General features: G+C 35.3%; 4 protein-coding genes and 1 long non-coding RNA gene across 6 annotated transcripts; 2 read left to right on the top strand and 3 right to left on the bottom strand.

Annotated features, from left to right (window-relative positions):
- Positions 1–8,537: 8,537 nt before the first annotated feature.
- Positions 8,538–24,548, bottom strand: LOC136811202 (uncharacterized). Its single transcript, XM_067067816.1, has 16 exons — positions 24,383–24,548; positions 23,325–23,607; positions 22,474–22,780; positions 19,571–19,791; positions 18,948–19,164; positions 18,207–18,346; positions 17,493–17,673; positions 16,552–16,751; positions 14,659–14,916; positions 13,441–13,597; positions 12,570–12,808; positions 11,864–12,054; positions 10,849–10,973; positions 10,427–10,608; positions 9,700–9,805; positions 8,538–9,144 (listed from the first exon to the last, which is right to left on the bottom strand). Exons 1-16 carry the CDS (start codon positions 24,406–24,408, stop codon positions 8,924–8,926), a joined length of 3,054 nt encoding a protein of 1,017 aa, XP_066923917.1. The 5' UTR covers positions 24,409–24,548; the 3' UTR covers positions 8,538–8,923.
- A 4,348-nt stretch (positions 24,549–28,896) lies between these two features.
- On the bottom strand, positions 28,897–60,148 carry LOC136811199 (uncharacterized). Of its 2 annotated transcripts, XM_067067813.1 has the most exons (25): positions 60,058–60,148; positions 59,405–59,507; positions 52,740–52,784; positions 52,345–52,407; positions 51,822–51,879; positions 48,219–48,388; positions 47,482–47,626; positions 46,825–46,929; positions 44,783–44,898; positions 43,903–43,995; positions 43,582–43,642; positions 43,193–43,237; positions 42,027–42,316; positions 41,244–41,318; positions 40,863–40,932; positions 38,910–38,981; positions 38,151–38,280; positions 37,608–37,825; positions 36,489–36,673; positions 35,814–35,897; positions 34,803–34,952; positions 33,264–33,478; positions 32,335–32,375; positions 31,768–31,864; positions 28,897–29,834 (listed from the first exon to the last, which is right to left on the bottom strand). In XM_067067813.1, exons 6-25 carry the CDS (start codon positions 48,300–48,302, stop codon positions 29,387–29,389), a joined length of 2,724 nt encoding a protein of 907 aa, XP_066923914.1. In that variant the 5' UTR covers positions 48,303–48,388; positions 51,822–51,879; positions 52,345–52,407; positions 52,740–52,784; positions 59,405–59,507; positions 60,058–60,148; the 3' UTR covers positions 28,897–29,386. The 2 variants fall into 2 exon arrangements, with proteins under 2 accessions (XP_066923914.1, XP_066923913.1); XM_067067812.1 differs by lacking the exons at positions 59,405–59,507; positions 60,058–60,148 and adding an exon at positions 54,078–54,396 and having other exon boundaries at positions 28,898–29,834.
- An 872-nt stretch (positions 60,149–61,020) lies between these two features.
- Positions 61,021–71,600, bottom strand: LOC136811198 (transcriptional repressor protein YY1-like). Its single transcript, XM_067067811.1, has 6 exons — positions 71,125–71,600; positions 64,205–64,412; positions 63,525–63,594; positions 63,126–63,218; positions 62,642–62,707; positions 61,021–62,185 (listed from the first exon to the last, which is right to left on the bottom strand). The coding sequence occupies exons 1-6, from the start codon at positions 71,552–71,554 to the stop codon at positions 61,865–61,867; spliced, it is 1,188 nt and encodes a 395-aa protein (XP_066923912.1). The 5' UTR covers positions 71,555–71,600; the 3' UTR covers positions 61,021–61,864.
- Positions 71,601–86,798: 15,198 nt separating this feature from the next.
- LOC136811197 (regulator of chromosome condensation-like) lies at positions 86,799–89,946 on the top strand. Its single transcript, XM_067067810.1, has 4 exons — positions 86,799–86,916; positions 87,759–87,979; positions 88,485–88,673; positions 89,057–89,946. The coding sequence occupies exons 1-4, from the start codon at positions 86,823–86,825 to the stop codon at positions 89,927–89,929; spliced, it is 1,377 nt and encodes a 458-aa protein (XP_066923911.1). The 5' UTR covers positions 86,799–86,822; the 3' UTR covers positions 89,930–89,946.
- Positions 89,947–91,050: 1,104 nt separating this feature from the next.
- Positions 91,051–105,223, top strand: LOC136811196 (uncharacterized). The gene is made up of 3 exons (XR_010847209.1): positions 91,051–91,713; positions 92,333–92,422; positions 105,146–105,223. It is a non-coding gene; the product is annotated as an uncharacterized lncRNA (long non-coding RNA).
- Positions 105,224–106,427: the final 1,204 nt, after the last annotated feature.

Genomic DNA, 106,427 nt, shown 5'->3' with positions numbered 1-106,427 from the left:
GGGTCTGGGGTACTGCACACTGTTTATAGTTTTGACGGAAATGATCTTGGGTGTGCAGCCTTGCCTCATACCTACTGCCTACTCTGCAAACTGGTCTGGAAGGCATTCAATACCGTTCCCTGCAATGATTAGAATATAAAAGAGGTATCTACTGCAAGATTGGGTAACTTGCATCAGTGGAGGCTAACATGCATAGCCCTCAAATGAATGACCTGGCTGGTCAAAATACAACTATGATGCAGCTCCGCTCACAGCTCTACTCACGACCCTCGACATGGCCCGAGAATTCTCGGGCCAAAACTTTTATTGGAATTCGCGTAAAGCCCGAGTATGGCCCGAGCTGGCCCGAGAATTTGGGCCGTGTTCGGGCCACACGCGGGCCACGCGGGCCAATTTTTGAAAACATGATTTAAACAGGCGTGTAATTTCAGGACTGAATTTTTTTAACATTTTCTTTGAGAAAAACTTGGTTTCTCTTAATTATATTAAATATATGAATGTTGTAAATTCATATAAATATCAAATGTCTTATTTGGTATGAAAACATAGTCATAAATATACTTAGGGTGGAAATATTTGCTAGTAAACTTGTCCTGGTTTTAAACTGAAGCGTGTCCACGGAAAGCTCGTAAAGTTTTTTTGAGTGATATCTGATGGGCGGCGATATAAACAAAACAGACAAATCTTATTTTGTACTATTTTGTTTGACTGGACAATTTAGATATGGAATCTTCTGACATGGCCCGAACATGGCCCGAATGACTCGGGTCATGTTTGGGCCAAAAGAATTGATAGGGTCTCTCGGCCCGAACATAGCCCGAAGAGGCCCGAGAATTCTCGGGCCATGTCGAGGGTCGTCTCTACTCTACCATTTTTGTTTTGATTCAACTTTGTATTTCAATACAATGACCAGCCAGGTCTTTCATTTGAGGGCTATGCATGTTATAGCCTCCACTACTGATGCAAGTTACCCAACCCAATCTCACAGTATTACAGCCAAAAGCAAAACAGGGTGGTGGTGGTCAGATCAGATAAAAAAAATTGACACTGTCACAGTGAAAAGTCCCAGATCCTCCTACAATTTTAAACCTTTTACTTTTAATCTGCCACTGTATGTATAAACCTAAAAAATGTCTTTAAATAAAAAAATAATGCGCAGTAATCATACCTAGCTCGTTCGAGAGAAGATTTCGAAACTCAAACATACTTAGCCTGGGTATCCAGACTCAAAATTTTAGAAAAAAACACTCTTACCTCAACATACAAAGTTTCTAAAATTATAGAGTCTGGTGCAACTAAAAAAGTCTGATACAGTTTTGAATGACACAGTCTGTGAGTAAACCCTTGTTGACAGAATCTCAAAACTGTGGAAACCCAGGCAGACACACATAATTACTTACCATAAAACCTCTTTAACAAACTCAATAAACTTTCAAAACTACTTTAAACTATATCCAAACGTCAGCCACATTCATAAAGGCTCCTTTCCATCAGCCATTTTGTTTAGAAATGAACCTGCGTTTTCATTTTCATTTGTTTATCTTTTTTTGCAAGGTCAGCTTTTTCTATAAATTATGCGCGCGCATCGAAAAATATCACAAACCCCACGAAAATTCTGCTCAGTGACTGGGCGCTAACTGACCAATTAGAGATACTCGCATATGCAGGGACAGATATCCCTGTAGACGAGTTACTTGAACCAGACCGTAAACCTGAGACAAGATTATAAAAAAACTAGACGGTGAAATAGTTTACGGTCTGGATATCCAGGCTAAAACATACTCAATTCATGTCGCCATCTTTCTTTCAGTCGGGTTTAAATTTCCTGATACCTAATGTTGGTTGCCATCTTTCTTTCAGTCGGGTTTAAATGTAGCCTATTATGTCCAGGAAAAATTATCTACTGAATCTGACTGGATGGACCGTACCAAAGGTTACTTTTTGATAAATAACGAGATTGCTCACGGGAATTTTTTGACCTGCATTCCGCGCGATCGTGATTAATCACCCGCGCGTGTACGCTCTGTGAATTCTGTCTGCTGTCTGGCTGTATATGGTGGGTACTGTATGCAAGAAAAAGCTCCTCTCCTCAGTCTTTTGAGTATGACGTGCCATATGTCGTTTTATTTTTTTCAGGGAGGATGTTTAAGCATCAATATTTCTTGGCATTCAAAGTCATTTTTTCGCGAAGTCTCAACGTCATTTTTCTCCATATTCCAAAGTCAACTTTTCGCGACATCTCAAATTCATTTTTCACGATGTCTCAAAGTCAACTTTTCGCGATGTCTCAAAGTCAACTTTTCGCGATGTCTCAAAGTCAACTTTTCGCGATGTCTCAAAGTCAACTTTTCGCGATGTCTCAAGTCAACTTTTTCGCGATGTCTCAAAGTCAACTTTTCGCGATATCTCAAAACCAAATTTTCGCGATGTCTCAAAGTCAACTTTTCGCGATGTCTCAAAGTCAACTTTTCGCGATGTCTCAAGTCAACCTTTTCGCGATGTCTCAAAGTCAACTTTTCGCGATATCTAAAAGCCAAATTTTCGCGATGTCTCAAAGTCAACTTTTCGCGATGTCTCAAAGCCAAAATTTCGCGATTTCTCAAAGTTATTTGTGATTTGCATTTTGTTCGCGCGCCCGTCCGCGCGCTCAGGCCAGTTTAAATAAACATTAAATTTACAGACTGGAAGTTTTGGATTTTTATTTAAATTTTTTTCAATATTCCATAGGTTTTACGAAATAAAATAGCTAGAAAATAAATTAGTATTTATGTTTTAGTCATATTATAATATAAAAGTTAAAATTGTATACCTTAAATGTAAAATAGATTTATAATTCCAGGTCAATGTTTTAAAAATTGATTTGTTTACATGGCATTTATTTTTTCGTCCACACGTGCTCCTTCTTCGTTCAAAAATTTTAAAGCCTAGTGTTTCATCTCATCTCATGCTGTCATGGTTCATGGGTAAAAGATTTTTCAGTTGTATCGTTACTGATATTGGCATAGGTAATACAGAACTGATTCTTAATTATATTTTTTTCATGGGAAAATGTTTTGAAATGATAAACTAACTTAAAATATTGCTACACTACACAGTCAGTGTTTCATGCTCTGGCCTCTGCACACTGCAGCTTTCAGGGCATAAAAAGTCAATTTGACAGTTTGGTTGTGGTTGCCTGATGATTCAATTCAATTCAAAATATTACATTTACCAGAAGGAAGGGATGTATATCAATTTATGTTAGTTATTAAGGCTTTACCTATATGGTCATGTTTGGGGTGTCTTCTTTTTAAAAAACAATATTGCTTCACAAATCTTTGTTATGATGCAAAGCTACATCGTTGCTTAACATGATGGAATAATATGGAAAAGTTGATGAAGTTGGAAAATTAAGGTTTCAAATAAGGCTTTGTCTCAAAGAATATGGTCGTGCGTAGAATTTTATTTGAGAAACACTTCTGAGTGCAATTTTGACAGGAAAGTGTGTCATGGCTGGTCATGGCTGACAACTTTTAGGTCGGGAGATATGTCAGGTTGTCTCAAAGAAAATTCAGAACTTTTTAGGAAAAGAAGCATGCAAAACATTATTGTATTTCACAAACAAGGCTCTTTAATGGATGAATATGCTCAAAAAAGAATCATTTTTGCTTTAAACTGATAACACAAGATAAAACAAAGTATAATAGCATCATACACAAATATCACTTACCGTGAGTTGTCCTAAATCTGACATCTCTGCCTAAATCTGACCATGGTTCCAGCCCACTTTTCAGGTGCCCCCATTGAAGCATGGTGCCCCCAACGAGTTAGGTCCCCTTGAAAAATTGCTTTGAGTTTATAGGTACCCCTATTCAGCAGATAGTTTCTTTGAATCGACATCTCAAATTCATTTTTCTTTTTACCTTCATGATCTGACAGCCCCAAAAAACTGCTATAAAAAAATTCTATGTTTACAAACGTTCCCTCTCCAAGTTGAACAATAAACTATTGCAAGAACTCTCGAAACAAAACATCTAACAAGATGTCTAAAATATCAAGATGTCAATTGTGATAAAAAAGTGTGAGTTGTAAAAATAATTACTATTATTCTAAATCTGTTACTCGTGTTTGAAATGTTGAACAATTTTGTAATAAAAGTTATGTTTTGTATAAGAAGCAATTATTGTTATTTGGTTCAATTGGTTCTGAATCAGTGTATCAAATCTCTCAGTTTAGTTGACACTTTGTATCTTCATTGCACCACAGCAAAAAGTTTGTTTTTATTTCAGTTTGTATCTTTGAAAGACCTCATCGGATTTAGGCAGGTCTGTTGGATTTAGGGCCACTCACGGTAAAAAGAGAGAAAAATCATAAACAATCATCTTTATATTATCAGTAGAAGAAAACTGAAGCTATAGAAAATCTCCTCCAATTGTGCCCAAAAATTTTTCCCCATACTACGAAATGTGGAATGTGAGAAATCGTTATAGCTGACGTTGAACGATGTTTCGCGAAAAGAAACTTTGAGATTCCACTAAGAATAACTAATTTGAGATGTCGAGAAAAATGAATTTGAGATGTCGAGAAAAAAAGGACTTAGAGACATCGCGAAAAGTTGACTTTGAGATGTCGCGAAAAATGAATTTGAGATGTCAAGAGAAATGAATTTGAGATGTCGAGAAAAAAAGGACTTAGAGATGTCGAGAAAAATGAATTTGAGATGTCGAGAAAAAAAGGACTTAGAGACATCGCGAAAAGTTGACTTTGAGAGGTCGCGAAAAATGAATTTGAGATGTCGCGAAAAATGAATTTGAGATGTCGAGAAAAAAAGGACTCAGAGACATCGCGAAAAAAGTTAGAAAAATGAATTTGAGACATCCTGAAAAGTTTTAACAGGCCAAAATTACTATCTCTCTAAAAATAATAAAATTAAACGACATATGGCACGTCATATTTTGAGACTTGAAGGAGATTGAAGAGTGTCTTAACCCCCCAGATGGAAATTCTAATTTTACAGGCACTAGCAGGGTTTACAGCCCGTTTGCAGCGCAGTCCCACTAAAGAGTCCTCTGGAGTCCTGTAAATCCCCTGAGAATCGGTGACCGGCTCCCGCATGTTGGAAATGATCTAAGATCATTTGTTTAAGAAGGTAAATTGACAAATTTGACAGGGTAAATAAAATTATACAGGTCATGGCAAATAAATATATGGTATCTTTTATCATTGTTCTCACACCTAAATGCATTATGCCTGAGTGGCCGAGTGGATAAGGCGGGTGAACTGGAAAGCTTGTGAAAGTCATTTTCGAGAGTTCGAATCCTACGGTGCGTTGGAGTTTGTGTTATTTTGTCAGCATTGACCAAACTTTTTCTGGTTTTATGAGCTCTTATTGATATTTTTGAAAATTCCCGTTATGTTTTTAAGAAACAAAGATTTTCTAAGTGGTGTCACCTCCTCAGTGCAGTTTGACTCAAGTGCAGTATTTCAAAATAGATCAGGTTGGTTTAGCCGGGGGTACTCAGGCAAATAGAGGGTACGGTATGTGCCGCCCTTAAGGGTACCTTTTTTGGACTTCCAAAGTCCCGCTAAGGGTTGGAAAAATCAGAAAATCAAATTTCAGTCCCAGTAAGGATCGGAAAAATAAGAAAATTTCAACTTTTTACCCCCTGAAAGATCGATCTTTTGGGTCAAAATTGGTCAAATTAGTCCCGCTAAGGGTCGTAAAATTCCCAAAATTTGCCTTTGTTTTCTCCTATTTAGTCCCGGTAAGGGTCCAAAGTTCGAAAGTCGGGAGACACCCCCCCGTCAGCTCCACTGCATGAAAAACTGGGATTTCGGTTTTCCTAAATCTGTAGAAATCCGTTTGAGAAAGGTCAGAAAACGTCTGAATGTGAAATTTCTGTCGCGTTTACTTTTGTAGTAAATATGGTATTTATTTTGAGGAAATGTCTGAATGTGAAATTTCGGCATGTGAAAATATGAATGAACATGTGTTTATTTTATATTTACTACAAAAGAAATATCATATTTCCAAGAAATGATATTTCTACTGGGAAATGCCAAAATAAATCAAATTTACGTGCAGTGCAGAATTGGGAAATCCCAATTTTTCATGCAGTGCTCGAAACCCTAGTACCCCCCCCCCCCCGGGGTTTAGCGGGTGGAGAGTCAAGATTCAAGAGTCAAGAGTCGTGACCAATGAAGTATAAGCCCGAAGGGCTAGAAGTCAATCTCCTTGGTAGGATTTGAAGCCAACAAATCCTACCAAAGTTGCGCGGCCTTGAGCGGTTCGCCTGGTTTTTACACAAATGACAGATTGAAACTAAAATTTACCGCTAAATTTCGAAAAAAATATCAATCGTAAACAAAGGAATTGCTAGATTTAATCTGTGGTCAAAAATGCGGCGCATTTTTTAAGGCTTCACTTTTTCTTGCCTGAGAAAGGTCAGAGATTGAACTCTAGCCCTTCGGGCTTTAAACTCAATGGTCGTGACTTCCTCTTCTCTTGAAAATCCAGTATTCCAAAACTTTCAACTAAAAAAATGCATAAAAATCGACTTTCGTCTTTTTTTATTATTATCACTTTTTTTCAGAACCACAACTCAGCTGAAAAATGATTGACAGGTCTAAAAAATGATTGACATGTGCGGGTTAGCTCGTGCGGGTTAGAAATTCCCGTGAGCAATCTCGTTATATATTATAATTATCACAATGTCAAAGGTTAGACCCGATATCATTTTTGAAAAAAGTTACCCTGGATGGGGGGGGGCGTGCACGGGGCGGGGGTTTGCTATTTCTGAAATACCGAATAATTTTGCTAAAATTTCCGAAATTCCGTGAAAAATACTTCAATTCCGATACCGATTTTTGGGGATATTTTAATGATATAGCAAAATTCCGAAGCAAAAATTCATAGATTTCCGATACCGAAACAATTTCAGCATTCCAAAATACCGAAGGAATTTTGCCTGATTTCCGAAATTCCGAAGAAAAAAGGTTCAATTTCCACAATTCCGAAATACCGTACGCCCCCCACCTAGACGGGACTGAAATGAAAGTCTAAAATTTTCTCAAAATTTTCCATTATTCTTTCCAAATTACCCCCAGAAAGTTACCCTGTCTAAGAAGAGAGGCTAATCTTGCTACAATCTCGATCAAAATATATTGAGAATTTTTGTTAATTCCTCGCTTTTACATTTTAATGTTCGGGCAAGAAAGTTTCTTTTGGGCAAATTGATAAATTTATTCGAATATTTCAAATCTGGAGAGGTTTATAGACTTTAAAGTCTAGCGATATAAAACTCAGAGTTAAAACTCTACTCGTCCAACCTAATTTAGAGCACTTCCAAATCCTTTGTGGTTGTAAGATTTCATGGGAATTTCCATCCCTTTTTTCTCAAATATTATGACTTTGATTGTATTCCGGTGTTTTTGCGACCCTACGTGGGTCTTATGGAGGTGAAAAAAGGCACCCTGACCAGCGGCAAACCCTGTACCCCTTTTTTTTCCAATCAGCTAGCTAGCTTGAATGAAGGCCCGGAGGGGTACTCAAAGTAAACGGCCTACCGTGCCGTTTGGTCCTTAAGAGTCCCTTTTCCAAGCTTCCCAAAGTGCACTGTAATAAGGGTCGAAATGAATGAGCAAAGATGAGAAAAAAGTGCACTCATAGGGTTTTTACTTTGGAAAATCTGACCATATTTTTACGTAAGGGTTGATTTTTTGCATAAATTTACTCAAGTTTGACTAAATTTTCTCTACACTAAGGGTCCAATTTCAAAGGCCTAATTTTGGGCCCCACATACGCCCATTTTTGAATCGATTGCCACAAAATTGTGAGAATAAGAAGATGCTGACATTTTTAGGCATTTTTGAACTCATTCGGGGGGGGGGGTAAAAATAACGGACCAAAACCTGATGGGGATTGACATTCCCATATTTTTTATAGCTGGGAACTTGAATTTCATTGTTTACGAGCCAGAAAATTCAGTAAGGTGAGAAAAAGCACAACATTTTGCAGTAGGGATATATGGTTATCTGATTATTTTTAGCGGGGAAAAAAATTATAGAAATTTTCAACGGAGATTGATGTTTTGAATTTTACCAGTGTGAAGGGATACTGGTGGGTCTGTGAGAAGGGAGTTTAAGGATATCAGCATGCAGCCTAATCTGAACCACAGTGACACACTCCCGTCGGTCCGTTCATTTGGCTTTCGGGGGACAATATAAGCCTATGTTCAATTACTGGATTAACTATATCCCTTTATTGACAGATTTATAAAGCCCGAAGGGTGTTTTGGCTTACTCTATACAAGAGTGTATCTACGGCAATGAATTTTGAAATTAGCCGTAGATATCAGGTTTGTGTACAGACTAGTTTTGGCTGAAAAGTGTGCCGTATCTCGGTAGGAAGCAAGTCCGGGTTGTTTTTGAAATCGATAGCAAAAATATTTTTTGCTTGGAAAAGCTGGCACGCCATTTAGCCCTTCGGGATTTACAAAAAAGCTGTGGTTTGAACTAAACAGCTCCATCTATAGGAAACAAAGAACGCAACGGCCAAATTTTCGACTTCCTTGTTTTCTTATAAAAAATAAGACTAGTATAAAAGAGTAGCAAAAGATAAAATTACAAAGATTTTAAAAACTAAATTTTAATACATACATAATTTTTGGGTTTTTAGGTGTTTTTTGATAAATTGCTAGATACGAGTTCTATGATAGAAATAAAATCATTAAACTCCTTGGTTGAAAATGATGACGCGTCTATCAAAAAGATTCAGAAGATTTCCAACGAAAGGTGTGTGGCGTGACAAGAATAAATTTCACTGTTCACTGATTTTCTTTTTCAAAAAGCTTTACTAAGAATTGGAACGTTTTTGCATCGTGGTCAATTATCGTTCGAACTTTAGTTTAGTGATGTTGTTTTGAAGCTTTTTCCTTTTTCGCGTTTATCGACGATGTTTGCCATGGTGGTTTCTGTTGTGTTTGCCCTTATGTCGCTTGGCGTGTTTTCCTTTCTTTGATTTTTTAGGTTCAGCAGTACCATTCAAATGTGAAGCATCGAAATGGATCTTATCTCCGATGACAAGAGAAGTACTGCTTGCAGCATATTCTTTTCCACGGTAATCAGCAGCATAGTTTTCACCCTTCAATGGATCCTCAACGACATCTTTAGAATGAAGATTGATTGCAATTTTGAAAATGAGTTTAATTTGAACAACTGTATTATTTTCAAAGATCACAATTTCCCTTCGGGGAGGAATTAGCGACGTAAGAAAAAGTTCACTGTGAGAGACTGAATTACCTAAAAATACCCAAAATACTATATTAAGCTTTGTCGGTGGTAAATTAGAATACTTAGAAAACTTTTACTTGACGAGATAGTACACCCCTGTCTCACAGTCCCGTAGGAACTTTTTTCTTCAGTGGGGATAAAAATCCTTATCGAAATCCCAATGGGGATAGAAATTTTATTGTTCCAAGGCTAAAAAATCCAGTGATGATGGTTTTGAAGTGCAATTTCTAAACATTGTTTTCGAGTTGGGATGAAATCAAAGTCAATTTCCCAGTGGGCCTGAAACTCAAGGGTATTTTCCCACCGGGACCAAACTTTCGCCTAATTTTCCAGTGGAGATGGGGTCCCAGTGGGTCTGTGACACAGGGATGATAGTATTCAGCATAGAATTCAGCAAATAAGCGTCGAGCCTAAGCAATCTGAGCCTACCTCCAACGATTAATGGTTCACCGTCCAAATCACGAACTTCAACGATCAATCCCAGGTTGACCAACTCTGGTAAGACATCAATGGGATACTCTGCAAGTTTGACAACCTATCATAAAAAGAGAGAAAATATAAAATGGTTTTACAGTGGTCTCTTCATAACTCGAACCTCTATAACTCGGATATCTCCCTAACTCCAGCAAGTTGGGGATCAGTTAACAATGCCTTATGAAACAATTGCCATAACTCGAAATTTTGACAAGTATGGTGACATTTTTGTTTCAAAGTATATGTTTGTTTTAGTACTTTATATATGCTTTATATATGCCAATAATTGTTTTGAAAGGATCTTTTTAAAGCACCAGTTATATATTTTTTAGCTTAGCTTATTCTTTATTCTCCAAAATAACAGTGTGAAGAGTTTGAGTCTTGTATAAAGAAGATGCAGTAGCCCATATATGCCATTTAAGACGTGTTTTTTTAAGAGACGTATAAGTGGCGGATCGCCAGCTGCCTTATTATTGGTTTGTTGGTATTATTTCCCATCGCTGATGGTAATGGTAAGGGATTGAAAATTAATTTAGGGCAGGGGGCTAAAAATGGAAAAATTTGAGCTTTGGCGTAATAAGGGACTCGTGCTAAATTAGGGCCGGCGTAAAGTAGTAGATAAAATAGGCACAGTTCCGCATATCTTTTTCAATCCGTCAAAAAAATGCATGATGACTCTCACCTGGTAAAAGTCAGGATTAACACCATTAATGACATGAGACATGAAGACTTCTTGTTCGTCACCAAAGAGAAAATATTCCTGGCGATCATTGTATTTAGCATAATCGTCCAATTCAAAATGACGATACTCCCAAACTTCATCAACGGTGAATTTGATGTTTCCTTTCACTTCACCCTTGAATCCTGTTAAAAACAAAATAAATCATGTTTTTATAAGAACAAACTATATAAGAACATAAGGCTTGGTAGGAAAATCATTTTAAAGCTTTCGGGAACTTTAAAACACCCAATTTCTTAGGGAATAAACAAAAATAATCACAAAATGTTAAAATTATAAGAACATTTTGAGACATAAAACTCTTAAGTTAAGATCATCCTAAGGCCTTAAAGATTTTGAATGTTCTTATAATAAAAAACGCGTACCTTTGGTGATTGTAACATTACGAATATCAGTTGGTTTGTCTTTGACGAAGTTGAATAATTTGGTGTTGGCTGGAGTATCAGCGAACAAGGTGTAGCCACCAGCTGCAGCATCAGCTTGCATTCCTCTGCAAGAAAAAGGTTATACAGTTGAGTCTCGTTAACAGTGGAGTCTATTTAACTCGAACCTCTGTGATTCGAATATCTTCTACATTAAAAAAAACTCGAAAAAAATTTTATGACCCCTTCAGTCAATAAGGCCTTTTAAACTCATAACTCGAAACTTCTTTAACTCAAACAAATTTGTTTTCCCCGCGTGCGTGTGCTTGAGTTATGGAGACAACACTGTCAATGCTAGTCATGCTAGTGAAAATTAACTTGATGCTATCCAAAGTTATAAAGTCTTAGCAACCACAAAATAAAGATCGATTCTCTCGTTGGAAAGATAATTCTTCGGGGATTACATAAAATTCTAACGTTGGTAGATAGCAAAAAAATAGATCATTTCAGACAAAAATGGAATTTTGTCTTTTAGTTTTTGAAAATATGGAAGAATATATATTTAAGGGCCAAAGGTTCCCTAATACCGGTCAAAATGTCTCGAAGAGTACTTGAAAACCGGAAACCGGCCTTTTAATACCGGAATTGTGGTCATTTTTTCTTTAAAGGACCGGAAAACTGATCAATATCGGATTTTGGAAAGATGCTACCATAACCCCTAGACCACAAGGGACGCGTATATGCGTCCAAAACAAGCCAAAATACTGAGTCTCAGACTTGAGGTCAATGCTCCTGACCACTTGATTTGAAAAAAACCGAATTATTTTAGAAAGAGTATAAAAATAGCTTTCCAATGGTACCAAAACCATCTTCTAAATCAAAAGCTATAAGCTTTTATGGCACTTTAAAGTTTTTGAGTTTTTTAATTTAGAAAAATTTCAACATTTTTAAAAAGAAAAAGCGCGCACAAAGTGTTAATAAGAACAACAAATTTCAAATGAGTTGAAAAGAAACTTACTCTAAAGCAGATTGAGACTCGGCATCAACATTCACTCTGAATACAACTTGGTATTGACCTCCTTTCTTGGTGAAAGTGGGTACAAAGTCCAAGAAGATTTTACCATCTCTCATTTTATTGACAACGGTAAATGTGTGGATATCCAATGGGTCGCCATAACTGTGGTGGTTAGTGTTATATTTGACATCCAACTATAAGAAAGATTTAATATAAATCACCATGCAATGTTTATATACTGTATCCGGCTTCGTTTTATTCATGATATTCACGACGTAATGTTTTCTAGAGACACACACCGGTTTTTTCCAGTAGTAAAAAATTTAAGAAATTCAAGCTAGAGAAAAAATTGCTTAAAATTTTCCCCTACTGACAAAACCGGGTATGTGAATAAAATCGATCAAAAGAAGTTTGAACCCTACAATAAGACTAGAAGACTTCGTCGCGAGGCTCCGACTACCATGTTGAGATACAGCTGCCAGCTGATACAATACGATAACATTGGTACAGTATTTGGTGACCCTTTCAGTTCCAAACAACCGCATTAGTGGTCACCTATGGAACTCATCTTTGACGGGCCATATCCCCGAAACTAAGAGGTTTTTTCAGACGCAAGTCGGTGCGAAATTTGTTTTTTCAAAAAGTGCAAGGCTGTGGGACTGAAAGGGCTAAAGTTTAATTAAAAAGATCAATAAGTATTCACACTTACAGCTCCGATACAGCTCAAAACGCAATTCCTGAATAATTCTCCAAGTTTGACGACGTAAGCTTCACTAGCCTGATACGGCTCCATACAAGTATTACGCAAGAAGGCTAAATCTTTATCATCGTCAGTAGGCAAGTTCAAACGTTGTTTAAGTTGTTCCAAAGCAGCACCATAGTTTTTCTGGGCCAGTTTAGAGGTTGTCAAAAACATCTTAACGCGTTTGGTGTCTTCCCCAACGCTTGCTATAAGGGAATTCGGTAAAAAAATATGTTAGATTAGTGGATGCTCTAAAACGGAGGTATATAATTGACCATTTGAACTAATGAAGAATTGGAATGATTCAGGACGCTATTATTTTGACTTTATCAAAATTTTATTATGGGAGGGGTGGGGAATTTTGAATTTTTCGAATCGAAAATTTGTTAGCGTTCCAGAAGCCTATTACTTACTTTAGCCCGAGCTAGGTTCTTAAAATGTTACCCAATCAGGTTTCACTTTGCAATTCTATATCTTTAAAAAATCGAAAACAATAAAGTCTGTTTCACGCTTTCCAGATGATCATCGTATGCGAAAAAATAGTTCTTGAAAAGATTCTGTTATGAGTAGCCAACGGACAAGACCAGTAAAAAACTAATTAAATGCAATGAGGCTGAATTATCTTATTGGCCCTTTTTTACGCTGACCCTTATTGGTGTTATTCTTTCGTCGCTGGTGTATTGAGGGCCAGCTTAAAATGGAGAAAGAAATTGAGCTTTTGCGTAAAAAAAGGCCGGCGTAAAAAGAGCTTGCGTAAAAAGGGTCGGCCTAAAAGGGACCGGTGCTAAATTAGGGCCGATTTAAAGGGCTGATATGTTAATAAAAATGTTTTACTTACATGTTAACTCATTGAAGATAAGATCTTGGAGATCGTTCACCAACTCGATGTTGGTTTGTCCTTTATTAGTGGCAGGGTCGATACAGTTGACAGTGAATTGATTGATCAATGCATCTGGTCCAACCACACCAAGGAATGTGATTTCGTTGTTTTCATTCTGAAAAAGAAAAAATTCTATAAATCTTTACCCAGCTGACGCACAATGTTGTTAAATGGACGTTGTGAACATTAAATTGACGTTGAAAGAACGTTGTGTGCCAGCTGGGTACTTAACTACATGACTGGATTGGACTTCCTACACGTTTTCTTACGGGATCCAACTATGTTATTACATAAAGGCTTGGACAAGGATGGACAAAATATTAAGAACATGTTAAGAACATCTTAAGGTTTTGGAGACTCTAAAACACTCAATTTCTTAAGAAATTGCACAACTAGCCGTATTGTATAAGGTTTGCGAAGTAATCCAGGCTCTACTTCGATTTGCAAGCTGCTAGCAAAAATAAGAGATTTTTTAAAAATCCCTAAAAGACAGGGATCGTAAGCCTTCTTAACACCAAACACACCACAAAAACCACACCAACGGTGGTAACACACCAGAGAATTTTCTAGCGGGGCTGGGTGGGACACCGGTAAGTTTGCGACCGCAGTCGAGGGTGACCCGAAGGCTCCCTTTTCATAAAGCTGTCTACTCGAAGGTAGGGGAGGGCGCCAACCCTTTCCCTGGATTTCTCCACTTACCATTGATCCGTCTCTTTAGTTGCTGAGCATCAAGCAGAGAGGCATCAAGTACCATTTTGGGAATCTTTGGTATGACCCGGCTGGGAATCGAACCCACAACCTTGCACACCGTAGCTGGATTCTCTACTTTTATGCTACTGTCGCTCTGTGACTTAGGGGTGTATAAATCAAATGATTTACAGCAGGCTCTCGGCCATTCAAACCTGCACTTATTCGAAATAATCGGTTATTCGAAGTGAGTTGGCGTTACCCTTAGATCTGCTTACCCAACTCAGGCAAAAACGCTCTCGGTTATTCGAAGTTCAGTTATTCGAACTTTCAGTTATTAGAAGCAATTTATTTCCTCTTTGTGGCTAATTGTAGGCTAAATCATCCTCAGCTATTCGAATTTTCTGGGACATCGTCGAGTGAGTTTTTTTCGTCAAAAATCTGCTCATGAGTCAGTAATGGAGGAGTAAATCGGGAGTTTGTACTTACAAGATTGATGATTTCATTTGATTTGTTCAGAATATGATCAGCAATGTATTCATGAACTTGAGCAATGGATGTAAATTCATTTGGTGGTTGGAATGCTTCTGTAGCATTCAATTCTGATAAAATGGGTGCAATCAAATTTTGACAGATAAATGGATCTTTAGCTCTGGCAATCGTTTCCCACATACAGTAAAAGAGTTTTGAACCAAATTGACATTGTCCTAAGATACGACCATAACCATTTGAGTCCAAACCAATAACCTGGAGAATCAAAAACAACTAATGTTAGAACATAGTATAAGAAAGCCGCGGCTGGAATATGTACCGCATTGTCTTTTCAGTTAATACACCTATTTCCTATTAGCAGATTCATGCAAAAGTCACGAAAAAACGTCGAGTAAACAAACTTTTGATTGGCGGAGGCATGCAAAGATTACCTCATACTCTGGACATTTTAAAAAATATGCTTGTATATGCAATATTTCAGCCAATCAGAGACTTTCTCGACGTTTTTCGTGACTTTTTTACATGAATCCGCTAATAGGAAATACGTGTATTGCTGTTCCATCTCTGTCTCCGAGCTTTCGGAGCTTTATAAGAACATAAAGATGCTCAGTTTATTAGTGGTAGATAGTTTTTGAAATTTTTCTCTTATTTTCCTTCACAAAAAGTTTTTTTGTTGCTAGATATTTTTGAATCTGTACCCAATAGAACACTTGAACTAATTTTGGACATATTTTAGGGGTATTTTGTGGAAACAATAGTTTTTTGTTAAAATTGAAATTATAAGAACTATATTCAAGATGACAACTTTCCTGTCAGTTTAAATGATAAATTTTGAAGGCGCTGGCCTGAAATTTTCACAGTATTATCTTGATGTACTTTTTCATTGATTTCTTAAAAAGTTTCACTGAAATATTGCGAAGGCATTTCGAGGCACCTCATTATTTTTTGAGTTCTTTCAGCCCAGCCATTTTGTGCTTGTTTAAATTTCTTAGTGATGATTTTTCATTTACAATGATTTTATAATGCAAGTGTATTATCAAGAGCATATCAGTAATGTCTAAAACGCACTGAGAAGTAAGTATTAACGACAAACCAATAAAATTTACCATTAAAGATGCTACATTACTGATTTCTTGATCAACAAATAGTCATCAAATACGACAGAGATAGAATAACAGAAATTCAGATGTTATCATTCCAGCCGCGGCTTTCTTATACTATGGTTAGAATTAGCACACGATTAATGAAACTATAGATCATTTATTTTGGGTCGGTACTTTCATTGTATACATTCGTAAAATTATTACAATATTTTGACACTGCAATGGTATGCTTCTTTTGGTAGAAACACTACTGATATGGCGCATTAGCCTCATAGTCTCTACGCCTACATTTAAGGGGGTCTTGGATTTTTTTATTCCTAAGTGGGGGGGGGGGTTGCCAGTTTTAAGGGAGATCTTTCTACCTAAGGGGGAGGGTATTCATAAAATTATGTACAAAGATTTTCTTTTTCTTTTTGAAAAAGAAATTGATTGGAGCACTATGAAATTTTCTATAGAATTTCCTAAGGGAGTCTGAATTTTTAACTGTATTCCCTAAGGGGGGTTGCCAACCTAAGTGGGGTCTTGAACCAAAATGCACAGATTTGCCTTTAGAAAAAACGCTAAAAGATTTTGCTTTTCGTCATCTTACAATTAACTTAGGAATTCGCAAACTCTTTTCCATTGTTTTTTATTTTTGTAAAACTTATATATCTAAATTCGCAAAAAAATGCTCAACCTTAAAAATTTGATTACCGCAATGGCGTAGATAAAATCATATACTAAAAGCATAATAAATCCTATGAAATAGGATGATATAGAAGAAAAAGGGATATAATATCTCTATTACCCTGTGAGACAGGAGAACGCCACAAGCTGCTGCTCCAGGCTTCGATCCTTCCAAACCATAGATACCAACATTCAAATCATCAGGACTGTGGAAAACTTCTGGTGCAGCAAGTGTAATAAAACCTTTCATTGTTCCGTTTCTGTATAATAGAGCTCCAGCAGGGTATGGGCAGAATCCAGCTTTGTGCGGATCAATGGTAACTATGGAAATAAGAATGGAGATAATTAGTAGCTGAGTGGATTTAGACGATGCTTTTGCCTGTTAGAGGGATAGTAAAACGTGGGGAAAATAGATATGCGGGGAGTTTACTACCATACACCAGTTTACGGGGAAAACCGACGGTAGAGTTTGGAACAAAAAGATTGTTATACCTCCTCCTTAAAGGTTTTTCCACACCGGTTGGTATTCCTGTCGTGCAAATATAAGCTTACAGTGACCTAGTCTAGATGTTAGGATCGTCTAGAGTCTAACCATGATTAGAAAGAAAGGCTTCGCCCATCGAGTTTAAAGCCCGAATCTCTTCCAAGGCAAGAAAAAGCTAGTGATTTCCCATCCAGAACGAATCTAGAATACGCCACAATCCTGACGACGGATTGTATCTAGCGGTTCCTTTGTTTTTGGAGTATTGCATTCTTTGAAATCTAGCGATAGATTTTACTTTCAATCCGGCGTTTGTGTAAAAACCACGTCCGGGCGTTTTGGATAGGAAATAAGTGGCTTCATTTCCCATCTCTCGAGGCAATGGCTTCACCATATCAAACTTCACAAAACTCATCCTCGCAAGGAAAAAGAACACGTAAAATTCAACAAACGGAGAAACTGCTAAAATGACAAAAGAGGGTTCGGTGAGCTACACCTGCGAACTTTAAATCTTGGTAGATATGGTGTTTGGAACAGAAAATTCTCATCCGGGACTGTGAGACAGGAGTGTATTCACTTACTTGTATCTGCTAAAGCAAGTTTCAAATATTGTAGTCTAACGTAATCTGATAAAGGTATGGTAGGAACAAAATCATGAACACCAATTTGATTGGGTATCACATTGGTATCTTTAGCATCATGAGTCATGGTGTTCAAATATCCACCCCATGCACTGTCAGCGTGTACAGAAAATGTTAAACCCTAACAAAAAAAATGAAGAAAACTGTTTTAGAATTTCAAGAGCTCATCAAAATCTTGAAATCTTGCATATTTGTTTCAAATCCATTATCTCCACTATTGTGTAACGGTTCATTATTCATTTCTGTGTCAAAAGTATAAAAAATATGAAAAGAATTAAATACAGTGGAGTCTCTTCAACTCGAAACTCTATAACTCGACTGTCTCATTAACTCGAACAAGTTTTATGGCCACTTCAGTTAACAATGCCTCGTGAGCCTTACTCGATAACTCGAAATTTCCTTAACCCGGACAAATTTTTGTTCTCCGTGCGCGTTCGAGTCTTGGACTTATGGAGCTATGGCTCCACTGAACATATGTACAATTTCAAAGTTTCCGCAATTCAAAAATTTCATCGATTAAGGACATCCGATTTTTTTCATTTTTCATCCATCCATCCATTTTTAATTTCTTTTATTAAATCAAACTCCCCTTATTTCCACTGAATCGAGTACTCCGAGAATCTTTAAAAATCAATCAAAAATGATCTTTCTTACCAGAACTTCATAGTCATTTTTAAACTTCAAGATTTGATCGAGATCATCAACAGAACTTTCTTCAGTGGATCCAATAACTGCCACCACCATGAACACTGGGATCTGATGTGTGATTGCATAATCCAATTGTTCTTTCAAATCTAAGTAAAAAAATAAATATTTGTAAATCAACAAACCAATAATACAATCAACTCTCTCTTTAATTCGAACTTCTATTATTCGAATTTTTCTGTAATTCGAAGTAAAATATTGACCCCTCAGCTGGAACGCGGCTAAAATTACTCTCTGCAATTCGAATCTTTTTGGTTCCTTGGAGATCTGATTCTGCTAAAGGAATAAATTTTGGTATTTCAAGGTTCTTGGTATTTACTTACAATGTACAGTTAGACACCAAAGTGCTCTGGAGAGAGGTCATTTATCGATGAGGAGTTACTTAAATCTTAGAATCTATCAAATAAACATATCGTCGTTTCATTTCAGTTTTATATCTGTCTATATTATCTTCTCCCCTTACTACAATGCTGGGTGGGTATATTCCAGTCGAAATATTGCAGCATTGTAGTTAGGGGGGAAGGGGGGGGGCTTATTTTTTTGCAGTACTGAACCGAAAATTATCAATATATTAGGACAGTATTGTACACTGATCGCACTTCATCTACGGTGTATTATAGAATCGAAATGGATGTTTTATGGATGTTTTATGAACGTTATATGGACGTTAAAAACTAAAGAAATACATACAATCCATATTCTGCCTGGCTCTTGAATTGATTGTAATTGGAATAACTTGAGAATCTCCAATACCAAGAACAGTTGCTGATTTTGGCCATGAATAATGGTTAGTACCAGCAGAGTAAACACGTGGGTAGCGTCGTGGGTTTGGTGCTACCTCACTCGGTTCTCCAATATTGTGTTTTCGATAAAATTCAGGTAAACCAATTTGGACACACGACTCAAGCTAAAAATGATAAGGAGAATGCATGTTAAACCTTCTTGGAATCGAATTACTTGATTATCATAGCCGATTATAGTCATCTAAATTATCAGTACTTAATCATTATCACTTAATCAGTAGCTCGAATTAGACTCTTAAGGGTTGTATGACCGTTTTTCTTTGAAAAGTGAAATCAAACATGAAAAAAATGAAATACTATCTGCCTGTTTCCCTACAGTATACATAATGTCTTTTATTTGAGAATGTTAAAGGAATTCACTACAAAACGATTTAGCAAGAAAAGTCTTCCTGAATGTTTTCATCTTTGCAAGTCTCAGGGTTATATCTTTCTAAATTTGGCACGGGATTTGACTAAGATGAATTTTTTAAGTTAGCTCTAAATGGAATAAGGAAATATATCATCAAATACCGCTAATGTCGTATCAAGATCACTCTTGACTGCAGCTTTGAATTCATCATTTGTCATACCATCTTTGTCTGATGTATTGGCAACAATATATTCCACCACTTTGTCAGTCATTTCACAAATAAAATCAATGCGTAAGTTCAACAATTCCCAGTTTGTACACGATGCTAATGGAGTGTTACCTTTGCCAAATGCTGGTACATCTACTGGATAATCCATTCCAACTGAAATGATAATGTTTTTTTGTTTGTAGAAAAAACGTTAAAGAGAAAATTTATTTCTTGAAAAGCCTCTCGAACGAAAATCAAGCAAATGGCTAAAAATTGTTTCAAGTTTCACTTTTGATGAAGCCAGGATCTAAATGCCTAGTGTAAAATGAATTATTTAAGAAACTTAAGATAGACAATTTTTGTTAATATTCAAACCTTAGCAGAGCAGAGAAACGCCAAGCTGTCAAGAGATTAGCTTTTTGCCACCGGGAAGCCTAAAGCTTCTGAGGATGGCATTCATAGCTTCACGCATAAGGAAGTTGGGCAAACATCTCATAATTTTGCGCGCGTTTTTCAGTATTTTAGTTCCGCTTAACGGTAGCATTCTTATCTTACGGTCTCTCTATTGTTTTATCATCATCAAAAAGACTTTTCCGGAGTTATTTTGATCTGATTACTCATTTTGAAATGTCAGTTTGTCTTTTTCTTATCCTTGGCGAGAGTTAAATGAATCTAAGGAAATTCCCTTTTCTAGGAAACTCCCTTTTTATTACACAAGTAGTTATCAAGCGCTCTTCATAGGTTAAAAATTTTACTCTACTCAAAGTATTCGAACAGATATGTTGCTAAACGTGTACAGTATATGGCCCCCAAAACGGAGACGGCCCCCAAAACGGAGGTTTTCATTAAAATGAAGATTCTGACTTGTAGATTTATCAGAATTAAACGATTATTTTTTATTTTGAAAGAATGATGGTTATACTTAAAAATGAGCATGTTTTTGCTGGTTTGAGACTGATTCAAAATAACATATTTGCGTCCAAAGGAATTATTTTAACACCAAAATTAGATAAAAATTGCATATAACTCACTCTAGCTCCTTGGATATTGAAAATAAGTTATGAAAACGGGGTATAGGAAACTTTCTACACCTAATGCCGTTCAGAAAATGCAAATAAATTTGTGACTTTAGAGGCTGGGTAAAAGATATAGCATCTTGAAGGTCAACCAGTATTTTGGAGCCCTAGAATCAGCATTGACAAAACCGAAAATTCTAAATATGAGAAAAAGAAAAAATCTTGGAATTCTATTCCTATCACCTTGAGTTGATAGTTTATAACAAAAAATTAACATTATATATAAAATTTTTTGCTGAATCAGCTAAATGGCAAATTCTGTCATTTTTTTGCAAAATATAGGAGAAAAATATCTTTAAAGCTTAATATTTTCAGTTTCAGTTAAGCTTTTTTCTAAAATTTTCACAGCTTATTCCATACATGAATGGAATTATTTTCAAAAGAGATTTGTTTTCAAAAACTTGATTAAGACGTTGTTAAATCAAAATTGTCATTTTGAAAATTTCTAAATTTTCAGTTTGGACTTTGCAATATCGAAAATCTTGAAATATTTCATAAAAATCATAAATTTTACATCCATCGGGTCGTGAATTTAAGGGAAAACGCAAATATGTTCATAGTTTTCCCCCCTATTACCACTGGGCTTAATAATTTGATTTTAACTACACCTCCGTTTTGGGGGCCCCAAACCTGCTTTTTGACAACCAGGGGTATACTGTAAAAAATTTATCAAATAAATTCATGCCCAAAACCCTCTAAATCATATTTCAAAACTATGGTCAAAATTTTGTATTCATATCTTAAAGATATCTCGAGAAATCGCTATAATTTCAAACCTCCGTTTTGGGGGTCATTAGAAAAAAGCTACATATCTTTAAGCGATTGAAAAATATTGTTAAAATTTAAAATTTTGAAAAAGAACTTCCAGGAAATAAAGTAGAGATGTTAAAGGTTTTCATACAGCAAAAAATTTTGTAAAATCTCTTTTCCTCTAGATTTGAGAGAAATTTCAAATTTGATCGCCGTTTTGGGGGCCACATACTGTACATTAGTAAAATAACATATGAAGAGCAGTATCTTCAGATATATACGCTTTTTATAGGAAAAACCAGTAAGTATGATTCTGGCTGGGCTGCTCTTAAATTTATATGAGTTTTTCAGCCTTAAATGTCGATATTAATTAAAATGGAAACATGTACTTCTCAGTAATTTCTGAAATCTGAGGTTCAGATTCTTTTTAATTTGTTCTTAGGTTTTGGCCAAATTTCAGCCTCGTATTCTTATGAAATTGTTCTTATAAAAAATGTGTTAGACAAGGCACGGATGTCACTCTAAGTAAATCACTCCCCTGACACATTTGTTAGCATTTGAAAGAATTTTGTCTCAGATGAGAGGTCACTCTTAACAAAAATTACTGTAGGGCTAAGATCATTCCTTTTGAACGCAAATTCAACTCTATGTGTTAGAATTGCTGCGGTGGCACCTGCATGAAAGTTATGGCTAGTTTATCCTTAGCCTTGAAGTTATTAGTGTTTCTTGTTCTAAGACTAGTTGCTTTTTTTTAGGATTTTTAAGATTTTTAACGGCCTGTACAAACTTTTTAAAGACAGGTTCTAGACCAGATTTAATCATAATGCTTTCTGGCTTATTGGCAAATATACCAAACATTTTCTGACAAAACTACTTCAAGTTTCGAATAATAGAATAGAATTTTAATTCCATTTGGACTTGGAATTCTCATCCCATTTTATGGGAGTGTGAGACTTATATAAGAGGAGGTATATTTTAGTAGTTTTTGATTGGATGAGAGAAAGAAAGAACTGCCAAAACTGATACTTACTTGCTAATCTTGGATAATCAGTTGTATGATCACAAATAGCATTCTTCAAAGCTAGAGGATGAAGTTTTGTATTTCTGGCTGCCCACATAGATTCAAGATTTGCAACTGAGCCACAACCAGTCAAGTGACCCCAAGGTGTGTTCTTAACGGTGTCAAAACGCATCAAAGCACATAGTTGTTGACCAACTTCAACCTCAAATTGGGTGGTTACTGGAGAAGCAGTTGAATCTACATTATTTTGATTCCATAGTAATCCAGAGACATATCCCAAAAGTGACGGCATTGTAGTATCCCAGGTCATATGACCCTGGAAAGTTGGATAGTAAAATATTATATTAGTCATTTAAAACACCCCTGTATCACAAGACCGGCTGGACCTCCACTCTACTGCAAACTTTGGCCTAAACATCATATAATTTCAGCCCAACTGGGAAGTTGAGTTTCATATTCAATGTACAAAACTGCACACTAAAATCATCCACACTGGATTTTTTATCTTTGAATAAAACAATTTTTATCCCTGCTAAGGGCTGTGAGACAAGAGTGTATTAATAAATTAAAAAAATGGTTTTTGGGCCTGCTTTACATGAAAAAAAAGAAAGGTCAGAAAGTATCTATACTAGGTTGGGGTGGAGAATATTTTCAAACATTCCAAAAAGATTCGTATCCCCCCCTTGATATCCTTAAAACAACTCAAAACCTCCCCCCTACTACCAGTCAATATATCTTTAGCACCCCCTCCTAATAGAGAACCCCTCCTAAAGACATGAAATTCATTTTGAGACCCCCCCCTAGAATCTGCCACCCTCCCTAATAGATACTTTTAACCACTCCCTTATCACATTTCTTACCTGATATCTTGTACTGAAAAAGGGGATGGATTTATTCAATTGTGTGTGCATTTCAGCCATTTTGGTTTCCAAATCTTTGTATTCAGATTGTGCTGCAGTAGAGTTTCTAAATTCACTGGTGAAATATGATGGATCTGTGGGGAAGAACTCTTCTCTTCGATTTTCATGCCAGTTCAAAGCTTTCATCATAAGTCCATTGAAAACATTTCGATTCTCGGCTCTTGGACCAAGAAACCATCCAGCCAAAGCTTGCCATTGTTTATCGTAATTTTCCCCACCAGGTCTAAAAATCGAAAGATTGAAATTTTTTTATACTTGCTACAAATTAGACAGAACAGAGAATATGAACATATCGAGGAAGACTCTTCAAAATTGAGAAAGATTGTTTACGCCATCCTTGCGCGCTAAAAACCCACTTTTAATTTCAGTTTCTATTTCAATCTAGCTCAAACCCAGGCCCTTTCTCTGCTAATGAATCGGGCGATTCGATCGAGCCATTACATAGCTATTTATCTGATCTAATATTCAAATGTTGCATTTGTGACCACCCACATTAACAGCTCAAAAGGGGCGGGTGCCAGTTTCCCATCGGAGAAAAATAAAATAGCCAATTCGATTTAGATTTTTTCGACCGCTTTTTCGAGTCCTTTCAAATAACTAAAAGTGTTTCAGTTGGACCTACCCAGTGCCAGTGACTGATGTGCTTGGCAAAATTCCTTAATCCAAACCTTCTAAAAACGAGCCTGAGGCTTTAGCATCGGGAGGAAATCTAGGGGGGAAGGGATGAGAGAAGTTTCTACCCGCTCCATTTATTAAACGCCCCGTACCAACCTTGTTCCAAGCGTATTATCAGCTTTTTTATATTATTGATAGCGCTAGATAATACCCCGGTATTGTCTGGTTTTCGAATTTAGGGTTTTCTCTGGCGTCAATCAGTAACATAAATAAAGCCTAGGATACACGGGGACGAGATTGGTCCCATACCTGACGTACAACACGGGGTCCTTACTTTACTCCTACTCCTACTGCGGGGTAATATGTATATTATCCATACTTACAATTCGAAATCGTCACTAGTACTCATCTTGATTGATGTTGGAGCAAAGTTGATTTCTTTACAAGGTTATGTTGCTTGTGTGTGGATGTTTGAAACACCAAAAACACACCCATCACCTCACAATTCAATCTTTTTATACACTTTATCACGGTCTATTGGTTTTCAATAAAACAATGGTACCGATGAAAAAATAAATTCGGTTCCATGTTTCGGACATTATGACAAGACAATTAATCTTTTAGACGGGAAAAGCCATCTAATCACCAAATCAAAGGAATTTATTGTTTTGATTGATATTATGATTACTTTTTAGACCACAGACGTAGGTAAACTATTGATGGTTTTTAAAAGAGTGCAATGGGATGTTAAAAAGATGTCATTTGGATCATCGCTGACGCAGATGACTACTTGATTATGTGAAAACAAGATCCAAGATCTATTATTAGTGCTTGACCAAATAATTATCCAATTTGCGTGTGATCAAAAAGAAAACGCAAATCACAGTTATCATATTTTTTCCGCAAACACCATATTTCAAGTCTTTCCTGATTTATCCAAGTTAGGGGTGTTTATTTTACGCGGTTAAGGACCTAAAACTTAATCCTTTCCCCAAAAAAACTTACAGAAGCGTGGAAAATTTAAAATCGCCACAGATGAAGGATTTACTGTTGATAAAGAGGAACACGACAAAGTGTTTTTAGGAAAATTTCTGGCTGAAAGCAAATAAGTAATAAGTAAACAGCATTCATCGATTTGAATGTGTGAATTTCCGTGATTTTTCCAATCTCAATGACTTTCAATAGGGTTTATGCACCGCAATTTCCAGTAGCTTTCAATTGACTTCCTGGATATTGCAATGTTTATTGAGTGTCGTTTCAAGCGTGAAGTGACCATACTTATGTTTTAATATCAGCTTAAATCCTTTACGACGTGCCGAAAGAAAGAACTTTTTTACAGGAAAGCGTAGTACTGTGTTTGATGATAGATGTGACGGAATCCCGACGGAACAAATCTTGGGTGAACATTTTAACGAGTCACGCAAAGAAAATATCTATCAATTATCTTTAGCTCCAGCGTGACATAAACTAAACAGTCTTGTTTTAAACGACTTTGTTAAAGTAACTGGATTATATTTTGCGTGGATTAATTTTCAAACTTAATAATTCAAACTTGCAGCTCAAATCTTGTCGTTTTTCCTCTTTCTTGCCCGATGAATATTTAACCCCTAAGTGCTTCAAAATCAATCGAAAGATCCTCAAAATACATATCTAGACATAACATTTATAAAACGAAAAACCGAACGGAAATTCGTTTTAGTAGATAACAACAACTTTCTGGTAGGTACTATTGTTATATAAAAACACACGAATGTCATTTTAGGAAACAAACCGGTTCCAGTATAGTATAGTACTAAATTAAGAAAAAAACACATATAAAAACTCGTACACACCCCTGTGTCAAAGACCCCCACGCCACTGGAAAGTCTCGTCAAAGTTTCGTTCCCGTTGAAAAAGATGGCCTACAATTTAAGTCTCACTGGAAAATTGACTTTGTTTTCATCCTCAGTAATAAAGGCTGTGGGAAGAGGCTGTGAGACAGGGGTGTGTACCCGGTCCTTTAGTTCGCCTCTTTATGTCTGATAGCACTATCATGAAAGGTACCAGCTGGCACACAACGTTGTTTCAACGTTTATATAATGTTCACAACGTCCATATAACGTTAAATGAACGTTGAAACAACGTTGTGTGTCAGCTGGATACCATGACCATCCAGGAGTTAATTAAGAAAATGCTGCAAGTTGCTCTGAGCACGAGATTGAAGGCACGCACTTTTAACAATACACTCTTTGGTTGGAAATGTGGTTTTGTAAGAAAGATGTCTACTTGTTTAAATCAATAGGAAATGAAATTGGATATAGCAATTCAGTTAATTGAATCATGTCTTAACTTTTAAATGGTATGATTAATTGTATTAGAAAAATGCAGGTTGTGGCATTCTCCAATTATGTTTTGCAGCTTGCCTACTATATTTAGTTCAGACTGTTGATCGATATCGTACAACAGAATCTAGACTTTTGAAGAAAATAGATGCCGTTCGAGCTATAAGAGAAATGTAGCCTAGAAATCTTTGCTATATCTATATCTAGTTTGACTCAGTCACTAGGATAAATTAGATGATAAGTTATGACTAAATACAGTATTCCGGAAAAACTAAAAACATCTTTAAAGTGCCGAAAAGGCTTTATTACCATAAGCAGCGTGTTTTACCCTTGTCAATACAGGCTCGGTTAATAAATTTAATTTTCACAATCTTCTGATTCAAATAATTATACGTCTACTATCAGAATTGTAGAACACCCCTGTGTCACAGACCTGCTTGGTTTCATTGGAGAATTTAGCAAAAATTTCGTCTCCGGTGAGAAAATACCCTGGAATCTCAGCCCTACTGGGAAATTGACTTTGATTTCATCCCCATTCGAAATTCAATGTTAAAAAATTGCACTCCAAAATCATCCCCACTGGAATTTTAACCATGGAACAATAGAATTGCCATCCCGATTGGGATTTCAATTATCACCGCAGAAGTTCCACCGGGGCTGTGAGACAGGGATGTTGTAGAGAATTTAGCAAATTTTATTATCCGGCAATTCAAAAAATATACATCTTTACTAAAATACCATATTGAATACGCCTTTTCGGCCGTAGTCATCAATTTCCGCGGGCATTTTTTTGTCCGTTTTACCGTACCCTGAAACCGTCTTAGTCTTTTTTTCGCACCTAAGGGAGCGTCTCCAAATATTGTTTCATTTTTAAACGAAAATGAAACGAATGCTTCGTTTATGTTTCGTTTCGACTTTGTTTCGACTTCGTTTCAGATAATGATGTCTGATTAACTTTAATTAATTAAGAAAACAAGATAATTGAACTGAAAAAAAGAGAATATTTTGAAACGAATGGTAAACGAAATAAAATTTTTCTCTGAATTTCATATAACTTCCATGTCATCCAAAGCTTTTTAGAACTTTTAGCAATAGTCTGATTTTGTTACTGCAACAATAGATAGTTCTTACTTCCTCAAAATGTGTAATATTTTTTTCGATGTTTAAAGGGATTCAGTTTCTGAAGTTTCTTGCTTTCAAGCTTAACAAGTTTTCTAATATCTTTTGGCCTCGATTTAAGAATTCTTTTAATCCTGGTTCTGATAAAAAATAAAAATTATGATAGAAGGCTGCGAAAGGAGGATCAAGAAGATCATACTTTCCGACATAACAACCCGAAACACTTTGCAAATTACTTCAATATAATTCATACGGGAATACCGTAGTTAATTACACCTGAGTTGGTGATTAATTACAAATTGAGTCGGTAACACCGTCATGACCTGTTAAAATTGTTGCACTAATTATATCCCTGTTAAGATAGCCCCGAACAATAAGAAAAGTCTACATCATAAAATACGAAAGCAGACTAATTTGGATTGATCTTCAACCAAATCTTTCTGTTGAAAATAAAGTATATGCTTTTGTGAAATTAAACATGAACTCTTTGTCCTATCCGTTTCACAAAGTTTTAAGTGAGAAATTTCTCCAAACGAAATGAAACGAAAAAGAAAAAACTTAGAGATAATATTAGATAATTATCTCTAAATTAGAACTAATTATGCATTTCGTTTGAGCTTCGTTTGAACTTCGTTTGAGCTTCGTTTTAATTCGTTTCATGAAACAATTTGAAACGAAAAAATTGAAACAATATTTGGAGACGCTCCCTAAAGACAATAGAAAAAAGTGTAACAAAAGGATTGGATCGAGTTTAGGGTGGTAAATTAGATGATAAAATGACACGTGCCTAACCGTGCGACTGCTGTCGAAAAGGTGTATTGTGCAAGCCGATAAGGTAGCTAAATTGCATTACTCTGGTGTCCCAGCTCACACCGTTTTTTCAACGCTCATCTGACGCTATATGGACGTTCTGAACGTCAGATAAACCGTGAAACAACGTTGTGTGTCAGCTGGGATATACACAAAGACTGCTTGTAAAAGAAGATGCTGGCACACAACGTTTTTTCAACGCTCATCTAACGTTATATGGACGTTCTGAACGTCAGATAAACGTTGAAACAACGTTTTGTACCTTTGTAAGTATGGCATTAGATAAATCATTTCCAAATTATAATCCAATTTTTTCAAGATTTCGTAATACTAATCTTTAATAAGATCAAGGCCTTCTAGTTTCTACCCTCTTTGATTTTAATTCATGAAACGAAACTTGGCAAATCTTTTTTTTTTATAAACTACGATACATCACGTCAGCCAGTGAGATAATCTAAAACATACTTACGAAATCAGTTACAGTCTATATTTTAAATTTCCACGTGACTTGGGGGGTGGGGGGGCATTCGATTAAAAACGACCGTGCGTGTGGCCTAAAGCAATTTTTCTCATCTTTGTTGATTTCGAACCTTTACCTCGAGTATCCCCTGGACTTCACTAACGCATAAATTTAAAAAAAATATATTAAACGATAACTCCTTCGTTAGCTTTTCTAAATATATTTCAAAAATGTGTATAAAATTATAAAAAGGACTTGTATTTTCAAATCGTTAAAGGTAGTGTTTTCGAGATTAATAAAATAATAATATCCAGTGTGAGTGTTTGTCTGTGTCCTTCAAAGTGTGGAGTCTGTACCCTCTAAAAACGTTCAAAAGATTTCCATGAAAAAATTTATTTTCTTGTTAAAGTTCATCTCAAATTGACACCAATCTTCAATACATACCAACAAAGTATTCGAATAACAATACCACATGATCAAAATTTTTTGATAAACATTCGAATATCGTAAGAAGCATTCGACAAAATAATTGGTTTTCATTGTCAGTGCGACCTTTTATTTACACGAGAACGCTCTACATGTCTTACACCTCGTTTACAATGAAATATCACCATTCTCAATTTTTCGAGGGCCCCGAGGAGACCACACTTTTGGAAAAGAAACTTTTACTATGGTCATTATTTTATACCTAGAGAAGCGTTTGGTAAAATATCTGACGTTTTCGTATATCGATTTTCAGTTTCTGAAACAACACTTGAATCTAGTTTTTTGATCGAGTTTTTCTCATCAAATGCATTCCAAACTTCTTCGAAACTTTGTTCAATTTCAGCTAATTTGATGTCATCTCCAACATTCATTCGATCGTTCCGTTCTTTCTTCAACTCTTCGATCGTTAAAAATTGTGGTGCTTTTTGTAAGATAGCTTCTTCAATCTCAACATCATCTTCATTTTCATCTGGGATACTTTTATGCGATGCTACATTATAATAAGCATTTTTCTCATCAATATCAAACGACATGTAATGACATCCCTGAGACATAATCTCCTCCAAATGATCACGTAGTTCGGTGAATGTTGGCCGCTGAAGCGGATCTTCGTTCCAGCAATGCATCATGACGTCATACCTTGGATAGAAACGATCAATTAAAAAAAACATTCTTCTTCTTAGCCTTCATAAAAGGTTTATGGACGTTAAGGGTAAATTTTGTTCTAGAACAAAATACACTCATTTTGTTTTATAAGCATAACGTATATAAGCATACTGAAGCTCAAATTTCCAGAAAAATTAAGCATATGCTAAGCATACCTTGAGGCTCAGCCAAAGAAATTTTTAGAATCATAATTTCCAAAACTTCAGAAAATAACAGAAGAATGAAGAAGAGAATTACAAACAAAATTGGTGATTTTATTTTGTTTAATCTCTTATAAATAACACAACTTGGTCTCTTAACCCTATTTTTATCAGGGGGTGGGGGGTGTTTTCCACCAGGCTGGCACTCTTTTGCTAATAGCTCACTGAAAAAAAATTTTAACACTCTGAAAGTTTTTGACTTTTAATATAATCCTATTAGCAGCATATATACCAAATTTTACAATTATACACCGACCAGATCAGGTTTTATGACTTTTTTGTTCAGGCATATCATAAAATCCAGCTAAAACCCTGTAAAATTCCAAAATCTTAAATTTATCATAACTTTTGATCTAGGCATCCAACTGACTTCAAATTTTGACAGGTTTTAGGTATCTATAATAGATTTTAAAAAATATTTTAAAAAATTTCAAAAACTGCTGACGTCATCAAAAATGACGTCATTGTTTTTTGAAAAAATTTGCTCATTTTCTGCATATATTTTAAACGTCAATTTTATTAGTATGTTTAAAACCGGCAAATATGTTAAAGATATTCTTTTGGCTTTTAGAAATTTAAAACAGAATTGAAAAATCTTTATTTGTTCAACTTGAATTGCTATTTTATTGAAAAGTACTTTTTCATTGGTCACTGATAATTGTGGAACTTTGTGATGAAGTCATCACCTTTTTCATGACGTCATCAACCCAAATCTTTTTCTATGAACTCCTTTTATGGTAGAGAACATTTCTGCCAAATTTCAAGTCCATATCTTTTCTACATCATAAGTTATGCAAGGCTGGTGGAAAACACCCCCCTTGAGAATACAAAATCCGAAAAAGCTTGATAATAATAGGGTTAAGAATGTACACTTTCTAAACTTACAATAAGCTTTTCGTTTTTTTTACCAAGCATAGGGTTAAGCATAGTCGAGGTTAAAAATTGAGCTTTACTTAAGCATAGTGAGCTTCAGCCGGAATTTACCGTATGCTTATAAAACAAAATGAGTGTAGTGCTTTTCAGACCATGTTCACACGTTACTGTCCCGTTTCGCTCCGGTATGATCTTCATTAAGGATCGAGTGTTTTCATAATGGTTTCGGACCGTTTCGGAGCCAGAAAACGGAGCAGTTCAGTTCCGATGAAAAAAAGCTTCGATCTGTTTTGCTTTGTAGCGTCTTCTTTTTTGACGTTTCGAATTTTGACGTTCACGTTTGTTTCGGAACTGTTTCGGAACGGAACGGAACCGTAACGTCTGAAAATGGTCCCATTGTAAACAAAAATGATGTTAGAAGACATTCTTTCGATGACAATAAACAAACAAAGCAAGGTCGTCCATTCAAAACACTAGATAACAAGGTTAAGGTTTGGGTATTTTACAAAAGTAGCCCAGTAATGTAGGACTCTTGAAAAGTCTGCTGATTGTTGGAAACATTGGAAAGAGTGGGGATTTGGACTGCAAACCCCTGTATGCCTTGATCGATCCGTCATCGCTCTTCGAGGTTCTATCTTTGATATGAATGTAGTCATGGTATGCACCATTACAATGTCTTCCACCGACCCAACAGCTGATTGGTTGCAAGTGATGCATTGACTGATTTTACGTCACTTACAATCAATCAGCGATTTGATCTATGGTGTGATGTCAGAAGACATTGCAATGGTGCATATCATGAATCAAATAAATACAAAGCAGAGAAAACATACATAAGATCTGTACAATTTTGTGGTTTTTCCATTCGATAGCCAGAAGCAAGGAGGTTTAATAGTTCTCGGTTACTAACAGTAGGGTATGGTGTACCACCTAAAACAAAAGAACGACATTTTAGATATTTAATTTCAGCGCTCCAATAGAAAAAGAAAGCCTTCACCTTTGTAAAACTTGGGAGTTACCGCGGGTGTGCTAGAAATAAGTTGAAGTGAAATCAAATAAGATCCATTATATAAAAATTATACAAATTAAAAGAAAAAAATAACATTCTGAAAATGTTCAAAACTGTCAAAGATCGGTAAAAACAGACTTAAACGACGGGGCAATTTATTTATTAGACTGCTATAGCATCCTCAAACTAACATATTTCTTATAAAATTGAACAAAAATACTTAAAAATGGTTAAAATAAGATTTTTTTTAAGCTCGAAACTGAAAAAGTTAAGAACATCTGAATACTTCAAAAATTTTGGATGCAAAAAAAAAAATGGGTAAATACACAGACCACCTGTTAGAAGGTAAATAAATATACCCCCAGCAAAAAACACATGCCGTGTCACTTACCTAGTGTTGTGATTTCAAATAATACCACTCCATACGCCCACCTTCAAAAAGAAAAGAGTAAAACCATATACCTTATCGGGGAAAAAAATGTCGGACGAAAATGACGAAAATTTTCCCCGACGGAAAAAAACCCCAACCGAGTAAAACTCCAACATTTTTTTCCCCGATAAGGTATTCTCAGGTGTCTAATAAACGCCCCTCCGTTTATTAATTGAAAATATTTTAAGCTGTTAAACAAAGAACCACTTATTTTTCTCTAAATACCCTGGTTTTATTCTACAATCACCTTTTTTTTTGGGGGGAGGGGGTATTTAGAGATTCAATTTAATGATACGACACCCCTGTCTCACAGTCCTGGTTGAACTTCATTCCACAGTTGGGTTGGGGATGGAAACGTTCTATCGAAATCCCAATGAGGATAGAAATTATGTTTTTCTCAGGTTAAAAATTCCGGTGGAGATGGCCGTGAAAGTGCAATTTCTTCCATTGAATTTCAAATGGGGATGAAATAAACGAAGTCAATTTTCCAATAGGGCTGAAATTGTAAGGTATATTGGGCCTTTCCAGAAAAAATCGTGCACCCCCTGTTGTGGAGGTCAATTTCCGTTCCAAGGGGGTAAGGTTTGAAATGTAGTGAAATTCCATAAGGGTAGACGAAAATCCGTCAAAAATAAGCGGAATCCCAAGGGGGTAATGATTGAAAATTTGTAAAAATTCGGAATTCCAGAGGGGTATGATCCTAAAATTGCCTGGAATTTCAAGGGGGTAGGTCACAAAAGGTTGGACCTCCTCAACAGGGGGTGTACGGTTTTTTTTCTGGAAAAGCCCATTTCCCGAACGGGGAAAATGTTTTCCAGTGGGGCGGGGGTCCCACCAGGTCTGTGACACAGGGGTATGATACATTATTATGAGGGCGGATTTATACTTACACATCACTATAAGTAGTAAAAATTTGATCGAAAATGGCTTCAACGGACATCCATTTGATTGGTAACTTCTGGTTCTTACTGCTCATGTAAACCATCTCACTACCAACATGTCTTGTCAAACCAAAGTCAGAAATCTTGACCAGTTTGTTGGCACCAACCAGGATGTTACGCGCAGCTAAATCACGGTGCACCATTTTGTTTAAAGAAAGAAATTCCTAAAAGTAAAAAATAATATAAATCAGGAAAGTTTTTTTCGGGAAATTTTTCTTCACGATAAAAATTGCCAAAAATCAAGCACATGCTAAGAATACCACCATCATGGAATGAAAACTGAACCTAAAGAATACCATTTCAGGGCAATTTTCCTGTTAATCGCTAATCATCCCCTAGCCAAGTTAACATTTTTTTTAAAGTGCCAATTATTTTTGCTTGAGGTATGCATTGCATGCTAGATTTGTGTCCTAGCCTATGAATACTGTAAGAATATTTTAGGATGATTTTCCCTAAAAAGTTAAGAATGTCCATGACGAAATGAAAAACACCATTCTTATAAAAAAAAGCGTGCACTTCCCTCAGTAACTTTTTATTTTTTTCGACTGTCTTAAGTAGGTTCACTTGATTTCCTCTAATTTTAGTCTATATTTACTTTATTTAGGGGTATTCAATAGACTTTCAAATATATTCCCTTTGTATATTTGGGACTATTTATTAAAAACTAAGGAGAAGACTAAGACACAAAATGTGAAAAGGTCCTTTTTGTGGATGGAGGAAATTTCATGCTTGGGATAACTCTCATAGCAGATAACGTTTTCCGATCCCCAAAAGTCATAACCACAATGGCAATGGTAAACAATAGAATCCCAGCAATATTGATTACAAAATTTGCCCAACATTTTTGTAAAAATCGACATTCAACCACTGAACAATTTTGCAGTTTGATTTCTTTGAGAAAATTTTCCAAGTTTTTGATAAATTCGAAAATGTGGTTTGTGTAACAGATCGCTCTCTAATCCGATGTGAATGGATTTTCATCAAATAAGGGATCATATCGAATAGTAGAGTGTAGTAGAGTTTTTTGTCTTGACGGTGACACCCGGGGGGGGGGTACTAGGTTTGCGAGGTGACGGGTATGTCCGAGCCGAAAATCGAAAATCGACCCTTTGAGAGACAAAATTTTGGTGATTTTGGGACCCTTTGAGAGACTTTTTCCAAAATTTTGGACCATTTTTTTCAAATTTTGGTTTTATTGTCACCAAATTTTGGTCAAAATTTTTGGAAATCGTGACCCTTTGAGAGAGAAATTTTTGATTTTCGTGATTTTGGGACCCTTTCAGAGACTTACTTTTGAATTTGTACCCCTTTGAGAGACTTCTGAGGAATGAGAAAAGGTACCCTTATGGCTCGCACATACCCGGCACCCATTTTGCCTAAGCACCCCCCCCCGGGCGGTGACACTCAATATTATCGAATAGTAGAACGTCAACTGTAACCATCTTCTTTTCCCTGCTTCTTAAGCACTGACACTGTATATATACGTACCATTCCGGATGCAATTTGCCAAGCGAAACATAGCAAGTCATCAGGTGTTATTATGTTTTCAGGGTCATAAAATCCTGAGTCTTCACTCCCCATGGAGTAGATGGAATGTGAATTTGTTCCTTCTGAGTTTTCTGCTGACGTTGCGTTCGACTAATTTCAAAGAAATGACATTTAGATTTCAAGAATTTCAAATCTTACCATGCCCCGCTTACTAAACTTTGTCATAAGCACAATTTCAAAAGAACACGTTTTGCCAATGCTAACAGTAAATTAAGTCTGAATTTTAGGACCTTTATTCACTCTACTAACATGCCTGTACTCAGTGAGGAAAATGCCGATAACAAAAATGAGTCACGACCAGGCCAAAATTTTTCAAAGAGAGAAACAAAGAGATTTAACGTCATATAGATAAAAATTTACAGCCATAACCCCCAGTCAAAATAATATCCTGTATGCTAGGTAATCCAAGCCAAAAATCAAATTCCAGCGAAAAATTTGATAACATTTGTTTGTAAGACCATCGGGTAGCAATACGCAAAATCTAATTTAAGTTAGATGATGATCATTGCTATGGAAATTAAAAAAACATTTTTTGCTTAACAAAGTGAAAATCGACCTGAAATTTTCGACCCCAGTGATTTTGAGGACCTGGATCAAACTCCAACAAAGTACTGAGGCAGGGAATTATGGTTCTTATAAAATAACACAGGTAAGAAAGTGAAAACGTCTTTCTAAAAGTTCCTTGGCTAAAAAGAAAATTATATTATAGTATATAGGTCATTGCCATGAAATCAAACTGAATAGTGCTCGATGATAAGCAAACAAGATACCAGAGCCCACATTTTAAGCAATAGTGCAAATGCACGAAACTTGAAGCCATGCACTTTTATTGAAAGAAAAATATTTGTATAGGTTCAGAAAGTTTAAGAACTAACTTGTCATGGTCAACTTCTTTCAAATACTCAAACTCAGGGAAGGATCCAGTTGAAAAATAAAGATCATTGATTTTACCTGCAAAACGACGGAGAAATTCTTGGTATACATGAAGTTCTGTGCTGGCCCACTCTCCCCAGTGATCAGTTCAGTTGATAATAGCTGATAGATAAACAAATAATGAAACTTTTGAAAAAAAAGATGAAAACGAGAAAACTTGTTGAAAAGAGGTTGAGAAAACTTTTTCAGGGGAACGGCAACATAATTTGATTGCATATTTCTACTTGTTACGAGTAATTTAATCGTTATTTATACTACTAAAATGAATGACGGGTAATCATTAACTATGTACTTGAAACAATGACGCAAAGGTGTTTGCCGACTGAGGAAAAGTTAAGAGAAGAATCTAGCTTCTTCGAAGTAAAATCAGTCAATAAACTGATTTTAAAGGAATTGATGCATGGCGTTCTAGATCAATTTAAATCTATTTCAAAAGGACAAATATTACGTGACACAGGTTTTGAGTTTGGGAGGTGGTTCATTGGAAATAAAATCAGTTTTCTGAAATTCTTCATGCCTAGTCTCCTTACTTCGAACCTGTATAACAGCAACATATTTTCTGGTCCTTTCAGTTAACAACGTTTTTTTTTTTATAAACCTTATTCCGTGTCTCGAAATTTCCTTAACTCAAACAAATTTGTGTTCCTTGTACTAGTTCGAGTTAGAGAGGACTCTAGTGTAAAAGTAACTTACTCTGGAGCGTCTTTTCCGTAGGTAATGAAGCATATCACCATGGACCATATATTCAACGAGTAAACAGAGAGGCGGATGTATGGTGCTGCAACCAATCAAATTAACAATATTCTTGTGATAGCCAATGTCCTTCATTAAGGAGATCTCTTCACGGAAATTTGCACGTTCAAGTTCATTAGCGCCCTCTAGAAAAAAAAAGTAAACGCAGTGTATTTAAGGGCTCTGACCATAGTCCAAAAGTTGATTTTGGTATTTGAACATAAAAAGATGTGTCAAAAGTTATGACTGTTTTTAAGCAAAATCCAGATTAAAAATTGATGAAAAACCACTATTTTGAAGATTTCGAGACAAAAGAGTATTAGCAACATATTATTAACATCTTTTTAAAGTTCATAACGTCATTTTTGCAATTAAATTCTTAATTACTCTTAAGGGATTTTCCACAAAATTTTTTTTCGCCGAAACTAAGCTCTTCAAAGTTGAAATACTCTTCCTCGCAAAAGTCTTCATTTTCTTCTTCATCAAATTTTTTCAATGCAATTTTTGAATTTTCAGATTCAGGAATAGTTTGTCTAACAGAAAATGTATAACATGCCATAGTTTTGTTGGTTACATCAGTCAGAAAATGCATTTTAAACACGGCAATTATGAAAAATTCCCTATGGTCAGAGCCCTTAAATATCTGTGGACCTAGGTTACTTTAAACCAACTAGAATTTTGATTGTCTTAAAGATCAGGGGGAGGGGGGAAGCCGTACTCGATTCAAAAACGACCGTATGTTTGGCCCAAAATTAGGCCTTTTGAAATTGATTCCTTACAGTGCAGAGAAAACGTAGCCAAATTTGAGTAAATTTGGGCGAAAAATCGACCCTAGCAGTGTTTTTTTTGTCTTGGTCTTGGAATGTAGAGTTTTAACTATGAGTTTGAACAAACGATTTTAGATTTACGACCTTACAATTTTGGGAGATATCGACAATGAAATAAAGTCGAAGTACTAAAATCGTCATTAACGTCAAAATACCCAAAATCCTCAATATATTTCGACCTTGATTGCTATGTTAAGCTCTGCGATTACAGCTGCTCTCCACAACAATGCAACACAAACGGAATAAGAAATACCTTTCAACAGCTTCACGGCAACTTTTGGATTAGTACCCAGCTCCAATAATGAAGCGCCACCGATTCTTTTGGAATAATTGGATTGAGAAAATGTAGCGCCATCAAGGTATGCGCTAAAAACCGTACCAAATGCTCCTTCTCCTATCTTTTCGTCCAGTGTGATGGTTTTGGGGAAGATTTCCCATTCGTCTGTTTTGACATCCCCTTTGTAATTGTACCTTTATTGAATGAAGAATGAATTAAAACATGAATGAGTGAATTAAAACATGAATAAAGAATTAAAACACGATTGGATTAAAACATGAATAGATGAATGGATGAGTGAGTGAGTGAGTGAGTGAGTGAGTGAGTGAGTGAGTGAGTGGATAAATAAATGATTGAATGAAAATGGAATGGGAAAGAGTGAATGAGAATGGCAATTTGAAATGTGAGTGAGCTCAGAAATAAACAAAAATTGAAAAATGAATGGAATAAAGAAATAATTTAACATATACGAAAATGAATAAATAAATAAATGAATGCGGAACGTTAAAAAATATTTACACATATTTCAACGGGTCGTTTCTCAAGTCTTTGGTTTGGACGTAACGTTTGTAGAATAAATACATAGTCAACATCAACACTAATACTGCCAATGGGATCAATATTCCAATCACAATAGTCCGTGACGAATCTATTGAGAAAAAATTAAAAACTTAATAGATCTTATCGGAGTTTTTGATTTTTCTAAAAAAGCGATATGCATTGTGGGATTGTTTCGGGGGTATTACAATAGAAATCTCTTAGGAATTCCTCGAGGGAATTCTATTGTAATACTTTCGAAACAATCTTACAATGCATCGCTGTTTTAGAAAAATCAAAAACTCCGGTAAGGTCTATTCTGCAGTACGGTTTCGAAATTGATATTCTAGGCAAACTAAATTATCTTTCAATGTGGGGCAGTGTCACAGATTTTTTCCGGTCAGCGGACGCAGACCTGGAGTTAACAGTCGCAGACCTGATTGAGCAGCCACATATGCAGACGTTGTTTAGAGAGAACTGAACCTTTGCGAAAAAGTTACCCTTTGAGACAAAATCGACGAGATAGTGACCCCCCTAGAGAGAGGAATTTTCGGAAGAGTTTCTTACTTTAAGAGATATTAATTAAATTTTCATACACTTAAAAAGACACAAAAAGGTGAAAATAGCGAGCCCTGGAGAAACTATTTTGACTTTGGAAGGTAAAGAAATCTACCGTTACCGACACACCCAGGACCTAATTTAGGCAGAGCGTACGTGAAAAAAGTATGTGAAATATTATACCTGGTGCTATGATATATGGTATAGTTGATGCCGTTGTTGAAAATATCATTTCTCTTGTAACGTTTGCTATTTCTGAAACGCAAAACAAAAAAAACATAACTAGACCCATAGATATCTTATATAAAACACTAGATACAGCTTTTCCTTCCCAATTTGAAGCAAAATAATTTGTTCTCTTAGATCAACGATGTAAAAATAATAGATAACCAACTTGCCTTGATTCTCAAAAAACATCCGTGTTACGGTTGTAAAAATATTAATGACATTTTGCATCGTAAAAAGTGCAATTAAATAAAAACTTGCTTCATTTGCAACCTTCTATTGGACAAAATCGATCACGTGATGTATATTTTTCCAAAATTTGGGTTAGAAAAAGTGTATTTTCCTATAGGCAGGCTAATTAGTACTAGTAATCGTATGGTTTGGAGTGCAATTAACGATTAATCACGAGTGACAAAGGAGAAAATAGTAATTTGCACGAGTCCGAAGGACGAGTGCAAATTACGGTATTTTCTCCTTTGTTACGAGTGATTAATCGTTAATTGCACGACAAAACATACGATTCCGAGGTAATCGTCAGTAAATAATCATTAGTAAATCATTTTTTTGTAAACATTCGAAAACCTCCTTTTTGTCTTTTGTTTAAAAAGAAAACATTGCAGTGTAATTTTTCTTTGTCTTCAATTAAAAGAAGCTTTTGTAACGGAAAATTTCTTTGTCCTTTTTTATATTGAAGAAAAAAAATGTCTTTGTTTTTTATTATATAGTAAAAAAAGTCTCTGACACAGGACTTGGGAGAGAAAAGAATAAGGGGACAAAAGTGTCCCCCCGCCGAAGAGTGCAAAAAGTGGTAATAGTGCAATTAACGATTAATCGCACTCCTCTAAACCAATCAGATTCGAGTAATTTTGCACGGCTGACGATTAGATATTATTGTTCTATAAACATTCATCTGTTTATTTTGTATCATGCAACCTTCATGCACTTTTAATACGTGAGATATCGCATTTCAAATCACACATATATTTTTCAGATAACAGCATTTTATGAGCGTTTATTTATCCAGATGAAGATTAAGTGGTATCAGGCCGATCCGTAGTCAATTTGTCTAAAGATTTAACCTTTATTTAACCTAACCTTTATCTTTTGAAAAAATTCCAAAATTTGCAGTAAATAACAATTCAATTTTCTATCAATTCAGTGGATGTCAAAAAGTGTGTCAAAATCTAGCTAAAAGCATAACACGCACTGCACACAGAGCTTTTTAATAGAGTGCTCATTTCAATAGGAAAACAATGGTTGTTCTCTTGGGAGAGGTGCCTTCTAGAGGTAGTTGGTTATCTATTATTTTTACATCGTTGCTTAGATGAAGTGACATCACAATTTAGCGTGCGAGATCCTTGAAATTTTGAACTAATTGCAGTGTCAAAAATGTTTCAACAGTGAAAACCAATTTTCTACTTTGCCATACTTTTAGTAAAGATGGTGGATTATTTTGCTTCAGTTGTCGTGTTGCTTGGGAAATACAGAGTAGATCTATCTAGTGTTTGATATAAGATATCTGTGAGCTAGACCACGATCGAAGACTGAGGTCAATACTTTTTTTGGAAAAGAATACTAACAGTCAGTACATTTTGATAAGTAGCTCCTGGTTGCTCTTATACTTTTGAGTTTATTCATTCTTCAAGGGACCAAGGATTCTTTTCGAATTAGAGAAAAATTCACGGGTTAACGGAGGATATTTAAGACGACTTTCCATCTGAGGGAACCAATGTTTTAGTTCGAATTACAGAAAGATTTGTTCGAATTACAGAGAGTTGACTGCACTACTTAGAGTTTATCCTAAATATCATTGCAGTCTCGAAACATTGACTGTTAAAATGAAAAGAGCCTTCAACCTATTTACACGCGTTTCCTGTCCCAATTTAATTCAGTTGACATGGCGTCACTTACTTGGTATGTTAATGACTTTGATTGGTGAAGAACCAGCATCGAGTTGAAGATAAGAATCGTGGATTCGAATCTGAAATTACAAAGCCAAGATAAGTTTCATCTGAGACAGAAAATGGATTTTACACAGGAGATTAGCAGTCATGACTGAAATACCAGTGAATTATGCATAATATTGGGGTGGAAAAGCCTTTTCATACACTTCGATAAGACGGAAGAACCTTTAGCATTGGTTGAAATAGGTCTGGTGACCACATTCGAGGGTGAACTGATGGCTAGCTGGCTATTTATCAAAATGTTAGGAGAGCACTTCTCCGTTCCTTAGAATACTATCGCATCACTTTTTATAAAATGTTAAAGGTAAAAAATAAATGGTCAATTTACCCTGACACCATATTCGATTCCAGGGGTGATGTTGTAGAGAGTAAATGTTGTTGTCGAGTTGCCATGTGTCGCAACCTGAAATATGATTAAGTAAAAAAAAAAGGAGTTAAAAAGTCCACACTTTTCACCCTTTTATGTGGATCTTTGTATAAAATATTTTACCTTACTGGTATATTTTACCTTAGACTGGTCATATTTACATTTGTACTCAATTTTTGCGTCAAAATCTTTGCTCTGTAGACACCTAAGAGCATCCTAAAATTCTTTCCTAAAAATTTTCTTTTACGAAATAGAACTTTTGAATATTCTTTTTTGCGGATTAAAACGACGTCTCAAAGTGAATTTCCTTTTTTTTGTGGCCCTCCCCCAGAATGCTGATTTTTGACGATTAATTAATTATTAAACATCTACTTTAGAAAGCTTTCTTAGATTTCCAGGGCCCCGCTAAGCGATAAATTTGAAAGCTGCAATAATAAGTAAATTTCAGGTCCAATTAGATTTCACTTAATCTTGTTCAAGTTAAAAGTAGATAATCGTCACGGGGGGGGGGTACTAGGGTTAGCGAGTGAGGGGTAAGTGCGGACGGGACCTCCAAAAACCGACCCTTAGAGAGACTAATTAAAAAAAAAATTTTTCCGACCCTTAGAGAGACTTTGAAAGGTGAAAAACCGACCCTTACCGTCCGGACATACCCAGCACGTATTATTGCCTAAGGACCCCCCCTCCCATACCGGGGGTTCACCTAGATGAAATATTCGAATAGACAGAATTAACGCAACTTACTAAAGGTAGATAATGTTCTGTCATCTCATTTGTGAATTTCGGTTTGTTGTTAACTGTCTCGAACGTCAGTACACGGCCATAAGTCAAAACATACTTATCGTAATCAGACGGGCGGTTATTTTCAAACCATTTAACGGTGAGATTATAAGTACCGTTGACGCATTGAAGACATTGTTCATTGTCTTCGTCGGGAACGTTCGAATAACACGATTGGTTGACGTATTCAGTACAAATAAGTTCAGAAAGGTTGTAATCCCTGTACGTCTCTATCTCTTTTAATGATGGTTGTGCTATAATAGACATTCCTCGCTATATTTCTGGAAAAAGCGCGAAAAATCAATCGAAGCTTAAGGAAACGGTTAACAAATACAATAATGACCGGTTTTTTTCGGGCGGTACTGTGAAATATTACCCTCGGTCAACGCAACAACCTCGCAAGCTTTGTTACTTGACCTCGGGCAGTGTTTCTCAGTACAGCCCTCAGAAACCAGTCATTATTGCATTAATATTATCCTTTTAGCTCGAAAAAGTTTTCTGCTTCCTTCAGTAAACCTTACTGCACAACTCGAATTACCTTAATGTAAACAAGTTTGCGTTCCCCGTGCGTCCACTTTTAGTAGCAACCGTAGCAATCGTACCATGATCACAAGTTATACAAGTTATACAAAGTTCACAAGCAAGAAAAGGGTTAAGAAATTATCAAAATATCAAATGATCTTTGGCCGTGGTAATAAAAAGTGGGGTTATATTTTTAGATCGGAACTGCAAGGTCTGGATGAAATTTAGTCGGGTAAAGTATGCGTGATTCCCCAAAATATCAATCAAAAAAAAAGCAACGTATAACCCCTGTTGAGAACGTCCATTTCCGTTCCTAGGGGGTAAGGTTTAATATATGGGGGAGTTCCATACTAGGGATATACAAAGATCTGCCAAAAACAACTGAAATTACATGGGGATAACTTTTTTAAATCCTTCGAAAAAAATTCAGAATTACAAAGGCGTTTAAACCTAAAAATGCGTGGAATTCAAGAGGGTTAAAGCACTATCAGTCACAAAGAGGTGAACCTTCTCAATAGAAATTACACGGCGTTTTCCGGAAAAGCTTTAGCAGTATTAATAATTTACCCCGACTTCTACCAGGAAAGTTAGCAAAAGAACAAACTTACTAGAAGGACATTCTTCACGAGGAAAATTCTGCACCGTCTGGCAACCTAGAAGTATAGAATCAATATAATAGATTTTCAAAGCAAAAATAACGCATTCAAAAGTATAAAGCACAGAAACAGCCACAACCAAGATTTCTTTCCTATTCTATTTTGAGTGGAAAACAATATCACTGGCAAAACATTCATAGCCTATAATACCATGTTACGCACGAAACAGTATAAGGGTTCGATGGCTAACCACGCCCAAAATACTGTGTATTTTTACCAATTTATTTAGCATTGCAAAGAGGAATGGCCAATTTAAAACGTGTCATAAAATTTTTGAAATTTAGCTAACTGATTTAGAAGTTATAATTCACTTTGAGAAAGTCCAAAACAATGTTCGGTACCTCCGTAATTGAATTTTGCCGAATATGTAGGTACACCATAACACATATATTCACCATGCGCCTAAAAAAACGAGGAAATATAGTAAATCAAATCTTTCAGGACCGCCCAGACTGCCCTCGATAAAATTTTTCTACCATGGGGACGGTTAGCTTATTAAACCCGCTTGAACCCACCTAGGGACCTGGAACCGTGTTCGTTTGTTGTTGGCTTTTATAAACCGAAAATTTTTATGGTAGCAAAACGTTCGAGTTATAGAGGTAAGAAATATGAAGACTCACTGCATATTTCATATCGAGTAACTATTAAAACAAAACACTTACACTAAACACATAATGACATTTCGTTAGTTCTTTATATGGGTCGACCCTTGATTGGTCTCCTGCGTACTCGATCTTAAACTTTACTGGAATGTTCTGTCGAAAAGAAAAATTAAAAAAGCAACTTTATACACCTTTTCGACTGTAATCCCGCGGTCAGGTGCGTGCCACTTTATTATTTAATTCACCACCCTAAACTCGATCCAATCGTTTTTTTACATTTTTTACGATTTTTTCTATCTTTAGGTGCGAAAAAAAGACTGGGACGGTTTTAGGCTGGTAAAATGGACAAAAAAATGCCCACCCGGCAATTGGCGTCTACGGTCGAAAAGTGTATTGATTGATTTCGTAAAAAGTTTTATATCTATATAAAACATATTTAAAAAAAAAGTCACATGGGCAGAATTTTTTCTAGAGACATGGGCAAATCAAGGGGGATGAAAAAGACAAAAATACTGTAATCATTTTCAGTATAAAAATCCGAAATAAAAGACATTATTATTGTGTCATCAGTATTTTTGAAAGAAATTTTAGTTTTTTTGAAAAGACTATCATTTACGGATTTAAATTAAGCGATCAATCACAATTTAATCGTTAAAAATTTTGGGCAAGGTTGAGGATGACGTGTTCTTATATAAAAATTTTCTTATAAAATTTTATTTCTTATAAAAACAAACTATATAAAAACATAAGGCTTCGATGGCCACATATTTAAGAAGAAGATAAGACCATTTGTGGACTCTGAAACTTAGGAAAATGGCCAAAAACACTCACAAAATGGTAAAAATAAGAAAAGTTTAAAAACATTTTTATAACTCCAAAGTTATGAATGAACAACTGAAGGTTTTGAATTCTTTAGATACGTGTAAAAGATAAAACTTACAATGAGTGGAGGATTGAATAAACCTCTGGTTAAATCACCGTTGGTAAGGTAATCTCGAATGCCAGCGCATTCCCTGTTGATATCATACGTTACAGAGTGCAATTTGATGTCTGGATCTGAAAAGATAATTAGTACTAGTTAATTCTTTTGCTCGAAAAAACTATTGGCTTGAAATTTTAGATATTGATGATAAAAAGGTTACAATTAAAATTTTAGCAAAATCGAACCAGTGGTTTTGCTTAACGTGAGCTTTTCGGGTAAAATACGGACCAATCTGTAAAATACCAACCAAGCACTTGACTAAATTGATGACGCCACGTACCCCCTATTCATTCTCATGTTTTACTCGTTTTAAGACAAAAGGGGTTGCGTCCATTGAGTTTCAAGCCCGAAGGGCTAGAGGTCAATCTCTAACCTTTCTCAGGCAAGAAAGATTGAAACCTTAAAATATGCACCGTATTTTTGATGACGGATTGAATCTAGCAATTCCTTTGTTTTCGAGTGATATATTGTTCAAAATTAAGCGGTAAATTTTAGTTTCAATCTGTCATTTGTGTAAAAACCAGGCGGGTCGCTCAAGGCCGCGCAACTTTGCTGGGTTTGTTGGCTTCAAATCCTACCAAAGAGATTGACTTCTAGCCCTTCGGGCTTATAATTCATTGGTTGCGTCCCCCTGTCCTAATGTTAATAGAAAGTTTGTGTATTTGCATTTCACGTGCGTTTGCGTAGGGTAAAATGGCGAAATGCGAAAATCGAATTTGGCAAAAAAAATTTTAAAAATGACCCTACAAGATTTGACTATATCTTTTTATTCCATGAAGAGATTACTTTTGAATAAAAAATGTATTAACAATGAATAGGTAAGCTTTCTAGAAATCCAAACATAAATTGCATAGCTTTTACCAAAAAATAGCACTTTAGGATCAGAAACAGTCAAAAACCAGTTTTTTCCAATTTTCTTCGAGTTACAGGAATTAATTCCTTGTTTGTTTTGATCTGAAATTTTCAGTAGGGAAGGCCATCATGGCTCCCTTGCTCATATCAGGGGGGGCCCGAGACGGGGGTAAGAGAATTAAAGTTTCTAAGTAAAATCTTAATTATCACCCAAAAAAGTGCCTTTTTTATGTCCATATCTTTTAAATAGATTGTCCCAGCCTTATCCCTCTTTCAGTAAAGCTTCCTATACCTTTTGTCCTTCAGAAAAACCAAAAATATTGGACTTAATTGCTTGCTTTCAGTTCCTGTAGCCAGTAGTGTGACCCCCTGTATTTCTATTTGTGACCCCCTGTATTTCGCGCGGGTTTTTTAATAGAGATGTCACATGACTCAAATCCCGCAGTCTTATTGGACTAGAGAAAGCGAAAGTGAAATCGCGCGATCTGATTGGATGAAAAAAGACCGCGGGAGCTGGAAACGAATGGAATTCTCTAGAATTCTCATTTGAAAACAAAATGGCGGCGAGAAAAGCACGTCTTTTGCTTTGGACGAAAGGTTGTAAATTCTGGTTGATTTTAAGGTTTTATCTTATCTTATCTCATTTACTTTAATTAGTAGAGGCTTCTTCAATGTTTGGGGAAGGTAAGTCTGTAAAAGTTATTTGTTTTTCGGTGGAAAAAAGTGTTTAAAAAAGCGTTTTTTGTGCTCAAGGTTTATTTTTCTTCGCAAATTTTTGTCTTCAATCTTAAATAGATGAACGAGTATTTGACTGATGCTTATGATTTTTTCATAGAACATAGTAAAACTATTCAGGAACTTAGACCTTTTTACATAATTTCAAAAAATCTGTTACTTCTGGAGATATATTGAAAAGTTTAGACATGGGCAGTTTGCGTTCGTGTTTCGCGTTCCCAAACCAAACGCACGTCGCAAAATTTTGAGGACGGTAGAGTGACTTAAAACGATTTGAAACAATCCGCAGTTTTGACCCTGCAAAATCGAAGACGGTAAAAGGGCTACCGTCGTCCTCAGTCAATTAGAGTTAAGACAAATCGAAATTTCCGTCCAAGACAAACACACATACATAAACTCGATAATAGGCTTACCACCAATGACTTGCACTAGATATTCAATACGTTCATATCCTCCACTAGTCTTGACGTATTGAGGTAATCCCCATGAAATATTGGTGATCGATGGTATCTTGAAAGCTTTGAAGAGACGAATGAAAATATTGTTTAAAAGCCAAGTCTTGTATAACAATAAAAATAAAAATTCAAACTTCGGGTAAATCCACCAAATTTTATTTCCTTAACCGTAACAGTAAGGCAAGAATTTTCAAAAACGTAAAAATTGCCTGTCGCGGTAGGGTTGTGACAGGCTAATCCTTGCGATGTGATTTCTTGTTTTTTCAAGTTTGCGTTTTCCATGGCCTGGAAAACCTAGTACCTAGCAATGCCGCGAGCTATGCACAGAGACTTTAGCCCTAACTCCACTTGCGCACGCTACGATCGCACCTTTTGGCTTTAATCCTTTTTGCTTGGAAATAGGATTACGTCATAAAAATGTAGCGCGCGCTCGAGAAGAAAGTTGAACATTTCAATTTTTTTCAACTGTTACGTCAGATCGCCCCAATGGAGTTGCTTCATTTTCCTTTTGACCAATAGCGTGGAAGCTTTGCTCGAAAAAGTACGATCGAAGCGCGCGCAAATGGAGACCGGCCTTTATGCGTCGACAAGTGTAAAAGTTGAAATCACTTATACCAGGAACCAATTTTTGAGATAATGATCCATTGCGGTTGAAGCCTTCTGAACCAACAGGATAAACAGTGACTTGAAAAGAGTCCGGATTACGTTGACCGTAGACACATGTATCAGTCGGGCCTATCTTGAACGTATCATTTAAGCTCTAAAATAAGAAAAAGACAGGGAAAGTCAGGACCTCTGAAAACTCCTAATATTCTTTCAACAAACGCAAGGAACATTCTAAAAACAATATGATGAATTTACAGGACACTTCTTTTAGAGAAAAATAGAAATTTTATTTAGGCCTGAAATAATTAACACACATTGAAAATAAATACAAAAATTCAAATTTGGCGGATCACCAAACCAACTAAATTTTCTTTCCGCCAAAATTTCTTCCTTTTATAAGTTATGTTTTTCAACCCTTGCTATAATCAAGGTCATAATATTAGAGAAAAAAAGAAGTTCCCACGAAGTCTTATAGCAACAAACGATATTAACTCTGAGTTTTAAAATTAGACTTATGACTTGAAGACCTTAGGGTCCAAAAGTTCGAGAATTGTCCAATAAGACTCGAGAATATAGCATGGAAGTCTATAAACCCCTCCAAAATTGAAATATTCGATTACATTTTAACAAATAGTCCAAAAGCTCCCCCAGCAAACTTCAAATTTCAAAAAGCGAGGAAATAATCAAAATTCACAATATATTTTGACGCAGATTCCAGAGAATCGAAGAGGAAAATAATTCCATACCATACTATAAACATATTCTTTTTTTCCAATACCAATAGTAACGATGTACACCACATTTTGACCCAATGAAGGAAAAGAATACATCTTCTGAATGGTTTTGTTGATTGCTGTTGTGTCATTTTCTTCTGTAAGAACTGTCTCTTTATCGAACTTAATCTTTGAGAATGCCACTGTTAAAATAGATGATTTAAGTTTGAGAAAAATGCTGAAATCTTGAATTAGATCTGAAGTAAAAATTTGGAGCTTAAAAATCTCCACTATTTATAAGAGTTATGCTGATCTTATTTCTTAAACAAAACGAAGGACTAAAGAGAGGATTAAAGAACATTTGAGCCAAAACAAAACATGAATAACGGAAAAATTTACATTTGTGTCATTTGGTCTATCGAAAACAAGATACATAGTTACTATACAAGCCTTTTTCATAATTGAACCCGAGCCTTAATTTCGGAAAAAACAAATTTGGTGAAATCCCAGCCTCAAATTTCAAAAATGGTTAAAAAATGCTGTTACTAAAAAGTATTTAACCTTTACCACGCCGAGGCCGTAAATTTACGTTTTAAGCGATAGCCGAGGCCGTAACTATACGTATTTCGTGCGGTTTTAAGAAAAGCCGCCCTACCGCCTTAAAGACGCCTTTAAATCCAGGGAAATGTCTTATATATGACGGAGAGAAAATGTAAACAAACTATTTTCAATAGTTTGAAACCACCTACTTTCGATTTTAACTGTCAAGACAAACTGGAAAATCAGGCAAAATATTCTTTGGGAAATTATGAGCTCATTGACTGCTGTAACTAACTTTTCATGTTTATTTAGTGGAAAATGGTTTGTTTTATTGGTTGGAAATGTTATGTATTGCTTGTTTGTAGTTAAGTCAGTGTTTGAGGTAAGTTTCTGCCTCCTTATTCTTTAGTATGACGGTACATTAAGGGTGAGGACCGTCATCGACCGTTACCGAAACCCAAGTTAAGGCTTCTGATAAGGCTGCAAATAGTTTCAAAGTGTATATACTATGTTATTTCTATTGCTTTCATGCTGGTTGATGATACGAAAGTCATTTTTAGCTGTTTTTAGTGATATTTCCCATAAAAATTACCTCAAGGGGCCTCTGCCTTACGTGCCTCTGATTTACGTGTAAATTTTCTCGAAAACCAATGTTTTCTAAAAATGAATTCTGCCTTTTCTAGTAAAGGTATGATTGTGGTTTTTTGGCTAGCAGTTGTAGTTATAATGGTGGAAACAATGAGCCAGAAAATTATGGTATCGCAAATGTTCTCCCCACTTTTTTTTTAACCGGAACTTAAAATTTTGAAAAATATGACAAATTGCGTTTTGAATTTTTTTCAAGCCTAAGGCAGAAGACTACTGTGTCACCATTGATAGAGGAAAATCCTTTATTTTAACATTTTTGGAAAGCAGGATAGTTGGGCTTTCCAGAATGGGCTTATTTTTTTGAATCGGTCTAGTAGATCAAAAGGGCGTGCTGGGGGTGAAGTTCCCGGAGAGAAGGCGTGGTAAAGGTTAAGCCAATAAGATAAGTAAAGAATATTATTCATGCCTGAAAGAATAACAGCCGGGTGTGTAATTTGTTTACCCTCTCACCTTACCTCTCTATAAAGCAACTTATGGGTGTACGCGGGGGCTGGTAGGGATTTTTTATGTGCTATTTAAAAGGCAGGCCTAAGAGGTGATAGATCTGTCTCCAAATGGAAAGAGCTAGTCACTCCATATTTTTTAATAAGAACAAACTATATATACTATATAAAGTAACTATATACAGTATATATTTCTGTAATTCAAACAAAATTAGACTCCGCTCGTTCGACTTCGATTGCCAGAATATTAAGAAAAAGTAGGGAAAATTGTAAGGCTTTGCGGACTCTAAATCACCCAATTTTTTAGGAAAATGAACAAAAATACTCGCAAAATGGTGAAAATTAGAACAAGTAAAACAAGTGATACTTTTATGGACCTACCTAGTTATGCATTTAACACATTTATAATTGATATCTACGTGACGTGACCATTAAACAATCATTCAGAACACAAATAGTGACGATCTATTAAAATTAGTCGTTTGTTTCTTATATAAAAAAAAGGTTTAGAAACCAAAATTTCATGCTCTTGAAATATGCTTTCATATTCAAGATTTTGTGAGCAAAAACAAACATCTATCTCATCAAAAAATTGAGTAATTTGGCTAAGATCATTGATGTATGCTTATTAATAGTGATTCTTATAGATAAAGATGCGTTTTTTGAGCTGAAAAATTCTTTTTTTTACAAAAATCTGCTTGAGCCATCTTTTACCTACTTTCATGCAAAAAATCTGAAAAAAACAATGATCCAATATTTCACAAAGTCCAAAAAACCCTTTTTTTGACTGTTTTTTAGCTGAAATTTACCCCAAAAATGTTTTTCCAAAAATCGAGCTCCGTCGCATTCGAGGGTTTATAGTTATGCATGTTTGTGCAATAAATCATAAAGAATGAAAGAGCCAATCTCGATAAAAGCTAATACCTAAAAGTAATTGATACTGTGCTTATAAAAAAATATCAAATTTGGCCAGTTTTTTAATGAAAACACGCCAAGCAACCAAAATTTCATGTCTAAACACACATATTCTTCAAAAGTAAGCCCTCGTGAGCAAAAAAACATCTTTCTCATAAAAAAATTGAGTAATTTGACTAAGAACATTGATGTATGCTTATTACAAGTGATTCTTATAGATAAACATGGGTTTTTTGAGCCAACAAATCTTTTTTGCTAAAATCTGCTTTAGCCATCTTTTACCTAAGATGGTACCTTACTTTCATGCAAAAGAATTGGAAAAAACCCGTTTTTTAGCCGTTTTTTGGCCCAAATTTGCCCAAAACTTTTTTTTCTTCGAAAATTGGGCTCCGTCACATTTTGCCCAGCACTATTTTGCACCTTTGTACCAAAAATCAAAAGATTCCTATGATTCAATCCCGAGAAAAGTTGGTAACAGACGGACGGACGGACGAACACAGGTTAATTTATAGGACCTCCAGGTAGGTCCAAAAATTTTAGGGTTTAAAACAAGTCGAAAGCAGCCGGCGAGGCGACCTTTTTTTCCGATGTGTTCTGAGAGCGTATTTCAGCTAGAAATTTTGATCTGTTCTGATAAGTTCTCGAAAATTAATCAGCTAGAAATAATGATGTTTTCTGACGAGACAGGGGTATAATCAAGGCCATCTGATGTGTTCTTGTTGTCTAGGTAACCCAGAACACATCTTTCGTGGAGAAAAGAAATATCTGACAAGTATATCTTGGCAAAATATTTTACCTAGATTTTCGAACACATCAAGCCATAAAATAGTGATAAGTTTAGGGAGACAAATATTGCGATAAAGGTTTCCTAGATATCAAAACACATCATCTGTATAAAACAATTGAAGGTCGTAACATGTGGTCTCCAAGAAGATAAGAACACATATTTCCAAAAATTCTCCCCGCCGGCTGCTTCTGAAAAGTTAAGAACATAAGGCTTCAAAAATTTTGGATGGTCTTATAAAAAAACCTGTACACAGCGAATCATCTCGATTGTATGAAATTAAGAAAAATCAGGTACTACAATTACCTTTATTTGTACGAATTGAATTGTAGAAATTACAAGCATCTTTACAATGGTTTGTAGTCTAAAAAGAATAACGAAATTGTTCTTTAGATGTTTGTTCAGAGCCAGGAAAAAAAGTCCTGCTGTCAATGTAAATTTGAATTGAGCAACCAAGTCCCTTATAAACGTGGTCTCTTACAAACTTTTATCTATTGTGACAGTCATACTTTCGTAAAGATTAAGGCAAAGTGATTCTGGCCTCATTTGTCAAATGTCTAAATAACTACATACTAGCAAAGTATATTTTAAGTTTTTAAATAAAGATGAACACCGTAAAAAGATTTAAGCCTTAAAAATTTCACAACCAAGCCTGAGCCTAGATTTACTGGTTCGTATAAAAAACGTTTCCTCTTTATCTAACATGTATTACTTATCGGCACAATTGCGTGGTCTGTTTCGTAAAAAGTGATAAAGAGATATGCGTTGTATTAGGGACGTTGCTATATTAACAGGGTTTAATAAAAAAAAACATCGCCTGTATACTTACACAATTTCTCAAGCATTCTTCTACAGTTGTTCGATGGTCGAATGATTTGCAAGGTTTCAAGCACTAAAAATAATGATAACAACAGAACATTTGTAATCAATGAAAAGCACCCCTCCCCCTCCCCCCTCCAATAAACGCCCGTCCTAAAAACCAAAAAAACAAACAAAAAAAAACAACAAAACGCCCGGGGCATTTATTCTAGACTAAGAGAGATTATATTTGAACAAACAAGATGTCAGAAAGTAAAGGCATTCTTAACAAAAAGGAGTAAAAGGAAATAATTCTAGCCAGTACCTCGACCATCAAATCAACGGAGTATTTTATTCGTTCACTACATAATAAAAAGCGTTGAATGTCTGGTACAGGCTATACAAATGCAAGCTTATTCGAGTTACCTCATCCAGAACTGATTGATCCGTTCTGCCAGATGATAAATTGACCTAAAGATGAAAAGAAAACTACTAAAGAGAATGTTAACAACAAGGTCATTCTGTTTCCTCTAAATATTTGAGATGTAGCACCGTTTGGTGTCAGCCTTTTTTCGGGTACCCCTTTTAGTCAAAACTCCGACCAGGTCGTAGTGGGATACAACTAGACAAGGGAGAGAGCTCAGTAAAGTCCAAAGGTCATTTTGGAATGTCCAATAGTTTTTTTACTCTTTAGACTTACAATACAAGGCGTTAAAAGAAAAATCAACAAATAGACTGCGCAAAGGTATTATTATAACAAAAAATAGGTACTTAGGGTAGCACTGGATATTATCGGCGATCCAAAAATATCTGCAATCTGATTGGTTAAAAAGAGTACAATATATCTTGTATTTTACATGTACAAGATATAAATTGACGAAAAGATGTTGTTGCATTGTAGCGGTAGCAGCAATCTAACGTCACTTTGCTACAAAAGTGCACTGCGTTTTTTTCCAACACAAAAAGTGCATTTTTTGGGTCACCGGTAAACTAGTTATCAGACAATATGGAAATATTTCACTCGTTCTGGATTTTTCGTACATTGTAATATTATAAGGAAAAATCGCGTCTCGTAAAATATTTCTCATATTGTACTCCCATTTGCGTCCGATAGCTATTACATATTTATAGGAACAAGCGTCCAAAATATCATAGCTTCCGCGGTACTTTGATATCCCACGCGATAATAATCTCAAAAATGAGTAGGGTGCTTGCTATTGAAAATAATTACAAATGAAGTATAAAAGTTTCGATACCCCGGATAAGCTATATAACTTATTTTTTCAAGGAATGCTGACGGTTAAACACCAATCAGCTTTATATACAAATAGCAATCTTTAAAATTAATTTATTGGTAAGATTAGGAAGGTTAGGGTTTTAAGTTTGAACAAAGTTGTTTAGCCTTTCTGAACCAAGTGACACGCATTCTCGTACGTTCTAAAAATTACACTTTTAAGTCACCAAATAAGACTCGATTCATGATATTCATGACGTAATGTTTTCTACGGAAAGACCCCGGTTTTTGCCAGTAGTGGCAGATTTTATACAACTTTTGTCTAGTTTAAATTTGCCACTACTGGCTAAAACCGGAGAATTTCCGTAGAAAACATTACGTCATGAATATCATGAATAGAAAATAATGAATGATTGAGGTCAATAAAAATAGGAGCTTTAAATTCTCAATCTATGTTGAATCACTAGTATTACTTGGTTACATGGTCATACTAACAACAGGGAGTATGGAAATTTATACCAGTAACTCACATTATGACAATAAGAATGAAACTGTGCCCAAACCAACCAATCAGATGTCAATTTATAAGTCTTGGATGTCGGTAATCCACTCCGACATGGAGTTGAACGAATCGAATTTGACGATACCAGAGATGTGAAAATCAAAATTATCCAGAAAAAGAGCATCATTGAAAACTCCTTAAAATTCAACATTGTTTCATACGATAATGTAATAAGTAAGAATAGAGTCTATAAATTTGTCAAACTCTTGGTCTTTGAATGATCATGGCCGAATGCAAAGCTTTTTAATGACATAAATGTTGATCGATTTTTTGAATTTATTTTTTTCTTTTTGCTAAATCTTCTTCAACTGTAACAAGAGTCATAATTTGTATTGAAATTTCATCTAAATTAACAATAGTAATAATAGATTTTTTAAGCATTAACTTCAATGAAGAATCAAAACTTTTTTGGTGATTCTTACTTTGCGAACATTATCACAAAGTTGTCATCATTTTTGGCGATTTCCCGTTTTTCTTCTTCTCTACAAAGCAAACGATCTGCAGTAATAATTTCAAATAGCAACATTCTAAGGAACAACAGCAATCAACAAGAGAAAAAAAAAGCACAACTTTCATAGGTTTTAAACATTTCTTGGCAAACCTTACTTAATCATCCGTTCCTTGAACAGGCAGAACAAAACTTTACAAACAAAACGACAAATTCTTCACAATGAATAAAAAGGCTACCATTCTTTTACTGAAACAATATACGCAACGACTGTGTCATCATTATAAAAATTATAAAGCACTTAATTGGTTGCCAATTATGTGATTGGTATTTAAATGCTATTGTACATGTTTAATATGTCATGAAAACAATAGAGAAAATTCCAATCTGTAAACCGTACACGTTTTTTATAAGGAAAAAGTATAAAGGACATTATGACCAATCAGAAAAGGGCCAATCAAAAAGCTAGTGTCTGGAGAAAGCTAAAAAGAGTTTTTTCTGTCTAGCTAGCCTTAAATTTGAGATTGGGCTTCGATGGCCAATATAAAAACAAGTTAAAATATCTTATGGCTTTACGAACTACTTTAAACAACAATTTCTAAAAAAATTGCACAAGATTAAAAACTCAAAAAGTTGGAGCTTTCAAAAACGTGGAACAATAATATGGCTAATAGGTAACCCATATACTGTACTCGATCAATCAATCAATCAATCAATCAATCAATCAATCAATCAATCAATCAATCAATCAATCAATCAATCAATCAATCAATCAATCAATCAATCAAATCATATTCCTTATAATTACTTTTAAAACACTCCAAATGAGTCGAACTTAATCAACTGCATGTTCTTATAAAAAAGATACTGGAAAATTTTACAACATAAATTTCTTAATCGTGACTTCAAAAATATTGTTCTATTGAAAAAACCCTAACCACTATTTCGAGACAGAGCAAAAAGACAAGCAGACCTCTAAGATTGATTAAGCTCGTCGAATAACGATACGACAAAAATAAGAAAAAACCCATACTAGAGTTTATGACTCTACTCGAATAATTCAATTTGAGTAATTTTCTTCATTTTGCATCATAATACACGAAACAAGGACACAACGCATCACACCCCGTTGTGTGGTTTTCATACTGTTACTCTGCGGGGAGTGTTACAAAACAAATAAATTATACATCTTTTTTCTATACGAACAAACTATATATTAAGGCTGTGCAGGGCATGGAATATGGAATTTCCCAAAATATCACACCAATTTCTCACAAAATACTAATATGTAACATTTTTAAAGCTTCTAATGTTGAAAACCAAGAATATCCAAAGTCTTCAAAAATCTTTGATGTTCTTACAAATAAACGTAAATGTCTACTTAATAACCTCATCCGGTTTACTACTAAACAAACTCTGATGAATTGTACGATTCGGAAACAAATCTATACAAATGTTGGAAAAAAGACACCTGTTCTCACAGACTCAGTGGAAACCCCTTCTACGTGAGAAAATTGGCCGAAACATCGTCCCCAGTGAAACATTACACTCCAATTTTTGTCCCCACTGAAAATAATCAAAATAAACAAAATCCTAACAGCAAAATGTTATGCTATTTTTCCCATCACCACTGAGTTTTCTGACTTGAAAACAATGAAATTTTCTGACTCGAAGACAATAGAATTTAAATCCCCAGCCATAAAAAACGTAAGTTTATCAATCCCCATCGATTTTTGCACCGTTGTTTTTACCCAAACTGGCTGAAAAAATCCTACCGGTTCTGTGAGAAGGGGCACATAAACGTTTATAAGAACAAACTATGTAGGAACATAAAGCTTCAATGGCCAAAATTTTAAGAACAAGAAAAGACTTTGTGGAATCTAAAACTATCGAAAAGGAACAGCACAAAAGTACTCACAATATGGTGTAAAAAAGAACATTTTTAGGCTTAAAAACTCAAAAAGGTAAGAACATCCAAATTCTTAAAAAATCTTGGGTGTTCTTATAAAAAAATGTGTTTATTGGCCCAGCGCTAGCGAGTGGGCCTTTAATGAGAGTCTCACTATTTTTTTGTCCGTGTTTCCTTCTGCCTGTCCGTTTTGGTAGAAACGGCGCTTAATACCAGTACCACACTTTTTGCCGTCTGGACAGGGAAAAGCTTGCTAAAGTCGGGTACTGGCTAAAAAAGATATATTTTCTGATTTCGCGCTCCTTAAAAACAACAAATGTTTCAAAACAAAACAAGATGGCGGTCGAAGCGAGGAAATTGATTCGTGTTGATTTATACTTTCTTGAACATTTTCTTTGCTTTAGAGACTTTCAAACCAAGAAACATTCAAACCAAAGAAACTTTTTAGTGATTTTTCTTTGTAAACCTTTTTCAACATTCTGTCATATCTTATAGTTTTTGCTCAAGTTTTCATAAAGCTTTAGGGGTGAAAATTCTACCTTAAATCACTGTCATTTTAAGTTTCTTGTTTTCAAAAAGACTTTATTTTTAGGAAATAATGGCTTCTAATATAGAAATAAATAAACTGAAATGTGTAAATTTAAATAAGACACAATGTTGCTTCTGGATCTGTCGCTGTTAAACAACGGTCAGTACAGTGACAGTGGGACGTGGCATGATTTTCAAACTCGACAACGTACTCGACACAGAATTATTTCAAGTAAACTGATTCTGGAATTTGTTAATGGACACTAAAATGGAGTTAATGTGTAAATTGGAACAAGATTGGAACTTTTTCCATGATGCTCCGTGTGAAAATGGTTATTTCTGGATCTGTCTCGTTTAACAATTGGTGGCTTGATTTTTCAAACACGACACAGAATTATTTCAAATATATACCGATTAAATGGAATATGGCAATGGAGACTAAAATGCAGCTCATGTGTAAATTTGAACAAGATTGGAACTTTTTCCATGATGCTACGTGTGAAAATGGTTGTTTCTGGATCTGTTTCGTTTAACGAATTGGTGGCTTGATTTTTCAAACACGACACAGAATTATTTCAAATATATACCGATTAAATGGAATATGGCAATGGAGACTAGAATGCAGCTCATGTGTAAATTTGAACAAGATTGGAACTTTTTCCATGATGATACGTGTGAAAATGGTTGTTTCTGGATCTGTTTCGTTTAACGAATTGGTGGCTTGATTTTTCAAACTCGACACATAATTACTTTCAAGTCGAATTGACCTTGATGGAGGAAAGAGGGAGAAGATGAACAAAGACAATACAACGAAGAGGCTCAATAAATCGGTGTGGCACCATTTTTATATTTTTTGATGTTGTTTCTTATGGAAGTTGAATTTAATGATAGTTTGAATTTGATTGTTTATCTTCGGGTAGAAAGTTTCGAGCCTTCAACATTCAATTCATCTTTGATTGACTACATTATGTTTCGTTTATTTTTTCACTTCCCTGTTCTAAAAAATGAAGAAAAGGAGAATTATCCTTGTCGACTTATTTTTCATTGTGTTTTGCTTGACGCAGTAAAATTTTAAATCCTTTGGCCATCCCTTTCCTGGAAGAAATTTGAAATCTTTTTTTTTTTTTAGAAATTCCGAAATTCGCGAAAATCGCGCGCGAAAATTTCGCTTTTGCTGGGCCTTCACGCCCAACGGGCTTCTTGTTATGATTTAAAGATAATTCATAATGCCTTGAGGAGGGCCTTTTTTATTTTAAACTGAAGGACCAATTTTAATAATATATTTAAGAGTGAATACCATTCAAGAAAGCCAATAACAACATTTTAAATAGAAATTTTTAGGCTAAAAAACTGTCAAAAAATAAGCACATCCATGCTCAGCCAAAACAAAAGTTTTCTAATAAAAAAAGTGCATAGAACACTCCCTTGGAATCGGGGTTAGTGGTTATTAGGAAATAGTTTTCATACTTCAGAGCAAAATTGATGTTTGTCATTCTGTGCCATTCATATTGAGAAACAAGTATTATGTCAATTACGGGGGTTAATCACTTTCAATAATGTTAATTTACAGGTCAATATATTGATCCTTTAGGTAATGATTAGATAATTAAAAATTTATTAGTGAGTGTTTATAAGACATTTCGACAGATTTCGAAGTGAATTTTTGGCGATATGAAGTTAAAACATGGCAAAATGGAAGGAAATAGTGAAATGCGTTGGAACGATTCTCATTTGAACCAAAAATACAACACAATAGCAAAACACAAATTATTGTAAATGTATTTCTGTAACAGGGGTAGTACTGAAATCTCGGAAATTGAGTAGTTTAGTAAAGTGGTTTTTAAAACCTTCCCCACAAATGTCTTCAAAAAACCCTTTTAACATCATGATGACTGTTTTTTCCTTACAGAGGATGCCTGGTTTTGTATTGAGCAGTATAGGAGTCGTCTCGTTAGAACCGTTTTACGTTTTATACTGCCTGTAGGCTTGAGAGACACTGGCACATAGCTTTTGGATCGAGTGCCGTGAACCACTAGGGAACAAGACCAGCGCACATCATGTACATTCAATTGAAGTGTGAAGTGGGAATCGAACCCCGACCTCCTGGACGGGAGTCAAAATTAACCACTACACTACTGCACCCCCCATTTAACATCATAAGGTACTTAATACCACAAAATCAAAAGTCAATCAAAACTAAATACTGTATTAGAATCCAGTCGATTTCGGTTTCGTTTTCAAGCAAAAGGTAATGCGGCTTTGATCGGCTTTTGTTGATCGGTATATCTATTTAGCGCAGAGCGTGGTATTCATAGAATTCAAGAAAGAGAAACAACTCTTGAACACAAAGAATTTCAAGACTAACCATTGGCTAACAAGCTATCACGTACAGTAAAAAAAGCGTTCATACCTTGACATCATTTAAATCGTTACAGGGTTAACATGTCAATCGATCAGCTTCGATCCACACCAAGGTTTCGTCAACTTATCATTGTCTAGATTTCAAGTCAAGACTAAAGAAAATAGAACACGAGAACCGTTACTTATTTTTTGACCGCTATTTTGTTTTTAAGCTGGGTTCCCACTGGGCGATGAGAAGCGATAAAAAGCGATAAAAAGCCATAGAAAGCGATAACTTCTCAAAATGAAAGCGAGAGAAAGCGAAAGAAACACGAACAAACAAATGTTAAAATAAAATTTTGTTGAGGAAAATTTATGAGTAGAATAAAATGAACTCAATAACATGAAAAGGCGATTGGCTCGCGATTTTAGAAATTTTATTTAGTTCCTCGAGTTTTACCCTTATTTCGATGTCGTGATTTTTATTTGAAATTTTCTAGTCTTTGGCTAAGCTGAGAGTTTAGGTCACCAGAGGAAAACAGCAAAAACTATAGAGTCATGTTTTAAACACCCAATGTAACAAAAATACTGTCACAAAATGGTGAAGGGAAGAATATTTCTAGGCTTTAAACTTAAAAAGTCAAGAACATCCGAAGGCTTCAAATATTTTGGATTCTCTTATTAAATTAATGTGTATGCAAAAGAAGGACTTGATATACATACCGGTGATCTTGTCAACCTTGTCAAACGTCTAAAAGTGTTCCTTCGAATTCAATCCAATCTCATCATCTCATGTTATTTTATTTATTTGACTGAAAAAAATAAAGCATAAGAATATGATATTTCCGTAATATCTGCATAACTCCTTTGAGAGGGGCATTTTATCCGATGAGATCTGGTTAACAAAATAATTACCCAAGGCTTACAAATTTCTTTATAAGAATAACAACCTATATAAGAACATAAGGCTTCGATGGAAAAATATTATGAACAAGTTAAAAACACCATTTTAAGGCTTTACGGACTCTATAACGCTCAATTTATTACGAAATTGCAAAAATGGTGAAAATAAAAACATTCTAAAAAATCCAACGGCTTCGAATATTTAGGATGTTTTTATAAAAAGCGTGTATCGTGACCAAGAAAACGTGGATGAACGGAAGGAAAATTGAGAAACTGAAAAAATGAAATCACACTTAGCAGAGGAATGTTCTGGAGTTTTTATAAAATACTTCAATAATTGGTCATTAAAAGTAACAGAGATGACGCGTTCTTTAGAAAAAGTAATAAAATTGTTTTATTACAGGTTAACGACCAACCAAATCAAATAAGAGCTTGTAAAAACTCCAGCTTGTCCGTTAGCAGATGTGGTCAAAATCATCATTTTTCAGTTGAGAAAAACTCAAATATTGACGTACAATCATTGTAATTTTTGACTTCATTAAAACATTAAAACAACGTTCTTTTGGTATCCATTCGCTAAACGAAGATGGACGTTTGAAATATAGTTTTGGTAAAAAAACACATCTTGAGGATATCAGACATCCAGTATATAAAGTACAGGCCAAAATGACTGGATATCCTCATGCCTTCTATCTACTTGGACATCCAGGATATCCAGAGGGCACTTTATTTTCAAGCAAGACATCCAGGGGCTGTTGAACTAAAAAAACAGATATCTTCAACAGGGAGGGGACGGAAAAGCTCGATGTTGCAAAGACAAAAATAAATTTGCAAAATAAATTAATAAATATGTACATCAAATAAGACGAAATTTGAAAGCGTAAAATAATGACTGAAATAATATGCAAAGATGATAATAATTTCATATAGTTTTAATTCTTGGGAAAAAAAACGCAAAAAAATATAATGAAAAAATTAATTAAATTAATAATGGGACAAAGTAAAAATAGATCTCAAAATGAAGCAACCACGATTTAACTTTGACCAAGATTTTAAAACATGTGTTTCAATTACAGTTCTGCTTTCTTCAAAGAAATCCTCTTGTTCTACAAAATATTAAGAACATGGAGGGATACCAGGCTTCAGGATTTTCCATCGATGTTTACATTTCCATTAGATATCTATAACGGGTAACCAATCATTTTGTATCTTTCTATTGTCAAATCAAATGCGATACCAGTGTTACCATATTGTAGTAGAAATTGAACTTTTGTTGTCACTACGTTCGATAACCAAGCAATACCAAATCAATAATTGGTTAAAGCGAAATTCAAGATTGACCATATCTTGAAATCTTCTCCAAATAAAAATGGTATTTCATTCTTTTCAATCATACCTGGTCAAATTCGATCAATGCATCTTCACAAAAAACACTATTTGAAAAGTTCCTCCATTCAAATTCGACAAATACACAAAACTTTCTCCATTTTCTTGGTCAATATTCTATTATGAATGCAGAATCTATTCCAAAAGCATATAAAAACACTCCTCTAAAACTTTCTCCATTTCCTTGTGCCAATATTCTATTATGAATGCAGAATTATTCCAAAAGCATCATATCATTCTCTCATTCTTCTTGAATCACCAGATCTTCATCACCAAGATCTTCATCTTCATCTTCATTGGTGATTGAAGAAGAGAATTGAGATTCTAAAGGTATGCTCTCCTCGATAGACGGTTGATGTTTACTAGCATTGTTAGCACCTTTGGAATTTGTATTGGATTTAGCATGAGTCAATATGTGTGATTTTAAGTTTGTAGATTGTGCAAATCGTTTGTTGCATGAATCAAAAGGACAAACGTACGGTTTGTCGCCAGTATGTATTCGAACATGAGTACGTAGATTGAAATCTAAACTGAATCGTTTACCACAGCCTTCGAAAGTACACTAAAAGAAATTATAAAAATTCAACAATTTAAATAACAGTCTTATAAAGAGCGGTTAAAGTTTTGCCCTATGAAATATGCCTTCTATGAGTTTTTGAGCATTTGTTGTTTTCGGATATTTTGAATCTCCAAAACAACTGACAAACTGAATCTAAACCCCATCTACCCATCTAAATATCTGAAAGTTTCTTTCCAGCCTGAAAGCAGAAAACGAAACATTTTTGTTTGTACTAAGGTTTTCATTCATTAGGCTCTCATTTAAATATTTTTGTTGTTCGTTCAAATTACACAAAATGAAAAAGTTATGGAAAAGCAATTGTTTATTCTGCTAAGTGTGCTGGTGTTACACATCCCTATGTTTCAGCACTCAAAACGAGGAAATCCACAATTTCGAGCTTAGAGGTAGAATAGATAAGTAAAGTAGAGGTTAAGTTAACTAAAAAATAAATATTATTACCTGGAAAGGCTTTTCTCCTGTGTGTACCAACTGGTGACGTTTCAATTTGGAGCTCTCTACAAAGGCCTGGTAAAAAAAGTTACACATATTGTATTGTAGATATTACAGATATTCAAATATTCAAGGAAAAATTCTGATAATTTGACAGCCGAGTTAACAAAAGATCCTGAATGAGATGAACACTAAAATTGTAAATTCTGAAATAATTGTAGTTGGAAAACTTTCAGTAAAGTTTGAAACGATTGGAATAAGTAAAGTAAAGGAGGGAGGTTTGGGGTCGGGAGGTCAAATGCTGAGGTGGCGCGACACACCTACTCTCAGCTCCCTGTAACTTATCGCCTAGATCAAATTACCCAATCTAAGCTACTCATTCAATGAGTTGGCGGTAACCGGGGATCAAACCCACAACACTTGGATTGTACAGGGAATGTCCTACCAACTGACCAACCCGGCCAAAATTGATATAAAAGGAGATTATTTTTACCTTTCCACATTCTGCGCAAACATGAACTCTTGGCCCATGTGTATGAAGATGTTTTCTCATTGCCGAATTATCTCGAAACACTTTTCCACACCCCTGAAATCAAGAATAACAAATAAAAAGACTTCTATCAAAATATGATGTAGGTGTTTACATTTCCATCTTATTCACCATAGCTCCACGAGCAGAGTTTTATGGTATGAGACTTGTTTTGTATTTTTTTTTAGGATTTCTAGTCGTCTGCCGATCTAGGCAGTAAGATTATGAATTAAATGTACATTTTCTTGCAACTAAATATCGCTGTCAATTTCGCCGGCTAAGCGCTAGTTGAACATAGAGTGAATTATGAATAGCTTAAAATTTGGTACTCTGTTGATAAAAATGAAAACAATAACAACTTACTGGATGTTGACATGTAATGTTTTTAGCTGGGGCTGCTGCATCTTTAGGTTTAGATGACTTTTTGTTTTTTCTGAAATAAAAAAGATAAAGACTTTTTAGCTTAATTCAATCAAATTAGATGTATTTAAAATAAAAATAATATTAAATAAAAAAGTAGTAAAAGTTTGTGAGAGCTGCCAGAAGTTGTTCTTGAAATCCTGAAAAATCTGTAAATCCATCATTTTGCCCTTTACTAAAAATCAAACGCTAATTAATTGCCAATAATTTTCAATAGGCAAAAGAACACAGCACATTGTTTAAGGTATGTTGGCAAGAAATCTTCCCTTCTTTTGGAATATTTTTCAGAAGCCTTTGAAAACAGAATTTAGAGCAAACCTTATCACTATTAACCAACTTCTCAAGATGAATTTAGTTCAAGATTTCGAAGTTAAAAATAAAATAAAATAACTTCAAGTTTCATGCCTTACAACGATCCAATCATCAGACATATACAAATAAATTTTGCAAGATATTATTGACTTTTAAAAAGAAGACAATTTACCAAATTTGAAAAGGTCTCTAACATAGGTAATTTTTTTCGAAGTGATCCAAATTCTCTTCCTGTTACTTTGTAAGAAATATTCCACACAATTCTGAAGATTTTGCTAACCAAGTTATAGAGTAAAAAAGAAGAAACTTACTTTGGTCCATCAGAAGATTTATTTCTACTTTCGCTTGTTTTTCTAACTTTGCTCGCTGGTTTCTCTTTTTTCTTTTCAACTTGTTTCTGGTCTTGATGTTGTTCTATTTGTTCCACGTGTTCGGGTTCCTTTTGTTCTTCAACAATGATGGACGATTGAATTTCTTCTATCGTTTCTTCTGGGTTATCTTGTTCCTCAGTTTTGTCTTCTATAAAAATTATAAGAATAAATAGAATTTACCATTAAACTGTTATCCCAAGGAAACTTTTTTCAAAAATAAATAGGCTTTCAGTAGGGGAGGTTGGCAAAGTACCCAAAGGTAATGGCTTAAAAAAAGCCAGATTGACAGTATAAAAAAGCCTGTCAAGAGCCTTTGTAAACATTCCAACAACTTCAATCAAAATCATCTGCTGTAGCTAAGTTCTATATGAAGTTCTATAACTTGCATCAGTGGAGGGAAACTTGCAAGCCATCAAATGACAGACCAATTAAAGCAGCAAAATTTAAAAACAAATGAACTACGCAGTTCAGCTCCCAAATCTACTCTACCATTTTTTTTTTTTAACTTTGTATTTTTGCTATATTCGAAAGCATCACTGGTCGAAATATTGAAACTACCATGAGTCGGCTGATTTAAAAAAAATACGTGTGTGCGCAGTGAGCGAAAGTGCACGAAATCGCATTTAGCAGACGCCAAAAAAAAAACTCCATAAAGGCGGCATCATGCGAGAGCAAGCAGAATACAAAATAAACAAATTTCAAAAGCTCATTGTAAGTGATTGAGTGAAGCTTTCATCAAAAAATAAAAACCTTTAACCTTTCAATAATCCAAATAAAGAAAATATTTCAAATGAATTGATGTTTAAGTTTGAAAACAAGCACCATTTCAGACCATTTCCACCATACACTTTCAGAGCAAAAAGCAGCATTTCGCTGAAATCTGCTGCTCTTCCCGGGCAAATAATTTCTCAGATTGTCAGAGAGTCTGGTGCTAAATATATAGTTTAGTGGGTCAAGCTTGTTTTAGTTCTCTATCTTTAGATAAAGCCTGAAAGCCTCATCTGAGACAGGGGTCATAAACGATCTTTGTCTATTTTGACAGGGTGTCTACGGTTTTTTTTCTTCAGGATTTTCAAGGTTTTCAAGGTTTTTTGGTCATTTTAAAGTGTTTTTTCAAGTTTTTTTGGTAAACATTTTGGCACTTTTCAAGGTTTTTGGATACTCAATTGACATGGCTCTCAGATAAGTTTTGTAAGATACTACTACTACTAGCAGACATCGTGAAAAACAAATATTCAAAGGCACATAGATATAAGAAATAACTTCTACATCTTTTAGACATATGACATGAGCCATACAGGGTGGACAGAAAAGTGGTCAGGCAAAAAATCAGTGCAAAATTAGGAAATTAGTGCAATAGAAATTCTATTTGCCTTTGGTTAATTTTGGTGGAAACCTTGTCATACATTGATATAACCCCCACTCTATTAGGAAGGGAGAACCCGTATGAACCCTTAGGAAATACATTTGAAATTTTGATTCCTCCCCATAGGAAATTATATAGAAGTTTCAGTTCGACCCCCTTTATGCAATGGTTTCGACCCATCACTCTAAAGGCAATTTTATAGAGATGCGTGATATTTTTGTTGAAAAGAAACAATTTTGAATTTGTACATAATTTTATGAAGTAGGAAGTGACCCCCCCCTCTAACTGGCAACCCCTCTCTTAAGAAATTCAAACTTTCAGCACCCCCTATCTGGGTTTCATCAAAACATGAAAAAAACTTTGAAACTGTGTGAGAATGTCATCAAGGATGTCTTAAAAAGACAAAGAGAAACTTTCAAAGTTTTGGAATTTCAATGCCACTAATTGCTTGAACATTACTCATAATTCACAAAAGAATTATTCTCAAATTCTTTCATAAGTTTGCAATATATTTTATAAACATTTTTCGGCATTAAAATTCAGAATTTCAACTGCGTATATACTTTTGAATCACATTTATCACTCCAATAATTTTTTTATGACTTGAAAAAATAGTATGCCAAATTTGAATCCAAAACTGTCTGAAATTATTTCATACTTTTGAGTCAAATTTAGAAATATTAGTCGGAGTTTTGACAAGCTGATGATTTTGCCTCTATTGTCTTTGTTATGATATATATATATAGATAAAAGACTTGAGAATAACAGAGACTTTTGTCGAAATTTTGACGTTGTTAGCAAGGCATTCCGTAGAGGTATGTCATCAAAATTTATTGTTTATTTTATGTTTTTAAGAGGCGGCAATGAAGCTAGCAGTGCTTTACAAAATTACAAAGGAGATAGATGTCCAATCCTTTATATGTTCATGATTAAAACTAACATGAAAAAAAGCCTAACACTCAAAGATAAAGGCACTCGAACTCAAAACTATAATAGTTACTGGAATAACCTGGTATTATAGTATAACTGGTATTATAATAACCTGGTATTATAATATTATATAACCTGGTACATGGAATTCTAGAACCTATGACAATTGATAGAAAAAATGAAAAAACCTAGCTCATTGAAAGGCTAGTAGAGGGATGGAGATCTGTGGAGATACCTCAATTCACAATTCTAGAGAAAACCTTGACTCAGCCTCTGCTCTATCAGTCAGGGAAATCCCTCAATTGCGGTATACTGCAATTGCAGTAGTTATTGCAGTAGTTTTCATTTGTGGTTAGCCTACAAAGGCTTATAACGGCTACATATAGTGCTGGTCGACAAAGATAAACAAACATCGACTGTAAAAAAATCAAACGATTTCTTTGAATTCTGTTTCTTGAATATACTGCAATTGCGGTATATGAAAAATGTTTAAGTGACGTTTATTCTGCAATTGCAGTAAACAATTACTACCCCAATGAGGGATTTCCTTGACTGTCTATTGAAAAGATTGTATTGATAAAAAGGATGAATAGGAAGAAGTGTTTTGCAAGGTTTTTAACGATTCTTCAAGGTTTTCAAGGTTTCCCCCAAAAAATTTATAATTTTCAAGGTTTTTAAGGTTGGGTGGTTCATTCTCAAGGTTTTCAAGGTTTTCAAGGCTTTCAAGGTCGACCGTAGACACCCTGTTTGAAGTTGTACAATCTTTTACTTTTTAAAACCATTGCGATTCAGGTTTTATATATAATAACAAAGATATTCAACCAAAATTTGTTTCAATAAAGCCTTTAGTAAATATTTAAACCCCCGGTTTTATTTAGATATTTACAATTAAGATTTTATAGCAGTAGTTGGGAACCGGCTAGATTGTGTGATCTGATTGGCTGAATGAGCAAACGCGGGACTCGGTCCAGGACTTTTTACCCACGTTTTAAATGCGTTTACAACAAAGTTTATTCTTCACACTTTTGTTTTCAAAATCTGTAAGTTTAACATGGACTTTGCCCCCGGAACGTTCCGGAGGGTTGGCAAACGATATCATACTCCAGGATGCATTGTCTCTTATTTTCTCCCTATTTTCTACTTTCCTATCTTCTATCCTGATTTTCTGTCTTTCTCAAGTGTTTCTAACTGTTTTCTAAGTATTTTTCTGAAATTTGCCCGTACCGGTGAAACAGGTCTCCGACCCCGGCTCGAACCACCAAATGCAAGCAACCTTGGTTTCCAAACCCAATGCCTAACCGCTTACGCCAACGAGACAGACCAGAAAGCCGTCATTCACAAATACTTATAGCGTGTAATTTACAGACCTTAATTAAGAAAGCTCCCAACCCTACCAGTGCCCCTACAAGGATCCCTCTACGGGATCCTAAGGTAAGTCACAGGGTACAGGGCCTTCGGCCTTACCGTAACTTGGTCTAATGTCGACACCCCTCCTCTAATTCCGACACCCTTTTTATCAGCTGAAATTTATAGAAACGTTGAAACTGTTTTTCTTTGCTTAGTGGTCAGAGAGGAATAATCCTTTTTCAATCAGTGATTCAAGCTTTCATATTATCCCTTTCTCTAAAAAGGGTGTCGGAATTAGACGAGGGATGTCGATATTCACAAGTGTTACGCGTAAGCCAAATCGCGTATTACGAACAACCTCTAAATTGCCGAGTACAGGAGAAAAAAAATTGAAATTCAAAATGGCGGCCAAGCCCACGATGATAACTATCAAAAATCTTCGTTTTTCATTCAGCTATTGCAGCTCAATAAATCAATGAAATAATTTGAAATAAAAAGTAAACAAACCTTGAACCTTTCATGAATCCAAATAAATAAAAGTATTCATCTAAAGTGAAGATTACATTTCAAAATAAAACGATTTCCAAACCAACCTAAAGTCAGTGTCTGCCAACTAAAAACTTCTCTGCGGGGTCACTGACAAGAAGTTACGACTTCAGACTTTAGATTCCAATTCTTGTATAGGCTTGTATAGGCTGCAACTACACTGCCAAATGATCTGTATTACAAAGACTTCCAATTGGGTCCATAAGTTAAGAAAATGAGATTATCTTATAACACGGGGGTTCTGTTTTTAAAAACAAACTTCAAAATAAAATTGTTAATGAGCTTGTTACTTAATATATCACTTACTTACATAATTCATTTATGATATAACACCCCTTTCTTAAATAAATGGCCTCTTAAAGTCTTTTATGTTTGCCGCAAGAAGGAAGAAAAATTTAATTTGACCCCCGGTTTTTTCTCTCGTTTTCTAGCCATTTCCCGCGTGTTAGTGTAGACACAACTTTAATCCGGGGAAATGAAGCGTTTTCATTGGTCTAAAATCACGGATGGTCACGTGACCAGAATTTTTATCCAGGGAAATGCCGTGGCCGCAATATTTTGCTTTAGTGAGATTGACCATTTTGTTGTTTAGATTTGAGCGGGCGAAATTTCTGTACAAACCAAAATATGGCTTCGTTGGAATACCGGTTGAAACACTTGTGTATTAGACCAACTTACGGTATATTGTGACTCTCGAGCTCCAACCGTAACCCTAACTGATAATAACCAAACCCCGTCTAGGTCCGCGGATTGAAAAATTTCACTTGCGTCCTGGAGTATGATATCGTCTGCCAACCGTTCCAGAGTTCCGTTGTTCTGGAGTTCTGGTGCCGACCAGTCGCCAAAAATTGTGGTTTGTTGAAGTGCTCCAGAATCATCTGGTGTTCCAGAGCAAGGAAAAAACAGCACTTTTTGCTCCGGCCGTTTCCGGACCGGAGTGCCGGGGGAAGGTCCTAAATTTTATACAGTATGGAAGACAGTCAGTACCTTTAGCCAAATTAGGAACATTTTTCTTACTTTTACTAATATTCCTAATTAGGAATACAAAGCAAATACCTAGATTTTCTCCAAAAATAGAAAAAATCGCACGTTTAAAAGTACTCCAGACCCGATCAATCGAACTTGTCGAACCAATCGAACAAATCGAACTAATCGAACTCCATCGAACGATTAAAGTTCGATTAAAAAAATTAATCGAACTCTAAGATTTTTTGAAAGATTGTGAGTGTTCGATTAAGTTCTCGATCAATGGGTTTCGGTTCGATCAGTTCGATAAACCAATTTTGTTCGACAAGTTTGTGCTGCTCCGCCACCGTATATTAGCTTCTTTTCAAAGCCAAATTCGGAATGTAAATCGGGAAATTACTTCCGACAACGGATTACATACTTTTCCTGTATCCTTTTTTAGCGCCAGAGGCGGTTTGTTGGGGCGTAGTATTCCGCCACTCGGCCGCCCGCGAAATCGCAACATAGGGGCTACGGACTTTATTCCGGATAGACAAATATCCGGGTACAATAAACGTCAAGCTGATAAGTCCGGGAACTGTAGAAATGGCAATCGCGTGCCAGAGGACAAAGTTTTTGCAAGCGAGGGAAGATATGAGGATTTAATATCATCGAACTAATCGAACTTTTTACTGACCGAACTAATCGAACTGCTATTGCTTCAAAAAATTGTGAGTGTTCGATTAGGTTCGACTAATTTTTTTAATCGAACTTTAATCGTTCGATGGAGTTCGATTAGTTCGATTGTTCGATTGGTTCGACAAGTTCGATTGATCGGGTCTGGAGTACTTCATAAGATTCTTACCATTCCATTTAGGTGGGAAAGAAAGATTGAGCTCTTGACTTGCTCGGGGGACCGAGCTATAATCCCTAGAAAAAATTTCACTTCTCCCGGTATAAAATTGACGTTTATTTATAAAACGCGGGAAACTCACTTTCTGTTTTTCTTCGTGATAATAAAAACGGCAGTTCGTTTAATTCCTAATTTGGAATTATTTTTTCGGGGCGTTAATAATTCCACCATCCGCGAATGAAATTTTTCAATTTTTTGCACAGTTATCATATTGGGCGGTTCCAGTTATAGTCCGTTACCCCCCTGTGGACGACATGGATTTTCCGTAACAATTTACTTTTGAGAAACTTAAGGATTTCCGTAACATTCAAGATTTTTTAAGGAAAAATCTTGGATTTTCCGATACTTTGCAAGAAAATAGAGCAAATTTTATGGATTTTCCAGGATTTTCCGATACGGATGACAAAATAATGAAGAAAAATAATGGATTTTCCGAGACCTTTCTCAAATTTCTCAGGATTTCCAAGTGACAAAAAATTCCAAAAAACCCTGTTGTCCACAGGGGGGTAATGGTTTTTTTCTGGAACTGCCCATTTGGTATACCGAATCTATTGGTCATACTTGGAATTTGCGAATGTAGCTCGTTTCAGAGATATTAAGCTTTTAAATATTTCTTCCTAATTAGGAATTTTTTTCTTCCTAATTAGGAATAAGATTCCTAATTAGGAATACTAGTAAAAGTAAGAAAAATATTCCTAATTTGGCTAAAGGTACTGACTGGAAGAGTTAGGGCTATACTGCTAGATGCACTTCTATTTAGAGTTTTAGAATAAGACTATTTGTTGAATTACTGCAATAAAAACAACATTATACCTGATGCCCAAACTGTAACAGAAAATTCTCCTTCTAGTGTCTTGATTTGAATTTTCTTCCGCTCCCACTTTCTGGGAACATCAATTTCACTTGTTCCTTCTTCGCCATCAGCTCCCTTAGACTTCTTTAAGAAATTTGGTTTACTACCTTTAAGCTTTCTTTTCTTATTGTTTGGTTGTTGCTGAGGCTGTACATCTGTTGAAATCTCTTGTTCTTGTGCAATAACCGGAACATCATCAACATAAGATTGGTCAATAACTTCTTCGATTACCTCTATATTTGGGTCAATCAAATGATCTACACTTGATGGCTGAAGAGCAATTAAAGGTCCTGTTGATAAAATCTCCTCTTCTCCAATTATCTCTTCGTCTCCTTCCATGAAAAGCATGTTACTTTGAAGAGTTTCTTCGACCAGCAACAGTTCAGCCATCTTTTCGTTTCGCACTGCTTGTGCGCCATGTTTTCAGAAAACTAGACTAAAGTTATTGCTACTTCAGAGCAAACTGGTCACGTTTCGAACAATTTATAGAAATCCCCACGGTGATCTTCCCGCGCGCCGTTCTTTTTGAAGAATATTAGGTGTTAGGCAATATGTAGCTAAAATCAGGACCAGATCAGTCTTTCAAAAACATCTTGAATCTTGAATCTTGAATCTTATAATCGTCCTCTTTGTTGACAGTGTTACATCAACAATCTGTTTCTAGTTTCTAGTAGAGCTAACTATGAGTCTGCATTTTAAACTTTCTGAAAACTCGCGCGCAATTGGAAGCGAGCGAAAAAAATGGCGGAAAAAATCGAAGACACCACGCGGATCAAATGGTATTTTTATGGGTAGGTAGAAAACCTGGCCCACCTCTCTGGCCCGGGCCATATGGCCTACCCTTGGCCCACCCTTTGGCCCACCTTCAAACATTTTTTTCCCCGATTTTATTCTCGGACAACCAGGTTATAATGATATGTGTGCGTCGGGATGCGCTATAATTTCATTATGATTTTATCATAAAGCGCGTTGTCGTTATTGCATCAGCCGTTTTACGACAAACAATTGGTCAAATCTTCTAAATGCTTTGAGAATTAAACGCTTTTTTTTATAAGAATAGTGTACTTTGGATGAGAGGTTCGATTATTCTTAAGAAAGTGCCAAAATTGAGGGTGAAATATTCTTAACGTAGGTCTTGTCTATCTGACCAAGGGATCAGACCCTTAAAACTTTCATTATAATTTAACAGAAGTCAGCCTAATGGTAGCGCATTGTGCTCTCACACTAGGGATCCCGAGTTCGAGTCGGGTTCGGGTCAACGTCAAAGTTTTTCGCCAGGTTTTGATACTTTGTGTATTTTTGGGTGAAGATTTCGAAAAAAGGGGTCCGAAGTCCTGAAAAGTTGAAGAAACAGCGCTACGGTGGTTGTTAGCACCACCCGTACAGGACTTAACCAGACCCTCTCCCGGGGGTCCCCTTAATTTATGTCAGATGTGTAAAATGCAGACTCAAAACTTTTTTATTTTTTTTGGTTTATTTCAGTCTCGTTGTTTTTCTAAATGCCAGAAAAACCAAAGTCCAACCTCAGAATTGGTTTGCAGATTTTCAGAATGACAAGAATCAAATCTTTTTTAGAGTTGTAAGGTGGGCCAAAGGGTAGGCCAAGGGTAGGCCATATGGCCCGGGCCAGAGAGGTGGGCCAGGTTTTCTACCTACCCTATTTTTATCCTGTATATTTTGTTTTCCCATAGCCAGCTATATGTCTTTTCAGCTTTTACTCCAACTGCTTATCCAAATCTGAAATTCTTTGACATTTTCTTGAGGCTGTAAAAGTTGGCAAGTCAGTGTAGAAGAAGCCCCCCGCCGCCCCGCCATTGATGGGAGGCACCTTAAATTCCAATCTGGAATGTAAGGCATGTATGCCAGATATCTCCGGCGCAGACTTTGGATTTCATAGACTTACATAAAGGCTACGCCAAGAAATCTCTGGCGTACATATTCTCTTCTTTCCAGACTGGCGAAAATTGGGTATGATGGGGATGTGCTGTGCCGCTGGTCAATGTCCATTTTTTAGGGCTCTGAAGATATCGGTCAAGACATTCTAATATCTTTTTGTTTGGTAAAGCAACCAATTTCAAATAAAAAGTTTCTTGAGGAAAATGAAGGAATAAATAAGCTTTTCATGTAGCCAAACAGAATTACCATAGCCTTTACCCAAAAAAAATATATCAAAGATTCAATTTCAGCCATTTTCATCCAAATGCAACTTTTGTTCTTGCTGGGGCTTCGTGGAAACTTATCCTGTCCACCATGTGTAAACATTCCCGTATCCAGACGGTGTCAATCAAACAACTTCGAACAAAAATAGCAATCAAACGTAATCGAACGTGATAGAATAATTGCAGTGAAGTCAAGTTTGAAGATATTCTTTATTAGAAAAACAGTTAAAAGCAGTCAAAACGCAATTTACCTTACCTCCTGAGTTTGTCTTTGTTATGCTAAAATATAACAAACCTTTGTCATGCTGTCTAATTACAAAAACCTCCAATCACTACTTCTCCGCCATCTTGTTTCGCTTTAAATGCCGTGTTTTAAAATTCCTTAGCTACATTATATGTACGGAAAAGGTTTTCTCCAGGTTTTTTCAATCCCGGGATTAAACTACGAGGGCGGTTCCGCCCGCTTATTTTTCTTTCGGCGTTGAGCGTCTTGGGGATACTTAACAATAAAAGAGATTTTAAGATTAATGTTGAAAAGCATATTTTTTCGATAAATTTAGGCAATATTCAACAAAAAATAAGGTGGTTTTAAACAAATCTTTGACAAATTGGCGTTTCTTTCTGTTCTAATATATGCAAATCATGTCGAAAAAAGAATATATTTCCGCCTTTACTTTCACTTTCGCTTTCGTGTTACGCGATTCCAATTGGATGAATACCGCTCGCTAACAAATTCTGATTGGCTGTAAGTCTTTAGCTTCGGGATTCTGATTGGATCATTTCCCGCGTCACGGTTGAATTTTGATTGGTTTAAAGTTTCTGAGCGTGAATTCTGATTGGATGAATACCTGAAAAGTGAACAATAGTATGTAAGTATTTTGCTTATCAAAACCTAAAGATTTCCAGGGGGTTTTATTTACTTTGCATGACGATAATTAAGCCTACAAAACACCGAGAAAAAAAGCCAACATAGAACAGGTGTATTTTGTAATGTAGAATATGATAGCGTGAATCTTTTTGAAATTCTATGTCAGGATTTTTTCTCAATACCCCGTAACTATGCTCGGGGTACCCGTTGCTAAGACCTTATGTTAAAAACGAAAGCGATTACGGCAAAAAGTAGCGATTTTCGTAATACCTCAAATATTGATACTTGACTGTACTGAATTGCAATTCGATTGTCGAACGTAATCGAATCTTAATCGACAGTTACATCAAAATGCCTCGAAAATGTTAATATGAAAATTGCGTAATCAGAGAACGTATGTCTCGCTCATTATAAAAAGGCCGAGACAAACTTTCAATAATTGGATTGTAACATCGAGCTAAGTCTCTTTTGTTAAGTCACCAGGGGGTAAATAAAACAGACCTTGATATATTTATCGTTTGTTTCAACTTGACGATTCGTTTAAAACTCAGTCTCCTAAATATTTGGGTTAGGTAAAATATGTACAAAGAAATCCATACTTTTCCAACCCGGCGAATCTTTAAAAAAGAAGCGAACAATAAAATATAATTACCCTTTCCAAACATACCGTGAGTGGTCCTAAATCCGACAGCCTTGCCTAAATCCGATCCCCCAAATAACTGCTATGAAAAAAAATTCTTTGTTTACAAACATTCCCTCTCCAAGTTGAACAATAAACTATATTGCAAGAACTCTTGAAACAAAACATCTAACAAGATGACTAAAATGTCAAGATGTCCATTAATGTGATAAAAAAAGTGCGAGTTGTTAAAATAATTACCTCTATTATTCTGAATCCGTTGCTTGTGTTTAAAACGTTAACAATTTTGTAATAAAGAATTATGTTTTGTATAAGAAGCAATTAATGTTTTGGTTCAATTGGTTCAGTGAATCAAATCTCTCAGTTTAGTCGACACTTTGGTATCTTCATTGCGTCACAGCAAAAAGTTTGTTTTTATTTTAGTTTGTATCTTTGAAAGACCCCATCGGATTTAGGCAGGGCTGTCGGATTTAGGACCACTCACGGTATCTCTTCGGTGGCGAGCGTAGTCTACTCTGACGTAATTGTAAAATTTATGTGATGGGAGTTTGACATAGTAATGTAATGTTGTTTGGGGAATTATGAAGTTCTCTGGAATTTCGATTGCATTTATTCAGGTTGATTTTTTATGACTTCTAATGGTACTTTTTCTAACGAGTTTGATTACTCTGTTCTCACAATTATGTCTTTTTTTTTGCGTCCTTTTCCGTGATTACTTTTATTTATATTTTTAAAGACAGGTAAGCAGGCATATTGATGTAACTGATCGAATGGCCGATTCCTGGGTAATATTCGATTGTGTTCGATTGCGTTTGAGTAATGTTCAATTGATAGTTGACTATGTTCGATTGATAGTTGACTATCAGGGTGGCCACTAGTCCTGGAAAGTCCTGGAAAGTCCTTGAAAGTCCTGGATTTTGTTTTAGTCCTGGAAAAGCGTCCTGGAAATTCAGAAAATTGATTAAACTCCTGGAAAAGTCCTGGAATATTTTTCCTTGTTAGTCCTGGAATTTAACCTTTCTCTATAGCTAAGCGATCAAGCGTGAAGGAATTTGTATTTTTATCAGATATTCATTGCTTTTATTTTCTGTATTCTAATATCTGTGTTTGCAGAAGTCATAAATATTGTCAAAATCGTCAAACATAATGGCATAACTCTTGGGTACCAATGGACGGGGTTTGGAATTAAGCGGTTGGAAAAAATCTCAAAATCTAATCAGGGAGGTTGAAATTAAAATGCCCTGCTGGGTGGAAAACTTTGGAAAAGCAGGCTAATACAGAAGAATTAGGGCAAAAGAGGGAACTATCAAAAATATTTTCCCAAAACTTAATTACTCTCGGGTACCAAATAGCCGGGGGGTTTGGAATAAGCAGGGGGGTTGGAAAAAATCGAAAAACTTAATAAGCGGGGGGGGGGTTGGAATAAAAATGTCCTGGGTGGAAAATTTTTGAAAAGGAGGCTAATACAGCAGAATTAGGACAAAAGAGGGAACTTTCAAACATATTTTTCCAAAAATTAATAAGCGGGGGGTTGGAATAAGAATGTCCTGGGTGGAAAATTTTCGAAAAATTAATTAGCGGGGGGGACGGCTATTAGGTACCCGAGAGTAGCAGGGGGTGGGGTGGAATAAGAATGTCATGGGTGGAAAATTTTTCAAAAAATTAATTAGCGAGGGGTACACTTATTAGGTACCCAAGAGTAGTTTGGCTAAAAGCCAAAAGCATTATCGTCTAAAAACTGGTTCCTATGAGACACTTATAAAACACCAGCTTTATGAATACACCCATTGAAGTTTTTCAGAATATCACGTCCTATCTTCGAAAATATTATCTTGTTGCTTTTCAAAGAGATAATCCTATGTTTCTGTTTCTAAAAAAGTGATATTTCCCAATTGTTGATGAACACGATGATGCACCACTAAAATTGTTTAAATTGGCTTTTTGGGGGGGAGAAAGGGCGCCAAAACTTTTTTGTTAAATCTTATTGAAAGTTGGACTTTGTGCGTCTTAAACTGCACCCTGAAATCAATTTTGGTGAAATAATTTTTCAAAATTTTCATGCTCGCTTTGCTTGCAATAAGATCTTGGCAATTTTTTTGAAATCTAGTTTTGCAATTTTTTTTGACAATCTAGCAGTTTCGAATGGTAATCTAACTGTGCGCCTCATGACCAATTAGCTGAATGCAATTTTAAAAAATATAACCCTATTTTTTTCGCTCGAAAAGTAATTCGAAATTCGTATTGGTTACTTTAAAAACAAAAATACAAGAGTAATGTACGGTTAACTCTCACTTTACAAAATCTTCTTCTCTTTAGGAATATGTTCTTTTAAAAAAGTTGTTTTTACATTTCTCTATCATGTGAACAGTTCAGTGAACAGTTCAGGGCCGTTCAGTTGTTCACGTGCTAGGAACAAAACACTTCTGTATATAAGATTAAATATTTTGATTTATTTCTCATTGTTGCTAATAATAGATAGGCGAGTGGTTTAAGGCGTCTTTGGCTTGTAATAGCGACTTTAGGTTCAAATCCTCTCTGTTAGTGTTACTCAAGTCTTGTTCAGTTCATATTTTTATTCGCTTGGCCTTCATGCCCTCTGGGCTTCTTGTCTTCTTGGTTAAAATCAAATTGGCCCATTCTCTATTTCGTTGCTTTGGAGCAAGTTAGAAAAAGCTAATATTTTTCACATACATAGCTCAGTTCCGAGAGGAAATGCTTTTCTTTTAGGATAAAAAGTCCTGGAAAAGTTTAAAAACATCCTGGAAAAGTCCTTGAAAAGTCCTGGAATTTGACTTGTTTTTTTGAGTGGCCACCCTGACTATGTTCGATTGGTTTCGATTGATTGTCAATTACATTGGATATTACGATTATGTTCCATGAGTTTGATTGCGATTAAATCAAATTGGATCACTCTGTTAGAGCTTTTTAGCGTGGACGGCCGAGTGCTTAAGTACCATACCAAAGCGAATAAAATCTAACACACAATTGAATCAATCAAACGTAATCGAATACAATCAAACGTAACCGAAGCAATCGAACAGCCAATCCTGGGTACAGTAATATTCGATTGCAATTTGATTGCGTTCGACAATCATTCGATTGCGTTCGACAATCGAATTGCAATTATTTGATTGCGTTCAATTGCGTTCGATTGATTCGGCATTCGATTCGTTCGATTAACACCGTCTGTCCGTATGTTTGTTATGACTACCCGTTGTCAAACCGGGATAAGACAGGGGTACTGCAATAAAAAGTTATGCAAGAAAAACCATAATTTCGACCTCAAAAGGTGACTTTCTTTGCCAATAACTTTTGATAGAATTGTTCCCCTAATTTCCCCTTTTCAGTAGGTCTTCCTCTATCTTATATGCTTCAGAAAAACCAAAAACATTGCCCTAATAGCTTGTCCTCACGAAGCCCCAGCTAATAATATAACCCCCTGGTTATATCTTTATATTCTTATCCTATAAATATAACAGAACGGCCATTCTATGGAAATTACTGTCACCTGACTTTTTTCTACCGCGTGATGCAAATTGCGAATTTTCATTGGATGTTGAAAATTTATTTGTTACGTCTCTAGAAGTTCCAACTTCACATTTTTAAACAACAAAATGGCAAAAGGACGTTTTTATGATGTTTATGATTATTGAAAGAATTCAGTTGATTTTAAGGTTTTAATTATTTCTTTTTCTTTTGCCATGTGTACTAAAAGGTTCTACAATGTTTGGGGAACTCAAATATCCAAAAGTTTTTCTATTTTTCATGGAAAAATGGGCTATAAAGGCAATTTCTTTGCTTAAGGTTTGTTTTTTCTTCGTGAATTTTCATTTTCAATCTTTCTTTAAAGATTTAATATTTTATCAATTATCTTGGGATTTTCAGGGTTTATTCTAGAACTATTTGGGAGTAGAGAGCTTTTTACAGATCTTAAAAAAGGTTTACTAATTCTTTAGATATAGTCAAAAGTTTAGACATTGGTAAAACTTATTTCTCCAATCGAACATTGACACACGCATTTCCAAATTAGACACGTGTGATATCTGACAGGGTCTCAAATTAACTGATTTTCAAAATGTTAATCTGACAGGATCAACTTTTGGTAATTTTGGACAATCTTCAAGCAGTTAGGCGGTCATCGAAAAATTGTTCTATTCGCGTCACCCGCACGCATCATATTCTCCGCTGATTTTCCAGTGTGAAGATGCGGAAAAAAATCCGGGAAAAGCAATTTGTTCTTTTAAAGTATAGTTTTTTATCTCAATTGCTCTGACGACCATTGAAAAATTGTTTTGCTCGCGTCACCACCGGCCCCTGAATTACTGGTGTGATTAAAAAAAACCTGGGAATTTTTTTTGTCCGACCACCCACCCCCCCGCATGCATTTTTAACACCCATTGCAACGCGAACAGAGCATTATTTCGATGACCGCCTTAGTCACACTAGCCTCCCGCCAAAATGCGTATCAAAGATTAATGCTGTGAAAGCGTTATATGGTTTACTTTACTCTCAAGCAAAAAGATGCGCCGCAAAACTTTTAAAGGGATTCATGAAAAGTAACCCGGCGCTTTTTAATGAAATTAACATTTTCAAAAACTTTGAGAAATTGCCTAAAATTTGAGCCATAGATGAAAAAATTTGAGCCAAGCCGACCTTGAAAACAAATTTGAAGATCAACTTCCCAAGAAAAAGATCTACGGGGGAGGCGGAACCCACCTGCATCCGCGCATCATTTCAAGTTTTAATTGATTGTCTTGGGATCTTGAACTTAATTCAGGTAATTCTCATCCTTGTTGTCCAGTGAAGTCAAGTTTGAAGATATACTTTATTAGAAAAATGGTTAAAAGCAGTCAAAACGCAATTTACCTTACCTCCAGAGTTTGTCTTTGTTATGCTAAAATATAACAAACCTTTGTCATGCTGTCTAATTACAAAAACCTCCAATCACTACTTCTCCGCCATCTTGTTTCACTTTAAATGCCGTGTTTTAAAATTCCTTAGCTACATTATATGTACAGAAAAGGTTTTCTCCAGGTTTTTTCAATCCTGGGATTAAACTACGAGGGCGGTTCCGCCCGCTTATTTTCCTTTCGGCGCTGAGCCCCAGGAATACTTAAAAGAGATTTTAAGATTAATGTTGAAATGTGTATTTTTGCAATAAATTTAGGCGATACTCAACAAAAAATAAGGTGGTTTTTTAAACAGATCTTTGACAAATTGGCGTTTCTTTCTGTTCTAATACATGCAAATCACGTCGAAAAAATAATATACTTCCGCCTTTACTTTCACTTTTGCTTTTGTGTTACGCGAATCTGATTGGATGAATACTGCTTGCTAACAAATTCTGATTGGCTGTAAGTCTTTAGTTTCAGGATTCTGATTGGATCACTTCCCGCGTCACGGTTAAATTTTGATTGGTTGAAAGTTTCTGAGCATGAATTCTGATTGGATGAATACCTGAAAAGTAAACAATGTTTAAACAAAGTATGTAAGTATTTTGCTTATCAAAACCTAAAGATTTCCAGGGGGTTTTATTTACTTTGTATGACGATAATTAAGCCTACAAAACACTGAGAAAAAAAACCAACATAGAACAGGTGTATTTTCTAATGCAGAATATGTTAGTGTGAATCTTTTTGAAATTCTATGCTAGGAATTTTTCTCAATGCCCCGTAACTTTGCCAGGGGTACCCGTTGCTAAGACCTTATGTTAAAAACGAAAGCGATTACAGCAAAAATTCATCAAAAATAGCGATTTTCGTAATACCTCCAATATTGATACTTGACTGTGCTGTTCGTTGTTGCAAATACATCCTGAAAGCTTGATTTCCTAGTGTGACTAACTGTCAGGGTGAAAATTAGAAATGTTTTCAATTTTTGGTCTACTTTCAGTCATTTACCAATTTTCAGGTTGAAAATAAAAGAATTTCAGACTTGTTGTTCTGACAGGGTCCCAAATTTACCACACATTTATATCTGTCAGAGTCCACTTTTCGGACTCCAGCGGCACGTCCCCGCCGTCAGCCATCAAGGTCAGTGCCCCGCCCCCGCTAGCGGTTGTCTCGTTTTCTTGATTGGCATTTTTTCAAGTTCAGTTAGGAATATTTGGCGAGTTCCTGTATCAGGGCCACAATATAAAAATTGTAACAGCACTCATGAAAATATTACGCTCATTGTCTTTTTTTACTGTTTTTTTTCCTAGAAGATATAGCAAACATCGTCATAGTAAGTATAAGCAGACTGTGTCTTCTTTTAGAGCTGCCAGTCCAAATTTCAAACTTATTTTTCAAATTCAAAATCTATGCCATCTGAAAGCCCTTATTATCTGTTATCATAAGAGAAAAAAATGAGGGGTCATTTACCTGGCAAAAAGTTTAAGTTCTTGAGATAAATCAATTTGAAGTTCCAATTTTACAGCTCCTTTGATAACAAGACTCCTCAGCTAAATTCCACGATTTTTTGGCACTTAGTTTCGATTTTGCTCAACCAAAATCTTGGCAAGGTAGCTCGTATGTGAGAAAACATTGGGGTTTTACCTTGCGCGGCCTTGAAAATCAGTCAACCAGCTTCAATTCAAACTTTTGTTTACTGCGAATGATGTGAAAAAGTTATTGAAAAACGGTTTTGGCTTTCAAAAACATCCACACGTTTACTTATAACCTTTAAAGTTTCAAAGAAAATCAGAAAACAAAACTAAAATGTCTCTTTTGACCCGAATCTAGAGGAAAACCCAAGCAAAGAGTTGATCGGGGAAAAAAAGAATCATGAGCGAAAGCATGGTGAAAAAATTATGCTGGTAGACGAAAGACTAAATCAGACAGCCCTACCTAAATCCGATGGCAGTATAGACAGGCCATTTTTCATGCCCTTTTAGCATCCGGTCATCGGACGCTGCCCCTCCTAAAATCTCTAAAATTTTGGTAAAAACAGCCTTTTTAGCAGAAAAACACAAGAAAAAGTGCCCTTTTTGGCCACCAACGGACGCTGCCCTGCCTTTCTAAAATATGGCCTGATAGACTTAAACTCGTATATCAAGATTAAAGTGTTTTGAATACATGCCAATTTTACTTTTGTTTTCAGTGGTTTCAATTTCAAGCCAATATCTTAGCAACGGGGTGCTCGCCTATAGTTACAAGGGTTTGTGCAAAAAACTAAACATAGAAAATTTTCCAAATCCCCCATTTCGATTAAAGCAATGAAAAATGAAACTTTTTCATGTTTCACTTTTTTGCACCAATTCTTCAAAATGAAAATATTTAAGATTTTAAGTTCTTCTTTTATTCAATGATTTTTTATGGCACTTTGTTGACAATCTAACTCTCGCATCAAATTCCCGCTTTCTTCAGTAAATTGAAGATGAGAAAAAACCTAAGCCCCGGATCACGGATAGCTTTTCTCGAAATTGGCTCTTTCATTCTTTATGATCTTTTGCACAAAGATGCGTAACTATAAACCCTCGAATGTGACAGAGCCCGATTTTTGGAAAACAATTTTCGGGGGTAAATTTCAGCTAAAAAACGGCCAAAAAAAGGGTTTTTTGGACTTTGTGAAATATTGGATCATTTGATTTTTTGCATGAAAGTAGGTAAAGGATGGCTCAAGCAGGTTTTTGTAAAAAAAGAATCATTCAGCTCAAAAAACGCATGTTTATCTATAATAATCACTATTAATAAGCATACATCAATGTTCTTAGCCAAAATTACTCAATTTTTTGATGAGATATGTTTTTTTTTGCTCATGAAGTCTTGAATATGAAAGCATGAAGTCTTAAATAATGAAAGAATATTTCAAGAACATGAAATTTTGGTTTCTAAACATTTTTTTCATAAGAAACAAACGACTAATTTTAAAAGATCGTCACTATTTGTGTTCTGAATGATTGTTTAATGGTCACGTCACATAGATATCAATTATAAATGTGTTAAAAAATGCTTAACCAGGTAGGTCCATAAAAGTATCACTTGTTATCACATTAATTGACATCTTGACATTATAGTCATCTTGTTAGATGTTTTGTTTCAAGAGTCCTTGCAATAGTTTATTGTTCAACTTGGAGAGGGAATGTTTGTAAAAATAGAATTTTTATTTTAGTAGTTATTTGAGTGGTCAGATTTAGGCAGGGTTGTCGGATTTAGGACCATTCACACTAATTGTTATTTATGTAAGGGTACCTAGAAAATTTTTCGGAGACGTTTTTGCGGAGACAGCATAGTGGATTTTCCTTATTATTTTAGAAACGAAGAAAAATATGAGAATGCAGATTTTTTTAGAAGAAAGCTGAATAAATTATTTTTAGTTTAAAAAAAGATTTGATGATCTTAGCTACTTTTTATGGTAAGATATTTCACCCCAAACTTTATTTTACTAAAATTGCAAATTTGTTACCATGTGAGACGTGACCCTTTGGCCGCCCTATCTTAAACGTAAATGTAAACGCAAGTTTCTTACCATTTTCTATTGAAAACAACCAATTTCCCAAAGCCGGAGACCAAAACAAATTATCTTACAAGATGAGGGCGCCCTTTTGGATCTATTATTCTTATTTAAAAACAAAACCTCTAATAGTTTTTCATTTATTTATTTTTTGTTCCATTAGCGAAAATAACTTGTAAAAAGTTCATGCTAATAAAGAAATAGAAATAGAAATTAGACGATTCTACGGTATTGAGTCGCTGTAAAATCCCACCTTTCATATTTTGTTTCTGTGATCCTAAGGCTTAGTATAGATCTTAATATACAAGTTTAAGTCTAAACTGTCAGTAGACTCAAGTGCTTCATTGAAGATGAAGAAGAGAAGATAAAAACACGCTGGTTAATTTTGATTAACAGGTTTTTTCTATCATTGTTGAAAGTTTGGAAATTCTACCGATGCAGAAATTTTTACAGCCAATTTAAGGTACAAGTCTGCTTATATATACTTACTTTGTTTACCAAGCGATTTAAAGTACCTGAAAATGGGACTGGTCTTTAGACGGGTTTTTAAGGGTTGGTAAATAACCGGTAAAAATTTACCAAAGGCCGCCATGAGTTAATTTAGCTGCCGCTACGAAGCATCCGGGCCCAGACCGGCCCCGATCGCCTGGTCACCCGGTCGACATCCTTTTACAACAATTTCAATGTACCGTAAATCCTGAATAAGCGCCCTGCTCGAATAGCGCCCCCTCCAGGGAAGGGCGCTTATTCGAATTTGTTATAGATTGAATAAGATATTGAGTAGATACTTGTGGTCTTAAAAAGAAAGAAAGCGATTAAGAGAATAAATGATAGAAATTGGTCAATTGGATTTTTCAAATTTTTCTTTAATTCATGCTTTTTTTTAAAATCAACCCTTTGAAACAGTTAAGTTTAGCAAGATTCCGAATTGTTGATATACAAATTTCTGAAATAAAAAAATAAGCGCCCCGCTTGAATAAGCGCCCCCCCCCGTTAGAGCCTGGCGCTTACTCGAGGATTTACGGTAATCATTACTAAAAACGAACGGCTCGGGTCGGTCTAACGAGCAGTCTGGACCGGTCTAATGAGCGGCCACAAGTATCTAGAAGCCGCCAGGACTGTTAGAGATCAAATTTCTAGAGAGGAGGTGGATCTAGAATAAAAATTGGACCACTACTAGACCGCTCATAATACCGGACCAAGACCGGTCTGATTTTCAGGTACTTTAAATCGCTTGGGAAGTCACATATCTTCTAGGCAAAAAACAGTAAAAAAAGACACAAATGTAATTCTTTCGTGAGTGCTGTTACAACTTTTTTTGTTGCAGCCACATACAGGAACTCACCAAATGTTCCTAATTGTCTATAGGATGATTGGTATTTTTTTGCACCTTGTCTCGCGTTCTGAATTTTGAAACTTGGCAAGGAATACTGTAAATAAAAGTGCATTTACCCCAATCTCCATTATAAAGCGCCGAAAAAGCCATTAGCACCAAAAATTACAGCCTTTTCTTATATGGAACAATCTAGTTGGTTGAAATCTTGTTCCTATTGAAAATTGGTGCAAAGAAAGAAGTGAAAAATAGGAAAGTTTCACTTTTTATTTCTTTTATCAAAACAGGGGATTTGGAAATTTTTTATGTTTGGTGTTTGCACAAACCCCTGTAACTATGGGCAAGCACCCCGTTGCTAGCTTGAAATCGAAAATGAAACCACTGAAAACGAAAGTAAAATTGGCCCTTGATATAGGTGTTTTGGGGGCTATTGCATGCCCCCCTGATGAATTCTTAGCACCACACCACCAGTCTTTCTGAAAGCATGGGGTTATGAACGGTGATCTTAGCTAAAATCTAGCCCAAAACAAGTCAGGGTGGATGAAAATAGTGGGTGTTATCATGAGGGTGAAAGGAAAAACTGTCAAGGTCTACCGAGGTGGATCATATTATGACAGATTATATTCCTTGACAAACAATCCTGAAAAAATATGGAGAAAGTATTACGCATGTTAGATAGTGTTGGTTATGTTTCTCAACAATACCACATATCAAGGAATTCTGCTGCAGTTGCCTTAACCGTGATGTCGAATTTCTCTGTCAGATTGGTTTTTTAACTTTATCCACAATAAAATTATTTCGCTAATCGCACGATGAGTTATCTTTTATTATTTTTTTGGCACCCCTTAAAAGGAAGCAATTAATGGTTACTTGCATCCTGTAGAGAGCAATTATTAATCGTTCATCACACTCTTCGATGCAGCGCCAATATTTACAAAATTGATTTTAATGTTGTTTTTTCTTACATTTTTTTCATGGAACTTCTTAATTGAATTCGAAACTCATCTTGCGAGAAAAAAATCTTTAAAGAAAATAAAAGAAAAACAGAAAGAAGAGAAAAATATAAAACTTTTCACTTTCCTAGGAGAAAAAATAATGAAATCATTTGTGCGATTATCACTCGTAATCACAAAAAAATTGTACAATTCGAAAATTGCACTTGTCATATTTTTGTTATTAATTTTCCGTGTCCGAAAGGACGAGTGCAATTTTTCTCAAATTGCACTCGTTATTAAAATTTTTTTTGGTCTTTTTCATGATTTCTAATTAAAAAAATTTAGAAGAAAAAAATCATCTCTCTGGCTGTTATTGTTACCCCACATTCTGTCTTTATATTTTTTTTTTCTTTTTCACTGAAAGAAATGTATTGCTATTAATTACTGTACTTTGTGATTTTTTTCTTCTAAGAATCAACTAACTTTTCATTCTAATAAATTGATTTAATATGCATAACAGTATTTATTTGATCTTTAACGTCCAGAAAGCATGCTAAATAAACAAACTTTTTGAAGAGTGTTATATAGGAACGATGTAACAGTTTGAATGAGTCATGAGTAAAGGTTTTTAAGAAGAAAGTTTCATCTGTTATCTATTTGGTTCTTATGAAACAAAAATGCGGCCGGGTTACGATGAAAAGAAATTTCACCCGGCCGGTTGACCGGAAACTTTTTTTCTTTTAGGTTGGCCTTAAATAATTCTCAACTTTAGTTGAGCTAGAATCTGACAATGTATGTATACTGTCTGGAGGCTGGAGACTTCAAAAATGGTCAGATTTGGCTGAAATTTGGCACACTTGATCCTTGGGCAAATCCCTGGGGGTGTTTTTTTTATTTCTTTGAAAATTTTTATTTTTAAGGGCATGGTCATGAGTTTTTAGCACCAAAACAAGGCTAAAAACTTTGGGGTGGGCTGGAGACTTCAAAAATGGTTAGATTTGATTGGAATTTTGCACACTTGATCCTAGGACAAACTCCTGCAAGTGTTTCAAAATATTTTAAAACTTTTAACGGGGTGGTCATAATTTTTAGCCTCACAATTTCGGGGCAGGCTGAAGACTTCAAAAATGGTCCGATTTGGTTAAAATTGGTTACGTTAAAATTGGTTACAATTTTACAATTGGCCTACAAATGATTTAAAAACACTGAAGTTGAGCCCAGTTCGGTTCTAGCACGTTCAACAGTAATTAATATTTCCTAAATTAATACAGACAGAATATAAATAAAACAATGCCAAGAAAAGCAGACAAACGAAAAAGGCGATCCGATGATGAATCTTCATCAGGAGCAAGCACTTCAAAAAATGCTAAAAATACCAAGAAAGGTAAGAAAGTGATTGAAAAATGACCTTATTACAGTGTTCAAACTTCTATCGTCTCAGAAGGATTTCTTTCTTGGTGAAGGAAATAAAGAGGTATTTCCCTCTCAAAATTGTGTATAATTCATCAAAATTTCAAGATTATGTGCTAAATTGCTATGTAAGATCTGTTTTCTGTCTCACACCAAAAACCTCGGTTGATCACTGTCATTACCACTAATTGTTTAACCCATTTATCCTGGGGTTACTTTTGCGGCTTACAATCACCAATGGATTTGATTACATTTTCAAGGATTTCATAAGGGAAAGTAACTCCACTCTTTAAAATTTCACTCGCATTTTTATTTATGATTTGGAGTATTGACAGTGGAGGCTAGTATAAAAATGGAATATAATGTAACAATTATGAGAAAAAGCCTACTAAAAACACATGAACATTAAGTAGCATTGTATTATAATTTTGTGGTTTTTTTATGTTAAGTTCTTTATGTTGAACAAAAAATAACTGGTATTGGTAATAAAATCACTGTTTTAAATTACTGTCTCCTTTCGATTCATCTTGAAACGTTTTTGACATTATCAAGTTTTATACTCTTTTAAAATATCTTAAAATATTGAAAAGACTTACAACTCTTGGATTATGATTATTCCCATTTACTTTTCACAATCATCTGCCATTGCTTTAAATTAGTTTTCTTTATATTTGAATTATACTGAATTATACTTAGAAAAAAAGTAAAACTGTGATATACCGCTCTGTAAATTACAGTATTGAGTACTGTTGAATTTTTTTTAAAGTCAGTTGTACAATTATATTTGAATTATTTGATACTTCTTACTTCTCGCAGAAGAGACTCCAGCCATAGAAGAGGTGACAATCATCCCTGCGGTGTTCACCAAATCTGGCAAAGTATTAGCTTTTGGACAAGGAGATGTTGGACAGCTTGGTCTCGGTGATGAGGTTTTGGAGAGGAAACGACCAGCTTTGGTTAAAGAAGTGGATGAATTCAAATTTATACAATCAGTATGCGGTGGAATGCATACTGTTATCTTGACTGAGGATGGAGAGGTTTGTGTTTTGTAGTAACTTGTTCAAGTCCTTAACGTGATCCTTTCTTATTTGTCTAATACATTCAATAATGGACACCCCTTAAAAACTAGGGGGTTCGACTTTTTGGGAAATTTTTTTTTGCAAAAAGGATGGTTTGACTTTTGGGTAACGTTTAAAAAAATATTTTTCCGTTTGTCAACCTTTTTTGATTGATACATTTTTTTAAAGCAGCAGAAAACTCTATAGTTTGATTGATTTTTAGATATTGAGGCAGTATGGGAGTTAAGCATATAGGAGTTAAGCATATGAGGGGATATTTTTGAGGGGCAGTTGAAACCCCTGTACCCACTATAAATTCGTATCTTTAACCCATCATGTATCTTGGGAGAGGGTCTCGAGGCTTTGGTGTATATTTTGGCGTTTATGACGTTTTGACATAGAAAAAATGATCTCTTTTTAGTTGTGCCCTTTCTGATAGCGATGGATTTATATACAAAACTTAGTACATTCAATTCTATTATAGGTCTACACTTTTGGGTGTAATGATGAAGGGGCACTGGGACGAGCCACCAGCGGTACAGATGATGAAGAATATTATGCAAGAAAAGTTGCTCTCCCCGACGGTGTCAAAATTATACAAGTTTCTGCTGGTGACAGTCATACTGCTGCCTTGTCAGATAAAGGAGAAGTTTATGCTTGGGGAGCATACAGGGTAAGAATTTTTTTTTAGACCTAGCTGGAGCTCTTATAAATTAACCTGTGCTCGTCCGTTTTCTCAGGATTGGCCTGAGACTAAGATACAAAATGGTATATAATGCCCAAAATGTGACTGTCCCGGAAATATTGTCAATTATTCAATTTTTACAATCAGGTAGGCCCATACAAGTATCACTTGTTTTTGCACAGTTTTGTGTATTTTTCCTTAGGTTAATTTAGGAAGTATAACTAATTCGTTAAAGTGTTTATTCATATCTTTAGTTTCAATTGAAAATTCCTACATATAGTATGCTGTGACCCCTGCTTCGTTATATTGAGGCCTTTTTTATTGTGGGGCCTTTTAAAAAACATTATCATCTTTAATTTTTCTTTCTCTAGGATGCCAGTGGTCAAATGGGTCTAACAGCAGCTTCTCTTGGCAAGAAGAACGAGATTAGAAAGATATACCCAAAAGGTGATGAAATAGAGGACCCAGCGATCAAAGTAGCTTCTGGTAACGATCATACTGTCATTCTAACAAAAGATGGTTCGATATACACGAATGGAACCGGTGAACAAGGCCAATTGGGTAGATTAAAGGAATGTTTTGGACATCGTGGTGGTCGACGTGGTTTAGATTTTCTTTTATCGCCACAATTGGTTCGTTTTCGACGGAAAGTGAGATTCTCAGACATTTTCACTGGCAGCTTTTGCACTTTCGCCCTAAGTAGCGACACAAACGATGTCTACGCTTGGGGTCTGAATAATTATGGACAGTTAGGCTCTGGCACAAATGATAATTATTTCAACCCGAAAGTTATAAAGCCTTTAACGGAAATACGGAACCAATCGAAGTCCAATCAGATGGTGATCCAAGGTGGTCAACACCATTCCATAATGGTGGATGGAGAAGGTATTGTTTATAGTTTTGGTCGCGCAGAATATGGTAGACTAGGACTTGGAACAGATGCAAAGGAAACTGCGGTACCTGTCAAAGTTCCAAAACTAGCAGATAAAAAAGTCAAAGATGTTGCGTGTGGGGAATCAGTTAGTTATGCTGTAACCGAGAAAGGCCAATTATATTCATGGGGTTTTGGAACCACACTGCAGTTAGGTGTTGGCGATGATGATGATATTTACGAGCCAGAGCTGGTCAAATCGAAAAATCTTGATCCTGAAACCGATGAAGTTTTAACCATATCTGGTGGTGGCCAGCACGTTTCCTTAGTTGTTTGTAAAAAAGAAAACATGGCAAATGGACATGAAAGTTAACTATTGTGTTTTTTATCTTTTTGGTATTTTACGCAGTTTTACGTTGAAAATGGTGAAGCAAGATCTTCAATGCAACACCAACAGCGACGAGTTTTTGGATAAAGATTTGTCATTTTGAAAAGCGGTTTACTGTAATGTCTTCAAAATTGGAGATGCATGGAGTGTCTATCTTATCGCTTGTAGATCTGTGATCTGTTAAATAGGGTAATTGCGTCATGTGTTGATATATGATATCCTTTCATATTTCTACTATTGTAAGGAAAGTAAGAAACTTTTCCATTGGCATGCATCATTATTTATAGTGATACATTTTAAAAGAATTCTCTATTGTAGTGAGGATGAATTTTAGGTCAACACTATTTTAAACTTAAAAAATTCAATAACATTTTGTTTTTATGATGACCACATTATGCGAATTCTCTTGGAGTAAGATTCAAACTTTTGAAAGATTCGAATTTTGCAAGGGTTTCTACTATTTTTTTTCAAAGTGGTTTTTAACAGAAGTGATTTTATCTTTACTTGAATAAAGTATTATTAATTGTATGATGAGTAATGAAAGAAATAATTAATTTTGTTCTTCTTTTTAATCATGTTACATAGTAACAGTCTTTGTAATCTCTTTAAGGATTTTATGTCACTGACCTTTATAAACTCTGGACCAAGCTATATCCGCCATATTTGATCGGAGATTTTTTGAAAGTGGTACCCGCAAACATTATAGTGTCAAAACTTTGAGGTGCTACCTCACTTGTATGCAAACGAAGTAGATCTAGCGCTCTCAATGCGGGTACCACTTTGAAAAAAATTCCGATCGAAAGATCTTGTTTGACCGGGATCGAGAAACTGCCTCCAGGGTCTATATAAAGCTCAGTGATTTTGTGATGTACATTATTTGTCCATCTATTCTTTCGATACATGAAAGGTATTCGACTTTTTAGGACGTTCTGTACAGCCACTCTCTTTTACATACCCTGGATAAAACTTTATCCGCCATCTTTCATCAGAGTTTTTTGAGAAGTGGTTCAATTAATAATTCAATGACATTTTCCCTTTGAAAAATATTTTTAGACCCACATCGAGTACTTTAATGGGGAATTTGGAAAGGCTTAATATTTCTAAACAAAACTCCAAAAATGTGAAATAAATACTTTTTGAATGTTTAATGGCATCAAAGAGACGCTCATAATGCGTATTTCAACGCAACCAACATGCATGATTTGACAGTAAAAGGCACAAAATTGTGTGAAAATATTGTCACCCAATAAGCCATCCGCGAAAATTAAGTCCCCGTGAAATCTTAACATTTCGCGGATGAGCTTAACCGCGAAATTTAATCCCCGCGAAAGTTAACCCCATTAAAGTATTACTACCATTAGAATACCACTTTAAAAAAGCTCCGATCAAAAATTTCCTTGGCTGGGATCGAGAAAACTTGTCCAGGGTATATAAAGGTCAGCGTGTACAGCCCTGAATGGCAATTGTGTTGGGGGTTGTCAGTGCTTTGGAGCAATTTTAAATAAAAATTCTTACTTGTATATATCGTTAATAAAAAATTTCTAAAGATTTTCAGCAGTATTTTTTTTGTAATTCTGTTTTTCTTGATATTCTTTTTTCAGCTACTAAACATTAATAAAGTTACTAAAAAGCCACTAATAACATATGGTGTCAACAAAAAGAAGAATATGTGCGAGGATTTCCATTTTATGTGATTTAGTGTCACTTTTGATGTGTTTGCAGATACGCGATTTTATCACAATTCTGGTTCGGTAACGTCTGAAGATTTGGTAATTTTATTTTTCTAAATATTTTGTTGCATTTTGGATAACAGAAAGTGTGAATTTTCTCTTTTAGGTCAAAAGAAAATGTTAGTATATGTAATCACATGATAACGAGTACAATTCGAGAATAATTGCACGAGTGATTTTTTTGTTATTAATTGAAAATTGAAACAAAAAAATCACGAGTGCAATTTTCGAATTGTACGAATTATCATATGATTACGAGCTAATCGCACAACGGGTTGCACTACTTTTTCCCTGTTAGGAAAGTAAATTACAGAAATTACACTGAAAGTTTTATATGTTTCTCTTCTCTATACGTTTGTCTTTTATTAATTTTTATAGATTTTCTCACAAAATGAATTTCGAATGCAATCAAAACGTTCGATGAAAAAAAATCGAGAGTCTGATTAATGATTAATTGCTCTCTACAGGATTCAATTAACGATTAATTGCTCTCTTTGAAAGGGCGCCAAATAAGAGAAAATAACTCATCGTGCGATTATTGTAAAAATTATCTTTTACAGTATGCGAAGGCTGCAAAAATAGTGAAATTGTAGTCAAACGAAGGAAGACAAAAAGCGTTTCTTTTTAATGCCTTTTTCATTTTTTAATACCTTTTCAGGGAGACCATGAAATGATTTCCAATGTATACCATGGCAATTATGACGTGACTGTAACCGACGTAAACCGTCCGACATCATTGAAGTTAGAGGTATGAAAGTATTTTTGTATTTATCTTTAAAACTTTTAAACAGATCGCGATGCTGAGCACAATATTTCAAAGCCTTATTGGAACTTTTTCGTCAGTGGGGAGAAAGATCACTATTGAAATCCCAATAGGGATAGAAATTCTATTGTTCCAAGGTTAAAAGACTAACTGGGATCAAAGTCAATTTCCCAGTGGGGCTGAATTCCCACCAGGAAGAAAAATTGTCGCACCATTTTCCAGTGGGGATGGGGTCCTAGCGGGTCTGTGACACAGGGGTGTCAGATAATAGAATTTTAAAAGGACGTTTTGGTAAGCTTGTCATTAGCGAGTTTATTGCACTTTTGAAGACAGTGAGTTGACTGAAGCGAATCGGGAAAACCTGCAGTTTTGTCCCGCACAATCGAGGATGGTTAAAGTGCTATTGTTGTTCTCAGTTGATCAGGATCTAGACAAATCAAAGGTTAATCGTCTCCGTCGCTGAAAAAATACATAAACTATTGAGAAGGCAAGGAAAGGAAAGGAAATTCAACCCCTGTAGTGACCATGCTGTATAGTATATAAATTTGACAGTATGATTTTATAATATGGACTATTGATACACCCCTGGCTTGGTAAACAAGTTTTAGTGGATTGGGATTCTTGAAACACACACCTTTCTCACAGTCCCTATGGAACTTTTTCCATCAGTGGGGATGAGAATATCTATCCAAATCCCGATGCGTATAGAAATTCTTTTATTCCAAGCTAAAGGATTCCCGTCGGGATTGGTTATGGAGTGCAAATTTTTCCATCGAATTCAAATGGGGATTAAATCAAAGTCAATTAAACAGTAGGTTGGATAATTTTTCCCACTGGGGACGAAATTTTGGCCAAACTTTCCAGTCTGATACAGGGCTGTCCATGTAAAATTCATTGTTTAAAGCTCAGAGCTCCTCGCCATCTTTTTTTATTATTGTTTTTATTCAGTCAATTTATTGAAATAAAATGAGTTATACACTGCTATCTACAAAGAATTATGAATTTTTATGTATGGATAGTTATAATGATATTTGAAGCCTTCAAGTTTGCGTTAAGAACATTTGCATACGTACTAAATATATTATAAGATATGTATATGTAACACTATATATAACTATGTATAAGAAAATAGGGCTTTGATGGCCAAAATGTTAACCTTTACCACGCCGAGGCCGTAAATTTACGTATTAAGCGATAGCCGAGGCCGTAAATATACGTTTTTCTTTTAGGAAAACCAGCCCTACCGCCTTAAAACGCCTTTAAATCCCGGGAAATGTCTTATATGACTGATAGAAAATGTAAACAAACTATTTTCCATAATTTGAAACCCACTTTCGATTTTAACTGTCAAAACAAATTGGAAAATTAGGCAAAATATTCTTTGGGAAAAAAAGAGCACATGGATTGATGTAATTAACTTTTTATGTTTATTTAGTAGAAAATGGTTTGTTTTAATTATCGGTTGGAAATGTTATGTATTGCTTGTTTGTAGTTTAGTCTGGTTTACTCAGTGTTTGAGGTAAGTTTCTACCCTCTTATTCTTTAATATAACGATACATAAATGGTGAGGATTGGAGGCTTTTCGGCCGTCATCGACCGTCCCCGAAACCCAAGTTAAGGCTTATGATAAGGCTACAAAGAGTTTTAAAGTGTATATACTAAGTTATTTCTATTGCTTTCAGACTAGTTGACGATTGGAAAGTCATTTTAAGTGATATTTTCCACAAAAATTACCTCAAGGGGCCTCTGATTTACGTGTAAATTTTCTCGAAAACCAATGTTTTCTAAAAATGAATTCTGCCTTTTCTAGTAAATATATGATTGTGGTTTTTTGGCTAGCAGTTGTAGTTATAATGGTGGAAACAATGAGCCAGAAAATTATGGTATCGCAAATGTTCTCCCCACTTTTTTTTTAACCGGAACTTAAAATTTTGAAAAATATGACAAATTGCGTTTTGAAAAGTTTTCAACTCTAAGGCAGAAGACTACTGTGTCACCATTGATATAGGAAAATCCTTTATTTTAACATTTTTGGAAAGTTGGGCTTTCCAGAATGGGCTTACTTTTGTGAATCGGTTTAGAAGATCAAAAGTTATGACGGAAAAGCTTAAAACTGTCATTTCGGCTAAAAACACAAGGCGTGCTGGGGGTGAAACTTCCTGAGAGAAGGCGTGGTAAAGGTTACGAACATTTTAAGGAGGGGAAGGGTGTAGCAAAAGAGTACGGCTATTGTTCGAATGATGTCATTTCTATCATTCTCTGCTTATAAAGGGTAGGGGTTGTCAAATATTTGGAATATTTGTGTATGTGTACTATATGGATGACCCCTTTTAAGTTACGTTAATAAATATTTTTGAATAAATCTTTTTAAATAAATCTTTTTAAAATAAATAGTTTGAAAAATATACTGGTCTGATAAAAATTGAAAAATAGTAATATTTGCAATTGAGCCATTTATGCTTTTGGAAAAATACTTTAAAATAGGCCACACAGTTTGGAAGATAGATTCCCTGATAGTAAGAAAATCCTAAATGGGCTTTTCCAGAAAAATATTGAATATGGGGGGGGGGGTGGAAGATTTTATTTTTGAAATTCATCCCTGGACTTGAATTATGACCCCTGACAACAGATCCTACCCCCGGACAACCATCAGTTGAGAAACCCCCTCCCCCCGCCCGGACATTCAAAATTACCCCCTAAACAGAGCAAACTTGCCCTCAAAACTAGGCAAATTTTGCTTATTTTGCACTACACTTGACTACACTCCGGACAAAATATCCAATATATATCCTCCACCCCCCCCCCCCATGTACAAAAATTTTCTGGAAGAGCCCAATCCTAACTCAACCTTCATAATAACTTGAAAAATTAAAATCATCCTTTGCAAACTAAAAATTCGTAGCAATGTCGAAATATTCTTGACAAGCAATTTCAAGTTGTTTAAGAGCTTTTTTTGGTGGAGGATGCAATTTATTTTTTCACTGACTCGCGAAAAAGTTTGTGAACACTAAACCACTTTCCAGATTCGATTTTTTGCGTTTGATACCCTCTTCGACCAACACTAAATTCATTCTCAAATCACGTGCAATATAGCGATCGGCATTCCCTTTTATCATTGAAGCTTTTCTTAACAGATTATTGAGGTAGACGGTTTTTATAGCAATAATATCGATACATTCTTTGGATAATAGCAGCTGCATCTTGCTCACGTTTGAAACGTCTCAACGTTGAATCAACGGTCACAACTTGTTTCCGTGCTGGGAATTTTAATGCAAAGATCTCTTCTACTTTTTCCAATACTTTTTTGACATCATTTGTTTCTGCACAACGACGTTCTCCTAAACGGTATTTGACCAACGCTGAAAGGATATCCAAACAATGACATCTCTCTTCTGCTTTAATGGGAATATCACACTTATGTAGCAACTCCTCATACTCTTTCCTACTTAAATTAAAAGGCTCTTCAAGGTTATCCACAAAACATTTAACATCGCTCAAATAAATAAATTGTGATGCGTTCGGGTCAAATGTTTTCCAGACTTCATAAAAATCTTCAATACCATCTTCAGTGATACCAAGTGATTCTTGTTCCTGAGCTAACTGGAAATTCTCCAACATAACAGCAATGTAGACATTGATAATGATATACGATAACAACATAATATAAGATCCAAAATAAAAAATGGCAGCAAAATTATTACCGCAATCACCTTCCGTAATTCCATTCCCAGTATCGCCTTCATAGAATACCATATCCCGATTACATCCTTCTTCGTTCCGTGTCGCATTGAGCACCAAGTTCCAACCAGCAGCCGTGGTAATCCGGAACAAAATATTAAAGCTAGATCTGAAAGTTCTAAAATTAACACCCTCATTAAGATCCTTGTTGAATTTGACACGTTGGAACATTGACATTCCCAGTACGGCGTATATGAATAAAATGAGGAACAGTATGAGACACACGTTTGCCAAAGCTGGAGGAGCAGATTTGATAGCCGTGAATACAAGTTTGTCGGATTCCACGCAAATACTCGATGGATCGCAGTAAACGCACTAAACCGGGCCACCAGGATAATTCGGAATAATCCGGGTGATATCGGAATACTGACATGCGTCAATTCTAAGATGATATCTAGAGAGAAATGAAATAAAATGTACAATATACAGCGTTGCAAATTTTCCGTCTTTAGAAAGAAATCCGACTAATTGAGTTTTCTCGATAACAATAGCTCTGAAATGAGAAATTTCACAGAAATCACGTCCATTATCAGACATTCTGTCTAGATTAACCAAAGCTACTTCCAACAATAAATATAAACAAAATATTGTAGTAGTATAAAACACACCACCATATAGCAATTGTATGAAATTACGTTCTTTGTCTTGCTATACAGATGACTGGAAATTCTTCTTTCCTTGTATCTACAGTAAAGCTTATAAAAAGTAGTAACATGAAAGAGTTAATGTGTGTTTTTCTGTGCGTCATTTATTTAGTCAAAGTATTATTGAAAACGATTTTAAGTGTTTCTAAGATCTATATAAATGAGATTGAAGAAATATAGCCTGGGCTCCTTTCCTGAAAATTGTTCCGTGCTTTTGCTGAAAAAGGGCTCCAACCAGTTTTCAACTTCCGATGTAAAAAAAATTCTGCCTGGTCTAGCCAACCAAACTATGATATGTTATACATTCTCTGTAAGGCCAACTCTTCCTTGATCTGAAAATTTCAAATCGCGATGGATCGAATTTATGAAGAATGAAGACTTTGGCAAAGAAGAGTACTTCGAATTTGAAGAGTTTTTCATATTCGGCGATGAAATATTTTTGCGTCAGTTAATGTATCTATTCAGTCGAGCTTTATGATATTCGACGAAGCGAAGCTGGATGGATGATGTATCTTTGGCTAACTAAAAATAGGTTTTCGGTCAATGTAACAAAACTTTTGAGCACTTGAATTAGAATTCTTCAAAATGAAAAAGAAAAAAGTTTAAATGTATTGGAAAAATATTTCTTTAACCCTTCCAGTTCCCAACCCCTTGTATAGAAAATCACATCTCGACATCCCTAGATTAGTCTAGCGGTAAAAAGTCTGCTTAGGATGTAAAGGTACTGGCTACACCAACCTGGACAGATTCTCTTATGGAGCCATGGCCTTTAGATTATCTGATATTCCGACGGCGGATTGGCGGCCTTCCACGATAAAGCTCTAAAGGAGCGGGCCAATTTTCCATCGAAAATAATTGATAGTCGCCATCCCCAGTCGGGTTCAACTACCCTTGTGCGTAAACCTGAAAATATTTCAGTTGGACCCGCCAATCCCCGAAAACGAGGACTGGGTTACCAGTCCTCCCGCTACAAAATCCTTCCGTAATGTGAACCTTCCAGATGTTGAAAATTTTCCCGACCTTAAGAGCTTATCTGGGTGCCAGATAAGCCTTTAGAGAGTACATACGTGCCAGTGCGTAGTAACCAGAATCTGATCGGAGATGAGGTTTTCATTCAATCCAAGTTTTTACAGACAAAAACAGCTATGACTTTTGATACATCAAGGATTGCCGATTTTTCATGTCTAAGCGATGTCTGCAGTAGTTGCTTTATTGTTCAACCTCAAGATTGGCTAATTCGATTTTTCTGATTTTGAGCACAAAGATGCATAACTATAAACCCTCCAATATGACGAAATGGCCAGTTTTTTTGAAATAATTTTCGAACTACTTTTTCAAACCTAATGTATGATAGGTTGAAATTCAAGTTAGAGCATCCTTCTATACCATTAAAAAAGATTGAACAAAAAATTTAAATCCTGAAGCTCACAATATCTTGACAAACCTGTATACTTTTTTTTGGTGCACCCGGTAGGCATAGTAAAATGTTGATACTTTTTCAATTCGATTGACTATAACAGCAAATTTTAGAAATATTTTATTGCAAAACCATTTTCTAAAGGGCATTCTGTTATTCTGAAAATTTTTATTGTTTCGAATTTTAACTCCTACATGTAGGTGAAAGCGGAATTTCAGTATTCATCGAAAATTATTGCTCTCTCTAAGTGAAATTCATACTTTAGGAATAATAGTCTGACAAAGATCAAGCTGTCAATCTCCAACAATGTAGCAACTGTAAAAATGTTCAAAAGTCGGCATGTAACAAGAAAGGTTGCAAAATTAATGGGTTGATTCATGTAGCTGCAAGGAAGAATAAGTTACAGAACAGGAGGAAAGAACATCAGTAGCGTGGTGGGGTTGACAAAAATTCGGGCAAACTGGGGACACAAATTGGGAGTATTATGATTTTGGCGTCTCCTATGAAATATAAAAATATTTGTAAATTTTGGGGTATTTTCTCTATTTTAAGCCGAAAACTGCCATTAAGGTCTAAAAGCAGTAATTAGTAATCAGAAGCGTCTTTTTGCGCGCTCTGTATTTTGGCGCCCTCGCCACGCTACTGAAAATAAAATAACTTCATAGATGAATGCTGAATAAAAAGTAGTTGGGTATGATGGAAAAATTTTATGCTAATTAAATTTAAGGAAAATTTGCTACAATATTGATTTTAAAATGATGGTTTTGATTTATGAATTTCATGAATGAAGTTGTTTTATTTTGTAGTTTGAAAATTTTTTGTTGAAAGATGATAATGCAACAACGTCCCTGCTTCGCAGCCCCGGTGGAACTTTTTTCAAATTTAGGCAAATTTTTGGGTGGGGCTGGGGTCCCAGCGGGTCTGATACACAGGGGTGTAATGTAAGAGTAATCCTTTGCTAATTTTTCCGTCGTAAAAGCTCAAAATGCCAACATCAATTTTTATGTAGGGTTATGAAGACCCCCAAGATGTGGGTCAACAAACCCCAAAATGTAGGTCAAACATTTTAGTCAAAACATCTAACTTAGGACAAGGAAGTTTGTAATGGACTATTTCCCCGAGTAAGAAAATACCTTATCATCATAACTTAATTCCAATAGATTTAGATTTAGAGAGGATTTACTTAAAAAATGCCTGAATTGGGTAGTATCCAATCAACTTCGATTCAGATTTTTGTTAGTTAAGATTCAATGTCTATTTTCAGTACAGCCCGAAAAAACCGGTCATTATTGTATTTGTTAACCGTTTCCTTCAGCTCCGATTGATTTTTAGCGCTTTGTCCAGGAAAAATAGGGAAATAAAGCGAAAAGAGATAAAAAAATTGTTATAATTTCTGACGTCAGAAATAAAAAATGAGAGAAATGATGTCAACGCATTGTTCATTTTCCTTTGAAAAAGTGACCTCACAATGAATTTTCCTAACGACGGGCAACTCTGGACAATGTAGGCCCGTTGTTATGCGAAAAGAACCAATTGCATTGCGCAAAAAGTCGTGTAGCCCGCTTCGAAAAAGTAGCCGGTTAACAATAGGACTATAATGCTGATAAATATAAAATGAGAAATCTATTTTTCGGGGTCAGGTGCTGTAGGAACTATAGAATTTCTATCCCCATTGAGATTTCGATAAAAAAAATTTTCTACTCTTTGGGAAAAAAAATCTCACCGGGACACAGCGAGACAGGGGCGTTTAACATATGAAACAAACCTTTAAGTTGTTATTGGAAAATTATGTTTTTGGACCTACCTCGTAGGTCCTATAAATTAACCCATGTCTGTCCGTCCGTCCGTTCGTCTGTCTCGAGACTAGCTATTAGTTTTTTTTGATTTCTCTATTTTCTTATTACATTAGCCTCCAGAAAGGTCCTTTCAGCATGTAAGCTTGTTTGTAGCATTTTAATTGTCTTTCGCATGAAAAACCACTCATTAAAATCCGCAAATTCCCAATAAGACTTAAAGCTTTTAAGAAATTTTGACTTTCTAGGCCTGGGTATATTCTTTTGGTTCGTTTCGCTCCAATCGGGACTATGCATAGTTTGAAGCTACTGAAGTTGAGCCCAGTACGTTACGCACGTTTGACTATTAAAGATTATTGAATTTTGATGGGTGTACTGTTGAAAATTGTTGTTGTTGAAAATGCTCGTTTGGGAATACACATTTTGGACCTACCTTGCCGTCATATAAATAATCTTTGTCCGTTCGTTTCGTCTGTCTGTTGCCAGCTTTTCTCGGGATTTGCTTTTTAGTTTTTTTCTGGATATACACATATTGATCAAAGATGCAAAATTGCAATACCCAAAATTTGGATATTTTCAACTTTAATTGAGCTAGCATCTGGCAATATGTGTTTGTCTGTCCGTCACAAAAACTTCAGGACAGCCGGGAGACTTCAAAAAATGATTGAATTCAGCTGAAATTCGGCACACTTGTTCCTTGGGTGAAAAACTGTTTTTTTGTTGAAAATTTTGATTTTTTGGGCCTTGGGACAAGTTTTACGCCAAAACGAGGCTAAGACATTGGGGCAGCCCGGAGACTTCAAAAGTGATTAGATTCAGCTGAAATTCGGCACACTTGTTCCTTTGATGAATAACTGGGAGTTTTTTTAATAATTTTTCAAGCATTCTACTTTTTTTGTGCCTGAGGACGAGTTTTTCGCCAACAGGAGGCTAAATCTTTGGGGCAAGAAGTGTATTCATGTTGCTGTCATTGATCAGACCTAATTCGATGGTGCAAAATGGTACAAAACTCGGAAAATTTCAGAAAAACCTTAAAAAATCCGTCGTAGGTAGAAAAACTAGAATAATTTTTTACTTAGTAAAGTTGGCAACTTCAAATTTTCACAAAAAATGTAAGCGAACAAACAAAAAGAAATAAAAATCGCAAAATATCTTTGCAAAATTGCTTACGCCAGCAGAGAAAGAAATTTCTGATAAAGCATTTTTTGCTGAAAAGATGCTGAAGAAAAAAAAGCACAAAAAAATAAAATTTTTGGTTTAAAACATCTGACTCATTTGTTTATACTTTTGGTCCAAATTTGATTCAAAAACCTGAACCCTCTATCAGACATTTAAGTTTTGGCACTTAGTTTTGCGTATAGCATGTAAGGGTTAGTAATCTTTCTCAATCAGGTTTGGGATGAATGTCAAACGAGCTTTAAGCGCGGTGATTGGCTAAAATCAAACAATCGCACCAAATTCAAGCGTCAATTAAAAACATTTTTCAAAATCTTTTTTAACGGTAATACAAAGTCAATCTGTCTTTTCGTTTTGAAAAATATAAAAAAACTCTGTACATTAATATTAAAATAGATATAAAAAACTGATACTCGAAAAAGTTAATAATTTTATAATTTTTAGTTAATGGATTATTATACATTACACAAAAAGTTAGGCTGTTTTTTTCAGTACCTAAAATACACTTTTTCGACCGTAGTCAGTCGCGTGCCACTTGATTATTTAATTATCCCCCTAAAATCGATCTAATCCTTTTTTACACCTTTTTCTATTGTCTATAGGTGCAAAAAAAAGACTGGGACGGTTTTAGGGTAGTAGCCCGGACAAAAATGCCGCGCGCGGCAATTGGCGGCTACGGTCGAAAAGGTGGATTAAAACGAGCTTCGGGGAAAAGGAAAATGTTAATTTAATGATAAAGAAAAATAATACGTACAAAAATAATTTTCATGTTTTGTATGTAAACTTTGCTTTCCTATAGAAAAAATCTTCACTAGAAAAATGTCTCTTGAAAACGTTACAAAAATATACGTCTCTCAAATCTTTCTAAAAAGTCTCGTATCAAAAAGTCTTGTATCAAAAAAGTCCTTTTTTTACAACAAAATGCTACAATGTTTGTTTGTATCCATTCGTTCGTAACGCAAAACAGCGTTTAATAATGTAGCGAAATTATATGCTTTTATCACAGGTGGACTAGTTATTCTTCCTATGTTACGTCTTTTTAGGAGATTCAACCGTGTTTCATTCTGAATTGGTTCGAGGTTTACTCGTCTTTTTCCAGTGGAATTCAACTAACTGGAGACATGTCGAGTAAAGCAACTCGTTTTTCTACTCCTCGTACTAGACTTTATTATAGGAATTTTTCTTCCGAAAACACCATTCCAAGGTTTATTCTTCAGTAAAACAAATCAATTTCTTGACCCAAAGAAATCTATACTGAAGCCGAGTAATCCAACTGGTTCAAAGTAGCGGTGTCTCCATCATATATTCCTCGTCATCCGAGTCAAATAACTCTTTTCGTCTGAGTTGTTCCTCTTCTTCTTTCTTTTTCTGTTGTTCTTTTTCTAACTCGTTCATTTTGACCAAGCCTTTTACTGCATTTTCAATATGCCGTATTCTGCGGTTCCTTTCATACTCCTCGAGGCCAGCCAGAGTCTTTTATCATTTCTACGTTACTTTGTATAAGATACCAACGCGCTAATTTTTGTATCCTCCGACAAGCTGCATCTTCGACTCGAACTCGTTCAGTAGTAGTCTCTATAATGCCTTTCTTTTCACGAACAGGGAATTGTTTTTTCAGTTTTTTCTCCACTTTGGCCACTAATTTAGCAACCATCGCATCAGCCTCGTCAAGTTTACATTTGTCTTCACCAATGATTTGTTTAATCAATGCTTGAAGGAGATCCAGACAATGTACTTTACGTCCCTCACGTACCGGGCAATTTAAACTTGCAATGAACTCGTTGTTTGGTTTGACCTTTCGGAATGGTCTAGGAACTTGATCAAGGAAGTCAGAAACATCCTTATACTCCATAAATTGTTTAGCTTTTGGATCATATTTTTTCCATGTTTCATAAAAATCTTCGATTGCATCTTCAGTGATTCCAACTGATTCTTGGTTTTGTGCGTCATTGAAATTCTCCAGAATAACAGCGATGATGTACATATTGACGATAAATTGGACAATAATAAACATAAAACTGACCAGATAGATAACAGCTGCTATCTTATTACCACAATCGCCCTTAGCAACGCCCCCGCCGCCACCTGGGATAAACTTATTGGGGTTACAATGTGGCGGTTCGATACATAATCCTTCTAAGACACCATTCCAACCAGCAGCTGTGGCAACACGAAACAATAAACAAAAACTGCTACCGAAGGTCTTGAAATTTACCGTAGGTGTAATGTAAGTGGAATATCCTACGTGACCGAACATGGTCATCCCAATGATTGCATAGATGAAGATGATCAAGAACATAAATGTACCCACATTGCTCAATGCAGGTGCGGATTTCATGATCGTAAAAATGAGTTGACGTATTCCTTTGGCTGATTCGAAAAAACGTAACAGGCGACCGATTCGGAGAATTCGGATTACACGAAATAAACCGGGTTGGATCGGAATATCGGTTTCAACCGTTGTCAGAATGATATCTAAAAGTAAAGAAAAATTAGCAGTTAAAAATTTTAAAAAATGAGATTTTTGGTAAGGAATCCTTTAAAATCTGCATTTTTGCACAATGACTGATTAGTTTTATCCCATAAAGGGCTCAATTTTATTACCCGAAATAACTTGTAAGCCGTTGCACCCCTTTAAATTTTTAGCGAGTTTATGTATTTGAGATAAATCGAGTGAGGCGGTATAAAGCAAAGTTGACATGTCGCAGAAATCACCGTTCGCTTTGCTCGACGACAGTGAAAACACCAAAATACCGTCGTCTGTTTAGGTGAGCAAACTATCGACTTTGTTTTGTGTCGACTTCACTTTTTACCGTCGCCCTCGATGTCTTCCGATACATAAACTCGTTATTGTTTACATTCAAAGAATTAAATGTTCCGCCGTAGTTTACATTATGCCTAGCACCCCCGTCACAGTACTGTAAGTTGATCTAATGTCGACATCCCTCTTCTGATTCCGACACCCATCTTTAGAGCTGGGATTAATAGGATATTTGGAATCGCTGGTTGAAACTATTTCTTTGCTTAGTGGTCATAGGGGACAACATCTTTTTCAATCAGTGATTCCGTACGTACCTATTTTCTCTGAAAAGGGTGTCGGATTTAGATGAGGAATGTCGACATTAGACCAACAACTTACTTTAACTTTTATTGAGGATATTTCAACTTGTGAATATATAGAATTAACGGTCCTTATGTCAGATGGGAAGAAACTTTCTTTATTTTGATCACCTCGTGTCACAGACTCGGCGGAGCTCCAACCCCACTGGAAAAATCGGCCGAAAATCATCCCCGAAGAAAATACCCTGAAATTTTGAACCTTGTGACTCCAAAACCATGGCTTTTTTTCGGGATGAAGTGATAGATATTTTATCCCAATTAGAATTAGGATTTTGTTAGTAGTTTTCACCATCACTGAGGAAAGATTTCTACAGTACCCAGGTGCAGGGGTGCTTTTGATGCATAACGGTTAGGGTTAATGTACCTTATTTGGTGGAAGATGACTTTCTTTTCAAATGTTTAAAATTGAAATTAAAGTTGAAATTAAAGAGTAATTGAAATAAAAAAATTAAATTTTTAAAAGGAAATTTAAAACTGACTAGAACTTGTGTTTTTAAAAGAGACGTTCAAATCAATGAAGTAAAAGCTCTGAGGGATGCTAAGATCTTTTCAAGGAGAAAAAGAAACGAAAGTGAACTCCTGACGATAGATTAGATATAACGGTTGCTTTGTTTTCAAGTGGTACATTCTTCAAAATCTAACGGTAAATTTTACTTCCAATCCGACATTTGTGTAGAAAGTACGAGAACCCACTTATAATAACCGGCTCGTTTTACACCTTTTCGGCCGTAGTCGCACGGTCAGGTGGGTGGTAAATTTAATTTACCGCCCTAAACTCGATCCAATTCTTTTTTTACACTTTTTTCTATTGTTTGTTTAGGTGCGAAAAAAGACTGGGACGGTTTTAGGGTGGTAAAATGGACAAAACAATTCCCACACGGCGATTGGCGGCTACGATCGAAAAGGTGTATTGTCTACATCAGAAACTTTTACTTCTTTGAAAAACTAGAAAAACTGTTAATAATTTTTAGCAATTAATTAATAAGATAATAAGTTTATAAAGTTTAATTACCTTTTGTTTTGATGTGTTAGTATTCTTTGGTGGTTCAAAAGGTTAGCTTCTTTAAATGTGTGTTAGCTCATTGATTGAAAGGTTCGTAGATGAGTACATACTAAGGCTTATGGGTGAGCCTAAACTTGCTTTAACTTTAAAAAATTCACTCTCTCAGTAAATTTCGCGATATCTATTGATTATATCTTAATTAGTGAAAATTCACCAATATTAAAAGAAAATTAGCAATAGTTTGATGTAGATCTTAGAATTGCGATTATTGTCCAGGCACGAATAAGCTAAGAGTTGACTCTAAGAATCAAAATTATTTTCTTCATTTTGTCGCAGTTTTGTCAATTTTCCTAAGAAATCGGATGTTTTAGGGTCTGCAAAGCCTTAAATATTCTTAACTTATTCTTAATATTTTGGTGATTGAAGAAGATTCGAGATCCGTGCATATGGAATATGGAATGTATATGGAAGAAATAATCTCTTCTAAATTCGCCCAATATTCATGATATTAATGACGTAATGTTTTGTACGGAAACACCCCGGTTTTTGCCAGTAGTGGCAACTTTAAGCTATAAGAAAGAATTGTTTGAAATTTGGCACTACTGGCAAAAACCGGGGTGTTTCTGTGGAAAACATCACATTATTAATATTATGAATTAAACTCCATTATCAGTTTCGTTCATTCAATCATAAAGTTTGTGGTAACGACAAAATAAAGATTCTAATGATTTTTATTATTGGTTGTGCAAAGGTATTTTTTTATCATTACTGATAATTTGTTGTTCTGTTGCTGTTCAATATAAAGTTAAAATTATTAAGATAAAAAATGAAGATTTAAAATAATAAATTAATTATAATAATTATTTAATTTCCCAATTTTTTGATACCTTTTTGCAAAAGAATACACCCCATCAATTTGCTGCATTGAGGATTTGTATCACAGATTTCTAAAATGATGATTGGAATGGACATCAACGTCTTATTTTGTGAGAGGAAAATTATAGCATCAAAACTTCTACAGCTCCGAACTGCTATTGTCTTATTTTGTCCATTCCAGTCTTTTTTACGAGTTCGATGAGTAGTTTACCAGTATCGAATG

The sequence above is a fragment of the Clytia hemisphaerica genome, unplaced genomic scaffold (genome assembly GCF_902728285.1).
Source record: "Clytia hemisphaerica strain Z4C2 unplaced genomic scaffold, Clytia hemisphaerica genome assembly, whole genome shotgun sequence".
NCBI lineage: Eukaryota > Metazoa > Cnidaria > Hydrozoa > Leptothecata > Clytiidae > Clytia > Clytia hemisphaerica.
This window is presented reverse-complemented; position numbering and strand designations above follow the sequence as displayed.

What these genes read in the sequence shown, in the direction of transcription:
- LOC136811198 (XM_067067811.1), bottom strand. Translation starts at nt 71,554, where the DNA reads ATGGCTGAACTGTTGCTGGTCGAAGAAACTCTTCAAAGTAACATGCTT. An exon ending in AAATCTTCTGATGGACCAAA is followed by an intron (nt 63,595 to 64,204) that starts GTAAGTTTCTTC and finishes TTTTTATTTCAG; the next exon opens with AAAAAACAAAAAGTCATCTA. An exon ending in ACATTACATGTCAACATCCA is followed by an intron (nt 63,219 to 63,524) that starts GTAAGTTGTTAT and finishes TCTTGATTTCAG; the next exon opens with GGGTGTGGAAAAGTGTTTCG.
- LOC136811202 (XM_067067816.1), bottom strand. Translation starts at nt 24,408, where the DNA reads ATGAGTACTAGTGACGATTTCGAATT. An exon ending in GAGTCTCAATCTGCTTTAGA is followed by an intron (nt 10,974 to 11,863) that starts GTAAGTTTCTTT and finishes TTTTTCTTGCAG; the next exon opens with AGGAATGCAAGCTGATGCTG. An exon ending in TAATGTTACAATCACCAAAG is followed by an intron (nt 10,609 to 10,848) that starts GTACGCGTTTTT and finishes TGTTTTTAACAG; the next exon opens with GATTCAAGGGTGAAGTGAAA.
- LOC136811199 (XM_067067812.1), bottom strand. Translation starts at nt 54,260, where the DNA reads ATGTTGAATTTTAAGGAGTTTTCAATGATGCTCTTTTTCTGGATAATT. An exon ending in ATCTCAAAAATTGGTTCCTG is followed by an intron (nt 46,930 to 47,481) that starts GTATAAGTGATT and finishes GTCTCTTCAAAG; the next exon opens with CTTTCAAGATACCATCGATC. An exon ending in GAATCGAATATGGTGTCAGG is followed by an intron (nt 40,933 to 41,243) that starts GTAAATTGACCA and finishes TTGTAATTTCAG; the next exon opens with ATTCGAATCCACGATTCTTA.
- LOC136811197 (XM_067067810.1), top strand. Translation starts at nt 86,823, where the DNA reads ATGCCAAGAAAAGCAGACAAACGAAAAAGGCGATCCGATGATGAATCT. An exon ending in TGCTAAAAATACCAAGAAAG is followed by an intron (nt 86,917 to 87,758) that starts GTAAGAAAGTGA and finishes TACTTCTCGCAG; the next exon opens with AAGAGACTCCAGCCATAGAA. An exon ending in TCTTGACTGAGGATGGAGAG is followed by an intron (nt 87,980 to 88,484) that starts GTTTGTGTTTTG and finishes ATTCTATTATAG; the next exon opens with GTCTACACTTTTGGGTGTAA.